This window comes from Triturus cristatus, chromosome 5_2 (assembly GCF_964204655.1).
Source record: "Triturus cristatus chromosome 5_2, aTriCri1.1, whole genome shotgun sequence".
NCBI lineage: Eukaryota > Metazoa > Chordata > Amphibia > Caudata > Salamandridae > Triturus > Triturus cristatus.
The window spans coordinates 748006365-748150543 of record NC_140588.1 but is presented as its reverse complement, the minus strand read 5'-3'; positions in this window follow the sequence as shown (position 1 = coordinate 748150543).

Below are 144179 nucleotides of genomic sequence, written 5' to 3'. Positions count from 1 at the left end.
TGAATGTATGACATTGTTCTGCATTCTGTCCATCAATTGTTTTTTTTGCATTTGTCAGCCCGAGTGGAACAGGTATAGCCAGACGTGGGTCCCGTGCTCTCCATGCCACTGGAGTCAAGCTGTCCTGGCTGATGAGGGGTGAAACCACAAAAACGGTCCTAGGATGCTTATTTACAGTCCTAGGAAGACCTGGCCTGGCAGTTCTGGATGGACTGTTCCCAAGAGGCACAGGGTCAAGACTGATTTGCGTTTGGCTGGCTTCAAACTGGAATGGCATGGTGAGCAATAAAACAATGGATTTAGGCCTAGATCTCTGTACTGAGGTGAATGTATGACATCTTTCTGCATTCTGTCCATCAGTTGTTATTTGTGAATTTGTCACCCCGAGTGGGACGGGTATGCCCAGACGTAGATCCCATGCTCTCCATGCCACTGGAGTCATGCTATCCTCGCTGATGAGGGGTGAAATCTTGAAACCGGTCCTAGGTTGCTCATTTACAGTCCAGGGAAGACCTGGTCTTGCAGTTCGGGCTGGACTGTTCCCATGAGGCACAGGGTCAAGACTGATTTGCATATGGCTGGGTTCAAACTGGAATGGCACAGTGAGCAAAACGCAATGGAATTAGGCCCAGATCTCTGTACTGGGGTGAATGTATGACATGGTTCTGTATTCTGTCCATCAGTTGTTATTTTTGCATTTGTCACCCAGAGTGGGACGGGTATGCCTAGACGTGGGTCCCGTGCTCTCCATGCCACTGGAGTCAAGCTATCCTGGTTCATGAGGGATGAAACCTTGAATCCGGTCCTAGGATGCTAGTTTACAGTCCAGGGAAGACCTGGCCTGGCAGTTTGGGATGGACTGTTTCCATGAGGCACAGGGTCAAGACTGATTTGCGTACGGCTGGGTTCAAACTGGAATGGCATGGTGAGCAAAAAAACGATGTATTTAGGCCCAGATTTCTGTACTGGGGTGAATATATGACATTGTTCTGTATTCTGTCCATCATTTTTTATTTTTGCATTCGTCACCCTGAGTGGGACGGGTATGCCCAGACGTAGATCCCATGCTCTCCATGCCACTGGAGTCATGCTATCCTCGCTGATGAGGGGTGAAACCTCGAAACTGGTCCTAGGATGCTTGTTTACAGTCCAGGGAAGAACTGGTCTGGCAGTTTGGGCTGGAATGTTCCCATGAGGCACAGGGTGAAGACTGATTTGCATATGGGTGGGTTCAAACTGGAATGGCATGGTGAGCCACAAAAAGAAGGATTTAGGCCCAGATCAAAACATTCACCCCCAGTCAAGAGATCTGGGTTAAATCCATCATTCTTTTCCTCACCATGTCACCCCAGTTTAGACCTGGCCATATGCAAATCAGTCTTGACCCTGTGCCTCATGAGAACAGTCCAGGCAGTTCGGGCTGGACTGTTCCCATGAGGCACAGGGTCAAGACTGATTTGCATATGAGTGGGTTCAAACTGGAATGTCATGATGAGCATACAAACGATGGATTTAGGCCCAGATCTCTGTACTGGGGTGAATGTATGACATTGTTCTGTATTCTGTCCATCAATTGTTATTTTTGCATTTGTCACCCAGAGTGGGACAGGTATGCCCAGACATGGGTCCCGTGCTCTCCATGCCACTGGAGTCAAGCTATCCTGGCTGATGAGGGATGAAACCTTGATTCCGGTCCTAGGATGCTTGTTTACAGTCCAGGGAAGACCTGGCCTGGCAGTTCGGGATGGACTGTTTCCATGAGGCACAGGGTCAAGACTGATTTGCGTACGGCTGGGTTCAAACTGGAATGGCATGGTGGTAAAAAAAAAATGATGGATTGAGGCCCAGATCTCTGTACTGGGGTGAATGTATGACATTGTTCTGTATTCTGTCCATCAATTGTTATATTTGCATTTGTCACCCAGAGTGGGACAGGTATGCCCAGACATGGGTCCCGTGCTCTCCATGCCACTGGAGTCAAGCTATCCTGGCTGATGAGGGATGAAACCTTGAATCCGGTCCTAGGATGCTTGTTTACAGTCCAGGGAAGACCTGACCTGGAAGTTCGGGCTGGACTGCTCCCACGAGGCACAGGGTTAAGACTGATTTGCGTGGGGCTGGGTTCAAACTGGAATGGCATGGTGGTAAAAAAAAATGATGGATTGAGGCCCAGATCTCTGTACTGGGGTGAATGTATGACAATGTTCTGTATTCTGTCCATCAATTGTTATTTTTGCATTTGTCACCCAGAGTGGGCCAGGTATGCCCAGACATGGGTCCTGTGCTCTCCATTCCACTGGAGTCAAGCTATCCTGGCTGATGAGGGGTGAAACCTCGAAACCGTTCCTAGGATGCTTGTTCACAGTACAGGAAAGACCGAGCCTGCGAGTTCAGGCTGGACTGATCCCATGAGGCGCAGGGTCAAGACTGATTTGTATATGGCTGGGTAATAAACTGGAATGGCATGGTGAGCAAAAAAATGATGGATTTAGACCCAGATCTCTGTACTGGTGTGAATGTATGACATTGTTCTGCATTCTGTCCATCAATTGTTTTTTTTGCATTTGTCAGCCCGAGTGGAACAGGTATAGCCAGACGTGGGTCCCGTGCTCTCCATGCCACTGGAGTCAAGCTGTCCTGGCTGATGAGGGGTGAAACCACAAAAACGGTCCTAGGATGCTTATTTACAGTCCTAGGAAGACCTGGCCTGGCAGTTCTGGATGGACTGTTCCCAAGAGGCACAGGGTCAAGACTGATTTGCGTTTGGCTGGCTTCAAACTGGAATGGCATGGTGAGCAATAAAACAATGGATTTAGGCCTAGATCTCTGTACTGAGGTGAATGTATGACATCTTTCTGCATTCTGTCCATCAGTTGTTATTTGTGAATTTGTCACCCCGAGTGGGACGGGTATGCCCAGACGTAGATCCCATGCTCTCCATGCCACTGGAGTCATGCTATCCTCGCTGATGAGGGGTGAAATCTTGAAACTGGTCCTAGGTTGCTCATTTACAGTCCAGGGAAGACCTGGTCTTGCAGTTCGGGCTGGACTGTTCCCATGAGGCACAGGGTCAAGACTGATTTGCATATGGCTGGGTTCAAACTGGAATGGCACAGTGAGCAAAATACAATGGAATTAGGCCCAGATCTCTGTACTGGGGTGAATGTATGACATGGTTCTGTATTCTGTCCATCAGTTGTTATTTTTGCATTTGTCACCCAGAGTGGGACGGGTATGCCTAGACGTGGGTCCCGTGCTCTCCATGCCACTGGAGTCAAGCTATCCTGGCTCATGAGGGATGAAACCTTGAATCCGGTCCTAGGATGCTAGTTTACAGTCCAGGGAAGACCTGGCCTGGCAGTTTGGGATGGACTGTTTCCATGAGGCACAGGGTCAAGACTGATTTGCGTACGGCTGGGTTCAAACTGGAATGGCATGGTGAGCAAAAAAACGATGTATTTAGGCCCAGATTTCTGTACTGGGGTGAATATATGACATTGTTCTGTATTCTGTCCATCATTTTTTATTTTTGCATTCGTCACCCTGAGTGGGACGGGTATGCCCAGACGTAGATCCCATGCTCTCCATGCCACTGGAGTCATGCTATCCTCGCTGATGAGGGGTGAAACCTCGAAACTGGTCCTAGGATGCTTGTTTACAGTCCAGGGAAGAACTGGTCTGGCAGTTTGGGCTGGAATGTTCCCATGAGGCACAGGGTGAAGACTGATTTGCATATGGGTGGGTTCAAACTGGAATGGCATGGTGAGCCACAAAAAGAAGGATTTAGGCCCAGATCTCTGTACTGGGGTGAATGTATGACATTGTTCTGCATTCTGTCCATCAATTGTTATTTTTTAATTTGTCACCCAGAGTGGGACGGGTATGCCTAGACGTGGTTCCCGTGCTCTCCATGCCACTGGAGTCAAGCTATCCTGGCTGATGAGGGATGAAACCTTGAATCCGGTCCTAGGATGCTTGTTTACAGTCCAGGGAAGACCTGGCCTGGCAGTTCGGGCTGGACTGTTCCCACGAGGCACAGGGTCAAGACTGATTTGCATGTGTCTGGGTTCAAACTGGAATGGCATGGTGAGCAAAAAAACTATGGATTTAGGCCCAGATCTCTGTCCTTGGGTGAATGTATAATATTGTTCTGCATTCTGTCCATCAATTGTTATTTTTGCATTTGTCACCCCGAGTGGGACGGGTATGCCCAGACCTGGGTCCCGTGCTCTCCATGACACTGGACTCAAGCTATCCTGGCTGATGAGGGGGTGAAACCTCTTAACCGGTCCTAGGTTGCTCATTTACAGTCCAGGGAAGACCTTGCGTTGCAGTTCGGGCTGGACTGTTCCCATGAGGCACAGGGTCAAGACTGATTTGCATATGGCTGGGTACAAACTGGAATGGCACAGTGAGCAAATAAACGATGGAATTAGGCCTAGATCTCTGTACTGGGGTGAATGTATGACATGGTTCTGCATTCTGTCCATCAGTTGTTATTTTTGCATTTGTCACCCAGAGTGGGACGGGTATGCCTAGACGTGGGTCCCGTGCTCTCCATGCCACTGGAGTCAAGCTATCCTGGCTGATGAGGGATGAAACCTTGAATCCGGTCCTAGGATGCTTGTTTACAGTCCAGGGAAGACCTGGCCTGGCAGTTCGGGATGGACTGTTTCCATGAGGCACAGGGTCAAAACTGATTTGCGTACGGCTGGGATCAAACTGGAATGGCATGGTGAGCAAAAAAACGATGGATTTAGGCCCAGATTTCTGTACTGGGGTGAATGTATGACATTGTTCTGTATTCTGTCCATCAGTTGTTATTTTTGCATTTGTCACCCTGAGTGGGACGGGCATGCCCAGACCTAGATCCCATGCTCTCCATGCCACTGGAGTCATGCTATCCTCGCTGATGAGGGGTGAAACCAGGAAACCGGTCCTAGGATGCTTGTTTACAGTCCAGGGAAGAACTGGTCTGGCAGTTTGGGCTGGACTGTTCCCATGAGGCAAAGGGGAAGACTGATTTGAATATGGGTGGGTTCAAACTGGAATGGCATGGTGAGCCACAAAAAGAGGGATTTAGGCCCAGATCTCTGTACTGGGGTGAATGTATGACATTGTTCTGCATTCTGTCCATCAATCGTTATTTTTGAATTTGTCAACCAGAGTGGGACGGGTATGCCTAGACGTGGGTCCCGTGCTCTCCATGCCACTGGAGTCAAGCTATCCTGGCTGATGAGGGATGAAACCTTGAATCCGGTCCTAAGATGCTTGTTTACAGTCCAGGGAAGACCTGGCCTGGCAGTTCGGGCTGGACTGTTCCCACGAGGCACAGGGTCAAGACTGATTTGCATGTGTCTGGGTTCAAACTGGAATGGCATGGTGAGCAAAAAAACTATGGATTTAGGCCCAGATCTCTGTACTTGGGTGAATGTATAATATTGTTCTGTATTCTGTCAATCAATTGATATTTTTGCATTTGTCACCCCGAGTGGGATGGGTATGCCCAGACGTGGGTCCCGTGCTCTCCATTCCACTGGAGTCCAGCTATCCTGGCTGATGATGAGGGGTGAAACCTCTTAACCGGACCTAGGTTGCTCATTTACAGTCCAGGGAAGACCTGGCCTTGCAGTTCGGGCTGGACTGTTCCCATGAGGCACAGGGTCAAGACTGATTTGCATATGGCTGGGTTCAAACTGGAATGGCACAGTGAGAAAAAAAAAAGATGGAATTAGGCCCATATCTCTGTACTGGGGTGAATGTATGACATGGTTCTGTATTCTGTCCATCAGTTGTTATTTTTGCATTTGTCACCCAGAGTGGGACGGGTATGCCTAGACGTGGGTCCCGTGCTCTCCATGCCACTGGAGTCAAGCTATCCTGGCTGATGAGGGATGAAACCTTGAATCCGGTCCTAGGATGCTTGTTTACAGTCCAGGGAAGACCTGGCCTGGCAGTTCGGGATGGACTGTTTCCATGAGGCACATGGTCAAGACTGATTTGCGTACGGCTGGGTTCAAACTGGAATGGCATGGTGAGCAAAAAAACGATGGAATTAGGCCCAGATTTCTGAACTGGGGTGAATGTATGACATTGTTCTGTATTCTGTCCATCAGTTGTTATTTTTGCATTTGTCACCCTGAGTGGGACGGGTATGCCCAGACGTAGATCTCATGCTCTCCATGCCACTGGAGTCATGCTATCCTCGCTGATGAGGGGAGAAACCTCGAAACCGGTCCTAGGATGCTTGTTTACAGTCCAGGGAAGAACTGGTCTGGCAGTTTGGGCTGGACTGTTCCCATGAGGCACAGGGTGAAGACTGATTTGCATATGGGTGGGTTCAAACTGGAATGGCATGGTGAGCCACAAAAAGAGGGATTTAGGCCCAGATCTCTGTACTGGGGTGAATGTATGACATTGTTCTGCATTCTGTCCATCAATTGTTATTTTTGAATTTGTCACCCAGAGTGGGACGGATATGCCTAGACGTGGGTCCCGTGCTCTCCATGCCACTGGAGTCAAGCTATCCTGGCTGATGAGGGATGAAACCTTGAATCCGGTCCTAGGATGCTTGTTTACAGTCCAGGGAAGACTTGGCCTGGCAGTTCAGGCTGGACTGTTCCCACGAGGCACAGGGTCAAGACTGATTTGCATGTGTCTGGGTTCTATCTCGAATGGCATGGTGAGCAAAAAAACTATGGATTTAGGCCCAGATCTCTGTACTTGGGTGAATGTAAAATATTGTTCTGCATTCTGTCCATCAATTGTTATTTTTGCATTTGTCACCCCGAGTGGGACGGGTATGCCCAGACCTGGGTCCCGTGCTCTCCATGACACTGGACTCAAGCTATCCTGGCTGATGAGGGGTGAAACCTCGAAACCGGTCCTCGGATGCTTCTTTACAGTCCAGGGAAGAACTGGTCTGGCAGTTTGGGCTGGACTGTTCCCAGGAGGCACAGGGTCAAGACTGATTTGCATATGGCTTGGTTCAAACTGGAATGGCACAGTGAGCAAAAAAACGATGGATTTAGGCCCAGTTCTCTGTACTGGGGTGAATGTATGACATTGTTCTGCATTCTGTCCATCAATTGTTATTTTTGCATTTGTCACCCAGAGTGGGACGGGTATGCCTAGACGTGGGTCCCGTGCTCTCCATGCCACTGGACTCAAGCTATCCTGGCTGATGAGGGGTGAAACCTCGAAACCGGTCCTCGGATGCTTCTTTACAGTCCAGGGAAGAAATGGTCTTGCAGTTTGGGCTGGACTGTTCCCATGAGGCACAGGGTCAAGACTGATTTGCATGTGTCTGGGTTCAAACTGCAATGGCATGGTGAGAAAAAAAACTATGGATTTAGGCCCAGATCTCTGTACTTGGGTGAATGTATAATATTGTTCTGCATTCTGTCCATCAATTGTTATTTTTGCATTTGTCACCCCGAGTGGTACGGGTATGCCCAGACCTGGGTCACGTGCTCTCCATGACACTGGACTCAAGCTATCCTGGCTGATGAGGGGTAAAACCTCTTAACCGGTCCTAGGTTTCTCATTTACAGTCCAGGGAAGACCTGGCCTTGCAGTTCGGGCTGGACTGTTCCCATGAGGCACAGGGTCAAGACTGATTTGCATATGGCTGGGTACAAACTGGAATGGCACAGTGAGCAAAAAAACGATGGAATTAGGCCCAGATCTCTGTACTGGGGTAAATGTATGACATAGTTCTGTATTCTGTCCATCAGTTGTTATTTTTGCATTTGTCACCCAGAGTGGGACGGGTATGCCTAGACGTGGGTCCCGTGCTCTCCATACTGGGGTGAATGTATGACATTGTTCTGCATTCTGTCCATCAATTGTTATTTATGAATTTGTCACCCAGAGTGGGACGGGTATGCCCCGACGTAGATCCCATGCTCTCCATGCCACTGGAGTCATGCTATCCTCGCTGATGAGGGGTGAAACCTCGAAACCGGTCCTAGGATGCTTGTTTACAGTCCAGGGAAGACCTGGCCTGGCAGTTCGGGCTGGACTGTTCCCACGAGGCACAGGGTCAAGACTGATTTTCATGTGTCTGGGTTCAAACTGGAATGGCATGGTGAGCAAAAAAAGTATGGATTTAGGCCCAGATCTCTGTACTTGGGTGAATGCATAATATTGTTCTGCATTCTGTCCATCAATTGTTATTTTTGCATTTGTCACCCCGAGTGGGACGGGTATGCCCAGACCTGGGTCCCGCGCTCTACATGGCACTGGACTCAGCTATCCTGGCTGATGAGGGATGAAACCTCTTAACCGGTCCTAGGTTGCTCATTTACAGTCCAGGGAAGACCTGGCCTTGCAGTTAGGGCTGGACTGTTCCCATGAGGCACAGGGTCAAGACTGATTTGCATATGGCTGGGTACAAACTGGAATGGCACAGTGAGCAAAAAAACGATGGAATTAGGCCCAGATCTCTGTACTGGGGTGAATGTATGACATTGTTCAGTATTCTGTCCATCAGTTGTTATTTTTGCATTTGTAACCCAGAGTGGGACTGGTATGCCTAGACGTGGGTCCCGTGCTCTCCATGCCACTGGAGTCAAGCTATCCTGGCTGATGAGGGATGAAACCTTGAATCCGGTCCTAGGATGCTTGTTTACAGTCCAGGGAAGACCTAGCCTGGCAGTTCGGGATGGACTGTTTCCATGAGGCACAGGGTCAAGACTGATTTGCGTACGGCTGGATTCAAACTGGAATGGCATGCTGAGCAAACAAACGATGGATTTAGGCCCAGATTTCTGTACTGGGGTGAATGTATGACATTGTTCTGTATTCTGTCCATCAGTTGTTATTTTTGCATTTGTCACCCTGAGTGGGACGGGTATGCCCTGACGTAGATCCCATGCTCTCCATGCCACTGGAGTCATGATATCCTTGCTGATGAGGGGTGAAACCTCGAAACCGGTCCTAGGATGCTTGTTTACAGTCCAGTGAAGAACTGGTGTAGCAGTTTGGGCTGGACTGTTCCCATGAGGCACAGGGTGAAGACTGATTTGCATATGGGTGGGTTCAAACTGGAATGGCATGGTGAGCCACAAAAAGAGGGATTTAGGCCCAGATCTCTGTACTGGGGTGAATGTATGACATTGTTCTGCATTCTGTCCATCAATTGTTATTTTTGAATTTGTCACCCAGAGTGGGACGGGTATGCCTAGACGTGGGTCCCGTGCTCTCCATGCCACTGGAGTCAAGCTATCCTGGCTGATGAGGGATGAAACCTTGAATCCGGTCCTAGGATGCTTGTTTACAGTCCAGGGAAGACCTGGCCTGGCAGTTCGGGATGGACTGTTTCCATGAGGCACAGGGTCAAAACTGATTTGCGTACGGCTGGGATCAAACTGGAATGGCATGGTGAGCAAAAAAACGATGGATTTAGGCCCAGATTTCTGTACTGGGGTGAATGTATGACATTGTTCTGTATTCTGTCCATCAGTTGTTATTTTTGCATTTGTCACCCTGAGTGGGACGGGCATGCCCAGACCTAGATCCCATGCTCTCCATGCCACTGGAGTCATGCTATCCTCGCTGATGAGGGGTGAAACCTGGAAACCGGTCCTAGGATGCTTGTTTACAGTCCAGGGAAGAACTGGTCTGGCAGTTTGGGCTGGACTGTTCCCATGAGGCAAAGGGGGAAGACTGATTTGAATATGGGTGGGTTCAAACTGGAATGGCATGGTGAGCCACAAAAAGAGGGATTTAGGCCCAGATCTCTGTACTGGGGTGAATGTATGACATTGTTCTGCATTCTGTCCATCAATCGTTATTTTTGAATTTGTCAACCAGAGTGGGACGGGTATGCCTAGACGTGGGTCCCGTGCTCTCCATGCCACTGGAGTCAAGCTATCCTGGCTGATGAGGGATGAAACCTTGAATCCGGTCCTAAGATGCTTGTTTACAGTCCAGGGAAGACCTGGCCTGGCAGTTCGGGCTGGACTGTTCCCACGAGGCACAGGGTCAAGACTGATTTGCATGTGTCTGGGTTCAAACTGGAATGGCATGGTGAGCAAAAAAACTATGGATTTAGGCCCAGATCTCTGTACTTGGGTGAATGTATAATATTGTTCTGTATTCTGTCAATCAATTGATATTTTTGCATTTGTCACCCCGAGTGGGATGGGTATGCCCAGACGTGGGTCCCGTGCTCTCCATTCCACTGGAGTCCAGCTATCCTGGCTGATGATGAGGGGTGAAACCTCTTAACCGGACCTAGGTTGCTCATTTACAGTCCAGGGAAGACCTGGCCTTGCAGTTCGGGCTGGACTGTTCCCATGAGGCACAGGGTCAAGACTGATTTGCATATGGCTGGGTTCAAACTGGAATGGCACAGTGAGAAAAAAAAAAGATGGAATTAGGCCCATATCTCTGTACTGGGGTGAATGTATGACATGGTTCTGTATTCTGTCCATCAGTTGTTATTTTTGCATTTGTCACCCAGAGTGGGACGGGTATGCCTAGACGTGGGTCCCGTGCTCTCCATGCCACTGGAGTCAAGCTATCCTGGCTGATGAGGGATGAAACCTTGAATCCGGTCCTAGGATGCTTGTTTACAGTCCAGGGAAGACCTGGCCTGGCAGTTCGGGATGGACTGTTTCCATGAGGCACATGGTCAAGACTGATTTGCGTACGGCTGGGTTCAAACTGGAATGGCATGGTGAGCAAAAAAACGATGGAATTAGGCCCAGATTTCTGAACTGGGGTGAATGTATGACATTGTTCTGTATTCTGTCCATCAGTTGTTATTTTTGCATTTGTCACCCTGAGTGGGACGGGTATGCCCAGACGTAGATCTCATGCTCTCCATGCCACTGGAGTCATGCTATCCTCGCTGATGAGGGGAGAAACCTCGAAACCGGTCCTAGGATGCTTGTTTACAGTCCAGGGAAGAACTGGTCTGGCAGTTTGGGCTGGACTGTTCCCATGAGGCACAGGGTGAAGACTGATTTGCATATGGGTGGGTTCAAACTGGAATGGCATGGTGAGCCACAAAAAGAGGGATTTAGGCCCAGATCTCTGTACTGGGGTGAATGTATGACATTGTTCTGCATTCTGTCCATCAATTGTTATTTTTGAATTTGTCACCCAGAGTGGGACGGATATGCCTAGACGTGGGTCCCGTGCTCTCCATGCCACTGGAGTCAAGCTATCCTGGCTGATGAGGGATGAAACCTTGAATCCGGTCCTAGGATGCTTGTTTACAGTCCAGGGAAGACTTGGCCTGGCAGTTCAGGCTGGACTGTTCCCACGAGGCACAGGGTCAAGACTGATTTGCATGTGTCTGGGTTCTATCTCGAATGGCATGGTGAGCAAAAAAACTATGGATTTAGGCCCAGATCTCTGTACTTGGGTGAATGTAAAATATTGTTCTGCATTCTGTCCATCAATTGTTATTTTTGCATTTGTCACCCCGAGTGGGACGGGTATGCCCAGACCTGGGTCCCGTGCTCTCCATGACACTGGACTCAAGCTATCCTGGCTGATGAGGGGTGAAACCTCGAAACCGGTCCTCGGATGCTTCTTTACAGTCCAGGGAAGAACTGGTCTGGCAGTTTGGGCTGGACTGTTCCCAGGAGGCACAGGGTCAAGACTGATTTGCATATGGCTTGGTTCAAACTGGAATGGCACAGTGAGCAAAAAAACGATGGATTTAGGCCCAGTTCTCTGTACTGGGGTGAATGTATGACATTGTTCTGCATTCTGTCCATCAATTGTTATTTTTGCATTTGTCACCCAGAGTGGGACGGGTATGCCTAGACGTGGGTCCCGTGCTCTCCATGCCACTGGACTCAAGCTATCCTGGCTGATGAGGGGTGAAACCTCGAAACCGGTCCTCGGATGCTTCTTTACAGTCCAGGGAAGAAATGGTCTTGCAGTTTGGGCTGGACTGTTCCCATGAGGCACAGGGTCAAGACTGATTTGCATGTGTCTGGGTTCAAACTGCAATGGCATGGTGAGAAAAAAAACTATGGATTTAGGCCCAGATCTCTGTACTTGGGTGAATGTATAATATTGTTCTGCATTCTGTCCATCAATTGTTATTTTTGCATTTGTCACCCCGAGTGGTACGGGTATGCCCAGACCTGGGTCACGTGCTCTCCATGACACTGGACTCAAGCTATCCTGGCTGATGAGGGGTAAAACCTCTTAACCGGTCCTAGGTTGCTCATTTACAGTCCAGGGAAGACCTGGCCTTGCAGTTCGGGCTGGACTGTTCCCATGAGGCACAGGGTCAAGACTGATTTGCATATGGCTGGGTACAAACTGGAATGGCACAGTGAGCAAAAAAACGATGGAATTAGGCCCAGATCTCTGTACTGGGGTAAATGTATGACATAGTTCTGTATTCTGTCCATCAGTTGTTATTTTTGCATTTGTCACCCAGAGTGGGACGGGTATGCCTAGACGTGGGTCCCGTGCTCTCCATACTGGGGTGAATGTATGACATTGTTCTGCATTCTGTCCATCAATTGTTATTTATGAATTTGTCACCCAGAGTGGGACGGGTATGCCCCGACGTAGATCCCATGCTCTCCATGCCACTGGAGTCATGCTATCCTCGCTGATGAGGGGTGAAACCTCGAAACCGGTCCTAGGATGCTTGTTTACAGTCCAGGGAAGACCTGGCCTGGCAGTTCGGGCTGGACTGTTCCCACGAGGCACAGGGTCAAGACTGATTTTCATGTGTCTGGGTTCAAACTGGAATGGCATGGTGAGCAAAAAAAGTATGGATTTAGGCCCAGATCTCTGTACTTGGGTGAATGCATAATATTGTTCTGCATTCTGTCCATCAATTGTTATTTTTGCATTTGTCACCCCGAGTGGGACGGGTATGCCCAGACCTGGGTCCCGCGCTCTACATGGCACTGGACTCAGCTATCCTGGCTGATGAGGGGTGAAACCTCTTAACCGGTCCTAGGTTGCTCATTTACAGTCCAGGGAAGACCTGGCCTTGCAGTTAGGGCTGGACTGTTCCCATGAGGCACAGGGTCAAGACTGATTTGCATATGGCTGGGTACAAACTGGAATGGCACAGTGAGCAAAAAAACGATGGAATTAGGCCCAGATCTCTGTACTGGGGTGAATGTATGACATTGTTCTGTATTCTGTCCATCAGTTGTTATTTTTGCATTTGTAACCCAGAGTGGGACTGGTATGCCTAGACGTGGGTCCCGTGCTCTCCATGCCACTGGAGTCAAGCTATCCTGGCTGATGAGGGATGAAACCTTGAATCCGGTCCTAGGATGCTTGTTTACGGTCCAGGGAAGACCTAGCCTGGCAGTTCGGGATGGACTGTTTCCATGAGGCACAGGGTCAAGACTGATTTGCATACGGCTGGATTCAAACTGGAATGGCATGCTGAGCAAACAAACGATGGATTTAGGCCCAGATTTCTGTACTGGGGTGAATGTATGACATTGTTCTGTATTCTGTCCATCAGTTGTTATTTTTGCATTTGTCACCCTGAGTGGGACGGGTATGCCCTGACGTAGATCCCATGCTCTCCATGCCACTGGAGTCATGATATCCTTGCTGATGAGGGGTGAAACCTCGAAACCGGTCCTAGGATGCTTGTTTACAGTCCAGTGAAGAACTGGTGTAGCAGTTTGGGCTGGACTGTTCCCATGAGGCACAGGGTGAAGACTGATTTGCATATGGGTGGGTTCAAACTGGAATGGCATGGTGAGCCACAAAAAGAGGGATTTAGGCCCAGATCTCTGTACTGGGGTGAATGTATGACATTGTTCTGCATTCTGTCCATCAATTGTTATTTTTGAATTTGTCACCCAGAGTGGGACGGGTATGCCTAGACGTGGTTCCCGTGCTCTCCATGCCACTGGAGTCAAGCTATCCTGGCTGATGAGGGATGAAACCTTGAATCCGGTCCTAGGATGCTTGTTTACAGTCCAGGGAAGACCTGGCCTGGCAGTTCGGGCTGGACTGTTCCCACGAGGCACAGGGTCAAGACTGATTTGCATGTGTCTGGGTTCAAACTGGAATGGCATGGTGAGCAAAAACAACTATGGATTTAGGGCCAGATCTCTGTACTTGGGTGAATGTATAATATTGTTCTGCATTCTGTCCATCAATTGTTATTTTTACATTTGTCAACCCGAGTGGGACGGGTATGACCAGACCTGGGTCACGTGCTCTCCATGCCACTGGACTCAAGCTATCCTGGCTGATGAGGGGTGAAACCTCGAAACCGGTCCTAGGATGCTTGTTTACAGTCCAGGGAAGAACTGGTCTGGCAGGTTGGGCTGGACTGTTCCCATGAGGCACAGGGTGAAGACTGATTTGCATAAGGGTGGGTTCAAACTGGAATGGCATTTTGAGCAAAAAAACAATGGATTTATACCCAGATCTCTGTACTATGGTGATTGTATGACATTGTTCTGCATTCTGTCCATCAATTGTAATTTTTACATTTCTCAAACCTGAGTGGGACGGGTATGGCCAGACGTGGGTCCCGTGCTCTTCATGCCACTGTAGTCAAGCTAACCTGGCTGATGAGGGGTGAAACCTCAAAACCGGTCCTAGGACACTTGTTTACAGTCCAGGGAAGACCTGGCCTGGCAGTTCGGGCTGGACAGTTCCCATGAGGCACAGGGTGAAGACTGATTTGCATATGGCTGGGTTCAAACTGGAATTGAATGGCTAGCAAGAAATTGATGGATTTAGTCCCAGATCTCTGTACTGGGGTGAATGTATGACATTGTTCTGCATTCTGTCCATCAATGGTTATTTGTGCATTTGTCATCCCGAGTGGGACGGGCATGTCCAGACTTGGGTCCCGTGTTCTCCATGCCAGTGGAGTCAAATTATCCTAGCTGATGACGGGTGAAACCTCGAAACTGGTCCTAGGATACTTATTTACAGTCAAGGGAAGACCTGGCCTGGCACTTCGGGCTGGACTGCTCCCATGAGACACAGGGTCAAGACTGATTTGCATATGGCTGGGTTCAAACTGAAATGGCATGGTGAGCCACAAAAAGAGGGATTTAGGCCCAGATCTCTGTACTGGGATGAATGTATGACATTGTTCTGCATTCTGTCCATCAATTGTTATTTTTGCATTTGTCACCCTGAGTGGGACAGGTATGCCCAGATGTGGGTCCTGTGCTCTCCATGTCACTGGAGTCAAGTTATCCTGGCTGATTAGGGGTGAATCCTCAAAAACGGTCCTAGGATGCTTTTTTACAGTCCAGGGAAGACCTGGCCTGGCAGCTCGGGCTTGACTGTTCCCATGAGGCATAGTGTCAAAACTGATTTGTGTATGGCTGGGTACAAACTGGAATGGCATGGTGAGCAACAAAAAGAGGGATTTAGACCCAGATTTCTGTACTGGGGTGAAGGTATGACATTGTTCTGTATTCTGTCCATCAGTTGTTATTTTTGCATTTGTCACCCTGAGTGGGACGGGTATGCCCTGACGTAGATCCCATGCTCTCCATGCCACTGGAGTCATGATATCCTCGCTGATGAGGGGTGAAACCTCGAAACCGGTCCTAGGATGCTTGTTTACAGTCCAGTGAAGAACTGGTGTAGCAGTTTGGGCTGGACTGTTCCCATGAGGCACAGGGTGAAGACTGATTTGCATATGGGTGGGTTCAAACTGGAATGGCATGGTGAGCCACAAAAAGAGGGATTTAGGCCCAGATCTCTGTACTGGGGTGAATGTATGACATTGTTCTGCATTCTGTCCATCAATTGTTATTTTTGCATTTGTCACCCCGAGTGAGACGGGTATGCCCAGATATGGGTCCTGTGCTCTCCATGCCACTGGAGTCAAGCTATCCTGGCTGATGAGGGATGAAGCCTTGAATCCGGTCCTAGGATGCTTGTTTACAGTCCAGGGAAGACCTGGCCTGGCAGTTCGGGCTGGACTGTTCCCACGAGGCACAGGGTCAAGACTGATTTGCATGTGTCTGGGTTCTATCTGGAATGGCATGGTGAGCAAAAAAACTATGGATTTAGGCCCAGATCTCTGTACTTGGGTGAATGCATCATATTGTTCTGCATTCTGTCCATCAATTGTTATTTTTGCATTTGTCACCCCGAGTGGGACGGGTATGCCCAGACGTGGGTCCTGTGCTCTCCATGACACTGGACTCAAGCTATCCTGGCTGATGAGGGGTGAAACCTCGAAACTGGTCCACGGATGCTTCTTTACAGTCCAGGGAAGAACTGGTCTGGCAGTTTGGGCTGGACTGTTCCCATGAGGCACAGGGTCAAGACTGATTTGCAAATGGCTGGGTTCAAACTGGAATGGCACAGTGAGCAAAAAAACGATGGATTTAGGCCCAGATCTCTGTAATGGGGTGAATGTATGACATTGTTCTGCATTCTGTCCATCAATTGTTTTTTTTGCATTTGTCACCCAGAGTGGGACGGGTATGCCTAGACGTGGGTCCTGTGCTCTCCATGCCACTGGAGTCAAGCTATCCTGGCTGATGAGGGATGAAACCTTGAATCCGGTCCTAGGATGCTTGTTTACAGTCCAGGGAAGACCTGGCCTGGCAGTTCGGGCTGGACTGTTCCCACGAGGCACAGGGTCAAGACTGATTTGCATGTGTCTGGGTTCTATCTGGAATGGCATGGTGAGCAAAAAAACTATGGATTTAGGCCCAGATCTCTGTACTTGGGTGAATGCATAATATTGTTCTGCATTCTGTCCATCAATTGTTATTTTTGCATTTGTCACCCCGAGTGGGACGGGTATGCCCAGACCTGGGTCCCGTGCTCTCCATGACACTGGACTCAAGCTATCCTGGCTGATGAGGGGTGAAACCTCGAAACCGGTCCACGGATTCTTGTTTACAGTCCAGGGAAGAACTGGTCTGGCAGTTTGGGCTGGACTGTTCCCATGAGGCACAGGGTCAAGACTGATTTGCATATGGCTGGGTTCAAACTGGAATGGCACAGTGAGCAAAAAAACGATGGATTTAGGCCCAGATCTCTGTAATGGGGTGAATGTATGACATTGTTCTGCATTCTGTCCATCAATTGTTTTTTTTGCATTTGTCACCCAGAGTGGGACGGGTATGCCTAGACGTGGGTCCTGTGCTCTCCATGCCACTGGAGTCAAGCTATCCTGGCTGATGAGGGATGAAACTTGAATCCGGTCCTAGGATGCTTGTTTACAGTCCAGGGAAGACCCGGCCTGGCAGTTCGGGCTGGACTGCTCCCACGAGGCACAGGGTCAAGACTGATTTGCATGTGTCTGGGTTCAAACTGGAATGGCATGGTGAGCAAAAAACTATGGATTTAGGCCCAGATCTCTGTACTTGGGTGAATATATAATATTGTTCTGCATTCTTTCCATCAATTGTTATTTTTGCATTTGTCACCCCAAGTCGGACGGGTATGCTCAGACCTGGGTACCGTGCTCTCCATGACACTGGACTCAAGCTATCCTGGCTGATGAGGGGTGAAACCTCGAAACCGTTCCTCGGATGCTTCTTTACAGTCCAGGGAAGAACTGGTCTGGCAGTTTGGGCTGGACTGTTCCCATGAGGCGCAGGGTCAAGACTGATTTGCATATGGCTGGGTTCAAACTGGAATGGCACAGTGAGCAAAAAAACGATGGATTTTGGCCCAGATCTCTGTACTGGGGTGAATGTATGACATTGTTCTGCATTCTGTCCATCAATTGTTATTTTTGGATTTGTCACCCAGAGTGGGACGGGTATGCCTAGACGTGGGTCCCGTGCTCTCCATGCCACTGGAGTCAAGCTATCCTGGCTGATGAGGGATGAAACCTTGAATCCGGTCCTAGGATGCTTGTTTACAGTCCAGGGAAGACCTGGCCTGTCAGTTCGGGCTGGACTGTTCCCACGAGGCACAGGGTCAAGACTGATTTGCATGTGTCTGGATTCAAACTGGAATGGCATGGTGAGCAAAAAAACTATGGATTTAGGCCCAGATCTCTGTACTTGGGTGAATGTATAATATTGTTCTGCATTCTGTCCATCAATTGTTATTTTTGCATTTGTCACCCCGAGTGGTACGGGTATGCCCAGACCTGGGTCACGTGCTCTCCATGACACTGGACTCAAGCTATCCTGACTGATGAGGGGTGAAACCTCTTAACCGGTCCTAGGTTGCTCATTTACAGTCCAGGGAAGACCTGGCCTTGCAGTTCGGGCTGGACTGTTCCCATGAGGCACAGGGTCAAGACTGATTTGCATATAGCTGGGTACAAACTGGAATGGCACAGTGAGCAAAAAAACGATGGAATTAGGCCCAGATCTCTGTACTGGGGTGAATGTATGACATGGTTCTGTATTCTGTCCATCAGTTATTATTTTTGCATTTGTCACCCAGAGTGGGACGGGTATGCCTAGACGTGGGTCCTGTGCTCTCCATACTGGGGTGAATGTATGACATTGTTCTGCATTCTGTCCATCAATTGTTATTTGTGAATTTGTCACCCAGAGTGGGACGGGTATGCCCAGACGTAGATCCCATGCTCTCCATGCCACTGGAGTCATGCTATCCTCGCTGATGAGGGGTGAAAGCTCGAAACTGGTCCTAGGATGCTTGTTTACAGTCCAGGGAAGACCTGCCCTGGCAGTTCGGGCTGGACTGTTCCCACGAGGCACAGGGCAAGACTGATTTTCATGTGTCTGGGTTCAAACTGGAATGGCATGGTGAGCAAAAAAACTATGGATTTAGGCCCAGATCTCTGTACTTGGGTGAATGCATAATATTGTTCTGCATTCTGTCCATCAATTGTTATTTTTGCATTTGTCACCCCGAGTGGGACGGGTATGCCCAGACCTGGGTCCCGCGCTCTACATGGCACTGGACTCAGCTATCCTGGCTGATGAGGGGTGAAACCTCTTAACCGGTCCTAGGTTGCTCATTTACAGTCCAGGGAAGACCTGGCCTTGCAGTTAGGGCTGGACTGTTCCCATGAGGCACAGGGTCAAGACTGATTTGCATATGGCTGGGTACAAACTGGAATGGCACAGTGAGCAAAAAAACGATGGAATTAGGCCCAGATCTCTGTACTGGGGTGAATGTATGACATTGTTCTGTATTCTGTCCATCAGTTGTTATTTTTGCATTTGTAACCCAGAGTGGGACTGGTATGCCTAGACGTGGGTCCCGTGCTCTCCATGCCACTGGAGTCAAGCTATCCTGGCTGATGAGGGATGAAACCTTGAATCCGGTCCTAGGATGCTTGTTTACGGTCCAGGGAAGACCTAGCCTGGCAGTTCGGGATGGACTGTTTCCATGAGGCACAGGGTCAAGACTGATTTGCGTACGGCTGGATTCAAACTGGAATGGCATGCTGAGCAAACAAACGATGGATTTAGGCCCAGATTTCTGTACTGGGGTGAATGTATGACATTGTTCTGTATTCTGTCCATCAGTTGTTATTTTTGCATTTGTCACCCTGAGTGGGACGGGTATGCCCTGACGTAGATCCCATGCTCTCCATGCCACTGGAGTCATGATATCCTTGCTGATGAGGGGTGAAACCTCGAAACCGGTCCTAGGATGCTTGTTTACAGTCCAGTGAAGAACTGGTGTAGCAGTTTGGGCTGGACTGTTCCCATGAGGCACAGGGTGAAGACTGATTTGCATATGGGTGGGTTCAAACTGGAATGGCATGGTGAGCAAAAAAACTATGGATTTAGGGCCAGATCTCTGTACTTGGGTGAATGTATAATATTGTTCTGCATTCTGTCCATCAATTGTTATTTTTGCATTTGTCACCCAGAGTGGGACGGGTATGCCTAGACGTGGTTCCCGTGCTCTCCATGCCACTGGAGTCAAGCTATCCTGGCTGATGAGGGATGAAACCTTGAATCCGGTCCTAGGATGCTTGTTTACAGTCCAGGGAAGACCTGGCCTGGCAGTTCGGGCTGGACTGTTCCCACGAGGCACAGGGTCAAGACTGATTTGCATGTGTCTGGGTTCAAACTGGAATGGCATGGTGAGCAAAAAAACTATGGATTTAGGGCCAGATCTCTGTACTTGGGTGAATGTATAATATTGTTCTGCATTCTGTCCATCAATTGTTATTTTTGCATTTGTCACCCCGAGTGGGACGGGTATGCCCAAACCTGGGTCACGTGCTCTCCATGCCTCTGGACTCAGACTATCCTGGCTGATGAGGGGTGAAACCTTGAAACTGGTCCTAGGATGCTTGTTTACAGTCCAGGGAAGAACTGGTCTGGCAGTTTGGGCTGGACTGTTCCCATGAGGCACAGGGTGAAGACTGATTTGCATATGGGTGGGTTCAAACTGGAATGGCATTTTGAGCAAAAAAACAATGGATTTATACCCAGATCTCTGTACTATGGTGATTGTATGACATTGTTCTGCATTCTGTCCATCAATTGTAATTTTTACATTTCTCAAACCTGAGTGGGACGGGTATGGCCAGACGTGGGTCCCGTGCTCTTCATGCCACTGGAGTCAAGCTAACCTGGCTGATGAGGGGTGAAACCTCAAAACCAGTCCTAGGACACGTGTTTACAGTCCAGGGAAGACCTGGCCTGGCAGTTCGGGCTGGACAGTTCCCATGAGGCACAGGGTGAAGACTGATTTGCATATGGCTGGGTTCAAACTGGAATGGAATGGTGAGCAACAAAAAGAGGGATTTAGGCCCAGATTTCTGTACTGGGGTGAAGGTATGACATTGTTCTGTATTCTGTCCATCAGTTGGTATTTTTGCATTTGTCACTCTGAGTGGGACGGGTATGCCCTGACGTAGATCCCATGCTCTCCATGCCACTGGAGTTATGATATCCTCGCTGATGAGGGGTGAAACCTCGAAACCGGTCCTAGGATGCTTGTTTACAGTCCAGTGAAGAACTGGTGTAGCAGTTTGGGCTGGACTGTTCCCATGAGGCACAGGGTGAAGACTGATTTGCATATGGGTGGTTTCAAACTGGAATGGCATGGTGAGCCACAAAAAGAGGGATTTAGGCCCAGATCTCTGTACTGGGGTGAATGTCTGACATTGTTCTGCATTCTGTCCATCAATTGTTATTTTTGAATTTGTCACCCCGAGTGAGACGGGTATGCCCAGATGTGGGTCCTGTGCTCTTCATGCCACTGGAGTCAAGCTATCCTGGCTGATGAGGGATGAAACCTTGAATCCGGTCCTAGGATGCTTGTTTACAGTCCAGGGAAGACCTGGCCTGGCAGTTCGGGCTGGACTGTTCCCACGAGGCACAGGGTCAAGGCTGATTTGCATGTGTCTGGGTTCAAACTGGAATGGCATGGTGAGCAAAAAAACTATGGATTTAGGGCCAGATCTCTGTACTTGGGTGAATGTATAATATTGTTCTGCATTCTGTCCATCAATTGTTATTTTTGCATTTGTCACCCCGAGTGGGACAGGTATGCCCAGACCTGGGTCACGTGCTCTCCATGCCACTGGACTCAAGCTATCCTGGCTGATGAGGGGTGAAACCTCGAAACCGGTCCTAGGATGCTTGTTTACAGTCCAGGGAAGAACTGGTCTGGCAGTTTGGGCTGGACTGTTCCCATGAGGCACAGGGTGAAGACTGATTTGCATATGGGTGGGTTTAAACTGGAATGGCATTTTGAGCAAAAAAACAATGGATTTATACCCAGGTCTCTGTACTATGGTGATTGTATGACATTGTTCTGCATTCTGTCCATCAATTGTAATTTTTACATTTCTCAAACCTGAGTAGGACGGGTATGGCCAGACGTGGGTCCCGTGCTCTTCATGCCACTGGAGTCAAGCTAACCTGGCTGATGAGGGGTGAAACCTCAAAACCGGTCCTAGGATGCTTGTTTACAGTCCAGGGAACAACTGGCCTGCCAGTTCAGGCTGGGCTGTTCCCATGAGGCACAGGGTGAAGACTGATTTGCATATGGGTGGGTTCAAACTGGAATGGCATGGTGAGCCACAAAAAGAGGGATTTAGGCCCAGATCTCTGTACTGGGGTGAATGTATGACATTGTTCTGCATTCTGTCCATCAATTGTTATTTTTGCATTTGTCACCCCGAGTGAGACGGGTATGCCCAGATGTGGGTCCTGTGCTCTCCATGCCACTGGAGTCAAGCTATCCTGGCTGATGAGGGATGAAACCTTGAATCCGGTCCTAGGATGCTTGTTTACCGTCCCGGGAAGACCTGGCCTGGCAGTTCGGGCTGGACTGTTCCCACGAGGCACAGGGTCAAGACTGATTTGCATGTGTCTGGGTTCAAACTGGAATGGCATGGTGAGCAAAAAAACTATGGATTTAGGGCCAGATCTCTGTACTTGGGTGAATGTATAATATTGTTCTGCATTCTGTCCATCAATTGTTATTTTTGCATTTGTCACCCCGAGTGGGACGGGTATGCCCAGACCTGGGTCACGTGCTCTCCATGCCACTGGACTCAAGCTATCCTGGCTGATGAGGGGTGAAACCTTGAAACCGGGCCTATGATGCTTGTTTACAGTCCAGGGAAGAACTGGTCTGGCAGTTTGGGCTGGACTGTTCCCATGAGGCACAGGGTGAAGACTGATTTGCATATGGGTGGGTTCAAACTGGAATGGCATTTTGAGCAAAAAAACAATGGATTTATACCCAGATCTCTGTACTATGGTGATTGTATGACATTGTTCTTCATTCTGTCCATCAATTGTAATTTTTACATTTCTCAAACCTGAGTGGGACGGGTATGGCCAGACGTGGGTCCCGTGCTCTTCATGCCACTGGAGTCAAGCTAACCTGGCTGATGAGGGGTGAAACCTCAAAACCGGTCCTAGGACACTTGTTTACAGTCCAGGGAAGACCTGGCCTGGCAGTTCGGGCTGGACAGTTCCCATGAGGCACAGGGTGAAGACTGATGTGCATATGGCTGGGTTCAAACTGGAATGGAATGGTTAGCAAGAAATTGATGGATTTAGTCCCAGATCTCTGTACTGGGGTGAATGTATGACATTGTTCTGCATTCTGTCCATCAATGGTTATTTGTGCATTTGTCACCCCGAGTGGGACGGGCATGTTCCCACTTGGGTCCCGTGCTCTCCATGCCAGTGGAGTCAAATTATCCTAGCTGATGACGGGTGAAACCTCGAAACTGGTCCTAGGATACTTATTTACAGTCCAGGGAAGACCTGGCCTGGCACTTCGGGCTGGACTGTTCCCATGAGACACAGGGTGAAGTCTGATTTGCATATGGCTGGGTTCAAACTGAAATGGCATGGTGAGCCACAAAAAGAGGGATTTAGGCCCAAATCTCTGTACTGGGATGAATGTATGACATTGTTCTGCATTCTGTCCATCAATTGGTTTTTTTGCATTTGTCACCCTGAGTGGGACAGGTATGCCCAGATGTGGGTCCTGTGCTCTCCATGTCACTGGAGTCAAGTTATCCTGGCTGATTAGGGGTGAATCCTCAAAAACGGTCCTAGGATGCTTTTTTACAGTCCAGGGAAGACCTGGCCTGGCAGCTCGGGCTTGACTGTTCCCATGAGGCATAGTGTCAAAACTGATTTTTGTATGGCTGGGTACAAACTGGAATGGCATGGTGAGCAACAAAAAGAGGGATTTAGGCCCAGATCTCTGTACTGGGGTGAATGTATGACATTGTTCTGCATTCTGTCCATCAATTGTTATTTTTGCATTTGTCCCCCCGAGTGGGATGGGTATGCCCAGACGTGGGTCCCTTTCTCTGTATGCAACTGGAGTCAAGCTATCCTGGCTGATGAGGGGTGAAACCTCGAAACTGGTTCTAGGATGCTTGTTTACAGTCCAGGGAACAACTGGCCTGCCAGTTCAGGCTGGGCTGTTCCCATGAGGCACTGGGACAAGACTGATTTGCATATGGCTGGCATCAAACTGGAATAGCATGGTGGGCAAAAAAACGATAAATTTAGGCCCAGATCTCTATACTATTATTTTTGCATTTGTCACCCCGAGTGAGACAGGTATGCCCAGATGTGGGTCCTGTGCTCTCCATGTCACTGGAGTCAAGTTATCCTGGCTGATTAGGGGTGAATCCTCAAAAACGGTCCTAGGATGCTTTTTTACAAGTTCAAGTCAAAGTATGCTTTATTCGAAATTTCATCATAAAAGCAAAATACATGTAACAAAAGAGAAACGTTAAAATACATACAACAGTTTAAGATAGAATTAAATTTACAGCTATATGGTATCAAAAACTTGGTTAACAGTACTAGTTTAAGACTGACATACCATATCAATTAGACAGTTAAAAAAGTAAAAAGTATAAAATTATCTTGGTTAAAAATATTTTAGTTAAAATAGAAAAATACAGGTTAGAGGTTTTAGGGTAAAATATCATAACAGAGAATAGTCAAGAGACTAGCAGTCTCTGTCTTATCGACCACGCCCATCCAAGATATTTTGCAGTAGCTATTGAAATCCATGTCAAAGAGCTAGTCCGTATGATACGCAGGGCAACAATGCTACTGGTAGTCCCCAGATTTTTGCACATCGGAGACAACCAAATGCGTCTAGGGACTAAATAGGCATTACAAACAAATAGAAAATGACCAAGAGTTTCTTTAATGGTGCCACATACAGGGCAGCTATCACAAGAACCACCTTCCCATTGGGCTACCAAATATCTGAGGGGAAGTGCACCTGCTCTTAGCTGGAAAAAGAGCTTTCTTTCACCTGGTCTAGTTATAATGTCCCAATAGGGTTCCAGGCAAGGGTACAGCTTGGCTTCTAAAAATTCTCCAGTCATAGATCCAACACTAGAACTACTCCAATATCGAGAGGCTACCATCTCCCAATAGGTTTCTTTCAGAGTACTTTTGGATGGTAAAATTGCTCCCACAGGATCTTCCCATAGCGGGCACATGCCAAGCTCAGTCAAAGTTATCTTAAGTGATTTAAGCCACCCAATTTTATGGAACACATCTTTTTTGATACTATCTAGGAACCCCTCAGCATAATGGAAGAGCACTGGTGTCGTCCATAGCCTTCGCCAATATAAAATCGGACGGAGCCTGACCGAATCTGTGACTGCTCTTCTGCCCAAATCATATTTAAGGGGTAACAACGGGGTGCTTTTAGGGACACCAGTTATTGCCCGAAGAAATTTATTTTCCGAGTATTGGAGTGCAGCCACCTTCTCGAAGCCCCACAGCTCGGCCCCATAAAGTGCGGATCCTAGAGCCTTTGCTTCGTAAACCTGAAGTACAGGTTTTACTGGTTTGGTCAAAGATTTTCTGTGCTCTGAGCTAATGGCACCGGACAGTTGCCTATGTCTAAGTGTAGCAATATCTATAGGCTGACGCCATCTATTATCACTAGATATGTGAATGCCTAAATGAGTAAAAGTCTTCACTACCTCTAGCGAGCGGCCATTCATGGTAATTTTCGATTTGAAGCAACGATGGGGGTTAAAAGTCATAAGTTTGGTTTTAGCCGTATTAACCTCTAAGCCATACTCCTGACAAAATTGGTCGAAAATGGACAAAGCACACTGCAGGCCGCTTGGGGTCTTCGATAAAATTAGCGTATCGTCTGCAAACATTAAAATAGGCATTTTAGTGCCGGCTAGAGAAGGAGCATCCACCTTTGCAGAAAGCATGCGGGAAACAACATCATTAATATACAATGTAAAAAGGACGGGAGCCATTGAACATCCTTGTCGAACACCACGTTCAACTGGAAAGTCCGCGGTCACCGAACCCTGTCCCCCCCACTGGATCTTGGCGAAATTAGTTTCGTGAAGTCTCATTATCAGTGATAATAACTCTCCTGGTAGACCCTGGTTCTTAAGAACTAGCCACAGTTTGGTCCGGAGAACCAGGTCGAAGGCAGCCCGCAGATCGACAAAAGCCGCATACAAGCTGCCCTCGCCCAGCACCACGGTCCGCCATTGCAACAGGGTAAAACGAAAAACCTGATCCACCGTGCTTGTGGACCGACGGAATCCTGCCTGGAAGGGTGACAGGGCATTGGTGTCCTCGGCCCAATCAAGGAGCCTGTTGGCAATCACACGCCCCACAACCTTTTGTATAGTGTCAATAAGGCTTATCGGTCTGTAGTTACCCGGCTGCGACCGGTCGCCTTTCTTGTAGACAGGTATTATTACTGCACCCTACCAAGATGTCGGTACTACTGCACCCTGGGCAATTGCGTTAATAAGGAAATGTATATACTTGCACCAACGCTCTTTATCATTAATGAATATATCAGCTGGGACACCATCAAGTCCTGGGGCACATCCACCAGACACAGAGCTAAGGGCCGTCATAATTTCTTTGGTACTAAAGAAATTATCTTTGAATTGAATTAAACTTATATCTGACCCAATAACAACTTTATTTGACTCAGCGTACTGATTGTTAAAAAATTTTACCCATTCATCTTCCGGAACATTGTTATTTGGGGGCTCAGGAAAACCCGAACTACCCCACTTAACAATGCTCCAGAATAACCGGGGATCTTTCCTATCACTAGCTGACTTTAACTCAGACCAATGGTGCTCGTCCCAGGCTTTCTTAGCCTTTGATATGCTAACTTTATATTCCTTTCTAGCAGATCGTATGGCAGTAGACTGCTTTCCCTTTAGAGCCGTACCTAAAGCTATTCGTGCATTTCTACATTGATCATTATACCACTTTGCGGGCTTTGGGGCTCTGATTCCTTTGTTTTTCACAGGTTTAAGGAAATGGTTTTTGATTGCACAGAAAAGGGAGTCGTGTATATTAACTACTCTACCCAACCCGGAGTTAGACAAATTAATGTGCTCAATAGCCAATATTGCTTTATCTACTTCGTCGCTAATATTAGCAATGGCCAGTTGGTTGGTCGCTACATTCGCCCACCTTAAACTGCGCATATCGTTGGTGGGGACAATCAAAGGAGGGGCGAGCTCAGAAGGGCCTGTGGGCAAGTTAGAAAAAGACCACCATTTGTGAACTGCGCACAGGGGGTTGTGGTCACTCTCACTCCTCCAAACAACCTCCATGTCGCAGATCCACCGCCATCGTTTAAGACTACATATAACGTAGTCAATTCTGCTTTTGTGACGCCCATTATCAAAAGTACAGGACCCTTTTTTGTCACTTGGTGTCCTCCCATTTAGAGCTCTTAAGCCCTTTTCATAATAAAGGGCGTTCAAGCTGATCACATCATCGGTCCAGCGCACAACCGATTTGAGCTCCAGCTTAGGAACTCCCCATTGCCGGTCTTCTGCGTCCCCCAAAAAGTCATCTTCAATAACTAGGGGTTCGAATGTTCTATTAAAATCACCCGCTATGACTATGTTATTATTTTGAGAGTGAGTGTCAAGAAGACAGCCCAGGGCGGCTAAAACCTCGGATCTCCCACCCCTACTACTCCTAGCATAAACATTGTAAATATCAAGCTTTCCCAGTTTGTCTAGGATCAATCTGATTAGTTGGATATCTCTATGGCTGGTGTCAATGACTTTGACAACTAGTTTTAAACTCTGTCGGACCCAGATAGTTAATCCACCCATAGGTCTCCCCTTTTGACCTTTTGACGCAGGCACAGAGTAATTCAAGTATCCCTGAACAAAGGATGGTTCACATAACCAGGTCTCTTGAAATATACATAAATCAAAGTCATTGATAAAACAGAGCCAGTCCTCGGATACCAGTTTAGAGAGCAGCCCGGCAATGTTCCACGAAAATATCTTCCCTGTATTACCCCCGGTGTCGTCCGGAAGGTTAGTTAATAACGAGCGAGCAGGGGAAATAAGAGGATTAAAGCAAATACCAACACTTGTATCAGGTGGTAGATTACTTGGCTCGTTAGGAGGGGAAGGCAAATCAGAAGATGGCTCTTGGATGTCTATTATTAAGCCCTTGCGATGATTATGTCAATCAACAGCATCAAGATTTGCTAGGGCCTCATAACGGTTACCAAGGGAGATACCAAGATTGGACTGATTGCAAAGTGAAACCCCTGGGTTAACAGTAGAGACTGTTTGAGGTCTTGGGTAAAAATAAGTCAATTCCCAGGTGGAAATGCGAGACCTCGCATTGTTCGTGTACCAATGAAGAATGTGGCTGACGGCTCTTGGATCTCTAAAGTTAATGATTACAAAGTCCCCGTTTATGTTCTTAGGAGTGTTTCCCAACCAAGGAGGGCGCCGGACATGTAAAATGTCACCATTTATGTACAAAGGAAGAGGGCGATTTTGTCCAAGCCAATGTATGACTTTGTTTTTTAGCTGCGAATGGCCTTCAGTTGTCCCCTCCTTCAATATTGGGACTCCCGCAAGGACAACTACAAGAGGGACTGCTTCTGGTGGCAATTCTATTTGCGGGCCCTTGAGTTTCTTAACAATAGGAGATGGAATTCTACCTATTTTGTCGCGTGTTGGACCTATTTGAACTGAATCAGGTTCCCTCAAAAACTCTCTGTCTTTGTTTAAAGTAAGGTTTTGCAGCAGTTCAGAAGAAATAATTCTTCCTGTGCTTTTATTATTTAAATTATTGACACTTGGCTGGTTTTGAGGGATAGACTTTAAGGATGATGCGGTAGGGGATGATACAACAGAAGCTATGGTAGAAGAAGGCGCCAACGCTGACTTTGGAAGATTCTTAATTAGTTCCCTGTTATTACCTATTAACAGTTCAACATTTTCAAGTCTTTTATCTATTAATTTTAGCCTCTCAACAATAGGTAAAATGAGAGATCTAAATAGCTGTTCTGCATTACCCAAAACCTCCGCAATAGATGTGTCATTTGCAAAGCAAGAGACGGAAGTAACTGGGAAAGATGTTTTGTCAGACCAAGTTGCACGACCCTTAGCAATTGGAACCGAATCAGAGTGGTGGCTTATTTTTTTATTACTCCTTAACACTACACTACCTCTCTTTCTCCTTTTTCTAGGTTTAAGACCTGACAATTTAAGTTGCCTGGATAAATGATCCCTTTGGGGAGAGAGCCCAACAGCCTGGGGTGATGACTCAATTAGGAGCACTGGCTCGGGAACTGGATCAAGAAGCAGGGGCGAAGCAGTAATGGGCTGGACGTCGGTTAACTCGGGTAACAAAATTGAATTTCGTGATAGAGTTGGGAAATCATCGTTACTAGAGTTGACTAAATCATCATTATGAGAATAGCAACTCTCAGATGGAGAAGTGGCTAAATGCGAAGAAATCGCACAGAATGGCGTCTTTTTAATACGCTCAATAGAGCTACGACGCTTTGTCCTTAATTCAGCAAGGGTGGCCTCCCTTTCTATTCCCGGGTTGACCTTAAATAAATAACTGTCTAGGGTCCCCTTCTTAGCGACTCCAGCCATGAGTGAAATACTACCGCTATGTTTTGACTTTCGGTCAAGCTAGACAGAATTAAGTAGAATAACTCACTATGGGTAATACATGCAAACAATAAGAGCAAAGCGGACAAGATACAATAGTGAATGCCAGCTCACATAAACGTATGTCCAAACGAGCTAGAAAATAAGTTCAAGAGGGTGAGCCCGGCCCAGACTCCCTTGGCTCCTGAGGGCTACAGAGGGCCCACCCTTTGCCCGGGCTTAGCCCGGCGCCGCCCGCGCGCATCCCGCGATGCGGAGGGAGTCGCGTTCTTTTGTGCGCCTCCGGGCGCGTGTGTGGCGTCAGCGGCCGCAAAGGAGCCTGGGAGCTGTAGTCTCCCCCCGCTCTCGGCCGCGAGGTGTAGTGGCGGCGGCGGGGGAGACACACAGCGTGAGGGGTCCCAGGAGCGGCGGCAGCAACAGTGGCACGACAGGACAGCAGAAGGGTCCCCCAGCAAGTAAGGCGAGCCTCAGGTTTAAAGTTTTTTACAGTCCAGGGAAGACCTGGCCTGGCAGCTCGGGCTTGACTGTTCCCATGAGGCATAGTGTCAAAACTGATTTGTGTGTGGCTGGGTACAAACTGGAATGGCATGGTGAGCAACAAAAAGAGGGATTTAGGCCCAGATCTCTGTACTGGGGTGAATGTATGACATTGTTCTGCATTCTGTCCATCAATTGTTATTTTTGCATTTGTCCCCCCGAGTGGGATGGGTATGCCCAGACGTGGGTCCCTTGCTCTGTATGCAACTGGAGTCAAGCTATCCTGGCTGATGAGGGGTGAAACCTCGAAACCGGTCCTTGGATGCTTGTTTACAGTCCAGGGAAGACCTGGCCTTGCAGTTTGGGCTGGACTGTTCCCATGAGGCACAGGGTCAAGACTGATTTGCATATGGCTGGGCTCAAACTGGAATGGCATGGCGAGCAAAGAAACGGTGGATTTAGGCCCAGATCTCTTTATTGTGGTGAATGTATGACATTGTTGTGCATTCTGTTTATTAATTGTTATTTTTGCATTTGTGGCCCCGAGTGGGATGGGCATGCCGAGACGCGGGTCCCGTGCTCTCCATGCTACTGGAGTCAAGCAATCCTGGCTGATGAGGGGTGAAACCTAGAAACCGGTCTTAGGATGCTTGTTTACAGTCCAGGGAACAACTGGCCTGGCAGTTCAGGCTGGGCTCTTCCCATGAGGCACTGGGACAAGACTGATTTGCATATGGCTGGCTTCAAACTGGAATAGCATGGTGGGCAAAAAAACTATAAATTTAGGCCCAGATCTCTGTACTGGGGTGAATGTATGACATTGTTCTGCATTCTGTCCATCAATTGTTATTTTTGCATTTGTCAACCCACGTTAGGAGACGCTGAGTTGGGGGTTCTTAGAGGAATGATCATGCATTGCAGACCGTTGGGGAGTCATTCCCTCAGCAGACATCTTAGGGTGCAGGTCGGATTGGACTCCTCTGCAGAGTATTGCTCATAAAACTTTTTTATATTCTCTACTGTTTGACTGACTCTTCATTACTTGGGAATGCATAGCAGGTGGTTATAAATAACCCGGGTGGTTCCATTAGGGCCTTTTCCTTCAGTTGGAACCCGAACAGGGACCCCACAAGGTGACCCGACTAACCTGCAATTTGGTGCAGGATAGGGGTTGCGTCTGGTCGGTCGGGCGGATCGGGGTACCCCACACTCTCGCAGCTACCACGCCCGTCTGATCGGGCGACTCCTCATCTAGTGGTCACCGGCTGGGGTCCCGAGAAGGCGAAACCTTGGAGTTGACCTTTGGTCCGAAGAGTCGGCAGTGGAGAATAACTTGACTCGACCTGTGTGCACCAGGTGAGTGATTTGATTCTTGGAAAATGGCACCATTCTTGAAGGGCACGAGCCTACAGGCTGTGTCCTGGTACGGTCTACGGACTGTCTTGATGCAGTTTTCGGACTGCCTTGCTTGAACGACATTATCCGATAAGCTGTGTCTTGGTACTGTCTCCGGACTGTCTTCTTGAACTTGGTACGGTCTTCGGACTGTCCTCTTGAACTTGGTACGGTCTCCGGACTGTAGAGAGCGGTCTCCGGACCGTTTCAGTGTGGTTCTTGAATACTTTTTCCATTATTTATTTTTTCCTTTATTATTTTTGTTGGTGTTATACTTTTCTGTTGGGGACAGCGTATGTGTCTTATATTAAGATACCTTGTCTAAGTAAACTGGACTGTTTTGAATGTCGGTGTTGTTCTACTGAGGCTCGACTGGAATGGAGCTAGCCTGCGCCTCCGGAGGGTACCCCAAATTTTTATGTATACGTCAAGGACGGTATTGGCCCTATTATGTTTAGCACATTGCGGAATAAATATACGAGGGACAATGCTGAGTTATAATTGCCACATACTGGCTCGTTTGATGAACAGAAATTAAGGGGCATATTAACAGCAAGGGGCGATAATTATCGCCCAGCGCGCCTAGGGCTGATTTCCCTAACGCGGCTATCGCTGTATTAAATCGCCGAGTTAGCGCATTATCATCAACGCATAAATGAAGGGCGATATATAATCCAGCGATAGTGGGGAAATCGCCCGTTTTGCAGGGAATATTGCTGGTTTTCCAGCGAGGTTCCCTGCAAATGCTTGATGATACGACCCTGTGGTCGTAACACATCAATCCACCTCCCATTGTCAACGTACAATAGTCAGTTTTCGCCAAAACTAATGCCTGCTAAAATCCTGAGGGCCACCTTGTAAATATCGCGATGTGTATTTAGCGACAATTTACAAGGTAGTCCATCAGTGATGCCCACTTTGCATCTCATAAAAGATGCAAAGCGAAGCGTCTGCAAAACGGCTGATAACATGTGCTAATGCATGTTAGCACCAGCTTGCAAATAGGGCGAAAAGATTATCTCCGCTTTTTTGGCATTAAAAGCCAAAAAAGCAGAGATAAGGCCCTTGATAATATGCCCCTGAATTTCTTGCAGGACAAATTGTTCGCCAAAAAGAGCAGGAAGTCAGTGTTTGATTCTCTAAGAGTATGGCAGAAGGAAGCAAAGCAACAGTGTATGAGAGGCCCAGAAGAGACAGACGCAGACCATAACGCAGAAGGCAGTGGCCTATGAGAGGGAAAAGATAGAAAAAGGCATAGAATGTGCAGATAGAAAGTTTTGATTGCAGACTGATAAATGTTATGTTACTAGGGAGGAAGGTGATGTTTTTGTTGAAGAGCTGTTGGATTCTAGCCCTCCCCCACCTTAGGCTCCTGAGTGGATATACCCAAAAGTTCCGACGACTCAGTCCCCGGCCTCTGGTGCCGCTGGTGCAGCTCTCTCTAGTATTTCTGCCTCTAGTCCAACTGCTTCGGCCCCAGCCCAGCCTGCTTCCTCTCTACTCACGCACGTAACAGGGGCGGGAGCCTTTCGCTCTCCTGTTCTGTCTACTGACTCCGTATCTATCGCTACGTCTCCTTTCACTCTCACAACACTGTCTCCCTTCATGATGATACCTATCTCTTTGTCTGCTCTTTCTCCATCAAGTATGACACCCCAAGCACTGCAGAATGGCGAGACCCCTGTACGTGGGATACATGAAGGAAATTGGGCTGCAGCACGAGACCGTGTGGAGAAAGTGTTGGTGCGTTCTGCTGGGCCCGGAATGCGATCTATAGTGTGGAAGATGTGTGGAGTGTGATGAAAGATTATGAGCTCATACAGCAGCAAGCTCTTAAGTACATGTCGGCCATGCTAATAGGACTGTGGGAGCAGTGTTTTCAGGGTGTTGCACCGCAGATCATCTATGGCATACGGGACAGGGTATATGCTACAGGAATGGCTCCCATTGAGGTTTTTAGTAATGTAACTGTATTGTTGGGTTATCGGGGCAGATTGCTCCAAAAGGCTCCGACGATGGTGACCCAGTGCCCCATGAGGGAGGTCCATCCCATTTACTATCCTGAAATACCAGAACTGCGCAACTCCACAAATACTGTAATTAGGCCACGAGTTGACGCTTGGTTTCAGGAACAGTGGGTCTATACTCCTTGGAAGAGGAGTGAGGTAATATCCCTTAAAGGGCAGTTGTCAGACCCTCGGAAAAACCCGACTGCATATTACAAAGAGTTGACAGATGCGGCCACCTCCAAGGTGATGACGTTAGCTGATATTGAGTTGTTCTTTGGCCTGTTGGTACCGGTGGATATATGGAGGCAGGTTCATACACAGGATCATGTAGTGGAATTGGGAGGAACATGGAATCAGATCAGGGTGTGGGATAAGGAACGCAAGCCCGGCGAGAAGCCGAAGGCGGAGTTATTGGCTTTGCCGGGTCGCATTATCACTTATATGCATTCCCTTATCCCGCCGAGACGGGTGGATTGGGAAAAGTTGACTGCATGTCGTCAGAAACGGGAGTGTGTCTTATTTCTTTACTAGGTTGTTTCTTGACGTTAGTGGTCAGGACCTGTCATTGGAAGGTGGTGTCTGGTTGTTTGTCAGCAGGTTCATTAACAACTTGCTTCCTAAGATTGAGACTAAGTTGCAAGCTTCAGAAAGTACTTGGAGCACCTCCTCCCATCAGTAATACTGAGTATGGCACAGTACTATGAGCATAAAGAGAATAAAGAGAAGGAGAAAGTGGGGAAAAAGTCAAAAGAGTTAAAAATGAGGGTGTTGATGCAGCAAGTTGCGAGGGTAAATGGAAGAGGAAGAGGTTTGGGTTCGGCCTAGAGGCTAATAGGGGTGGTATCTCGAGTGCACCCATTGGGCTTAACCAATGTCTATATTGCAAGCAGGAGGGACATTGGCGGAAAGGTGGGGCCCCGAGAGGTCGAGGTTTTAGAAGACATGGAAGAGGAGGAGGAGGAAGGGGGCAGATGCAGTCAGAGAATACATTGTCTAATCGACAGAGCGGGAACTATTTTGACGACCCCCGAGGGACCCAGTACTATCATGATGAGTATGACATGGACGAAGTGATAGGGATGTCTCACAGCTAGGATAGCCAGGGACAGGCCAAGGGACCAGTTCTGGTGCCTGTAGATCAACGCGGACCCTATGTCACTGCGGATCTGCAAGGCACTGCTAAGACATTTTTTATTGACACAGGTGCTATGACTACCTCTGTTTCTCATTCGCTGGTCCCGGGGGCAGCTCTGTCTGGCCAAATCGGTAGGTTTTTCAGGCATGCCGGTTGTTAGCCCCATTTCCAAATCTCTTGCTTTGACTATTGGCCCCTTCACGGTTGATTCACCATTTTTATCAAATTGTGGGGAGAATTTGTTGGGATTGGATTTGTTGAAAAGGTTACATGCGACAATTTTTTGTTCTCCAGATTGCGTTTACATGACTATTGGACCACAAGAGGCCTGTGCTAAACGTAATGGATGTTCCCCTCCCCGCTGAGTTTAACGATGTGCCACGTACAATATGGGCTATGGGAGACACGGATGTGGGGTTACTCCAAATCCTACCGGTCACTGTGCTGATCAAAGTTCATGCTGTATTGCCACATATTCCCCAGTACAAGATATCCCAGGCAGGAGAGAAGGCATTATTTCAAATAATACAGGATTTGATTAAGTCTGGTGTGAGTGAGGAGACAGCGGCAAATGTAGCCCTATTCTTCCTATTCTTAAAAAGACACCCTTGGATTCTTCTGATGTTCACCCTAATATTTACTGCTTCGTAATTAACCTTAGAGAGGGTAGCAAAATAGTGGTTCCACAGTACCCTGCCGTTCCAGACATTACTACGATCTTGACAATGATTCCTCCTTCAGCAAATTTCTTCTCTGTGATCGATTTGAAGAATGCTTTCTTCAGCATTCCAATCCATGCAGATAGCAGGTATCTGTTTGGATTTGCAATAGCCAGATGGAGCTTTAGATTCTGCAGTGCTCAACAAGGCTATACAAAAGTCCTAGTATCTATAGCCAAGCTTTGAAAGCTCAATTGGATTCTTTGGAACTTCCTCCTGGTAATGTGCTGTTGCAGTACGTTGACGACCTCCTTGTGGCTTCGGACACTGAAGATGGTTGTAAAGAGGCCACAGTTAAATTACTGTTGCATTTGGCACACCATGGACACAAGGTGTCACTTTCAAAATTTCAATATTGTCGACAGGAGGTCACCTATTTAGGTCACCTACTGTTGAAGGAGGGTCACAGACTAACACCTGAACGCATAGCTGCTATTACTCATATGCCTGTTCCTAAGACCCAATTCAAGGTGCGTGCTTTCATTGGTATAACTTCGTATTGTCTTTACTGGATCCCTAATTATTCCTTACTAACGAAACCCCTCCTTTACCTGAGCACCAAAGAAGTGCATGAACCCCTGCCTTGGACATCTGCATGCCAAAATGTTTTTCAGCAATTAAAGGTTGCGCTTTGCTCTGCTCTGCTCCTGTGCTTGGTACTGCTGATTACCGGAAGCCTTTTGTGCTCTACGTACACGAGGCGGATTGTTGCGCGCTTTCTGTTCTGCGGTGGCAGATAATTGGCAGGGCTCATCCTTGATACTGATCTCACAGTAATGGTACCTCACGCTGTGGATACGCTATTGAATAAGACAAAAATGCAGCATCTTACTAGTGCGCGTCTGACTGGATATAAATTGACCTTGTTTGCTCCGCACATTGCCATCAAACGATGTGCTACTCTGAACCCAGTTAAGTTACAACCCTCCCTTCAGAAAAAAAGGACAATGATGCCCACGATTGTTTATTTCAGACTGAATAAGAAACGAAAGGACGGGAAGACCTGACTAATGTTCCCTTATCTTACCCCCCAGGGGAAATATATGTCGATGACTCTTGTTTCAAACTACCAGATGGCACTACCACTGCAACTTATGCAATCACAACATTACACACTGTAGTTGAGATATCCTGTATGCCATACCACTCAGCCAAGCTGCAGAGTTGGTTGCCCTCCTTAGGGCTTGTGAGTTGAGTGAGGGACTGACTGTAAATGTCTACACTGACAGCCAGTATGCCTTTGGGGTGGCCCATAATTTCGGGCGCCTCTGGGCAGAGAGAAGGTTCTTGACCTCGCACAGGTTACGAATACAGCATGGCCCACTGATACATAGACTTCTGTCAGCTCTAGCACTTCCTGACAGATTAGCAATAGTAAAGTGTAGTGCCCATAAAGCAGTAACAGACGATGTGGGGAGAGGAAATGCGTTTGCAGATCAGACAGCTAAAGCGACAGCTAGAACAAAGATGAAGAAGATGTTTGTGGCAGGCCCCGCTAGGTGGGTCCGAGACCATGGAATGTTTGAAGACACCTTAGAAAACGTGAAAGAGATACAGAGTGAGGCGACTCTAGATGAATTAGCAATGTGGCGGGAGAGTACAGGGCGTTTGGATGAGAATGGGTGACTCAGAGAAACAGTGATAGATGCTCCCTAATGCCTATGTACTCCCTGTGGTTACCAAGGCCCATGGCCCAGCCCATATTAGCGCCAAGGGAATATGTAAGGTGCTGGATCCAGTGTGGCAGAATTACAACATTTCCAAAGTAGCCACCCACCTAGTAAAACACTGTAAAGTCTGCTTGACACATAATCGTGGGAAAGTTACTCCAACGCCCTCAGGTAATTTTGCACCACCTTTCTTCCCTTTCGAGGTTCTCCAGATTGATTTCTTCGAAATGGAATGAGATAACAATTTGAAGTATGTGCTAGTAGTAATTTGTGCATTCAGTAAATGGATTGAGGCTTATCCCACTAAGGAGTATACGGCTATGGCGATGGTGAAGGCACTCTTAAAAGTGTTCTTCCCGTGTTATGGATTGCCACGTTTTTTCTGAAGTGACAACGTATGTCACTTCAATTCAAAAGTCATTGAATTGGGGTGCAAAGGCTTGCATATTAAGCAGAAGTTTCATGCAGCGAACCACCCCCAGTCATCAGGCCTGGTTGAGAAGTACAATGGTACTCCCAAACTGAAGTTAGTGAAGATTCAAGAAAGCACAGGATTGCAATGGCCAGATGCGTTACCTTTGGCTTTGTTATCTACCAGGGCAACTGCACATTCTAGGACAGGGTTATCCCCGTACGAGGTGGTGTTTGGGCGCCCGGCTAATGTTGGGGCATTCCAAGACCCAAGCGCTTCTCCGAGATAGAGTACCCCTTGTTAGTTGATTATCTATACGAGTTAACCGAAAATCTCCGTTCTATTCACCAACAGATCCACGAGACATTGCCACCGGCACCAGAGGGGCCCAGGCATCAGCTATAGCCCGGAGATTTTGTATTCATCATGAACCTTCAGAGGAAGAGCTGCCTGGAGCCTTGTTGGAAAGGGCCACTATTGGTCCTCCTCACCACCCGCACAGCAGTTAAAGTCGAAGGGCGGAAAAAATGGGTGCATGGAGTTCATTGTAAAAAAGCACCCCTCCCACTACCCTACAATAAGTGAGTAGTCAATGGCATTGCTGACCACGAAGGAGAGAAGGTACCCCGCTTTGTCCCCTTCTCTTACACCCAGTTGAGGGGGGCGCAGACAGAAGCAGAAAGTGACGCTGGCTTGCTGGAGGCGGTCCTTCCGGAGATAAGGACAGCCTCGGCATCTTCCCCATCTGATTCACAGGCACCTGAGTCTCAATGCCATGCTGAGACTGAATTTCTTCCCCTTTTTGTTCATGAAGAAGTGCCTGGGGTTGCCGGGTATAACCTGCGGCCCTGACAGAAGGACAGAGCGCCAGTAGGACAGTCCAGGAGTTAGGGAAGTACTCGAGCTTAGGGTGTAGGTGCTATGTCTAAGGTGCCTGTATTAGATTAGAGTGAACTACACTGGTGCACTAGCCAGGACACTGGACAGGATCGTTGAGGGTACTTGCCCAGGAGGGAGGGTGCACTATCCTGAAAGAAGACATATTTGTTTCCATTAAGGGCTGCGGCTCCGCGGTCCCACCGAGGGAGTGCTTCATTAATGAACGATAGAAGCCTGCCAGCGAGGCTCAAGAATGACGCTGGGTGACTTGTGCCCCTCTGGTTGGTTGTATTTTTGTGGCTCCAATTCCTAAGGTTATTTTCTATGTACCCCTTTGGCAGTGCAGTCATGAAGGAGGAACAGCCCCTGGTGGCCCTACCATCACAGCAGAATAGTCCCATATGGTCTAGTTGGTCTACTGGGAGTAGGGTAGTAGTCCTTGTTGTAGTAATGATAACACTATTTGGGGTTGTGTGGTATTTAGAAGAACAGCATCCTGTGCACACTTTGATTGGGACTACACCGGCTCCACCTGAGCATCTGTTTGTTACACTGGCCCCGCATAAAGAGAGACATAGGCAGACTGTTGTCAAGAATGCTTTTCTACAGATGCTTCACCAGGTACACATGCACCACTAATGCCATGAACTGTTTGGTGTGTGGGTTATTTCCCTCAGTTATATACAACAATGATTTACTGGTGTCATTAGCCCTGTCATATTTAGGTAGCTGTGAGGCCTGGTCCAGTTGCTTTATATGGTAAACATGCACTATCATGCTGATGCTATGAACATGGTACAGTATGATTACGAAGCAGTGTTGGAGTATAAAGTCATACACCAGGGATATACACCTGGGGCAGATGGAAAGGAGAGTACCCTACATCCAGGAGCTTATATTCATATTTTTGAAGATGATAAGAATGTCACTTGGTTACAAAATGAAATGTTGGATTTTCAAGGATTTAATGTTACAGAATACTTTAAATGTTTCCAGGAACAAAATATCACTAAAGACAAAGCCATGCCCATGCCTGTGATCAATACCGCAGCTAGTTTCTGTGTTTAAGGTTCAGGGAACATTCCAGTCGGACAGAGCAGTTGTAACTATACATACCGATAGAAACACTACTAGTAGCCCTCCTTTGCTTACACCTCCAAATGTATACTTCGCTTGTAGGGAATAGGCTTATATATGGCTTCCCAGAGGAAGGTCTGGCTGGTGTTATGTCTCCTTTCTTTTGCCCCCCGTTTACATTGCACCATCTAATTATCACAAGGATCATAGGCTACATCGTAGGGATCTCCATTTGCATCGAGTCAAAAGAGTGTCAATCCAGAAGACATAGACCAGACAGAAACTTCCCTGCAGCAATTTACTGACATAATGATGGGCATTCTGCCGTTCCGGGGTCCCATGTTTAATAGTCGTAATATTCGTCGCCTTGCCAGAGTAGTTGAGGGAGTTATTAATACTACTGCAGGTACACTGACAAATCTTACAGCCGAGCTTCAAGCCAAGAGGCTCGTTGCTCTTCAAAACCGGATGGTTTTAGACGTCATTCTTGCCGATAGGGGTTGAGCCTGCTGCGACATCGGCAGCAGTTGTTGTGTTTACATTCCTGATAACGCCCATAATGTATACTCTGCTTTACAGAAATTACACAGGCTTGCTTCAGATATCCATCAGGATAATGGTTCATGGTCCCTCACAGGGTGGTTCTGGGGTTTGCTGACATCATGGGGTTGGAAGAGATAACTTTTCCTAGTAGCTATAGCAGGTGTCCTCTTTACATGTTGCCTATGTATTAATTGCCTTCCAGCCTGTTGCACCTATTGTGTGAGCAAGCTCAGCCCTACCCCTAAATTGCCAGGACGTGATAATAAGGTCTCTACTATGATGATGCAGGATATACAGGACATGATGCTTATCAACTAAGGTATTTTTGAATGCTAAGTAGATTTTGATACTCATGTGCTGTCTTATTTTCCCTTGTAACTTGAGTGACTATGTATTTTCTTTCTCCCTACTTAGTAATGTAAAGAACCTACCAGATAGCCTCAATAAAGAATTTAGCCACCCATGCTAAAAGGAGGGTCTGTTAGGTTTGAAAACCCCATTCCTGCTATACACTTATGTCATGTTATATTATGTTAGCAGTGGGTGGCCAAATAGACGCCATTTGCATTCACGTTATGCAACCCACTGAGTTATCCCTGCAACGTGCAAGGTTTAGTTAGCAATTGTGACTCTATTTTGTATTTCGTAATACTTATTAGGCTGCTTAGGCTGTGTCTGAACTAGGCCTCATTATTCATATTGCTTGCCTTAGCAGAACACTGTATTTAGTTATTATTTTCTTTTCTGTTCAAGGCTGCTTCCCCACTTACTAATAAATAGGCTAGTCTGCCCTTAAATACCTATCCAAGTGTGTAATTCTACTCCAACGTTAGGAGATGCTGAGACTCAACGCGGTAACCTTGAGTTGCAGATAGCATGTACCCATCTGGCAGGAGGTATCCCTTCCTTCTGTGCCTTCTTTGTTCATGTTCGGCCCAGGCCGGTAACTTTCCACTGTGGGCGTAGTTGGGGGTTCTTGGAGGAATAATCATGCATTGCAGATTGTTGGGGAGTCAGTCCCTCGGCAGACATCTTGAGGTGCAAGTCAGATTGGACTCCTCTGCAGTGTATTGCTAATAAAACCTGTTTGTATTCTCTACTGTCTGACCGGCTATTTATTACTTGGGAAGGCATAGCAGGTGGTTGTAAATAACCCGGGTGGCCCTGAAGGGCCACTTGCTTCACCTTTGAAGGCTTCACAAAGTCTGGGGTGACAAAAGGCTAGTGTCATGTACCTTTGAGTGTACAATAGGAAAAGCTCTCTGAAATGTATATGGGGCTGGGTACAGCTCTGCCATCCTCTCCACACCTAATACTCGTGTGTGTCACTATCTGGAAGGAATACACAACCCCCAACAGCAGAGCCATTCACAGTCATGTGACCCAGGATACTGGCAGAAGGCACAAATAATTAGGACAAGAAAATGCCAAATTTCTAAAACTGTCAATATCAGAGTTGTGACTCAAAACCTGACTTGACCATTAAAGTTGATTCAAAATTATGATTAATTTGAATCTAAACAGCATATCTCTATCTGCTCCCAATCCATCATCATCACTTATTAAATGTAATATGAAACCCCATGGTAGTCAAAGGGAGCGATAGGCATTATGGTAGTAAAAAAGGAATTTAGAGGTTTTTCACTCTCAGGACATTGAAAATGTAAACGCACATCCTGCTATTTATATTCAAAGCAGCCTGCCTTATAAGCCTTTAGTGATTTCATATATGTTCTAAAAAAGAAGGTTTACACCTGTCAAAAGGTTTATTTTGCCAGATCAAAATGTCAATTAAAAACTGCACTACAGGCTGCAGTGGCAGAGCTTAGACATGTTTTAAGATGCTAGTTTAGTGGACGCCACTAAGAGTGCGGCAGGCCCTCAAGAAGCATTTAATTTACAGGCCCTGAATAAATGTATTACCATTCCTTAAAGGGGATTCCACAAATAATGACCTCATCTTCTACTTGAAATGAAGAGCAAATGAACATTTGCACACCGACTAAGGCTTTTGGCAATCCCTTCTTGCATTTTCAATGCTGACGCTACAATCACCATATATAGCAACGGGATAATCCCCATCCTCATCCAAGCTGCTGACTGTCATTTAGGTACTTTTGAAGAAACTTTTCAAAACATCAGGAAGTCTATTACTAACAGCTTAGCCCCTCATCCCCTACACAACTCCCCCAAGTGATCCCGTAACATAGCCCCTCCTACTTTTTCACCCCTCCCCGCTCCCCCTCATCACCTTCGCTCCAAGCTGTTCCCACTTTCCTTTCTCCCCTTTTCTGCCAGCTGGATCTGACTCTCACATGATGAGCAGTGATCTTACCCAGCTCACTGCCCCCCCCCTATCAGCTCTCCCTCCCCACAAATGGGCTCCCGGATACATGCCTTGTCTTCCGAGCATCACTTCGTCCCCGCTCCTTGCCTAACTGCTATCTCTCGGGATCTTCAACTACTTAGTGCTCACCTACAAAAGCTTACTGTTCACCTCAGAATTGGCTAAGGTCTTTTTGGCCCACAGGTCGCTAGCGAAGAACAGACATAATCAAGCACCAGCTACTAACTACTGCACTACAACACTGTCATCTCCCCTTTCATTGAAGAGATTATCTCCCTACGCGGTTTCTCCCCCCCAAGGTAGAGATCCATTCCCTGCCCAAATGCTGCCTCCAGACCTTGTAGATTTAAGATCTCCTTAACAGACAATGAAATTCACTCCCTCCTTCTTACATACCCCTCCACTCATACAGTCAATCTGGGTAAACAACTCCATATTCAGCCTACTCCCCATAATCCTCTCAGAAGACCCAGACACAACCCTAATACTATAAACACCTCCAACCTCTAACAAGTTCTCATCATGCAAACAACCTCATCTGACTCAACTTGCCACTTGAAATGCATACTTATCAATTGTAGATCTGCTGTGAAACATACTGTGGATATCGCTGATCTTATATTGGCACAGTATCTTGACCTTCTAATACTTATAGAAACCTTGCTAAAGGAATCCTCAGGTCCGGTCCGTGACACCCTAGTCGATCCTAGCCATAACATCATCAGACGTGATAGATCGGTCAAACCTGGTGGAGGGATCGCCAGTGTTTTTCTGAACAATCTTACTGTGAAACAGTCACTCACTGCTACTCTCCCATCTTGTGAATACATGTGCATAGACATCTCAAGCAACCTCAGCCTCGATGCACTTTGCACACATTCTACCGTCCGCCGGGTGATAACTTCCCTTTTGTGGAACAAGTTATGGAAACCATCTCCTCCAATGTGTATTATCACTGTCCACAAATCTTCCTCGGTGACTTCAATCTTCACTAGAATGACGTTAATGACCCTGCAGCGAATAACCTCAAAACGTTCCTGGTTGACCGTAACATGATTCAAACATGTGACAGCCACACTCACAATTTGGACTTGATCCTGGACCTTGTTATCGCTAAATCTGCCTTCATTCAATTTGACTCGATTGTCCTGTGTGACTGGACTGATCATCACTACATCTCCTTCTGCATCATGGAACCGTGGACTAAGTTAAAATCTCAGCCAAAGAAACCTAGGCATTGGAAACGATCCATCCGAAATGCAAACCTGAATGAAATTATATCCCTTAGCAACATGACCTTGTCTCCTCCTACTCACATGTCTGGGGTTCATGACCTCACTGAGCACTACAACAACTCCTTGTTGAGCATTCTCGATGCTATTGCCCCCTTGCAATTAAAAAGAAGGTTCACCAAAGACTTCAAACCTTGGTTCAACAAGGGGTTAAATACAGATAGATGCAATCTGAGACTAGCCAAATGATCCTGGAGGGGCTCGCCGTCTCTTATACACCTTATGCTCCTGAGATCTAGCAGGAGCACTTACAATAAACACATTAGGAGTGCTAAAGCGATCTTCTTCAGAAGCCAACTAGACCCTTCCACTTCCTCCCCCAGTCACCCACTGCTCTAGGGTACACTCCCAAAAAAAGCGCCTTCTGGGGCCTTTTCACACCCTCTGATGAAATCTCTATACTTAACATACTTACTACACTTAAACCCCCCAACCACTTCAATGACCCGTTACCTCTCAGGGGGTATGTACAATAAAGTGGCGGAGCATGTCATTAGCCTCCTGGGCTTAACGACACGCTCCACCACTTCGGAAACGCAAGCCTGCACCATATTTACAAGAATGTGGTGCAGCCTTGCGTTTCCCCCTGTGATGGTGCTAAGTTTAACAACTTAGCGCCAATGCAGGCACCCTGGCACCAGATTGCAAGGGTGTCTGTGTGCAAGGGAGGATTGGTTACGTGTAGGAAGGTGTCCCTTCCTGCACATAAACAATCCTAAAATGCCGTTTTGAAACTTTCATGTGTGCTGCTTCATGCAGTACACATGGAAGTCACAAAATGGCATTTTTTTAAAAGGTTTGTTTATGTACAGGAAGGAAAACCTTCCTGTACATAAACTAAGCATGGCATTTCACTTTTTCCATGTGTGCTGCACAAGTAATACATTTCTCCTTGTTTTGCCAACTTTTGACCAGGATATTCCTGTTCTTAATTTTGGCGCTGCCTCCTATGTACACCACCCTTTTACATAGGGGGCAGCGTCAAATATAATGGGTGTTGCGGTGGAACACCCACCACAACACCCACTGCACGACCCTTTCATGTTAAACATAGCGTGAAAGGGTGATTATGTACAAGGCATCGTTTAGCCACGTTAAGTGGCTTAACGCTGCCTTGTACATACGGTAAGGCCCCTATCGCCACAGGAACGTCACAAAGAGTGATGTTCCCATGGGGATAGAGGCTTGTACATATGCCCCTAAGTTTCTTCAATGAAATTGATTGGTTCTTAGTTCCAATCTGGACCAAGATTGTAAATGCCTCCCTACAGCAATGTGTGATTCCTTATTGTCTAAAGGCGGGCCAGGTTACACCCATTCTTAAAAAACTCTCTGCTAAACAAGATGACCTTAACAACTTCTGCCCAATCACTACCATTCCTACTCTATCGAAGCTGCTAGAGAAATGTGTACATGTCCAACTTTGTAGCCACATTGATCAATTCCAGCTTCTTGATCAATTCCAATCAGGCTTTCTCTAGGGTCATTGCACTGAAACGACTATTACCCACATAATGGATAACACTCTAAAAATGCTGGATCAGAACAAAGCTTGCCTTTTCCTTGACCCCTCGTCGGCTTTTGATACAGTCAAACATGACAATCTCATGGATATACTGGAACGCAGGATGGGTCTCTCAGGATCAGTGCTAATTAATTAAAGTCAATCTCTCCAACTCTGCTCCGATCACTCTAGGGGTCCCACAAGGGTCCTCGCTCTCACCCACACTCCTCAACCTGTTTATGGAGCCCTTAACGCAAATGCTCAAATTAGCCAATATACTCTATCAAATGTACGCTGACGATGCCCATTTGTACTTGAAAATCTCCTCCCCCGAAGACATCAATTCACTCAATTCGACCCTACTTAAAACCCGACACTACTTGACTTCCAACCTTATCAAGCTAAACTTAATTAAAACAGAATTCCTCCTTATCTCTCCTCCCAAACAGGCCCCTATTATCATTGAATACATGAAACAACTTACGGCTCTCAAAGGTGTTTTACACATCATTGACTCTACTAAATCTCTCGGAATAATACTTGATAAGGCCCTGAGCATGCAGGAGCACATCAGTGCTGCCACCAAAGGAGCGAACTTCTAAATGAGCATACTAAGAAAGTTAAAACCTTTCCTTTCTCCGGAAGACCTCAAGTCTGCTGTTCAAGCACTGGTCATCTCCAGATTGGAGTATGGGAGCTCAACTATCTGTGGTCTTCGCGCTACAAGTTGGCACCGACTGAATCCCTCAACTTCCTTTTTCCAAAAAGAAGTCAAAGCACTTCTTATGCATATGTTCTGAACTTGTATTGTGCCTACTCCCCCTGTAAACATTGCGCAGAGGCCCCCTCCTCACATGTATGGTCATTTACTGTATTTATGTAGTGTTCTGATACCTCGGTACTCTTGTTTACTTGTTTATACTGCACTGTCAGATTGTTGTTTTATCCCTCACTGTTATCTTCGTTATTATGTGAAGTGCTCTGATACCCGATTGGGTCATGTTCGCACTATATAAAACTTTATAAATAAATAAAATAAAATAAATTTGCTAGGGACGCACAAGTAAAATAAATGTGCCAATTAGGTATACGCCTTTTTTTGCATATTTTAAGGAGAGAGCACAGGCACTTTAGTATTGGTTAGCAGTGGTAAAGTGTGTAGAGTCCTAAAGCCAACACAAACAAGTTCAGCAAACAGGAGGAGTGAGGGCAAAAGGTTTGGTGGAATTCCATGCAAGGATGTCAGATATAACACCTATATTCTCTCACTCACCGGCTCCCCTACCATAGGTGGTGGCTCACTGACTAGGATGCAGTCTGTGGGTAAGTTGGGGCAAACAACTTCCTTCCTTTTGGCATCAAAGCCACACAACTCTAAGGAGACCATGTTGAATGATCTGCTGAAAAATTGTGAGAACAAGGAAAGTTGAAAACTTAAAATGGTGTAACCTGCACGGCTCATTTAAATCCTGCAGAATCATAGTTGGCCTGAAATTGGGCTTAGGGCCTGGACTACAGCAGACTTTCTCTCTCTCAGGAATTTTATGTTTTTTTGTCACATTATTAACAAATTCATATCTTAAGTTCTCCCTTATTTTATCCGTGTTTGTGTCTTCTTTCTTATTACATTTTTATTGATTTTTCTGAATCGGTTTTGGGATTTTATTGTGTTGTGTTCTTAGCTGTAATGCTATTTTGTACTGCTTGACTCTAGCACACTTTTCTATGGTAAATTGCCTCCTGTTTCTGCTGTAGCCACCAGATGCTCAGTGGGAATTCACATAGAACTGTGCAGTCAACTACCTAGATTCTTTTCATTAGATAGGCAATGGTACCCCTTCCCAAACTAATAACCCGTTTCGCTGACCCTTATGCTAAATTTTATCCTAAATGTTGGATCTAACTACAGCCTTTGATACGGTGCCCCACTTTAAACTTCTTGAGAGCCTTCAAGCGATAGGGATCAGAAATACTGCCTTGAATTGATTGACCTCATTTTTGAGCAATCGAACTCAAGAAGTATGGTTGTCCCTGTATACCTCACAAGCCAGAACTCTGACTGTGGGTGTACTCACAGGATCGTCCCTAAACCCCACCCTGTATAACATTTACCTTATGCCCCTGGCTATAATGGCAGAGTCACTGGGTGCTAAAGTAATTTCTTATGCTGATGATATGCAGGTCCTCTTCTCCTGTTGTCAGGGAATGGAGCCTAACGATGTGCCGCAGCCTGGCCCCCGTCAAAACTCTTTGAAGAATCTAGGCATTAAAACTGATAGCACCCTGTCCTTCCAACCACAGATTCAAGCTTTAATCTGCTCTTGCTTCAGCACTCCTTGTATGCTAAACGAAATTCTATCTATCCTGTCTGAGTCGGCGGGCAAAAAGGTCCTTAAGGCTTGGATCAGGATAACACTGGATTATGGGAATGCCCTCTACCTCGGACTCCCTGAGTATCTTCTCAACAGACTCCAGGTGGTACAGAATTCTGCGGCCAGACTTCTACTCAATCTCCCACTTAGGACTCACATGTCTTTCCATCTGAAGGCACTCCACTGGCTCCCTATAGAAAAAGGGTACCATTTAAGGCCATGGTATTAATGCATAAGGCCTTGCACGACTCTGGTGCTGAATACCTCAGAGAGAGGATTAATGAATACACCCCAGCTCGTACTCTGCTATCCTCCTCTGCTCAAGTGACTTAGAGTGGGCGGTAAATCCTTTTCCTTTCCAGGGCCCCTCCCTTGGAAATTTCCGAAATACCTCCATCTAGTCAGCAAGGTTGCTGTTTTCAAGAAGACCCTGGAAACGTGGCTTTTTATACAGTCAGTTTAGGTATATAGGTCTGGTGCCCTTTGTCTGAGTGCTGGGACACTCTGTTTGGGTAGCTGTGCGCTGTACAAATTGCTATAACATTACATAACAACTCTAACACTAACATAAACCTAATCCTAATTTTAACCTTTGGTATTAACATAACCATTGCCCTTGCCTTCACCTTTTTACTTGCGCTAACCCTTATCCTTTGCTCTGTCCATACTTTTATCCTTATCCTCATCATAGTACCAAGAAAGCTGAAAATATTCACAAAAATTTCACCAAGGAACAATAGTATAAAAATGCGCTAAATATTAACATGAAAAATGAATAATAAGTTAAGCTTTAGACAATGAGCCTTTATTCAATGAGCAAACATAAAAACAGTTGTTTATTTCTGCAGAAAGCTCTCATTTCAATTGTTCTTCACTTAATAGGCTGCACTATTCATTTTAACAACTCAATTCCTTTAAGAAAATAAATGCTTTTCATAAAATAGTGATTTAGCATTATAATTGAACTCTAGGGCTTGACTTATGTGAAATGTCCTGTTTCTTGAAAAATGTATTTTTTTCCTCCTACCCTATGACTTTACTGTACCTAGATTATTTTCTTTGCTACATATGCATAATGAACTAGTGTATTAATGAAAATAAAATGGCTGCTGAAGCTTAAATTCTGTGATTTACCCAGGACATACTAGAATTTGAATGTTTAATTTCATAGAGCGGGTTATTTTTATATGATGGGACACCAGACAGCTAACTGAGTAGGCCTGTAAAAGGTTCTCATGAGAACCGTTGTAGATGTAACTTCTTGTAATATATTGTAGCCTTTTCTGACTGACTTCATGCTGATGTAGATGTTTACCATGGGAATCGAGGACAAAGATGATGAACCATTGGAAGATCTCTCATCATTGGACAGAAATTACATATTCCTCTGTTTTTGCAAGATGTTTAGCTGCTTCCTATATAGTATGTGTGCCTAGCTAGAGAGGTTATCGCGCTTCTCGACTCATTTCATGCATCCTTACCATGCCATGACACTTGGCATTTTGCTGTGCTAGCCTGACTTGCCATAAGCTACTGCTTATGGGGATTTCTTTGTTTTTCTTGTGCTTCTTGAGGCGACTTTTGTGTTTTATGCTTATTATACCTGCTGCTGTGATTCTATTGTTCGTACCCTTTTTATACGATTGCTACTGTAATTGTCCGGGGAACTCACCTGAGTCTCCAGAACTAACCTTTATGGGGAGTTCAAACTTCCTCTTAGTTATTTGACTTTGCCCTAAGATCTATTTTCCCTTTTCCAGAAGGAACTCTTTATGGGTTCTTGTTAGAATAGTATAGGTCCTTCCATTAGAATGGGGACTATACTCTGAATGGAACCTACTGTTTTTAATTCTCTCTGCTGGTCCTAACCAATATTATTTCGTTTTATTTCTGTATACGATTTGCCACTAATTTGAATGAAAGTACAAACACGCTGCCTAATCTACTAAGATGGTCAATACATTTGAAAAACTTCACCAACCCTCTCTTTTTTGACTGAATAGTAAATGTAATTAAAGACAACTTTTTGTGCAATGCTCCATTCGAAACCGGTGGCAAAGATTCATTGCCCTAGGAAGGCGAGCAACTTCCAATTTCTCTATGTACATTTAAAGTTTGAAGTGATGTCATTTGTAGAGATTTCCGAGCTAGCAACACTAATTCTATCTTCACACTAATGCAAATCCTAACCCTTACCTTAACGATTAGTTGAGAAGAAGGTACACAGTGTAATGGCAAAACAATGGTAAGTGTTCAGGTGAAAATCAAAAGGTAATTGTAAGATTAGATAAATGAGATGAGGACAACGAGAACTCCCCTCTATGGAATAATTATGTCAACAGATCCTGATGTGAAACCAGTATTTTCTAGACAATATTTGCCTCCTTGCCTTCATCAAAGTCATTAGCAGATGTCCTTAAAAATATGAAAGGGTAAATTATCATATCCCCATTCAGTAGCAGATGTTGCAGACAGAGCAACCCCGTGTTTGGAATCTTAAAAAACAGTGGCATGCAAACTTATAACTTCATCTTTTTTTAATTTTACTTTAGTTATTGATAAATCCCACTTTTTTTTACAGTTTTATATAAAGTGAAGTCGACCCGGGGGTATTGGAGCGCATTGCTTTATATGAGAACCAGTTACAGTACACAAGAACACATTCTGTTTTTTTTTTAAAGACACAGGGAGATTAAGTGATTTGCCCAGAATCACAGGAAGTTGAGCCAACGTCGAGACTCAAACCTTGGTGCATATTTACAACGGAATTGCTTCACCAGAACGTCCCATTTTCCGATGTTCTGGAGGCGCAATCACCTGCACGATATTTACAAAGTGGCATTAAATCACTTTGCGTATCCTAATGCTTCTTTGTATTTATGGTACCCTTTCACAGAGTTTTCTGTGTGAAAAGGGTTTGCAATGGGAGTTGCTGTGGGCATTCCACTGCAACACCCATTGCTTTTTGACGCTGCCCCAGATATACAAGGATCTGTAACTATGAGGTAGCATCAAAAACTAATGACATGCAAAACCAGGCGTTAGATTGGCACAACGAGGAGAAATACTTTGATTTTTTCCTCGTATTTATTTTTTCTATATTTGCTGCATTCTGCAGCACACATAGAAGTAGCAAATCACCATTATTGATTGTTCATGTGCAGGAAGAGACACGTTTCTGCACATAAACAATCATCCCTGCAATGCAGACACCATTGCACTATGGCCCAAGGGTGTCTGTGTTAGCGCTAGGCAGCTATTTTCAGCACAAGCGCAAGGGAAAACACAGAGCAGAACATATTCTTGTAAATACGGTGCATCCCTGCATTTTTTTAAATGCAGCAGCGCGGCACTGCAAAATGTGCTACAGTTCTGCACCATTTCCTTCTAATTATATATCCTAGTTCCCTGGTTTGATTGTAGCCCTGGCCGTACCGCCTTGCTTAAAGTGTGAATTTGTTGTAGGCACTATAATGATAGTTGCTGCAATTACCAGTAATCGAGTGCCTGCACGATTTGACCTAGTATTGGCCTAGTATTGGGTAGCTACCAACTGAGTCTTTGTCCTGAGTGTCATCTTTATTCAGTCTTGTTTAGCCAAAAGTACTGATAATACTCATGCGCTCAAGTCAAAAACATCTGTCCTACCATATGAAATGTTAGTGGCTCCAGAAGCAGGGACTAACTCTACAAGACCACTGTGGCACTGGGCCAGTACACAGCTTTGGGTCACTAATGTCGAAAAATGCTACAACTTTCACTGTCTATGATTATTGTTGGGTTTAGACTTTGATGTGGTGGGGTCGCATGGTGTATTAATGGATTATGAGCATACAAAAGACCAAGAGATGGGTTTGAAGTACAGAAGGGAATTGGTGTGAGAAACAGAAAAGTTAGAGATGCCGGGGTGACACCTTCATCAGTTATTATTATTATTATTATTATTATTATTATTATTATTATTATTATTATTATTATTATTATTAATATTATTATTATTAATACACTGAATTTGTAAGGCGCTCAGCTACCCCAAAAGGTTTACCGGCGCCAAACTGGTAGGAAAAGAGAACCGACTAGGAAATCAAAGGTTAAACAGCCAAGTCTTTAGATTTCTTCGGAATCTACCATATATGGTTTCCTCGCGAAAGGTGAAAGGCATGAAATTCCATAGAGTAGAACCAGGATAAAAGAAAGAATGGCCGCGCATGCGTGACAGTTTAATTTTGGGAATGATGAACCTAATTTGGTGGGCAGAACGTAGGGGTCTTGAAGGAAGATACAGTTGTACCAGCGATTGCAAATATGTTGGAGCCACTTCCATTTTAATTTTATGCATAGAGCACAACGCTTTGAATCTGATTCAATTCTCTATCTTCAACCAGTGTAAGTCGCGAAGATAGCCGGTGATTGAGCAGTCTTAGGTGCATTGCACATCAGTCACGCTGCTGCATTCTGCACTACTTGGAGCCTTTGGATTGTAGCTTTGTTGGATCCTAAGTAGAGAACATTGCCATGGTCCAGCCTAGACGTGATTAGGGCATGAACCAATGTTTTCTGTACTGCGCGGGTTATCATCCATAGGATTTTTCTCAGCCATTTTAGGACATTAAAAGAAGTAGCGGCAACCTTGTTGACTTGTTGGTTCATTGAAAGTTGGCTGTCAATAATGAAGCCTAAATTGTGGACTTGGTGTACAGGCCAGGGCAAAGTACCCATTTCATATGGCCAATGATGCAGTCCCGAAAGTTCCGTTTTTTTACCTAGGATCATCACCTCCATCTTATCTCCGTTAAGTTTGAGCAGGATGTGCTGCATCCAAGATGCAATTTTGCTCAAACCTAACTGAAAGGACGAGGGCTCCAATCCCTTAGATGAAGAGAGGGAGAAAATAATCTGGGTGTCGTCAGCATAGGAAAAAAGAGACAACCCTGCTTCCTCAGCAACATCAGCCAGCGGCCGAACATAAATATTGAACAGCAGTGGGCTCAGCACTGAGCCCTGAGGTACACCGTAAGGTAGAGCATAGGGCTTAGAGCTGTCCTCTGTAGAATAGACCTGAAAAGTGTGATTGGTTAAAAAAGATCTAAGCCATTGCAGGTCAGAGCCCTCAAGGCCCAGAGACGACAGAGCAAGGTAACATGAGACACTGTGTCAAATGTGGCACTGAGGTCCAACAGGACGAGGGCCGCCGTCTCTCCCTCATCCAGCCTTTCAGGCAACAACAGTGTGCATGGTAGGATTTTAAGTCCATAATTTGGATGGGAAAAGAAAAACGATAAGTCTCAGAAAGCTGACATGTATTAGCTAAAAAACAGGGCTGGAGAAAATGTCAAATGACACAGAAAAAAGAGACGGTGGTAGGTGTGCCGCAGGTACAGGAGGGAGGCGTCTGTGCAGAAGGGAATTCGAGTGTGGGATATGTGGGTAGAACACAATTAGAGGGTAAAAATATGGAGAATTAAAACTACTGTAAAACAATTAAATCATCTTTCTGTTATTGCAAATTGTGATCGCATGGCCTCACTAATTTGTATGCACTAGATAGCGCAAAAACGTGTGACAGCTCCAGGGTGCAGTACCTCGGATTACAGTCCAGAGAGCGAGAGGTGCATGCTGGAAGTTACGAACCTTTAGTACAAAAGCTCAATATTTGACGCTACAAATATTTAAGGAATGAAATGTTAGGAGATTTTTTTCTCCATTATGGATAACTGTATTCTTCAGTAAATGAGTTTTGGCATCCTGAAAAAGTTTATTGTGAACTCTGGCGGTTTTAGGAGATTACAGGTCAAACAAACCCACAGGAAGAAAACCGAGCCAGCAGCCACATAATTGTGGGCTGATTACAGACACAATCAACTGGTCACTAGATCATGTTAGCAGCACACATGATAAAATCGGAGGACACACTGATTCCTGATGATAGGCACATCGCAAGGAATCTTCAGGTGTGTGTGCCTCTCATAGTACCCACTATTTACATTCTCAACTCCAGCTACATCACATCGAGTCACAAAAGGAAACGGTCAGAGTATGAAATCTAAGACGTGTTCTGAGTTGAAAAGCATGTTTAAAGTAGGTAGTGTTGCTTTAGGCTGTGGCACTTCATTGATAACATCCATAAAGTAGTACTGCTGTTGGCTATGCACTTCGAATGACGGCTGTTGACTAGTGCCGAGTGTTCCATGGAGAGCAGGGTCAAGGCTGATTTCTATGTGGCTGGGTTTAAACTGGAACGGCATGGTGAGCAAAAAACCAAATGGATTTAGGCCCAGATCTCCGTTCGAGGGGTGAATGTATAATATTGTCCTGCATTCTGTCCATCAATTGTTCTTTTTGCATTTGTCAGCCCGTGTGGGACGGGTATGCCCAGACGTGGGTCCCGTGCTCTCCATGCCACTGGAGTCAAGCTATCTTGGCTGATGCGGGGTGAAACCTCGAAACCGTTCCTAGGATGCTTGTTTACAGTCCAGGGAAGAACTGTTCACCGGAGTGAAGCTAGCCTGGCTGATGAGGGGTGATACCCAAAACACGTACCAGGATGCTTGTTTCCAGTCTAGGGAGGACCTGGCATGGCAGTTAAAGCGGGATTGTACCCACGGGGAGCAGGTTCATGACTGAATAGCATATGGCTGGATCCAATCTGGAATGGCATGGGGAGCAAAACAACAATGGATTTAGGCCCAGATCTCTGGACTGGGAGAGAATGTTTGACATTATTCAGCATTCCTCCCATCAGTTGTTTTTTTTGCTTGGGCTGTGACACTTCATTTGAGAACACTTTGAATATAGCTTCTTTAAAGTAATTCTGCTGTTGGCTATGCACCTCGAATTCAGGCATGTTTGACGTAGTGCTGCTTTAGGCAGTGACAGTTCATTTGATAACATCTGTAAAGTAGTACTGCTTTGGCTATACACTTTTAACGAAGGCATATTTGACGTAGTACTGCTTTTAGCTGCGGCACTTCAGTTTATACATTTTCCAAGTAGTAATGCCGTGTGGTCGAGGCCAACTGGTACTCAAGATGGTTTACAGTATGTGTGGCTCTTGCTCAAGTGCTGAGGGTGCCTGCACTCACCTGAATGGCTTGTGTTCTGTGGGGAAGCAAGTGGGCTCGAGTTTATGCTGCCCAAAGAAAGTGCCCTGTGGCCCGAACCCCCTCGCCGAAACTGGATCCGGGTGAAGGATCCAAATAATCAGCATGAGGCATCAGAAAAAGTGAAATGTGCACCTTCAGGGCAGGATATGCCTGCATACGAGGATTGCAAGCCCCTGAACACAGGGTGCCTTTTCATGGTGTCCCCACAGAATAAAGCAACAGTATCAGAACAGGGAGATTTTTCACCAGCTGAGCGATACGCGACCAAATGCAAGGCCAATATATGGTGTCCTATGAGAAGAATATATAAACAATATTGTATTCACAATGCATAGACTCTAGCTCTGGGCATGGGTGTTATACGTAGCCCAATCCTTGCTAGATTTAAATGAACCACGTACAAACCTCTTGTTTGTTATCATCTAGCCCTATTCTAACCATCTCACACACTCAGATATACTTACAAACCCCTAATATATGGTAGCATTTGTACCCAGGACTTGTAAATTTAATGCTATTAGTGGGCTGCAGCACTCATTGTACCACCCACTAAATCAGCACTTTAAAACATGCCTCAGGCCTGCCATTGTAGCGTGTGTGTGTGCTGGTTTAAAACTACCATTTCACTCTTGTGAAAGAATCCTTTATCAAGGCTTGAACTTCCTTTTTATTACTTATAAGTCACCTCAAAGACAGGCCCTAAATCCTCGTAGGGCATGGTGCATACATTGAAAAAGTAGGGCACATATGTACTTATGTTTTGCATGTCCTCGCAGTGAAAACCCCCAAAGTTGTTTTTCGCTGTGGCAAGGCTCACCTTCCATAGCCTTCAATAGACTAACACTGTCATATTACAATTAGTAAGTGAGTAATAATTCAGTATGGGGGCCGGGAAAATACTTCTTCATCTCGTTTTAATGGCAATCAAAGTCCTCTTTAATGATAAAGGTGGGTTTTTAACTTATTGTTTGAAAATGGCACTTTTAAAAAGTTTTCCGGCCTCTATCATTGTGTCTCTTGACAGTGAATAAAGTGCCAGTTGCTTGGGGAAGGGTGTTCTTCTCCCAAGCAGCAGCCGCGGTCGGTAGTAGGAGTAACTGCAGGGCGGTGACGTGGGGAGGGGGAGGGGCAGGGTGGGGGGTAGTAAACTATGGATAACGGAGGTTTACAGGTAAGTTAACATATAAAATAATAAAACGAATTTCGTTGCGTGCACTGCATCGCATTTGGGGATGCAGTGCACGTCACCGCCCTGCAGTTACTCCTACTACCGACCGCGGCTGCCAAGCAGGAAGGGCTGGGGTATTATACCCAGCCCTTTACAAAGCTATATATGGTAGCTGGAGGGCTATACCCAACCCCCTGCTGAATTCAGAAGAGGCCTATCCTCTCACTGGCAAATGCAGCTCAAACCTGGACCTACCGTCCCCTTTGTTTAACTAGACAGACTGGTGCCAGACCCAGGGAAATTGAAATAACTGACCAGAACCAGTTTTAAGGTTAGACAAAGTGGTGACCCTTATCTACATGTGAGAATATTCAGAAGAAGGATGGCCCTCCTATCTGAAGAAGGAAGACTAGATCTGCTTGCCTTGAACATAGGACCCCAGAAGTGACTCCAATGGTCAGTTGGTTGACCTCCTGTTTGTGCTACAGGGACACAACAACCTTCCAGAGGCATCCCCTGATTTCCAGCTGACCAAATCCAACTGAATCTCACCTGGTCCCCTCTTCTGGTCTCTGTGGGAGTGAGTCCTGACCCCTAAAGTACTGTCCTCAATGTCCTTGACCCTTGGCTGGAGTCCGAGTATACTCCTCCTAGCTCAACTGAAGGTTTCACTACATTGAATGATACATGGCACAGAAAGATAAAAGACCTTACATTGCGACACTGTGCAGCTCCGGATTAGCAGCTACACTAGACCCAATGCAGCATGATTCAAAGCCTCGCATTGCAGCATCGTATCAGTCCTGATTGGTGGCCTCATTGAATCTGATTGAAAGCAATGCAGAACCTAGCTGTTGGAAAGTGTGTTATTGGTAGGAGTAACTATGCATCTACCACCTTTAATAAGTCCACTAATACGGTATAGGGTCTAGTAAAGGTCTCAATAAATCAGTCCCTTGATCAACCCTTGGTGGCTGTACCCGAGTAGTCAGGCCTAACTTAGGAGACAGGTATGTAAAGCATTTATAAATACCACTACATCAAATAAGTAAGCCACAACACATAATAAAACTCCTCCACCACTTTATACAAGTAGCTAATATTTTTATAAACAAAGGGACACCAAAATGAAAAAAATCCAGTATCGGGACTAGAGATATAAATGTTTAAAGATTGACCACCTTATAGTGCTTAAAAACCTGTAACTCTGCTTTGGGACATCTGGTTGCACTTGACCAGGATAAAGTCAAGGTTTCAGGCCAACAGGGATGGAGCCTTGGTCAGATACACTAAGCGGGAGGTCCGGGTCCACATTTTACTTTCACACTTAGAAACTTTCTTGGAGCTTTTTCTTCCAATGGTCCTCTCTCCTCTTCACCAGGCTGGATTCAGTGAAGGTTTGCTGGCATGATTTTCAGGGGGCCCCTGTACAAATCCTGGAAGTTGGAGCTCTAGAGCTTTTCAGTGGGATGAACCTAGCTGAGTTGCGGTTGAAGGTGGCCAGCTTGACTCTCTGGTCAGTCACCTTATGACTCTTTTTCCAAACTTCAGGAGAAGGTTTCTGAAGTCCTCCTTGTAGGTTGAAAGTGTCCAAAATACACGTCCAAAGGTCCGTAATCTCCAGGATGGCCTCTGGAGGGTCTAGACCACAATTCCCTCAATACACCTGGCCAAATACTTAAAAGTCCACTGGGCACATTCCAGGATGGGGACTCTTGATGGAGATGATGCAGATGGGCTCTGTTAACCTGTAGCTGCAGGGAGAACACTCCTTAATCCTTCTTGAAGCAAGGCACAGTTCCCAGGGCAGTAGTACCAAATTGTGCAGCAGGCACAATCATTCAGAGTGCAGGCTTTTGGGTGCAAATTCAGATTCCAGCATGTCAGTCCTTCTTTTCCATATAGTTTCAGACAGCAGAACTGAGGGGCTATTCACCTCTCACATGTTTATTTTCAGCTTCTAGGCATCAAGAGGGGGGCATCCCTGACCAATGGGATGCAAGGTGCCACCAAGGCGTATAACTTCTTCTTGTTCAGGAAGCACTATTCTTTCAAAATTCATGATGGCTGAAATTAAGGAAGAGCAGTAAGAGCTAACTAAACCAACTCCCAGTGTGGCACATTTCCATAGCTTTTCTCCTCCTCTTCAAATTCCTTCCTTAAGTCTGATATCTGACTGGGGAACAGTGGAAGGGGTAGGTAGGCCTGCATGTTCTGTTCTCCTTTTAAGACTCATGCTTTATGACCCTCCCCCCTGCTCTGGAATTCCTGTGTAGTTGTACAACAACTTATTGCCTAATCAAGGTAGCCTGGCTAATCCTGTTAACACTGATCAATCAGGGAAGACTGCAGGAAGTCTGGATTTTAGCTTACAGACAAGAAAGTCTTATAACGTATTTTCTGAACAAGTTTTGATAAATTCAACAAGGGCAATCTGTTGGCTTTGTCAATACCATTCTTCCAAGTCATTGAATGAAATTGCATTCCCTTCTTAGTAATAATTATGCAGCATCAATTACAATGTTAGCCTATGGGCTAAGTGTCTACAATGGGAAAAAGTTAAAATAGCAAATTTCCCTCACCCCGGTTTATAAAACAACTTTTATAAGGGCCCTGCTTCTAGTTACATGACCCCGCCACCCAGGGACACCTACGGAAGACCTGGTGGGTACCTAATATGTAAAAGTAATGTAGATTATCACCTCCAAGGTTCCCATAATACCAAAATCGAGTTTGCAGTGAATTTACTTTTAAAAGCAGCGCTGCACATCAGAGCTGCTTTCAAAATTAGCTCAGGAGCTCAGGCACTCAGCAGTGCATGCACGCAAGTGCAAACAAAGCTGATAGCCTCTAATCCTCCATGCCCTATTATGTACTGGTGTCCTATAGGTAGTGTCAATCCTTCTGCCCAATTATCTACTCAGGACTTATAGGGTAGGTAATGCCAATAGTAAAAATTTACTTTTAAAGGCAGTCTGCAAGGCAAGACTGCATGTAAAATGACAGACAGCCACTCGCAGCGCACACATGCAAAGTGCATACAATCTGCTGGTCTTCTAAACATCCATGTCCTATTATCCTCTAGGAGCTTATAGGCAGGCTAATCCCCTTGCCCTGTTACCAACTAGGGACTTATAGGGTCTTTCAGACCAATGGTAAGTGTACCCTAATACTTAATGTACCCTGTACCTGTGTTGTTATTTTAAACATAGCACTGGCCTGGGCCTAGGCCTGGCAGCAGAGCCCATGGCACAGTCAGAGTCAGTTACAGCTGGTAGCATGCTGCAAAAAATGGGGTGAACCGGGAAAATTTTGACTTTCTAGCACCTGCATCACAGTCCCTCACAGCTCCAGATTAGTGGTTTAATGGACCCGACTCAGCGAGATGCCGAGCCTGCTTTGCAGGATAGTGCAGCCCCTGTATGAAGGGCAAAAGATACAACTCCCAGGTGGATGCACCTGGTCCTGGACATGACCCACGCTCCTTCGCTGGTAGCCTGAACTTGATATTTTACCCGTTCCGGTACTGCCAGATACCCACAGTTGGCATTTTGTGCCTTTTATACTATTTTGACCTAATACTTTAAAAACTCACACCCCAGTTATACTGATTGGAAATTTATAGTGTAAGTGTTATTTTCTTAGCTAAAATATTATTTTGTTTCTAATTTTGGTTCGGGGTTTGTCGTGTTTTCACTTCACTACTGTTTGGCTGCTGCTGAAATACTTTACACATTGCCTCTACAGTACAGGGTACATAAATGCAAATAAGTCAGTTATAAAATCAGATAACAGAAATAACCCTGCCCAATAAGTTCCATCTGGTAGCCGAAGCCATATTTCTGTCCCACTGATTTGATTAAGTGTTCTGCAGGATCATTGATCAGAATAGTACAGTCTTCAATGCAATGACCCCTGTTATCCAACAGCATGTAGTCAAGGTTGTCCCCCTGTGAAACCCCCAGATTTTCCTGTGTAAGGAGGGGAGCCCTGTGCTGCGTGCGCCTCCTTTTCTATAAGAGCACAGTGATTCATGCCTCTCTGCTGATCCCGAAGGGTAGGGGTGTCCCTAGAGACCCATCTGCATATAACTCCCTCTTAGCAACGGTCCATTCCACCCCAAGTGCAAATCAGGTACCACTAAATCAACCCTCTTTATCCAGCAGCCCCAACTGGGCCTCTTGGCGGTTAAGTGAACTGGTATCTCCATTACATTCCCCATCTGCTCCCAAAATCATGAGGAGGAATGTGCCTTTCTTTGTTGGGCACCTGGGGCAGTTTGAATTTGGCCTATTCCACTTCTTCACCGTTTTTCTGGCATTTAGTACACCCCATGCAAAAAGTTGGGCTTAATAAGGCAAAGATGAGCCGATGTCTGCAAAATTAGACTTGCCATCAATGCCTCTGTAGATTCGTCATCAGCTAGGATCCAATGGTCCGTCAGCAAGTCCTGAGCATTTGCTATTAAAAAACGGTACAGCGCTGATATTCCATGCGCCCCATTGGTCAGCTTAGCCTTCAAAGGGCTAAATTCAGGGAGAGTCCCAGGAGATCGCCTAAGAGGTTCTAATATGCTCCTTAATTGAAATAAATGGAAAATGATGCAGTTCATAGTCCCTCTTGAGGTCATCAAATGCCTCCATGTGTGTCCCAGACCACACATTGCCCAGTTTTGAGAGTCCTATATTGTCTCTCCCTCTAAAGTCAAATGCCCTAATTGCGCTAGCCTGACAGTCCCCTATCCACAACAGTGTTTCTTGCTTAGGTTTTTAAAAAAAATGTTTGTAATGCAGGGTGCTTCGGCACACCACAAACATCGCTCCAGTGACATTAGGCAAAGACAGTAAGGGTGCTGACTTTATATATAATGGACCACCTCTTTCTCCCTAAGCCCCGTTATTTCTAGATAGGAGGTAGGATCGTGTTGATCAGTAAGGGCCTGATTGCGGGTTTCGGCCATCCTGGAGCTGGCGGCACGCCATTGCCCTGCTCCAGGACCACCAAAACTCACTGCCACCCCTTTGCCAGATTACAAGTAATCTGGTGGTCTGACGGGCGGATGGCATGGCAGTCAGGTGCTGGTCCTCTTTAAAGGCTCATTTTGAGCCTTAAACAGCACCACTGTGGAACTGCCAATGCAAGTTCCTGCATGGGAAAAATGCACCATGCTGTGCATTCATTCCCATCCACGAACTGGGGGAGCAAATCTATAGGGGGCACAATATGTGCTCCCCTGCATGCACTCCCATGCACAGGGGCAAGAGGGGGCCCTAATTTCCTATCCGCCAGAAGTTACTTTGAGGAAGAACCTCCATGACACCGCTGGCGGTGAGTAAAGTTGAAATATGCTTGGCAGTGCCTCAGGGCTCCACCAAGCATGTTAAAGCCCTCAGACCATAGCTGGGCCGTCAGGGAACACTGTTCCCTGGTGGTTGCAGCAGTGCAATGGGGGTCCAACCACCGAAGTCCTAATAGGGCGGTCAGCCCACTGGTGCCGCCGTGGCTGGACCACCACCGCCACACCACCACAAGTCTGGCAGTCGCCAGATTGCCAAACTCATAATCAGGGCCAAATAAATCAATCATGTATTGCAAACATATGTGCTGCCCAATAACAGAGTAAAAAATGTCTGGCCCCCAAGCTCCCTTTGTACTTAGGCAGAATGCAATTATTAAAAAATATATTGTGCTGCTTGATGGCCTTGACGTAGGATTTGTCTGAACTTTGTATCTTCTTCAAGGCTGTAAAGGGTAACTTAAATGTGAAATTCTGGACAGCCAGCACAATATCGCTATCATTTTATATATAGTAATCAAGCCCGAAATGGACAATGGCGGGAGGCCCACATTTCTGTTTCTGGTCAGTCCTTTTAATAAGTAGGGCTATATTGTATTTCCAATAAGAGGTTTGATCTAGGATATGCATACCTTAGTATTTAAACCTATTGGGGTGGGACTGCATCTGTAAGGGCTTGCCCCAATTATCGACTTCACATTGAATTGGAACCACCACCAAATTAGACCAATTTACATCACAACCCACTGCACCAACAACAGCTGGAACTTGAAAAAAGAGCAGGACATCGCCTGCATCTAGCAAGATATGATCTTCTATGTTCTCCTTTTACTTATAACCCCACACCTGTGCGTCTATGCAGACCCACTCAGTCAGCGGCTCTATGTTTATGTTGAATCGTAGCAGAGAGAGAGGGCAACCCTGTCTGCACCAATCTAAATAGGGGAGAAGGCTCCATTAACTCTCACCTAATCCCAGAGGGATCAGTACGGTGTCTGTGCCAGACAGATGAACCAGAGCCTGATGATCATCTTGTGCAAAATTTGCACCAAATCAAAAGACTTCTCAAAATATAAGAGAACCATTGTAAGTAGCTGGTGCTTGGGCATAGGCCAAATGCAGGTGCCTAATACAAAGCCTAGTACAGCGTCTGGGCATAAACCAGTTCTGAAATTTCTGAACCAATGTTCTGATCACCCTCACCAGCCTACTGGCCAGAATCTCAGCAAGAATCTATCTTGACCTCCATGTTTAAGAACAATATGGGTCATAAGACAGGTGCAGTAAGTTTGCAGTGTATTCCACTTAGTAATGATGGCAATGGTGAGCTTACTTAGATCACCCCTAAACTCCCCCATTTGGGCTGCCGCTCGGAACATGTCCAGAAGATTAGTGCCTACTTCCAAAGCAAGGTGCATAAAAAACTCTGTCAAGAGCCTGCTGAGTCCCTACCCCTTGCCTGAGTTCAGTATTGCTAAAAATATCTCTCCCTTAGTAATCTCCAGCTCCTCATGGGCCGTTGGCTGGAAGGACCTCATGGGTCCATTGGAACTCAGCACAGTCTCCCTATTCAAGGCGGCACACATATAGAGACCTATATAAGCCTGTAAACGTGTCTGCTATGTCTTTGGCAACTGTCACCAGTCGGCCTTAGTGGTCATGAACGAATCACAGGGCTGACCAATGAGCACACTCCAGGGTTACCAACCTGTATAATAATTTGCTTATCTTGTCTCCGGCCTCATAGAACCTTCCATGTGAGGCCACCAACACACTACTGGCTGTTTCCATACAGAAAATATTTACCAGATCCTTGGACAGTTTGGCCTCTTCCACAAGGCCAGTCTATCCTAGGTATTTATTTTGCAGTCAATATGCAGTGTTCTTGTTTCATGGGCAGCTATGTCCACCTCTTTGCACCTCTTCCAAGCCTTGACATGGGGCATAATTTGCCCCTGTATCACTGCTGTGAATGGTTTTCAGAGGCATACCGCGCAGTCTACTGAATTAGCACTCAGAGCTCTTCCAGGTCCCTACGTAGGCCAGATGTTACTTCACTATCTGTTAACCACCAGCCATTTAGCCTCCATAAGCTATGAGAGTGTTTTCTTACTCCGGTACATCAAGAGAAGACCGGGGAGTTGTCTGTGGTTCCCCTTGGGAACAAGTCTGCCACTGCCACATCTTGTATGCTGGTCGTAGGGAGAAAGAAATAGTCAAAACAGTAGAAAGACTCATGAGCCCTGAAAAAAAGGAAAATGCCCTCTCCCCTAATGCCACTTGCAACAAATGCACACAAGTCCGAGGGAGCCTACCCAGTTTGTGAGCCCAGGTATTCTGTGGCCTGTGGGAGCATGTGTATGCAAATGATCTACCTGTAAGTTCATTACCCCATCAAAATCTCCCCCATGATGAGTTTACTGGTCGCAGTATGATACAGGAGTGCAGCCAGTTCCCTCAGCATCCTCGCAACCATGGTCACAGGAGAACAAGCAGAAAGGATGGATCAGTCCTACCCCTGCACCTAACATGAGTAAAATATTGCTGTACAAAAGATTTGCCTGGGATTTACCAAAGGGAATGATTTTTGAAGGGGGATAGCACCCCCTTGGACCCAAAAGTGTGTCCTGCATGATAAAGCCATGCCTATTCAGAAAATAACAATTTGTCCTCAGCAAATACGTCTCCTGGAACAAAAGAACCTGTTGAAAAATTTGCTCAGCATATTGCATCTGTATCAGAACAAAGGAGGAGAGAGAGGATATAGTGGATTCATCCTCCAAAAGTGATTCTAAACACAGTAGCAAAAAAAACAGCAATGCCGAGGAAACTAACCCTCCACTGGAGAAAGCAAAGTTTTTTTGTAAGACCCTCACTGACCAGGGTTACCCCTCGGGTCCATTCTGTTCCGCTACGGAGGGGCGTGCTGCGACCTACGGAATACGTGGGAGCACTTAAATGACTATACATTGATAAAGGAGATGGTAGGAATTATAGGAGTGGGAAGGTTTGAGTGCTGGAGTGAATCTTAAAAATATCTGACTAGTAGGTTTGTCCTATTTTTTCTGACCTCTAACCGGTATGATAAAAAAAAGTTGGGGCTTTTCGGAAAGGATGGTGTCATACCCCGACTTCATAAAGGGTGAACATGTTTCAAACCACACCCATATTGGCTATTCATCTGGACCTAGGGTGCATGCTACACAAAAGGTGTATATACTTATACCACCTTTCTGGCGAGCATTATCCTTGTTTTCATTTATGGCCTAGCTATTGCCTCATGGTTCCATCAGGGAAGAGTGAAGCCTGTAGGCAAACTCGCATCAAGGCTTCTTCTCTGCTGTTCTACCTACTGGGATTCACTGCCGGGGATAAACACCTTTCCTATAGCACGCAATAAGTGTATGTCCATTGCGATATAGTAGGAGTGCTCCAACGTAGTCTGTAGGTTGCAGTATGCCCTGCTCGGTAACAGCATATTGCATCATCTCCCCCCTTTGATGTGATTATTGAGACCATTCACATTTTAAGAAAGAAATTGATATGCTGTCTGGGCTACTTCACTCTTATCCACTGCCATGCATAGACAATGTACTGTTATTACTGTGGTGGATGTGTTTAACCCCTGCAACTAATGGAACCCAGGGTTGGAACTTTCCTTATCCAACTCCACACACCCCATACTTCTCCTGCAGAAGCATTTTTCTGCCCATAACAAATCCTCACTGGAAAACAAGATCCAACGCCCCAAAGAAATCAAGATATGAATATGAACAAGTAGATTAAACTTTGGAGCTCAGGCATATCAAGAAAAATATGTCCCATTACAGTTCAAAGTGGAAGTGTGGCACACAAGATAATATATAGTAGACACTGTATTTACATTGTGCACAGATTCACTTTGACCTACATAAAAGAGCAATGTTGTTGGTGCACTTTGAGGGTGCAATCTGTGAAAATCATAACAGAGGGCGTGCCACACATCAACTTTGGGGTTTTGCCTGTGGCTCTCAGAATGGAATCCCTGCCTAGAAACCTAAATATTTGGGCAATCAGGGCCTCAGAGGTGCCCCAAGAGACATGCGCAATGCCAGTAACCTGTGTGCTCTTTCTGCAATTAAACATGACAATACCTCTTCCTGTTGATCCCAGGACTTAAGCCACTTGACAGATGTGTAGGAGCCAGCTCTTTCGATCCCATTGGGATGCCCATGCTCCTAATAATTCTGTAAGATCACCCTTGTGCTTCCTCTGCTTGGGCCAGAAACTCATGAACCAATTTTTGGAGATCCGTGGTCACTTGGTTTCAAGCGTGCAGAGAAAATCTTCTGCTGCAGAAATGTATTTTTGCACCTCTGACACTCTGTTACCTACCAGAGCAGAGAGAGGTCTGAGCTCTGGTTCTCCCATCTTTCCCTCTAGTGACTGTAGTGACCTCTGGATAGCCAACAGGATCAAGGAAATGGGATCTGGGGTCGGTCCTCCACCAGTGCCTGCACCATGTTCGACTTCTGCCTGCTTGGGGTAGATCTTAGTTTAGTGAACCTGAAACAGTTTAGAGATCATCTCAGTTCACCCCAATGAAACTGGTCTCTTACCACCTTTGAATTAGGGAGTGCTATCAGGTATCTGCTGCATCAGTGCCATTTCTGTGACATATCCATAGTACAGCAGTGCAATCCAGCAGCACCCCCAATGAGAGGGGCCGCCCCTTCTGCCAGGCAGTCTAATCCTCAGGAAACAAGAAAGCACTCAACCACAGCCAGAGTGTGCAGTGTCCACTGAAGCAGATGATACTCGCCGCACTAGGACCTCTCCCACCCCTACGGACCACGCATGCAAACTCAGCATCATACTGGACTCCTCGCCCACAATGAACCGCCAGATCAACCCGTATCCTCATTCTGCTTCCACACTCTTCCCCTGCTTCAAAAGACATTCAGATGGATACCCACAGAACCCAGAAAGACTGTCACCCATGCACCCATCACCAGCAGACTTGACTATGGCAATGCACTCTATGCAGGTGTCACCCAGAAACACCTCAGGAGACTACAGAACATCCTAAATGTTGCAGCCAGACTGGCCCTAACATGTCCCACTGCAGCCACATAACACAACACCTCTGACAACTCCACTGTCTCCCAATCAAAAAAAGAATCATGTTCAAGCTCCTCACATATGCCTACAAAGCTTTCGACTACACAGGACCAGCATACCTGAACCACCGCCTCACATTACACATACCCTCTAGAGAACTTCACACTGTCCAACTTGCCCTGCCTACAGTCCAACGGATTCACAAGACCAGAACCGGAGGAAGATCCTTCTCCTACCTCGCCGCCAAGACCTGGAACACCCTGCCCCTCCACCTTAGGCAATCCCTGTTGCTGACCCAATTCAGGAAGGACCTCAAGACCTGGCTCTTTGACTGAACCTCCATGCCCAGACAGATCAGCAGCCCCTTCCTCAGCACTTTGAGACCCTCACGGTTGAGTAGCTGTGCTATATAAACTCCTATTTGATTGATGGATGTTCCTCTAGCCCCCACACATGCAGACCAGTGTTCCTGTGTGACCCAAATATTACATTGGGGCATCTACCATCTGCTTTTATGGTGGCAGCATCTTTCAACAGAAGTCTGGGCCTTTCGGTATCCAATCTGAGTGGTATTGCATGTTTTCCGCAGGTCAGTCTGCCTCTGATTGGTCCTCAGTGTTACCCCACCTTTGTAAATCATGTACAGACTATGAGCCCACAGCTACACTTCCCAGGATATACCAGCCTGCCTCTAAAGTCCCTTTGATCATGACTGCTGCTAGAAGCCCTTGGTCTATCTATACAATTGGAACCTCCATGCAGTGTCCCAGCCACCAACCCCCAGGGTCGGCAGTGTTGTATTTCTGGGTTGCAGGCCTCATCTCTGCTGGGCAGTTTACTCCTGAGTGGGGCTACAGCCCATTTTGTAACACCACAGCACTCCTTCATCAAGACCATCACCACATACGGTGTCCCACTAATGGTCGCATTTGTCCAGCATAGCCCCGGAACTGCTGATCCTCCAAGGGGCTACTGCATGGCCAGACCACAGTCTCGTCCCCACATTCTCAGCCTCCCGTGGCCACACCAGGCAAATGGCCTCCAGGGCCACGAATGCTGCCAGCGGTACTGCTGCACGCAGCAGGGGACTCCAGGGGCTGTCCGCAATTCTTTTCAGATTTGAAGGCCTCACCACCATATGGATAGTGGCGGATAAAATGGGGTTGTCAAGGGACCTCAAGCAAGAGTGTCCGCCATCATAGCCTGTCCAGCATTGCCCCCACTTTATTAATGTTTGAGAGCTGCATAAATACTTCATACATCACCTTTTATTAAGCCTGATTTCTTTGTGCCAAGTTACAAAAGGGTCAAGCACAGGTTTATTTAGTGACGTTTGTGACTCACCCTGAAAAGGATGGTGATTATTATTTGAGGTGTGTTCTTCCCTCCCTCAAAAATAAAACAATTTTTTATATTTGTGTTCAATGACGGAATCCATTACTTGTGCTTGTGCAGAGCCACTCAGTGATCTGTGCAAAACCAAAAGAATCTAACCTTGAAGTTTAGTCTCCTTGATTTAAATGTTTTCCTTTTTCCAAATTCAGTACCTGCCTCATACTTTGCTTTTGTGATTTTTGCAAGAATGAAATGAGATCTCAGCAACATTGAAGGCTACCCTTTGGCAGAGACTGAAAATATGCAAGGAGAAGGGGCTGAAGCTAGCAAAATACTCCAAGAAACTGAAGTACCAGATAGTTCTCAGAGTCTGGCAAGAGGTCCAGCTATTGCAAGGTACACCACAGGAACAGGAGGATGATGAGGATTTAGAAGGAGAGGATGAAATGGAAGAAGACAGAGAGAATATACCGGCCATACCTGTGAGAAAGTGCACTCTTTCTGCATGGTTGCCCCCACTTTGTACTGAACTGCTAAGGTGCTTTGACTGAGTGCGCACTGGGCTCCTGCCAATCAGGTACCCAGGGCCTATGTTCTTTCCCTAAAACTGCCTTGGAGACCAAACCCAATTGGCACTCTCTGGCCACACGTCAGTCCCTGGTAAATGGTACCACAGATACCCAGGGCGCTGTGATCAGGGAAGGCCTCTAAGGGGTGCAGCACTTATTGTGCCACATTTAGAGGCCCTGTACCTTTACACTCACACACTGCCTTTGCAGGCTACGTGTTTTGGTGCAGAACAAAGTGAAGAGTCGACATGGCACACATCTCTGTGTGCCATGCCTACAACCCACTGCCCTCGCATTTTATTTTATTTATTATTTATTTATTTTTTAGATTTGTAAAGCGCAACAGCTACCCAAAAAGGGTTTCCCGGCGCATAGGTACAGAAAGAAATGTCATAGATCAGTCACCCCTCTAGTTTGGTGCACTGTTCCAGTGGTGAGGGTACAGGTGCATAAGCCCTGTACCCCTACATGTCTAAGTCAATTTTTAGACATTGTAAGTGCAGTGCTGCCATTAAGAGTATACGGTGCTCGGAGTTTGTCATTACGAACTCCACAGTACCAAAATGGCTGCACTGAAAACGGAGAGGTTTGGTATCAAACTTCTCAGCACATTAACCCACACTGATGTCAGTGTGGGATTTAATGAAAAATACACACAGAGGGCCTCTTACAGACGCCCCCTGAAAAACGACCTACCACTAGTGTCCAGGCTGAGTGGCTGCTTTCTGTTGCCACTACCAGATATGTTTCGAGAGCCTGCTGTGTTGGGGGGCGTGAAACAATGCACATCTTGGGATGAGGTGCCAAGCCTCCTCCCCCAGGATGGGCAGAGTCCACGAAGGGGAAGCTTCAAAGGCTTGCCACCTTTGTGAGCTTCCCCAGGCCTTTTGCTCCTCCCAGCAACTCGTCCCCACTGGTTCTGACCCACACTTTGGGCGGGAGTCCCGGCAGGAAAACCAAGTGAGGAAGGGAGGTGTGCCCACCTCTGCCAACCCCACCCCTCAGGTAGGGAAGGCGAGGTGAGGCACAACTCTCAGTCTCCGCCATCTTGCAGATGGGGGACCCAGCCAACCAGAGTGGGGCATATGCCCCCCTCCCACTGGAGGGTGGTATAAAATGGGGTGTACTCAGCCCCGGGAAGGGACCCCTTGGACCCAACCTTTTACCTACCTGGAGCACCCCTAAATCTAGCATTTAGGGGCACCCCTGAAGCTTGTTTCCTCAGAGAAGAAACTAAAAGAAGAAAAGAAGAAGAGGGACCAAACAGCCATGCCGAAGCTAAGAAGAGGAGGATGTCCACTCACTTGTCCCCAGACCTACCGGCCTGTCCCCACCTAGAACCTGCAGAAGCAAAACTCCAGTGTGTCCTGCAGCCAGCAGCCTCAAGAACCCCGAAGACCTGCCCTGCCTTCAAAAGAAAAGACTCTGTATCCTGTGAACACCCGATTTGATCACCAACATTCTCCAGCTCTAGCAAGATCTGCGAGTCTGCACCGCTCTGCACCCGACCCCCACGGCCCGAGTCTGAGTGACCCTACACCAGGAGGAGGTCTCCCCAGCGATCCTGACCTGAGATCCAGTGATCCCTGACCTACCTCAAGCCTCTGGCCGACGCCTGCAGCTTCAAACCAGAAGGTCCCCCCCAACCACGACCAGGAGCTGGTGAGAAGATCTGTTCCTAAGAGGCACCTCTGGACCCGATGCCCCACAGCCTTGGGTGGCCCAACCGACGGTGCCTAATGAACCCCCAGCATCCTAACTTACCTCTCCAAGTAGTGGTCGCACCCAGAAGATCTTCATCCCCGAGCATACAGTGTGTTTGCAAACCGGAGACTCCCCATTGAAAACTACAGGGCTCCCGACGCCAAAACAGCACTCTGCACCTGGCTGCCCCAGTGCTGCTGAGGGTGCACCCTTTGTGCTGGCTTGAACCCCCATTTGCCCTGAGCTTAAGTCCAGGAGCTTTTCTCCCATAACCTTGTGGCCTGCTCATGATCAGCAACCAACCAGAGGCCCTCTATCCCATATTGGATAACATTGGACCTCAGCACTCTGCACCTGGCTACTCTGGTGCCGCTGAGGGTGTAACAAGAGTGCATCCGTGACCCTGGGGGACCCCTGAGTCTACCCCCAGAATATCAACTCCCACAACCAAATACTTATCTTTGAACCGATAACCCTATTTTCCTCCATAGGATAACATTGACTGTTTTTCTGCGAAAAGTTTCTAAGTGTGGAGTTGGAAAATCTATAAAAGTCTCTAAAACTGTAACAAAATAACCAACATGCTTTAACTTACCTGTTTACAGGAAATGTCACAGTGTAGTATCCAGGTATACTGCACTGTGTAAGAAAAGCAATCTGTAAAGTAATCTACTTGACATTCTACTAAAAATCCAATACAAAGTATATGTACAATATTTTAAAGCATTCCATTACTAGTAGCTCTACTGTAATCAAACCAAAAGTATATATTCAACTGCAATAGAAACTTTTTACAAACTGTATTATTACTGCACAGTACTTATCACTTACCTTTGCCAGCCTTGCTTGGTTCTAAGAAATAAAATAATTAAAAGAATATTTTTATACAAAACCTATTGGTCTGAAGTTCAGCCTTTGAGTGTGTGATAGCATTTGCTGAGTGAGTGAGTACAACAAAAGCTTAACACTACCCTCTGATAAAGCCTTACTGCTCGACCACCCTATCACAAATAGAGAGTAAGATAGTATCTACATTTACCTCTGGCTACCCTTTGGGGTTCTACTGGACTCTGTGCACACTATACTTCACTTTGGTACAGTATATACAGAGCCAGCTTCCTGCAATAGCCCTTGAGTCAGAGGAGAGAGGAACGCACACAGGAGTTAGGTCCGCTGCCATATTCAGAACTGGGAGCAGTGGGTCCTCCCACAAAGTTACCCCTGAATAATTAGAAGACAGAAAGACTGATAGAGAGATGAAAGTACAGCTAACTAAACTAAAACTGTCTGCTTCGTAGAAAAAGTCAGAAGCTGAGTGGGCCCTGGAAGAGATAACAACAAAGATGGACATGGAGGAGAAAAGGCTAGCATGGAGGAGGCAGCTGCCACAAGAGCCTTGGAAGAGAAAAGGTTGACCTTGGAGGAGAAAAAGAGTCTTGCTGGCTTATGAAGTGAGTCAGAAAGAACTAGACTTGAAGGCTAGTGGGTTCCTTGGGTCCATTGAGGATGGATGCAGCAAAATCGAGGTGCCTAATGGAGATAAAAGGGTTCAAATTCCCAAAGACCTGGTGCCTAGCTATATGGAGGGGGATGGCATTGAAAAGTGGTTTGAGACCTGTACGGTGGCCTTAGAAATGCACAGAGTCATTGAGGAGGGTTGGGGGCTAGTCTGTAGAAACATATGTCCAATTCTAGGAGAAATTACCTACTGGCCCTGGGAAAGGAGGCCGTATAAAGTATGCCCCCATGAAAAAAGCCCTGGTTGTGAATTATGGTCTAACCCCTGAAAAGTACAGGTTAAAGTTTATAGACAGCCAGAAATTGTCTAACCAGTCTTGTGTGTATTTTGTTGAATATTCCAGTTAGGCCCTGGATGATTGGGTGAAGGGCAATAAAGTGAGCATTTATGATGAGCTGTGTAATCATTTCTTGAAAGAGCACATGTTCAGTAATCACTTTCCAATTCTGAACCAACAACTAGTTGATTCCAAGCTCATTGTATCTAGAGAGCTTGCAAAAGAGGAGGACCTATGGCTCAGCACAAGGGTCCACAAGAAGGTCACCGGGGTGGGGGGGACACCAGAAGGGTGGGCAGGGTCTCCACAAGAAGATGAAGGGAAGAAAGGAAACCCCTTTTTTTTTCTCTGGGGAAGGATACCCAGTCCAATCCTGAGCAGAAGAAGGGTGGTTTAATGGGAAGAAGTCCTGGGTTTACTTCAGGCCTGAGTGCTGTGAGTGTTAACACTCTTTGCACTTTAAGGGAACTTTTAGGGGGGTCCCGTCTGTCAGTGCAGGAAACTACCTCGAGAGGACGTTGCCCCAGTAAGTGTTGGGAAAGTGCATTGGTTACCCTAGTGTCCCAGGGTGTCAAGGAGATGAAACCAAAGGGTCATATGCCTGATAATACCAAGAAGTGCCAGCAGTGGGTCATCACACCATCAGTGAGCAGAGGTTGGAGGCCCTGAGTCACAGGAGCCAGTATGACGACTGTTGGGCACATCTGGTGTCCTCGGAGCTGGTAGTCCATAATGAAGTCCACCATTTTGTGACAGCAGACAACTATGTGAGACACTACTATCCAGTGGCTGTAGTTCCCTTTCAATGGCGGGCCTCAGGTTCCTCAAAGGAAGATTTTAGTTTGGCCATTCATGTTGGCTGTCTGTTGGGGAAAGTCCACACACTACCTGTAACGAGGTGGAGCTCAGGTCTTAATTGGAGATGTTGGGATTGCCTGAGTGGGTGTGCCTGACAGCCTGTCAGGGGAGTCAAATGGACCTGCAGCCTTGAAAAATGTCCCAGGTAACTGCCAAGAAGAGGAAGGGAAATGGCCATGAGAAATCAAACCCAAATACTCCAATGGTCAATGAGGAGGCTGATACTGAGAGTGATGCCCCAGAACCCATAGGGAAAGACATTCCTGCACTATTGGACCTCTCTGAGTTACCCGGGAGGCAAACTGAAGTGAGGTCATCCCAGACAGAGATCTGGAAAGCACAGCGGAAGTGCCCTTCTATTGATGGTGTCAGAAGGCAGGCCAAACCCAGTCAGCTGGTGTCACCACTGCTGATCTCCTCATTTCCTAGGAGAACCGACTCCTGTAGAGTTAGCCTAGGGTCCCTGAGCCTGGAGTGACCCATGTGATAGTGATCCTCCAGTGCTACAGTGCCTTCCTACTGAAGTTGGCTCATGATATCCTCTTGCCAAGACGTCTGGGGAAGGCAAAACCTTTGCCTGACTGGTCACCTACTTTTTTTGGGCCACGGATGAGGATGCAAATTCTGTGTGACTTGCTAGGCCAGTGGGAAGTCAAGCACAAGGCGCTCCTGAATGCATTCCCCATGGTTGGAACACTCTTGGAGAGGGTAGACATAAACAAAGTTCAACCTCTGAACCCCAAGACTGCATTAGGCAACAGGTTCATCCTGGTTTTGGGAGACCATGCCACATGGTACCCAGTGGTCATTCCCCTGACTCCAGTGACTGTACCCCAGTGGCCTTGGCACTGGTGGGTTACTCCAAAGAGGCTGTATCTGACAGGGGCACCAACTTCCTGTCTGCCTACATGACATCCATTTGGTAATTTGTGTGGGGTAACCAATAAGTTCTCCACACCATAGCATACCCTGGCCAATGGGCTTTTTGGAAGGTTCAACAACACCTTGAAAGGAATGACTGTGGGCCTACCACAACCCATGAGATGTAAGAGGCATACCCTCTTGCAATGCCTTCTCTGTGCATACAGGAAATAGCCTTAGAAGGAAATTGGCATTAGTTCCTTTGAGCTTTTGTTTGTCCACCCTGTGTGTGAACCTCTCAGTCTTGTAAAGGAGGGGTGAGATAAGCTCTAAAAAAGCCTTAAGATGTAGTAAGCTACATGTTGGATATCTGGTCTCATAGGAAGCGCTTCTAGAAAGAGACTAGCCAAGAAGTTATGAAACACTGGTACAGACCGAGGGCCACTCTAGTGGAGTATCAGCCTAGCCAGACGGTGTAGGTGATAGAGCCTGTACAGCCCCGGGTCTTTAAGGACCAGTGGACCAAACCATATGAGGTGAAAGAGTGGAAGGGGAAGGTCACCTACCTAGTAGTCCTATGGATATCTAGGAACCCCTTAAAGGTCCTACCTATGAACCTCCTCCTGCAGTGCTTTGAAATGAACAAAGACACTATACTCTTGGGGACTGATGATGGTGAAGTGGAGGAGAGTTAGCCCCTCCCAATACTTCTGTCTTCCAAAGAGCATAATAGGTTATGGGGAGGAGTTGTCCTCTACCCTGGCCTTAGAACAACAGAGGGATTGTTGCCACTTTTGGATGCAGAAACCCCTCCTATCGGACGGCATGGATGGAAGCAGCGTCACTGACCTGCTTTCCTGAAGCAAATATGTTTCTTTGTACAGCACGTTATGCCCTTTGGGATGTGCCTGGCACATACTACCTGGACACCAGATTGGAACAGGTTCCTTTCTCCTATTTTTATTGCTTTTATGTGTTACTCATTGCAACTTTTTTTAGTTAGATTCATTTTCTTTACCAGCAGGACTCTGCAAGCAGTGGATCCTGTGGTCAGAGTCTGGGGTTGCTGGACCCTGGTTAAAAAGTCAGTATTTTTGCCCAAACTGTTTTTGAAATTCACGCTATCATTGCACACTGGACACGCCCACCTGGACTGACATGGGGGTTTATTTAAACCCAGCTAAAGTGAATCCGCGTAGTGGACATGCCGTTTGTGTGCCAAAGGCAAGCCCGTCTGCACCCGTCCACACTCAGACTACACTCAGCACCAGCCCCCCTGCATCTTTAACCCTCGAGGAAATACACATTGCAAGGTATACCGGGGCAGAATTCCATGCCTTTAACACCAGAGGTAAGAGCTCAGATCGCATATATTAGGACTGCTATACATCACCGACCCAGTCTCAAGCAATCCGCCACAACTCTAAGGCCCACTTCCCCAAGATAACATTCATAGGAGTTAACCTAAGTACGCTTCCTTATCCTGCAAATAGTCACAGGCAAAGCAACAAACCATTGGCTGCACTCTTTTTAAAGCTAGATCGCTAGAGAAACACAGAGTGTGCCGAACTAATAGAAAGTCAAAATATAAAGATTTGCTATTGTCACGGAATCTTTGACGGATGTGTCCACGGGCCCTGATATGGTCAAGGCTACACCAACATGGTTCATCTGCCGCACCCTGAGTAGGCCTCTTCGTATGGGTGGAGGCCTGGCAGTTACCCATCACAACTCGCTGTTGGCTACTTTAGCAAAGGCTACTGGTACTACCTGCGAAGCTCTGTCCTTCTGTTTCCAATGCTCTAATCACTAGTCATTTAAGGAAATTTTACTTTACAGACCTCTGGGCCCAAAAAGTGCTTTTGTTGCGAATTTAGGTACTCTATTAGAAGATGCTTTTACACAACTAATTTTACCATGCTTGGTGATTTTAACTTCCACCAAGAATCCACTTTGGATTCAAACACTGTTGGCCTTCTGGATACAATGAGCAGGACAGGGCTAATAGAACTAGTGCAAGACCCTCTCCACAAAGCAGGCCACACATTGGACTGCATGTTTTCCAAACATCCGCATTTAGTATATACAGGCCTTACCACTCATGTGGTCGGATCACTAAGCGATCCTATTTGAACTAGTTTATCCTTATTTGTATCAAGCCTGCTCTACTCCCAACAGCCCACTTATCACTTGAGCATGGAATTAAATCAACGGGCCATATTAGAGGAACGGCTCCCTGACTCCTTGTCACCACTACCTAACGATATAGATTCAGCCATGGAGTGGTATACTGATTGGATCTGTTCAGCATGTAGGACTTTGGCACCTGAAAACATCTCTAAATCCAAAGGCTCCAACCTACCACACCATGGTATTCAGAGGAACTTGGGGGCATATTATCAAGCCAGGCGATAAAATTATCGCCGCTTTAGCGATAATGGGCTTGATAATATGCTCTAAGGAATTCCAATTGAAGCCCATGTTAGACGTTCTTCACATTTAACAAGGGCTTCAATTGGAGTTCCATAGAGCATGTTATCAAGCCCATTATCGCCGGTTTAGCTGCAGTTTTCTGCCGCTAAAGCGGCGATCATTTTATCGCCTGGCTTGATAATATGCCCTATAGGGAGCAAAAACGTATATGCAAGCGCCAAGAGCGCAGCTAGAGAAAGAGCAATAATAGCTTGGAAAGGGAGACATATAAACAATGCCTCTCTTCATATAAGGCATTGTTAATAGAAATTAAAACAGTTTTTTATGCCAATCAAATAACCGCTGCAAAACACTCTACCAAAGGTATCCAAACTAGCCTCTCCCTTCACTCAAAAGATTTCTAGCAGGCACATTTTATGTGATTAAAATTTTATAATTCTTTCTAAATAAAAATGAACACATTTTTCACACTGTCAATCGCTCCACAGTGGTGACGGCAGAGGTTCCACAGATCTCTCATAACAAGAGCACACACACTATTTCTGACCTACGGCGTCTCCGACTCTCTTCACTGAATTCGCCCTGCTCACACTGAAACAAACCCCAGACTTACTCCAACTTGTTAAATTATGCTCCCCTTGATACCTGCCCTGTAGCAGTGATTAAAATGTCCCCTGAACCAATAGTTGAAATACTCACGTTACTGCTCAATTCTATGTTGGAATCAGGGCTCTTTCACAAAGCATGGAAAGAGGCATACATTCTCCACCTTTTGAAAAAACAAAATCTTGACCCGAAGGACCCCAACAATTTTCAACCCATCTCATGGCAAAATTAGTAGAAAGGGCTATGAACTTTCAGCTAACCAGATTTATACAGGATAACCAACTATTAGATCCTAGGCAATATGGCTTCAGAGAAGTACAGAATCAGCCATTATCAAGTCTGTCAAAGAAATCAGAGAGCATTGGATGTAGGGAGCAACACAGCATTGATAATGTTGGATCTCTCTGTGGCCTTCAACACTGTCCTTCATGAACAGTTGATGGACGTTTGCATGTGAGTAGTGTCCAGGGTACGTCCTGGAAGCTACTGCGCTCTTTCCTCACGAAAAGGAATGAAGCTGTGGCCCTAGACACCTTTGTTTCAAAACCTTTCACTCTTCCTGTCGGGGTCCCACAGTGGGCATTGCTTGGCCCTATGCTATTTAATGTGCATGCTTTATCCTTGGCGCAATTAATCAGAACATTTCATTTCCACTTAACATCGTACGCAGATGAAACACAAATAGGAAACAAATTTCATGACTGTACGCAGGCAGCAAATACTTGGACGAGCGAAAATTGCGATAGTTGAATTCAGATAAGACTGATGTGATCTTTTTCAGAAACAATGCCAACTTTTGGTCCTCTAGATAGCGGCCAGACCAATTTGGGACTCTGCAAACACCAGTTAGAAAAGTGAAAAACTTAGGAGTACAAATAGATAGAAAACTTACCTTTGGAGATTAGGTGAATGCTGTGATTTCTTGAACTTTTCTGACTTATCGTACGATTAAAAAGACATTACACCTACTACCCCAGGAAAGTAAACATAATTGTAATAACCTCCCTCATCCTGCCAAAACTTGATTATTGCAATGGTCTATATGCTAACATGCAGCAACAACATCTGAATAAATTGCAACTTTTGCAAAATGAGGCAGCTACACTGCTAACAGGCATACCTAAATTTAAGTCTGTACAAAATTAAATCAGAAAGCTCCACTGGCTACCGATTAGGCAACATGTTAGATTCAAAGCTCTTTGTACTGCTTTTAAGGAGCTTAATGACTGCAGACCAAGTCATCTCAGGCAGTGTTTCAGATGTTACACTCTTAATAGAACACTTCACTCCCTAGGAACAAAGACAGTGGTGATACCGGAATTCAAACAAGCTTATGGGGCAGCAGAAGCTTTGTTTCCTTCACAGCCAGGGCCTGGAATGCACTCCCTCCTCACATGCGATCCTCCCCTGACTTGTTTTTTTTAGGAAAGCACCGAAAACATGGCTCTTTAATAACTAGTTTAATCCCAGCTATTTTATTATTCTCTGCATTGATGTATTCCAAACTAGCGACAGAAAACCCTTGGGTAACAGCTGCGTGTTATAAATGTATGTAACATAGCTTATTGGGACAGTTCACCTCTTCTCCTTGACCCCAAGGCTCACCTATTGGTGTACTCATGACATAGACATGAGGGACAGCATGCCTGTCAAGAAAAAACTCCACCTGACAAAGTGAGAGGCCACACTATGGATGAAGTGTCCAATGATGCTGGATTTGGGGGTGATTGAGACCTTCTGATGTCCCTGGTCCAGTCCTGTGGTACTTGAACCCAAATCTGCCCCACCGGGCACCACTCCAGAACTGAGGTTCTGTGAGCATAACAGGGGCCTCACTTCAGTCATCAAGACTAATGCAGACCCCATGCCTAGACCTGATGAGTTCATTGATCTGTTGGAAGCATTATGGTTCTGGCAGATCGCCTTACCTGAGGGGACCATGGAAAGGTCAGCATTATTCACCTCTGAAGGCTACTTTTAAATCAGAGTGGTGCCCTTTGGACTAAAGAAAGTCCCTGACACCTTCCAAGGTTGGGTAACTGTGTCCTGGCTGGGCTGGAGGACATCAGTTCTGCCTACCTGGGCGACATTACTGTTTTCAGCTCCAGTTGGGGTGATCACTTCCAGGAAGTGCTTCGGACTCTGCAATAGGCAGGCCTGATTATCAACGCCATTTTGTGCCATAAAGAGCAGTTGTGTATGTGGACCACCAAGTCAGTCAAGGCAAAGAGAAGCCCCTCCAGCCCAAGATACAGACTATGCTTGCTAGAGTGCCACCCAATACCCATACTTCAATGAGAGACTTTTAGACCTCACTGAGCACTATAGGAGATTTGTCATGGCACCATTGTTGTCCCTGTAAATTAGGTGACTTAAGGAGAAGCAGCCCAAGAAGTTGATCTGGATAGAGGTGTGCCAGGAAGCATTTGATACTCTGAAGGAACCCATGTATAGTCCTCAAGCCCCATGACTTCTCCAAGGAATTTAAAGTTCAGACAGATGCTTCAGATCACTCCATTGGGGGTTGCATGATGGAACCATGAATGCCACTACCACATATGCCTTAACAACATGGTCATTAAAACGCATATGACTTTACCACGCCTGCCATTACCATGAACGTCTTTACCACGCATGTGCCTTTAGCACTCTTTGGTAGGTATCTCTCTCTCTCTCTCGATATATTTATTACCTACTGGCAGTCGCCAGTAGGTAGTTATAGTTAGGACCTATTTCCCATAGGAAATCCGCAACATTCTATTTGGAATAACGTTGGCGTTGATTGATGAATCTTCGCAAAATTTTTCAAACTTTTGGCCAGCTCCGGTCTGCTCCTATCCTGAAAATTTCACGGTGATTCGTCAAGCGGGGGCCGAGAACAAAGGGGGGTCCCAAAATGCGTTTTCCCCATGTATTTTCCCATAGGACCTGTTGACGCAGCTACAGCCCGAAGTCCTGAACGGAATTACACCAAATTTGGCAAAGAGGTAGTCCTCAGTTCAGACTCGTGCCTTTTGCTTAAATAGTGTAAATCCATTCAGTAGTTCCTGAGAAAATCAAAAGTAAAATCACATATATATCTGGGCGGAGCCTAACCACACATCCCATCGTGAGATCTGATTGGCTGTCAGCACTTCATCCAATAAGTGTTGGCAGCCATCTTGGGACCAATACACATGATAGCACCTCATTAAAAAGCATTGCAGTCAATAGAAGGTTTTAAGACTTTAGTTACATTATAAATCATTTGTTGATGGTACCATACCCATTTTAGGAATTGTGGTGTGTTCTAAGGTGATTTTACCATGTGAAAAAGCCTTCTGCTGTGATATCATGAATCATGTTTGAGAGAAAACTATTTTCTCATGCTTTTCCCACAGAGGTTTGGAAGGTGATCTATAAGCTAAACTGAGAGCATATTTTCAGTAAATTCACATTATCTTTCTCAGTCATGTGAGAATGAAGTCTGACATTCTCAGTAAAACATGTACATCCAACAAGGGCAGAGACTGTCAGTTGATTCCTTTGTGTTCTACTGCAGCTTCCCAGAGTGTTCTAAAGAACAACTAGAGCGCTAACAGTCCTACTTATGACAAACGTATGGCACACCTGAAGCCATCCTGGTTGGAATAAAGTGCTAAATCTTAAAACATTTAATTTAAAAAGGAACAAAATGAGGGGGTTCATTTTGCCATAGAAAGTATGATTAGTGCTGCAGAAAGAAAAATTAGGGCACATTTTGAGTGACTTCTCAAATCCTCTTCTATTTCATTAAAAAATTCTGACATGCAGACTGAAACATGCACTTTCAATACCAGGAGCAGACTTCCCTGGTGAGCAGAAGCTTTACTACAGTGATCTAATAAGCAACTAGAGTGCTAACTTTCTGAATTTATGGCAAATGTGTGACACATCTGAATGCCTTCTTGATGGAATCAAAGTAAAAAACTGAAAGTATTTCCTACTGAGGAGACTGTAGTAAATGAGGAAATTAGGAAACATCATAACAAATAAGTCTCCCAAAATGGCCACCAGAGACAAAAGAGCCCAAATGTAGCCCAAATATCACCCAGATGTAGCCCAAGTATAGCCCAATGACAGAATGTCCCAGAGTGTTCTAGCGAACAACTAGAGCGCTAACAGTCTTACTTATGACAAAAGTATGGCACACCTGAAGCCATCTTGATTGGAATAAAGTGGTAACACTTAAAACATTTAATCTACAAAGGAACAAAATGAGGGGGTTCATTTTGCCATAGAAATTATGATTAGTGCTGCAGAAAGAAAAATTAGGGCACATTTTGACTTCTCAAATCCTCTTCTATTTCATAAAAAAAATCTGACATGCAGACTGAAACATGCACTTTGAATACCAGCAGCAGACTTCCCTGGTGAGCAGTAGCTTTACTACAGTGATCTAATGAGCAACTAGAGTGCTAACATTCAGAATTTATGGCAAATGTGTGACACATCTGAATGCCTTCTTGATGGAACCAAAATAAACAACTGAAGGTATTCCCACTGAGGAGACTGTAAATGAGGAAATTAGGAAACTTCATAACAAATAAATCTCCCAAGATGGCCACCAGAGACAAAAGAGCCCAGATGTAGCCCAAGTATAGGCCAATGACAGAAGTGTGCAAAACCCTTATTTTTTGTGTATTTGCAGTTTTATATAGTGCAGACTTGTCAAGTATTGGAGTGCTTTACATGAGCATTGGTTACATCACACAAGATCAAATTCATTTTGGTTGTAGACATGGGGAGATTAAGTGATTTGACCAGAATCACAGAATGTTGAGCTGAAGCAGAAACTCCAACCTGGTTCCCCAGTTGCAAAGTCTGCAGCTCTGGAAGTAACACCACATCCTCTCCCCTAGGTGCAACATTTAACCAAGTGGTCAACTCGATAAAAAAACATAAAGATTACAAATAATTTATATCGCGATTTGAAAACTCAGAAAATATGTCCTCATTTTAGTTTTTTAGAGCACTAACCATAATTTTGATGCAAATAAGACCCTCTCATATATGTAATTTCTAAAGAAAATACTCTAGGTATTACAGTTTTGATTACATCAAGATGACGTCAGGCGTTCCACACTTTTGTAATAAATATAGAATGTTAGCAATCTAGTTGTTCTGTTGAGAGGCAGAGGCCAGGGGCACGGACTCTGAAAATTGAAGGCAGGTAGGAGAGTTCAGCTGCAACAATTTGACCACACTGGGCAGGCAGGAAGGGCAGTGGCAGCACAACAGACTATGGAGGGCAGTGGAAAGGGGGGCAGGGGCAACAAACCAACAATACAGGACTGTCAAGAGAGGCTGTGGCAATATAATAGACCATTGTGGGTAGAAGGAAGAGGCAGTGGTAGTACTACCATACATGCCAACAGACCAGTTTCAGCCTGGAAACGTCCAATGTTTTTAAGCTCAAATGGGCTTTATTTGATCTGTCTCCTAACTACAATCTCCTCTTTTTCAATGTAACTCAAAGGGGAAAATCAATACCCCAGTTTTTTTTCAAAATCTCCCTCTTACCAAGTTCAAAGTGTTCGCAAGTATGGTACATTGGATCATGGTAGGCAGGAGGAATTGGGGTAGGGACATGGACTCGGATAACAGAGGACAGGAGGGACATGGAGAGGTGCGCCAAACTGACCCTACAGGGCAGGCATCAGGGTTTGCAGCAGCACAATACACCACACAGCGCATGCAGGACAGGAGTGCAGCACAACAATCCATAGAAAGCAATAGGGAGGGGACAGGACCATGCACATGGAAAACAGAGAACAGAGGGGAAAGAGGCAATGGTAGCTAGCTGACCATAATGGACAGACAGGAGAGAATCTTCAGCATAACAGACCATAAAGGGCAGGAGGGACGGATCAGGGGCATTACAATGGAACAGACAAGCCAGGAGGGAGGGAATAGGGGTCTGCACATGGAAACAGAGGGCTGGGGGCAAGGGGGCAGGGTAGGAGCAGCAAGATGACCATGGAGGTCAGGCAGGATGGGCACTAGAAACAAGACACACCATGGAGAGCAACAATGAGACTATGATGGCATGCACACAGACCATGGAGGGAAGGTGGGAGGGGGTCAGGGGCAGCTAGCTGACCACACAGGGAAGGTGGGAGGGGGCATGGCAGCACAGAAGACCATGCATGGCAAGCGGGAGGGTTAGTGGCAGCACAATGGCTATGATGGGCAAGAAGGAGGGTGCAGGGGCATGCACAAAGGACCATGGAGGATAGAAGGGAGGGTCAGGACCTGGGCACAGACAAGAGAGGTCAGGGGAAGGGGCCTCACAACAGACCGCGTGGGGCAGGCAGGAGGAGCAGTTGCAGCACAACAGACCAGGGAGGGCAGAAGGGTGTGGCAGTAAAATGGACCATGGAGGACAGGAGGAAGGGGATAGGGGGATGGCATGTGGACGAGCAGTGTGGAGGTGGCAGGGACAGGTTACAGTCATCTGACAATGCTAGGCAGGTGGGAGGGGAGTGGCAGCTCAACAGTACACTCAGAGTAGATAGGAGTGGCAGGTCCATGGAACATGGTGGGCAAAAAGGATGGAGCAGGGGCATGCACAAAGACTCCGGAGGGCAGGGGGAAGGAGAATAGGGGCAGCAAGCTAAGCACAGAGGCTAAGCAGGAGGTCAATGATGGGCCATAGAATTGGGCAATGGAGGGCAGAAGGAGTGGATTGGTACATCATGCTAAATGGAGGGCAGTGGCTGCACATCAGACCATGCATGGCAGGAGGGAGGAGGCTAGTCCATGGATTCAGACAACAGAGGACAGGGAGAAGGTGGATGGGGCAGCAAGCTAACTGTTCAGAGAAGGTGGGTATTAGGAACTTTATTGTTTTTAAAATGTGTGTCTTTGCGAACTACTTAAAATATGAACAAGTATGCAGCATAATCTCACTTTTATTCAGGAAGACGAGGATGTTTGTGACTGTGACTCCGGGCTCACTTGGCAGAAACACGCCCTGACCCTCCACCCCCCATCGCAAAATGTAATGCCCGTGAAAAGTGTAGGTGGACGCAGTGTTATATAGAACATAGTCCTGAGAGCACGATTGAAAATGAAAACTAGATATAGTATATGGTATAAACTATGCACCAAAAAGTGTGATATAAGATGAACCGGGGCGTGAAATATAATATGCAATACATTGTGCGCAATGACAGATTCATTGGAGAGCGTGAGATAGCACAGGCACTAGCGCGTGCTATGCGATATGCGCCTTGGAGTGTAATATGCACAGGCCAGTGTTGTGTAACCTAACTAGTCTCTAAAGTTGTAATATAAAATATGTGCTGGGGAGTGTAACGTTGCATATGCAATGTGACAAAGATATGGATCCCAGATTGTAATATGTATGGCATAGTGCTGTGCGTTATAACATAGGCATCGAGGAAGGCACGTTAGATGGGGCAATATAACCCGTGCGAAGGCAAGTGTGGCATGACATATTCACGGGGTGGTGTTACAGTGCACATGAGCTAGAGAGTGTCACAGCACACGCACTAGCTGGTGGAATACAACACAGAGGTGTGAGGCACTCGGCGGGCACTGGTGGGTGTAACACAGCATTGGGCTCAGCCAGGAGCACGCTGTGACTCTCAAGTGAGGTTCGTCTCCTTTCCAGAGAGTAAAATAAAAAGTAATACACATCCGGCGGTGGATGTGTGTTTTATTAACCGTGAGGGGGGTTTCTTGCACAGTTTGATCGAATTTTTGTCGAATCCCCTTTGAATGGCTTGGTGTGCGTGTATATTAAATGTGCCCGTCAATAGCTACCCATGTTTGTATAAATAAACGACAAGGGTGTCTACTTGGAGAGTACCCACCGGCGGGGCGCCGGGATTAGGCACATTACGGCGTCAGACACGTCAGAGCTTCACTAGCGGTGTAAATACATTCCATGTGGATTCATTCTATGCATAGTCGCCTTTTAATGAATATCACGCAAATCGTCATGGTGATAGGTACATACGGTTTGTCCAGCATGTCCTGGGTTTTTCTATAAATATATATTTTTTTTAAATAATAAAAAACAAAGGCCGGCCCCAGGGGATGGGGTCCCTGAGGCCATAAGTGGCCTGAGGAGGGGGGCAATGCAGCCCCCTCCTAAAGAATAAAAAAAAAAAGGCCATGACCCGGGGGTCGGGGTCCCTGGGGCCGATTAAGGCCTTGGGAGGGCTAAATGAATCTTTTTCAACAACAAAAATTAGGGTGCAGGCCCTGGGGGATGGGGTCCCCAGGGCCAGTAAATTAGAAAAAGAAGGGGGGCCATACAGTCCTCCTTCTTAAAAAAATTAAATAAATAAAAGACTGGCATCGTGCCGGAGGCCACGCCCCCTCCTTGCAGCACTCTGCAAACACGCCCCCTGGCCAGTTGTAAGTTGGGGAATTAATTCCCCTTCAATACTGAGGGTCCCTGAGGGCCAACTAGCCCAACAGGTATCTCCAGTATGTGCCAGGGAGCTTCGTTGCAGACAGGTGTTCTGAGGCCACGCCCCTTTTTACACCTCTATGCAACGCAGCTCTGTGGCGCTTACTGGAGGTACCTAGTGGCCTAGTTTGACCCTAGGGACCCTTAGGATTCAAGGGGACTTAATCTCTCAACTCAGAACGGCCACAGGGCGCGTTTACACAGTTGTGAAGGGAGGGGACGGGGCCTGAGGTGACGTGTGCAAACACGCCCTGTGTCCCGTTTTAAGTTGGGGAAATAATTCCCTTTCAATCCTGAGGGACCCTGGGGGCCAACTAGCCCACCAGGTGCTTCCAGTAAGCGCTACTGCTCTGCGTTGCAGAGAGGTGGTGCAGGCCATGCCCCTCTTTATACCTCTCTGCAATGGCGCTGACTGGACGTACCTAGTGGGCTATTTTGCCCCTAGGGATCCTCAGGATTCAAGGGGACTTAATCTCCCAACTTAAAAAATGGCCACAGGGCGTGTTTACACAGTGGGGAAGGGAGGGCACGGGGCCTGAGGTGACGTGTGCAAACACGCCCTATGGCGCATTTTAAGTTGGGGAAATAATTCCCCTTCAATCCTGAGGGCCCCTGGGGGCTAACTAGCCCACCAGGTGCTTCCAGTAAGCGCCACTGAGCTGCATTGCAGAGAGGTGGTCTAGGCCGTGCCCCTTCTTACATCTCTCTGCAACGCAGCTCTATGGCACTTACTGGAGGTACCTAGTGGGCTAGTTGTACCCTAGGGACCCTCAGGATTCAAATTAACTTAATCTCCCAACTAAAAACGGCCACAGGGCGTGTTTACACAGTGGTGAAGGGAGGGGACGGGTCCTGAGTTAACGTGTGCAAACAGGCGCTATGGCACGTTTTAAGTTGGGGAAATAATTCCCCCTCAATCCTGAGGGAACCTTGGGGCCAACTAGCCCACCAGGTGCTTCCAGTAAGCGCCACTGCGCTGCGTTGCAGAGAGGTGGTCTAGGCCGTGCCCCTTTTTACATCTCTCTGCAACGCAGCTCTGTGGCGCTTACTGTAGGTACCTAGTGGTCTAGTTGGACCCTAGGGACCCTCAGGATTCAAGGGGACTTAATCTCCCAACTTAAAACGGCCACAGGGCGTGTTTACACAGTGGGGAAGTGAGGGGACGGGGCCTGAGGTGACGTGTGCAAACACGCCCTGTGGCGCGTTTTAATAGGTAGTTTTAATCCCCTGCCCTATTATATACTAGGGGCATTAAAGAGGAGGTCATGCTGATCACAGGGGGACCCCAACGCATAGTGTTCCCTAGTGTATGTAGGTGTTTTCACTGTATTCTGAGTGTCTTTTAACATAGCACTGGCTCTAGGACTGATTATACCACCAGTATCCGTCTGAAAAAGTTGAGGGTACAGGATGATTTTGCAACAAGGCTTCTTTCTGCTCTTCTGTTTGGTCTTTCTGCAAGTTATCCTTCTTCCTGCACTTTTCTTCGTCTTTGAGGACTTCTGTTGCTTCTTTCTGCATTTCTTTTTTTTCTTTCTGTGCGTTTTTTCTTCTTTCTTCACATGTCCTCTGTAGGCATAGTTAGAAATTAGCATTTAAAATACCTTTGAAATTCACTGAAAAAACCATTGGTTTCAGGCACATTATAGTTAGGAATTAGCATTTAAAAAACCTTAGAAATTCACTGAAAAAACCATTGGATTCAGGGGCGTTATAGTTAACTGGACTTTTCACTCGTACAAAACCATTGAAATTCCCCCGTTATAGTTAGTTCAGCTAACTATAACTCGCGCGCCCGCAATGCACTGCTGATGACGTCACATATTACATCACTCATGACATGATCAGTGACATCACTCATGACATCACTGATGACATCTCAAATGACATCACTGATGACATCATCCTTGTGATAGAGTGACAGACCTCCTCTCCCCCTAATATAACCTTTGATACACACATTCAAAAATAGAAACTAAAATTTTCAAAACAATGGACATACCAATATCAGTTCCAACAACCTATTCAGTAATTCTAAGATCCACATACACATCCACTCATTCACCAACAGTCCTATACAGTCACTCATACATGTACTCACTCATCATATGTACTCATGCACCTATACATCCTGTTACACAACGCCACTCATCCATAGAGTTACTCACACACATAGTCACTCATGCTAATAAAGAATCAAACATCCATTTACTTGCATATACAGTTATACACACACCACCACACTTACTTCTACAGAAACTTACACATACTTAGTCTTTTAAACAGTCACTTATAGAAACACATACTTATTCATACAGGAACTCTTTCAATCTCTCACTCTCACATATACTCACTTATATACACCAATAGTCACATATACTAGTTTAAAACATATGTAGTTACTCATAAAGACACTATTGAGACAGTCATTCACTCACTAACACACCCATGCACACACTCATCCACCCATACAGTCCTGCACACATGCTGTCTTCAACACATACAGTGAGTCACTCATTCATGCACCTATGCACTACGTAATAACCCCACCGAACCATACAGACACACAGACACTCATACTGATACTCAAAAAACCAACTAATAACCTACATAGACACTCATGTAGCTACTCACCAACCCATGCAGCCACTTATACACAAAGTGAGAGACTGATACAGATATTTACATATTTAAACATTACTCACTAAGCCATGTATTCACTAAGATACACTTAATCAATCAGTTATACAATCAATTTTTCAAAAACAAATCATCCATTTAGACACTTATATACCCATTTATTTTTCCATCGACCTTGAGATATACATATATAAAACATATGTAATTTTCAGAAAAAAACACATTCACTGGATGATGTCATCAGTGATGTCATTTGAGATGCCAATTTTTTCGCAAGATCCGCCTCAGATTTTTCTTTGAAGGAAAAACATGGATACCAGAAAAGGATTCAGGTCTTCGTAATCCTTCTACTTTCACCCCGCATGCGGGGATGGTACCAAATGAAGTTCTGACTTACGAACAGGCAGTATTGAAGGAAGTGAAAACAATTCAAGGACACCGAATTTTCAACAACATCAGTAACAAAGAAAGACTGGCTATTGAGACACTGGCCAACGACCCGAGTATTACCATCAAACAAGCCGACAAGGGCGGGGCCACTGTCATAATGAATACTACTGATTATGACACCGAATGCCTACGACAGTTGGGGGATAGGAAATACTACACTCCGATTTCCAAAAACCCTACAGAACGCCTGAAAAAATCCATTACCAGCCTGGTTGATTCAGCCGAAAGCCAAGGATGGCTTAGTGAGAATGAGGCTTCCTTCCTCATTAAGAAAGAACCCAAAACCCCCTACTTTTACGTCTTACCTAAAATCCATAAGGGGGTCACACCAGTACCAGGTCGTCCCATAGTGTCAGGCATCGACTCCATCCTCGAACCCCTTTCGCAATTCTGCGACTATTTCTTGCAACCTTTGGTTAAAGATACCCCGTCATACATACAGGACACAACAGATGTATTACGCCTACTTGACCAGATGCAGGGGACTGATGACATCAACTTCCTCATTACCCTTGACGTTGTGGCTCTTTACACGAACATCCCCCAAAGGGCCACACTGGAGGTTATAGAGGAGGTTTTGATTGCAACCCCTTGGGAGTCTCTTACCCCTCCATCCTTCATCACAGCCTGTGCTACACTAGCGCTAACTGAAAACTTTTTCGAGTTCAAGGGCAAACTTTATCACCAGACACAAGGTACTTCCATGGGGAGTACCTTTGCTCCTAGTGTAGCTTGTCTGTATATGGCTTCCTTTGAGGGGGAACACATCTTCTGTGACACCAATCCATATCGCGATAACATCCGCCTATGGAAGCGCTTTATCGATGACATTCTCATCTTTTGGACAGGAGACCGCATGAGCTACACTGAGTTCTTTACATGGATTAATAACCTGAATCCCTACTTACAGTTCACTATAACTGCATCTCCTACACAGATTGCCTTCCTTGATCTAACCATTAAGCTGACACAGGGTCACTTCTCAACAACCATGTACAGGAAGGCGGCTGACCGCAATAGCCTGTTACACTTCCAGAGTCACCATCCCAGGTCACTCAGAGAAAACTTGCCCTTTGGGCAATTTCTAAGAGTTAGGAGAAATTGCAGCACTTTAGATTCATACAAAAGTGAATCAGCAATCTTGGCCCAGAACCTAAAAGCGAGAAACTACCCACAGAGGAGCATCACTCTGTCTAATAAACGTGCCCGTAACAACAATAGAGAAGGACTCCTGGAGTATAGAAATGAGCCAAGTATTTCGACAACACTAACTTGTGTCACTACCTTTACACCGGTTTCTACACAATTGACTCGCGTGTTAAAGAAACACTGGAATATCCTTAATACAGGAACTTTACATCTTGAAACACCACGCTTTGCATATAAGCGATCCAAAAACATTAAGGATATGCTCATACACACAAGGCCTAAACCTGAGATCAAGTCCCTACAACGCACACTCTGGCAACTACCACCTGTGAAGGGACACCACCCCTGTGGCACATGTAGTGCTTGTACCTTTACTACAGTACATAAGACAGTCACACTGAACAACACTTTTGTTTGGGAATTGAGAACCCACACAAATTGTAACACACCAAACTGCATTTACCTGCTTATCTGTCCCTGCGATCTCTACTATGTGGGGATGACGACTCGTCCTGTTAAATTGCGTATTACTGAGCATCGCAGTAATTTCCGGTGCCACAAAAACAACACCAAACTTTATGCTCATTTTCACGAGAAGGGACACTCACCGGACTCGGTAAAATGGCTGGTTTTAGAAGCCAATCCCCTTCTTACAAAATCGAGCCTTTTTGCAAGAGAGCAGAGGTGGATACACCGTTTATCCTCGAACACTGGGGGCCTCAACGATGATATCCCTTGGAGCTCGATAAAAACCTGAGCTATTCTACACTGTATCAGGAGTATGACCCCCATGTTGGATGAGGCTGCAGTCCCAGTACGAGACCTTTACCACATATGCATTGACATGCATTCCCAGACCCGATATGTACCACCCACTTTGTCCTCCCGAGTAGAACCACCAAAATCACACTAAGCGTTTCAAAAACAGCCATCTTTCCACTGATTTTCCCAGCCATTATGCAACTATGACTATACAGTTAGTGCTTAACCCTCCGTTTTAAGATGGCCGCCACATTTACAAACTTTCCTGGTCTACTGATCGAGAGCACATCCTTATCCATGATGGCCGCCATTCCACCACAGTTCCACCTCCACCCCCGCCCTTAGTCACCTGACTTCGGCTTCCTCTTTTTAGGCTCACCTTCCGGATGCATTAACCACCTTCCGGACTCGGTGGAGAGGGTAGGTCAATACGGCCGACATGAGCGGCACGAAATGTAAGTAGATTTACGCCCTAATTACGAATACCGCTAAACTTGCAGCCCCACCTTCACTGGGACCTGATTTCCCTTCCCTCCTAATAATTGACTCAGGAACGCCGGCGCACTTAGGTTCTCAACTAGTAGCTCACTCTTGAATATACTTGTATTTATCCCATTCCACCCGATCGGTCACAACAACCCCCTTTGATGACCCTTCACTTTAACTTTTGTTGGCTTAGCCCTCTCCGCTTAGCGTTGTGGAGCTTACAAGACTTGTCTTCGGGCATTTGCTAACACGGGCTCACACCCATCCTATGATCCTCTGCGTAGGATCACTGTGCGGCCACACGACGCATAGTTCGTACTACAGACATATATGAGGGGCCCTTCCAGCCAACTGCCGGTAGGCGTAGTCTGCGTTCCAACTCCACGGACACCAGGTCATAATGCCCACTACCTTAGAATTGTTCTGTTTCTTTATATATTGGATACAATTGTTATACCTTACAGAATGACTGCCTTCACATCGCCACTGTTACCTCGATGTGTATATATCTCGTATTTCTGTGGGACAAGTTTGTTAGTACATTAATACGTTAGACCATAACTGTACTGCCTTACTTAGTGCCTGCTTTTAATACTTATTGTTTTACCCACATCATTATTTGGTCTCGTGTGCAGTTCTACTTTATGAGAAATTCTAGCTCTATGTACACCCACCGAGTACTGTTGCTGTCTAAACTGATACCATATAGGGTAAGTCCTTTCTCAAGTATTTCCTACTGCATTTTTATACCGTCCACATAGGTGAATAGCCACTTCTAGTTCACCATTGGGACACATCACCAATGTATTTATCAAACTAAAAAATGATTTTTTGCTTTAGGAATCCACCACAGTTTTTACATCTAGCATGGTTGAAGAGTCACCGATTGGCTATTTTTCTGTACCAATGTATCAACAGTGTTCTACTCTAACTGGCATCATTTCCTTTACAGGTTACACCAGACACTGACAGGTACTATAATTAAAGTCACCGATTGACGTGACACGGCCCAGTTCAGAAAACTGTTGTTATTATTTCTATTCCTCTGTAGATAGTGCTTTTCTTAGGTCCTGAAGAATCGCGAGTACACACACTCATAGCGAGAAACATGTTGACCATTTTTTAGTTCACTCACACATGAGACATTATACTCCGTTGAGTGCCACTTTTTCACGTTTTTAATCAGGGAAGGAGGCCCCAAGAATAAAATTGATTCCCAGCTGGCACTCTAACCCTGTTTTATACCACTTAGTCACATCTACACCACTTAGGCCCCCTCACCCGCACTTCACCATACGGCTGTCGGATTAAAAGATCTCCGACAAAGTGCCCCTTTTAATAGGGAGCCCGTCGGGCATTGCACCGCCGGCCCGACGAGGAGCAAGCCCATATGATGAAGCATGACACCTGAAAGGGTGTGTGAGGGCATTATTATCCGACAAATGGATTACCAATTTCCAATACAAAGTGGATACAATTGGTTCTAGCCTTCTACCTGACTCTTCTCCCACTTCCTATTTTGAGGAACAGCGGAAACTACCTTTTTGAGCTTGTATACCCCAGGGGCATCCTCTCCCGCTGGACCTCCCGCTCCCCTGAGAACGGAAATAGCCCCATTCTGTCCCCCCCTCTTTTGTAATTCATGTCATCAGTGATGTCATGAGTGGTGTCACTGACCATGTCATGAGTGATGTAATATGTGACGTCATCAGCAGTGCATTGCGGGCGCGCGAGTTATAATTAGTTGAACTAACTATAACGGCGGAATTTCAATGGTTTTGTATATTCACTGAAAATTAGCATGTAAAAAACCTTTGAAATTCACTGAAAAAACCATAGGTTTCAGGAATATTATAGTTAGTTAGACATTTCACTCATGGAAAACCATAGAAATTCCCCTGTTATAGTTAGTTGAGCTAACTATAACTCGCACCCCCGCAATGCACTGCTGATGACGTCACATATTACATCATTCATAATATGGTCAGTGACATCACTGATGACATCACTGATGATATCTCAAATGACATCACTGATGACATCATCCATGTCAAACTCTGATGCACCTCATCAGACCCTAATATAACACTCAACTAACTATAACGGGAATTTCTATGGATTTTTATGAGTGAAATGGTCAACTAACTATAACATCCCTGAAACCTATGGTTTTTCAGTGAATTTCAAAGGTTTTTTAAATGCTAATTTCTAACTATAACGTGCCTGAAACCTATGGTTTTCTCCAGTGAATTTCTAAGGTTTTTTAAATGCTAATTTCTAACTATAACGTGCCTGAAACCTATGGTTTTTTTCAGTGAATTTCAAAGGTTTTTTTAAATGCTAATTTCTAATTATATTGTTCATTAAACCTATCTTTTTTTCTGTGTTTTTTAATTATCATACCATTCTCAACTTGGTGAAAGCTGCAAATCTCAGCACTTTTCCATCGATACGTTACGCCAACAAAATCGCCACAAACGAGAGCCACAACTAACGCTAATGAAATGCAAAGTAGGCGTTCCCGTGCAAAAAAACCACAAAAACACCACTTCCCCATATTTTCAACGACCAGCCAAATCTGCAATGGGATCCAAAAAGCAGGCGATAAGCCGAGTTAGCAGTAACAAATTAACATTAACCTTTAACTGGTGTAAGGAGGTCGACTATCTACTCCGTGAATTGGACCCAACTCACAGCCACATCTAACACGTGATAGAGCTACTGATCATGCAGCTCCGACACCCAACAAGGCCACAACACCCAGTGCCACCACCACCACCACCAGAACCTCCCCCCGCACCACCCCCCCTACTACCACCAAGGCACCGCAAAACAGGACAACGGACCTTCCCAAAACGCCATGCCCCTCAGCCACACAATAGCTGAATGTTGGGAGATGTGGCAACCAACTATATATGAAGGAGGTAAGTCACCCATCAACAACAAAGCACACAATGCCAAGTGTAACGCTGATGTGCTGCACAGACTTCACTATGCAAAACACAAACCTCTCTATGTGGAGATATACTATTGATACTTGTAGTGTAGTACACAGTGGACGCAACCATGTTACCTCAGGCAGTGAGGAAGATCTCGGTCATGTAACTGTGTTGTCCCCCCCTGGAAGCAGAAGCAGAGTGGGCTGCTCCAACGTACGCCACTCCAGCGTAGGAGTATGAATAAATAGGCCAGGCCCTAGATGTGGTTCACTTGTGGGAAGACCAATGAGTCTGTCACAGCGGCAACCCTCACCCTGGCACGTGCCTGCCACCATAAACACAGGCCTCCTCAACAGAGGCCCCCTGCGAACCCAGCGGCGCTGCACCGCAGACTTATGTCTGTACCGACTACTGCCTTCGATCTACACTGCAGATAGCAGCGCTCACAATTCAGATGCAGTGGTGATTGCAGATGTCACACTCCAGTTCGCAAGACACGTTGCTCTCAGTGTGGCCCGCACAGACCACGCATGATCGCAGGCTGCGCACACGCAGTGTGCTTCAGGTGCTACTAACTCACTGCACCATAAGTCATCGCCATGTGGCCTCATCAAGGCAGAAATCATTAGACAAAACACATCGCAGGGTGTGCCCACACTGAGTACTCCAGGTGCCACTAACTGTGCAGCTCGACTCAACGCCACATGGCTGTGTGCCCATCCTGACCACTGCCTCTGCCCTACACTGGGGTTACACGGTTCACAATCCAAGATTAGTAGTGACGCAAATTGTGTAAGAGACAATAATGGGTTAAGAAGACCAAATTCTCCCAATCTGTGTAGCTCAAGTCAACATCACCTGCCTGTGGGCCTTTGCTCACCGCTGCCTCCGGCCTACACTGTGGAAGACTGGCAACACGTGGTGCCAACTAACCCTGTTCAACACAAGCCGATCCCACATATGTAACTGTATCCTGAGTCGTACGCAGGCTGGTGGGGCCACCAACGTATGCACGTGGCTGTGGGCCCTTGCTCACCGCTACCTCTGGCCTACACTGTGGAACAACGGTGACAAATGGTGCCACTAACAGTCTTCAACACAAGCCGATCCCACACGTGGAACTGTGTCCTGAATCCTGAATGGCAGTGACCCCAACTCCGTGAGACAACCACAGTGCCAGACTCCCTTCGATCAGTGAGGCATATTTCCATATGCAACAGCGGCGACACGTGGTGCCACTAACCCTGTTCAACACAAGCCGAACAATCCAACATGTGGAACTGTGTCCTGAGTCCTGAATGACAGTGACCCCAACTCCATGGCAGCGACCACAGCAGCATACTCCCTCTGATTAGTTAGGCATATTTCCATATGCAAGGCCGGCGACACGTGGTGCCACTAACCCTGTTCAACACAAGCCGATCCCACATGTGTAACTGTGTCCTGAGTCCTGAATGGCAGTGATCCCAAGTCCATGGCACCGACCACAGCACCACACTCCCTTCGATCAGTAAGGCATATTTCGATATGCAAGGCCAGCGGCACGTAGTCCCACTAACCCTCTTTAACACAAGCCGATCCCACATGTGTAACTGTGTCCTGAATCCTGAATAGCAGTCACCCCAAGGCCGTGGCAGCGACCACAGCACCAGACTCCCTCTGATTAGTGAGGCATATTTCCATATGCAAGTCCGGCGAAACGCTGTGCCACTAACCCTCTTTAACACAAGCCGATCCCACATGTGTAACTATGTCCTGAGTCCTGAATGGCAGTCACCCCAAGTCCATGGCAGTGACCACAGCACCAGACTCCCTCTGGTAAGTGAGGCATATTTCCATATGCAAGGCCAACTGAACATGGTGCCACTAACCCTGTTCAACACAAGCCGATGACACATGTGTAACTGTGTCCTGAGTCCTGAACGTCAGTCACTCGAACTTCGTGACACCGACCACAGCACCACACTCCCTTCGATTAGTGAGGGGTATTTGCATCTGGAAGGCCGGTGACAGGTGGTGCCACTGAACCTGCACTATGCAGGCCGGTGGGGCCACCAACGTATGCACGTGGCTGTGGGCCCTTGCTCACCTCTGGCCTGCACTATGGTCAACAGGCCTCACAATTCAGATAGTGTCCTGATTCCACATGACGCAGTCCAGTAGGCAAGACACATTGCTCCCAGTGCGGCCCATCCACACCAAGCATCATCACAGGCTCATACAGTCTCAATGCTTCTGGTACCACTGACCCTCTTTAACACAAGCCGATCTCACATGTGTAACTGTGTCCTGAGTCCTGAATGGCAGTAACCCCCAAGTCCGTGGCACCGACCACAGCACCACACTCCCTTCGATCAGTAAGACATATTTCGATATGCAAGGCTGGCGACACGTAGTCCCATTAACCCTCTTTAACACAAGCAGATCCCACATGTGTATCTGTGTCCTGAGTCCTGATTGGCAGTGACCCCAACTTCATGGCAGCGACCACAGCACCAGACTCCCTTCAGTCTTATTTGTTGTTCTTTTCTTTAAATAATTTTTTAGATGTAAATCTATACATGACTAAGATTCTTCTTTGTCCAACCGCACAGGGACACTTCCAGGCCCAAGAAGGTTGTTGGGGGTATGATGGTAATGTGGGAAGAGGGTGCGTTACCTGCTGATGTGGGGAGAGGCAGCGTCAAAGGGGTATCTATCACAGAAAGATATGTTTTCACAAATGCCTCGGACAAATGCCAGCTGATGGACTGAATCACATAATGGATTTTCAATGCTTATGTAGTGTGAGTTATGAACAGTTCGAACCCATGCTCGCAGAGAGACAGCTGCGGCCCGTCCGCTCGACTCACAGACGCAGTACTACGAGCTGTTTGTGTCATTGTAGCTATCCCTGCCCTGTTCCGTCGTACTCCACGCCACTCCGATTACGTTTCGACGTTAGCCCCACATAGCTACCCGACGCAGGCGTACTCGCTGTTGGTGTTCAGGTCTAGTTCTCAACATCTTACGGCCACTCCCTGAGAGCAGGTTTGCACACACATCACACCCATCCAGCACATGCATCACAGGCCATGTGACCACGCAAATATAATAGATCGACAACGTCACATCCTTTATTGCTGGTGCTGACTAGATGTTGGACGCTCCACGTGTCTCAACCATAAAGAGTCTTTGAAAAGTTGCGTAGAAGGTTAGTCGCACCCTGATCTGTATAGCCGTCAGGGGCCTACCACCCCTTGGCGCGGACTTCAGATGCACAGGGTTAGTGCCACCCGAAGCTCATATGGCCATCAGGGGCCTACCACCATGTGGCACAGACTTGAGTTCCACAGGCTTAGCGGCCCCAAAAGCTGATGTGGTCTCCGCCATTGATGACTCAGGACTCAGCAACATGTGTGAGATCTGCCGGGCCGCGGAGAAGCTGATGTGGTCTCTGCCATTGATGACTCAGGACTCAGCAACATGTGTGAGATCTGCCGGGCCGTGGAGAAGAGGATGTGGTGTCCACCATTCATGACTCAGGACTCAGCGACATCTGTGAGATCCGCGGAGAAGCTGATGTGGTCTCCGCCATTCATGTCTCAGGACTCAGCGACATATCTGGGATGCGCGGAGTTTTGACGGGCACGTGGAGGGCCCACTGCTGCACACTCCGGTGGCACCAGGTAATTATTTGCTCATGGATGTGCAGGGGTGGCAGTGTCTGTCTCTCTCTCTCTCTCTCTCTCTCTCTCTCTTCCTTCTATCTCTCTAACTCTCTCTCTTCCTTCTCCCTTTCTCACTCCCTTTCTTTCCTTCCCTCTCTTTTTCTCTCTGGCTTTTTTTTCCTTCTCTGTTTCTCTGTGTCTCTCTCCTTTGATATGCCCATTACACACATCCTTATTTTGTGCTTTATTTTCCAGGCTCTGTCGTCGACATCCATGGTCCCCACAGGAATATTCCGCCTCGTTGTTTGGTATTATTTTTGACACATTGTGTTTATTAGTTTATCGTTCATATATCTGTTAATAAAAAAATAAAGTTTGAAAATAGTTTATTGTTTACATATTTATGTTTCTAAAAAAATGAAGTTTGAAAAAAAAATCAATAACGTTTTTAGTTGTTCTCTTAACTGCTGTGTGACTCTTTCTTGTTCTTATTACTGTTATTTGATGGAGTCCACCATGGTGTTAAATTTTGGGGCACTTATCGCGGGAATACTGGTGATGTCTGCAGTTTGCACCAACTTCTGATTTATCTCAACTTTACTTCCATTAAAGTGCTGATAATGAAATGCAGACTAGCCGTTCCCATGCAAAAAGATACGAGGTGTACCTTTCCGATTTATTCTAAATACTAAAATCCTGTATAGAATTGCACTGAGGTAGTGGCTGCACTTACAGTGTACACACAAAATCAATTAAGAAATCTCATTGTATTTATATTGATTGGGAATAGTGCGTCAGGTGCTGGATCTTGACGAGATACACTGCTCAGCTCGTATATTGTTCTGCACACGTAAAAAAATTCATCACAACTTTAACACCAACTGCAATGCGAAACAAATTCCGGAGATAAGCCACGTTAGCACCAGGGATTTTACACCTGCTTTCTGCTGGTGTTAAGCAGGACGACTTCCTGCACCATGAAAGGGAACACAGCCAAGAGCCACACCAGAACACCCACACGTGCCATAGAGTCAATGAGCATGATACAGGGATACCCATGAGGGCCACCACAGGGCCAACTCCAGGACCGCCAACGCCCCCCAAACCCACATCGGAGCAAGTGTGTTCCTGTGGTCATTGTCTTAGCATGATAGGCACGAGCCCTGCAACATCACAGTGCGGTGTCACCTCAGTGTTGGCAGTGAGCCTGGACATGTAACTATGCACGCATCCTCCTGCATGCACAACCGGCGTGGGCTGGTCCGGGGTACACAGGTCAGCGCAGGGGTGTGCCTATCCGGCAATGGGAACAGGGTGTCTCGGACATGTCCGTGTACAGGAAGTGCGGTAAGTGTGTCTCTGTGTTCTAGTGTGGCCTGCCACAAGGGCTGCAGTACTCGATGTGGTAAAGTGGCATGCACCACCTCCAAACGGCACTGTGATGGTGTAGTTGGAATGTAGCAGACATGTGTGAATAGGCATTACAATGGTGTGCTGTACAAGTGCACGAGATACAACAGCGTACCGTATAAAAGTGTGGAGGCTCATGGGAGGGAGGAGCAGCAGTGAACTCGCCCATGTGCCACGTGCTGGGATTCTCATCCATGATGACCACGGTCACAGACATCCCACAACACCAACGACCGGCCTTTGTACACATCCTGTATGAATGCAACGTGGTTTTCAGTTCTGTGCTCATTCAGTGGTGTGATGTTGGCGGGTTGTGTGACTTGTGCTCCTTGTTGGTGTGTTTCATTTTGGCCATTGTCTATACTTGTGCTGTACTTAATTGTGCATGTGTGCCATTCTGCCCATCTCCCCCCGTTCCCCCACTCCCCGCTTCTTCCTCTTCCTGGTGCTGTTGTGTCTATAATTTTGGTTGCTCCACACATAAATACATGTAAAGAACAAATTAGAATAGTTCCGTGATTCTTTTAGGTTTCAAAACTTCTCTCTATTGGTTTCTTTTTAATTTTCCATATAAACCATTTTTTTAATATTCAACAACACAAAGAAGTCAGAAGTGCAACGTATTCTCTCAACACACTTTCTAGAACATTCTACAACACGTGCAGGTTAAAAGTTCATCAATTTTTTTAAATCTAACATTATTTTTTTGCAACATTTTCTCGAACATTTAACGGCACGTGCAGGTTAAAAGTTCACAATTGTTTTAAGTTTGAACAGTGCCTTCCAAATGCAAGTAGCAGGTGTGGTTGAGTTGAGCAAATTTTATCCTATGACATGTACTCCACGTTGAAACTGCTTTTTCTTAACCAATCACAAAGATGCTTTTCCACAAAACTAATCTGCACCCTACTTTTAAAAATGAACGCTTTTCATCTCCCAATTACGTATCGTTTTGTATGGCAAAAAAAAGTAGTTCCCCATCTTTAAAGATATCTCTTATTCTACCAAGGAACTGCATAAGCTACAGACATCTTTCCATACCTTCCAGCCATACCTTCAAAATGCTAGTATGGATCGTAAGACATAGCTACATTTTTTGGTGCAAGAGGTATGCAGAACACAGACGTATTGACTTAGACCTAGGTTTACAAAATGTGGACATTAAGGGCCAGATGTAGGTAATTCCGAAATACAGAGTCCTTAATAGCGTTTTTTACCGAATCGCTATTAAGGACTTGGTATTTCCGATGTAGGTAAAAAATCGCTAAAAATTACCGATTTCCTACAAATCGCTAAATAAATTACTGATTACACGTTACCGAATCGGTATCACCGATTCTGTAATACCGATTCCGTAATTAGTGAATCGGTATTTCAAAAAATCTGCAATTGTCGAATCAGCCAATCCTGTTCTTCCATATGACCCCATAACCAGGAAGTGGCCACACCCATGCAGTGGCACTGAGCTGTTGGAGAGACAGGGAGCAGGGGCAGAGGAGCTGCACAGCCACCACCCAGCTAACACAGAGGAACTGCACCATGGCCTCACAGGAGAAGGGGAAGGATGCTGGCGGAAGGAAAAGGAAGCACTAGTTTAGTGAGAGGGAGTTGGAAGTCCTCATAGAGGAAGTTGTCAAAGACCACGACCAGCTCTTTGGCAAGAGATCTCTGAACGTCCCTGAGTCTCAAAAAAGGAGTATTTGGCTGGCAATCCAGCAGAAGATCAACGCGATTGGTGTCATACATTGCACAACTGAGGACATAAAAAAGCGATGGTATGACCTGAGGGCACGTGCGAAGGAGAGGGTGGCTGACTGGCAAAAACAAGCGGGAAAGCTCCACAGCGCCTGCTCCAACTGCCCTAGAGCAAATGGTTGGGTCCACCCTCTAGCCAGAGAGGGTCACTGGCATTGGGGACGTGGATAGCTCAGCATCCAACAGACAAGGTAAGAAGCATGCACAGCATGCTGCCTCCCCTCCCTAACCCCAATTCCCCTGCAAGAATCCCACTCCAGAACATGTTTTGTGTAAAATCAGCAATGCATCATGGGAGATGTAGTCCCTATCAACTAGTAGCAAATCAGCCAGTCCCCATTAACCCTTTCTGTGCCCATGACGTGCTGGACTCGTCATGGAACACAGTCGGGCTGTGCCCATGACGAGTCCAGCACGTCATGAGGCATTCCCTGGGGAATCCCTCTCGTGCGGGCACCAGGGAGATTCCCTTTAATTAAAAATAGCCTAGGGAGCTGGGGAAGAGCTTCCCCAGCTCCCGAGGCCCCCCCTTTCAGAAAGCCCACTAAATACCAGGGATTCGTTTTTAGTTTTTTTTTAGTGTGGGGGTTGCCCGCAGCAGCACGCCAATGCCCCCACCCACCCGCCACCATTACAGCCTTTCTGCCCCCCCGGAGGGCAGATGGGGCATCGGCCCCCAACCTGCCCCCCCGGGGGGGGCCCAAAGCCCACTAGACACCAGGGAATTAAAAAAAAAAAAATAGAGTTGGGGCTGCCCAAAACGGGCAGGCCCATGCCCCCACCCCACCCCCAAAATACTACAGTCTTTCTGCCCCCCCAGGGGGCAGATGGGGCATTGGCCCCTAATCTGCCCCTTCAGGGGGGCAGAAAGCCCACTAAATACCAGGGATTTATTTTTAGATTTTTTTTAGGGTGGGGGCTGCCCGAAACGGGCACACCAATGCCCCCACCCACCCGCCATCATTACAGCCTTTCTACCCCCCCGGGGGGCAGATGGGGCATTGGCCCCTAATCTGCCCCTTCGGGGGGGGCGGAAAGCCCACTTGACGCAAGGGATATTTTTCACGCAATTTTCTTTAGGGCGATTGATTTTATTTAGGGTGGAAGCTGCCCGAAACAGGCACGCCAATGCCCCCACCCCCTGCCACCATTACAGCCTTTCTGCCCCCCCGGGGGGCAGATGGGGCAGTAGCCCCCAATATGCCCCCCCAGAGGGGCAGAAAGCCCACTATCCACCAGGGATTTTTTTTGCGCAATTGTTTTTAGGGTGTGGGCTGCCCGAAACGGGCACGCCAATGCCCCCACCCTCCCCCCCACAAAAATGACAGTCTTTCTGCCCCCCAGGAGGCAGATGGGAGCTGTAGCCCCCAATCTGGCCCCTCCTGGGGGGCACAGAAAACCCACTAGAAACCATGGATTTTTTGTTTTATCAGTGTAGGGGTAGGGGCTCCCCAAAATGGGACCCCACCCCCAGAGAAACTCCAGTCTTTCTGCCCCCCCGGGAGGGTAGTTAGCGGCAGCGGCCCCTGATCTGCCCCCTGGGGGGGGGCTGAAAGCCCACTAGGCGCCAGCAAGTACGCAGGCTTTTTTTATGCGTGGGGGTGGGGGCTGCCCAAAATGGTCATACCAATGCCCCCACCCCCACAAAAAAAGCCACAGTCTTTCTGCCCCTTTAGGGGCATATCGGGATGAAACCCCCTTCCCCGATTCCCCCCCAGGGCGGCAGAAAGCCCACTGGGCTCCGGGTTTTTTTTAGCAATGTGCATACCTGTGGATTTTGGGCCCTAGAGCAGTTGGCACGTAGGCAAACCAAGCAAACCTGTACATTTTTAGACACCGAGGGGAATCCAGGATGGGGTGACTTGACTAGCTCTCACCAGGTTCTGTTACCCAGAATCCATTGCAAACCTAAAAATGTGTCCAAAAGAACAAATTTTCCTCACATTTCTGTGGTGGAAAGTTCTGGAATCTGCGTGGGTCCACAAAATTCCACCCACCCCGCGTTCCCCAAAGTCTTCCGAGAAAAATGGTACCTCACTTGCGTGGGTAGGCCTAGTGCCCGCATCAGGCAAGGGCCCAAAACGAATTGAGGAGACATCAAAATTACCTATCACAAAACAACCAGGTTTTGCAAAGGGGGTCCCATGAGTTTTTGGCCCCGGGCTTGGCGGCTATCTAGGGAAACCTACCAAACCCACACATTTCTGAAAACTAGACACCCGGGGAATTCCAGGAAGGTATGGCTTGCGTGGATCCCCCAACGTTTCCTTACCCAGAATGCCCTGCAAACCTCAAATGTAGCTGAAAAAATCACCTTTTTCACACATTTTTGTGTGGGAAAGTTGTGGCATCACAGGGCTGACACAAATTTCCTACCACCCAGCGTTCCCCCGGGTCTCCCGATAAAAACAGTGCCTCACTCGTGTGGGAGGCCCAAGTACTCGCGACAGGCAAGGGCCCACAACGTAGTAAGGACACATGAAATTTTTTTTATCGGGAGACCCGGGGGAACGCTGGGTGGTAGGAAATTTGTGTCAGCCCGGTGATGCCACAACTTTCCCACACAAAAATGTGTCAAAAAGGTGATTTTTTCAGCTAAATTTGAGGTTTGCAGTGCATTCTGGGTAAGGAAATGTTGGGGGATCCACACAAGCCATACCTCCCTTGATTCCCCCGGATGTCTAGTTTTCAGAAATGTGAGGGGTTTGGTAGGTTTCCCTAGGTGGCCACAGAGCACCGAGCCAAAAACCCAAGTGACCCCCCTTGCAAAACCAGGTCGTTTTGAGACAGGCAATTTTCATGTCGCCTCACTACATTGTGGGCCCTTGCCTGTCGCGGGTACTTGGGCCTCCCACACGAGTGAGGCACCGTTTTTATCGGGAGACACGGGGGAATGCTGGGTGGTGGGGAATTTGTGTCAGCACGGTGATGCCAACAACTTTCCCACACAAAAATGTGTGAAAAAGGTGATTTTTTCAGCTAAATTTGACGTTTGCAGGGCATTCTGGGTAAGGAAACGTTGGGAGATCCACACAAGCCATACCTCCCTGGAATCCCCCGCATGTCTAGTTTTCAGAAATGTGTGGGTTTGGTAGGTTTCCCTAGGTGGCCGCCGAGCACTGGGCCAAAAACCCAAGTGAGCGTCCTTGCAAAACCAGGTCGTTTTGAGATAGGCAATTTTCATGTCGCCTCACTACGTTTTGGGCCCTTGCCTGTTGCGGGTACTTGGGCCTCCCACACGAGTGAGGCACCGTTTTTATCGGGAGACCCAGGGGAACATTGGGTGGTAGGAAATTTGTGTCAGCCCGGTGATGCCACAACTTTCCCACACAAAAATGTGTCAAAAAGGTGATTTTTTCAGCTAAATTTGAGGTTTGCAGTGCATTCTGGGTAAGGAAACGTTGGGGGATCCACACAAGCCATACCTCCCTTGATTCCCCCGGATGTATAGTTTTCAGAAATGTGAGGGGTTTGGTAGGTTTCCCTAGGTGGCCACAGAGCACTGAGCCAAAAACCCAAGTGACCCCCCTTGCAAAACCAGGTCGTTTTGAGACAGGCAATTTTCATGTCGCCTCACTACATTGTGGGCCCTTGCCTGTCGCGGGTACTTGGGCCTCCCACACGAGTGAGGCACCGTTTTTATCAGGAGACCCGGGGGAACGCTGGGTGGTAGGAAATTTGTGTCAGCCCGGTGATGCCACAGCTTTCCCACACAAAAATGTGTCAAAAAGGTGATTTTTTCAGCTAAATTTGATGTTTGCAGTGCATTCTGGGTAAGGAAACGTTGGGAGATGCACGCAAGCCATACCTGCCTGGAATCCCCCGGGTGTCTAGTTTTCAGAAATGTGTGGGTTTGGTAGGTTTCCTTAGGTGGCCGCCGAGCACTAGGCCAAAAACCCAAGTGACCCCCCTTGCAAAACCAGGTCGTTTTGAGACAGGCAATTTTCATGTCGCCTCACTACATTGTGGGCCCTTGCCTGTCGCGGGTACTTGGGCCTCCCACACGAGTGAGGCACCGTTTTTATCGGGAGACCCGGGGGAACGCTGGGTGGTAGGAAATTTGTGTCAGCCCAGTGATGCCACAACTTTCCCACACAAAAATGTGTCAAAAAGGTGAGTTTTTTCAGCTAAATTTGAGGTTTGCAGGGCATTCTGCGTAAGGAAACGTTGGGAGATCCACGCAAGCCATACCTGCCTGGAATCCGCCGGGTGTCTAGTTTTCAGAAATGTGTGGGTTTGGTAGGTTTCTCTAGGTGGCCGCCGAGCACGGGCCAAAAACCCAAGTGACCCCCCTTGCAAAACCAGGTCTTTTTGAGATAGGCAATTTTCATGTCGCCTCACTACGTTTTGGGCCCTTGCCTGTCGCGGGAACTTGGGCCTCCCACACGAGTGAGGCACCGTTTTTATCGGGAGACCCGGGGGAACGCTGGGTGGTAGGAAATTTGTGTCAGCCCAGTGATGCCACAACTTTCTCACACAAAAATGTGTCAAAAAGGTGAGTTTTTTCAGCTAAATTTGAGGTTTGCAGGGCATTCTGGGTAAGGAAACGTTGGGAGATCCACGCAAACCATACCTGCCTGGAATCCGCCGGGTGTCTAGTTTTCAGAAATGTGTGGGTTTGGTAGGTTTCCCTAGGTGGCCGCCGAGCACGGGCCAAAAACCCAAGTGACCCCCTTGCAAAACCAGGTCGTTTTGAGATAGGCAATTTTCATGTCGCCTCACTACGTTTTGGGCCCTTGCATGTCGCGGGAACTTGGGCCTCCCACACGAGTGAGGCACCATTTTTATCGGGAGATCCGGGGCAACGCTGAGTGGTAGGAAATTTGTTTCAGCCCAGTGATGCCACAACTTTCCCACACAAAAATGTGTGAAAAGGGTGATTTTTTCAGCTAAAATTGAGGTTTGCAGGGCATTCCGGGTAAGGAAACATTGGGGGATCCATGCAAGCCATACCTCCCTGGAATCCCCAGGGTGTCTAGTTTTCAGAAATATGTGGGTTTAGTAGGTTTCCCTAGGTGCCGGCAGAGCTAGGGTTAAAAAACTACAGCTAGGCACTTTGCCAAAAAAAGTTCATTTTTCACTGCGAAATTGAGGTGTGTCCACGATGCGTTTTGCGCCGTTACCTGTCGCGGGCACTAGGCCGACCCACACAAGTGAGGTACCATTTTTCTCGGAAGACTTTGGGGAATGCGGGGTGGGTGGAAATTTGTGGATCCACGCAGATTCCAGAAATTTCCACCAGAGAAATGTGTGGAAAATGTGTTTTTTGGGCAATTTTTTAGGTTTGCAAGGGATTCTGGGTAACAGAACCTGGTGGGAGGCAGTCAAGTCACCCCATCCTAGATTCCCCTGGGTGTCTAGTTTTCAAAAATGTATTGGTTTGCTAGGTCTCCCTAGGTGCCGGCAGAGCTATGGTTCAAAAACTACAGCTAGGCACTTTGCCAAAAAAGGGTCATTTTTCACAGTGAAATTGAGGTGTGTCCACGTTGCGTTTTGCACCGTTTCCTGTCGCGGGCACTAGGCCGACCCACACAAGTGAGGTACCATTTTTCTCGGAAGACTTTGGGGGACACTGGGTAGGTGGAAATTTGGGGATCCAAGTAGATTCCATAACTTTCCACCACAGAAATATGGGGAAATGTGTTTTTTTGGCAATTTTTGAGGTTTGCAAGGGATTCTGGGTAACAGAACCTGGTGGGACGCAGTCAAGTCACCCCATCCTGGATTCCCCTGGGTGTCTAGTTTTAAAAAGTTATAGATTTGCTAGGTTTCCCTAGGTGCCGGCAGAGCTATGGTTCAAAAACCACAGCTAGGCACTTTGCCGAAAAAGGGTCATTTTTCGCTACGAAATTGAGGTGTGTCCATGTTACATTTTGCGCCGTTTCCTGTGCTAAAAAAGGGTAATTTTGCATTGTGAAAATGTGGTGTGCTCACATTGGGTTTTGAGCCATTTCCTGTCGTGGGCACTATGCCTACCCCTACAAGTGAGGTACCATTTTTATCGGGAGACTTAGGGTAATTCGGATTTGTAAAGGAACTGTTATTACCTATTGACTTTCGATGCATTTCTGCCTTCTAAATGAAAGACATTGTGTAAAAAAGAAGTCATTCTAAAAAATGACTGATAATTCTCATGCTAGTATGAGTATTTCCAATTTCGGAAATGTGAAAATATCTACTGTTTCTAAACTCTATATTTAGTTCCCATTTCAGAAATACATAGGTGTCTTTCATACCGTTTTTTCCATGTACACATTTTTACAGAATAATTACTATATACCCGGGACATAATAAAAAAACATTGCAAGTTGCTGCTCAGTTTTTGGCTCTGGGTTCGTCGGGTTCTTGGTGAACCTACAAGTCCTATATATGCCCACAACCAGCAATGCCCAGTGGATGTAACGGTATATTGCTTTCAAAGAGCTACCATAATTAAAAGAAGTTACAGGTGAAAACGTTGACACAAAAGGTGCTTTTTTTCAACAAATTTTCAATGTATCCTATATTTAACTGTTAGTTTCTATAAAGACACCTTGATGGATCTACACAAATGACCCCTTGCTGAATTCAGAATTTTGTCTACTTCTCAAAAATGTATAGCTTTCCAGGATCCATTATTGCTTTTGTACCCATTTCTACCATTAACTGGAAGGAGGTCGAAAGCACAAAAAATAGCAAAAATAGGCTATGTCCCAGAAAAATGCCAAAACTGTGTAAAAAATATTGGGTTTCTGACAAAAGTCTGGCATCCCCTAAAAGCTGGGAAAATGGTGATTTCAGCCCCACAAACCCTTTTTTGATAACACTTGCAGGGAAAAACCCAGATGCTTTCATTTGCAGCCCATTTTTCCCATTTCCCCCCCCAAAAAACTAAATTTTGCTGTATTTTGGCTCATTTCTGTGACCCCTCCAGGGTAATCCACAAACCCTGAGTACCTTCAGAATCCCCATGATGTTGGAAGAAAAGGACGCAAATTTGGCGTGGATACCTTATGTGGTCAAAAAGTTACAGGGGCCTCAGCACGCACTACCCCAAATAGCCAAAAAAGGGCGTGGCACAGGAGGGGGAAAAGGCCTGGCAGCGAAGGGGCTAAGCATAGGCATGTCACACACATCAATAGATGAGATAGCGGATGACAGACAGCTAGAATGTCAGTCGTGAAATTTATTTGCAGACAAATGCTGGCAGAAAAGTGAGTAATAGTACATTCTGTATCCACAGGTGGAACAGCGCCCCAGGCTGCAGAAGGGGAGACTGGCGAGGCCTCCAGGGAGGAAAACCCAATTGAGGAGGAAGTCATCTCAACTGCAGACACCACACCAACATCCCCACCACTACCACTACCAGCACGATCAAGGAGGTATACAGTGGCTAATCTCCAGGAGATAGATGCCACAGAGGATGACAGCCAGGAAGTCCAACAGACCACGCGATGACACACAGGCATCTGTGACACAGCCCCCTGTAAAGGATACCAACACAGGTGCCTGTAGATGGCGACAGAGGGCACAGAGTCCTGATGCTGATGAATCCAGTGTCTTCTCTGGACTGGAGGGGCAGATGCTCAAAGTGCAGCGCCTGCAGGGGAAGACAATGAGGGCCATTCAACGACAGATGGTGGCTAACAACAGAAAGTTTGACAACATGAAGGAGGCCATCTACTGCCTCAACAATACTGTGGCAGAGGGAATGAAGGAGATGTCGGAAGCAGTGAGGCTATTATGCAGCAGAATGGATAGTGAGGCAAGGCAGAGAGACAGGCAGGTACTTGCAGGCTACACCCAGTATGTCAACAGGCTGTGCAATGCAACCCATGTGCTCAGTCGCAGATCAGTGGCCATGCAACTGGAAATGGCAAAGTGCAGCCGTGAGGTCACTCAGGGCCTGGTCACAGTCACCAGTGCCTTAGAGGTCATGCAGACAAACCAAATTGCTGCCACCGGAACAGGGGATGTGGATGAGAGTGAGGAGGCAAGCAGTCGCAGTACTGTAACCCCCCCCTTGCCGGAGAGCAGGAGGCGCAGTGTGAGTCATGGTTCTGCTGCAGGACACAGCACTGGTGAGGACAGTGTGGCTGCTGAACGCAGCAGTGGTGTGGTGGGCGCAGGAGATAGGCACTGCCCTCAAATTCCATTGTGTGGTGGGTGTCGTAACTCATTGGACACATAGCTGGTGTTACGGTGTGCTGGACAATTGCCTGTTGTAAGGTCTATTAAACACCCTGACACAAATGCATTAACTGGCTGTGTCTCATTACTCACTCAGTAATAATTTTGTGTGATCTCTGACCGTCTCTGTCTCCCATCTGCTGCAGCTGCGCCGCCTGCTGCGCTGTGCTGTGGCTGCGTACCTTCCTCATCCTCTTCTTCAGATTCACACATTTCCACAGGTGTCCCCCTCTTAGTGGCAAGGTTATGCAACATGGCACATACAGCTATGATTTTGCAGCAGACCAGGGGCTGGTACTGCCGTGCACCTCCACTTTTGTGGAGGCAGCGGAACCAGCTTTTGAGGACTCCAAATGTTCGCTCAACCACATTGCGTGTCGATCTATGTGCAATATTGTATGGCCTTTCACTTGGGGTGGATGGGTGCAGGTACGGAGTCAGGATGAAAGAACGCACCGCATAGGCACTGTCCCCTGTGTGTGAGAAGAAAGTAAGTAATTCACAGTCAACAATTGCAGCAACAGGTGTATTCTTCAGGGGGTGTCACGTGTACTTACCTAGCAGGTAGCCTTCTCCAAATTCACCTGCAAGGAGACGGGTATAGATCCCACTGTTCCTGAATATGTATGAATCATGCGTGCTCCCAGGGAATTTTGCGACTATGTTGGTGATGATGGAAGACGCATCACATATGACCTGGACATTTATAGAATGTGTGGATTTGCGATTGCGGTAGATGTACTCAGTCGCAGCAGGGGGGCAGATTGGTATATGTGTCCCGTCAATGCAACCAATGATGTGTGGGAACTGGGCCTTCTGTTAAAAGTCCATCTTGGTCTTCAGCAGTTCTGCCTGTGTGCTGGGGAATTTGATGTAGTGTGGCATCCTTTGCAACATGGCGTCCAGGAATTTATTGAGAAAACGCGACAGGTAACTCTGTGAGACTCCACCTGCCACAGCTATTACCCCTTGGTAACTACCAGATGCCAGGAGGTGTAGGCAACAGAGTACCTGTACATGAGTGGGTATTGCGTGTGCCCTTGGTTTCTGGTGCTCCAGGAGTGGGTCCAGGTCCCGTACCAGGTCCAGCATGGTGTTTGGGTGTAGCCTGTACCTCTCATGGATTTCAGCCTCAGTCAGCTGGAACAGTGTAACGCGCAATCTGTACACGTGCTCCTCCCATCTCTAGATCCTCAGTCCTGCTGCTCGCAAACGTAGCCGCCTTGCTATTATGTAGAGGGCCGCCATTTTGTTCACACGGTTGCATTTTGGGTCAGTTTATATGCAGTGCACCTGATTACCACCTGCTTGGAGTCAGTGGTAATTAGCGACTCTTAAATACCGAAAATTCGAACATTCAGTATTACTGAATTTTGGTACATTGCATTTTAGATTTTTTAACAATTTCTTAATTGCTGATTCGGTATTGAGGGTTTTCGGTGTCTGCTAATCGCTAAATAAGGAATCGGTAAATGGTTTCCCTTATTTTTACTGATTCCTTATTTGCAATGACGTTCGGTATTACCTACATCGCACATAGCTAAATACCGGTCGGTAACGCAGAAATTTACCGAATTTTGGTGATTCCGACTAGTATTTAGCCACCTACATCTGGCCCCAAATGGTTTGCACAGAGAAGATTGAAGTGGCACCAATTGCTACCTTTGGTTAAAACCTCTTTGCATCTTCCACACCCTGACCTCATGATTGTGCATTGTGGTGGACATGACCTAGGCACATTAACTGGGGTAGGTTTGGAAATGCTTATGAACGACACCTTTGGACACCTCAACTCAGCACCATGTGACTCTGGGCAATAGCTCAATTAATAGCTCACATATTTTCCATGCCAGCCTCGAGGGCCTTCAAACCCATAGGGGTGGGTAGTTTGCGCTTTACAAATACCGTATTAATTTGATACACGCAAATTTACCCTCGCACTCCCTGTATAACACCCCCTAAGCACCATACACAAGTTACAATGTTCGAAACAAAAGTTCCTCCGAGTAGGTATAACTACATGCTGACACTACTTGACAGATGTGGCACAGCGGCCAGAGCACATGACTTCACAGCATATGACACACGGTTCGGACTCATGCTTTCATCCACGACTCTGGCAGCACCTCAGCTTAGCATCATGAGACTCTAGACAATACCTCACATATTTTCCGTACCCCAGGACTTTTAAACCAGTAAGAGTCAGTAGTTTGTCCTAGTAGGTATAAACACATGCTGACACTACTTCCACAGGTGTGCTGCAGCGGCCAGGGCACATTACTTCACACCATAAGACACACAGTTTAGGCTCACGCTTTCATCCCGGACTCCCGCAGCAGCTCACCTTAGCAGCATCAGACTCTACGCAATACCTCACTTAATTTCCATACCCAGCACTTTCAGGTCGGTAGGTATGAGTAGTTCGCTTCGCACCCCCTCTATAACACGCCTAAACACCCCACAGAGGTTACAGTGCTCCATCCCTCCTCTTTCCTACTTTTTTCACCCTTTTTTCACCTTACTCGCTTCAACAGAATCACAAAATGGCGGCCAACACTTCCTAGATGCAACCGCTCGCAGTCCTCCCAATCAATAAGCAGCAAGCTTGTGCTCGTATCGCCTCAGCCAATCAGATGGCAGAATTCCCAAATATCGATATCTGTAAATTTCGATATTTCTCAAAAACTACTGAATGGATTTACACCAAATAAACAAAAGCGTGCTTTCTAGACCAAGACCCTACTCCCTGCAAAATGTTGGGTAATTCCGTTCACCAGTTCGACCTGTAGCCTTGTGTAAAGTTTCCTATGGAAATTAACATGGAGAAAACACGTTTTGGGACCCCCCTTTTTTCTCGGCCGCCCCTTGACGAATCATCCCCAAACTTTCAACATAGTAGTTGATATGAACAAAGAATTAGTTTAGAAAATTCCATGAAGATTCATTATTCATTAAACGACGCCAAAGTTATAAGCAAAACAAAAAATGCTCTTCCTATGGAAACTTGGTCCTAACTATAACTACCTACTGGCGACCACCAGTAGATAACATATATATATATAGATATATATAGATATAGATATATATCTATATCTATATATATAGATATATATTATCTACTGGCGGTCGCCAGTAGATAGTTATAGTTAGGACCCAGTTTCCATAGGAAAAGCGATTTTTGATTTCACAATAACTTTGGTGCCGGTTGACGAATCTTCGCGCAATTTTCAAAACGTATGGCCTGCTCCGGTCAGCTCCTATCCTGAAAGTTTCGGGGTATTTGCCAAGCAGGGGCCAAGAAAAAAGGGGGTCCCAAAATGTGTTTTTTCATGTTATTTTCCATAGGAAACTTTAGACACAGCTGCAGCTCGAACTGCTGAACGGAATTACACCTAGTTTGGCAAAAAGGTAGCCCTCGGTTCAGAAGGAGACCTTTTTGTTAAATGGTATAAATCCGTTCAGTAGTTCCTGAGAAATTTTTTAAAAAGAGGTCAAAAAATGCATTTCCGATAGTAAACTTTAGACTTGTCTACAGCTCGAACTGCTGAACGGAATTACACCAAATTTGGCAAAAAGTTAGTGTTTGGTTCAGAAAGCGTCCTTTTTTTCAAATGGTGTAAATCCGTTCATTAGTTTTTGAGATATTAAAGGAAGGAAATCTTTATATATCTGGGTGGGACCTAACTACACAAGCACAAGCTTGGCTCTAATTGGCTGACAACACTTCAATGCAGAAAGTGTTGGCAGCCATCTTGGTGCAATGTTTTTAGGTCTCGCCTAGCCACTGCCCACTACACAAACAGCACTGCACTACCCTAAACCCTAAAACACTACCCCCTGCATGACCCCCTACACTGCCCGAACACCACTGCACTGCCCTAAACCCTAAAACACCCCCCTGCACGACCCCCTACACATCCCGAACACCAATGCACTGCCCTAAACCCTAAAACACCACCCCCAGCAAGACCCCCTACACTACCCGAACATCACTGCACTGACCTAAACCCTAAAATACCAACCCCAGCACGACCCACTACACTACCCAAAGACCACTGCACTACCCTAAACCCTAAAACACAACCCCCAGCACGACCCCTACACTACTCAAAGACCACTGCACTACCCTAAACCATAAAACACGACCCCTACACTACACAAACACCACTGCACTATCCTAAACCCTGAAACACCACCGCCAGCACGACCCCCTGCACTACACAAACACCACTGCACTACCCTAAACCCTTAAACACTTCCCCCTACACTACACAAACACCACTGCACTACCCTAAACCCTAAAACACTACCCCCAGCATGACCCCCTACAATACCCAAATACCACTTCACTACCCTAAACCCTAAAACACTACCCCCAGCAATACACCCTATACTACCCAAACACCACTGCACTACCCTAAACCCTTAAACACCACCCCCAGCAGTACCCCCTACACTACCCAAACACCACTGCACTACCCTAAACCCTAAACCACTACCCCCAGCATGACCCCCTACACTACCTGAACACCACTGCACTACCCTAAACTCTAAAACACTACCCACAGAATGACCCCCTACACTACCCAAACACCACTGCACTACCCTAAACCCTAAATCTACACCCAGCATGACCCCTTGCACTACCCAAACATCACTGCACTACCCTAAACCCTAAAACACAACCCCAGCATGACCCCCTACACTACCCTAACACCACTGCTCTACTCAAAACCCTAAAACACTACCCACAGCACGACCCCCTACACTACCAAAACACCACGGCTCAACCCTAAACCCTAAAACACTACCCCAGCATGACCCCCTACACTACACAAACATTACTGCACTACCCTAAACCCTAAAACACTACCCCAGCATGACCCCCTACACTACCTAACACCACTGCACTACTCTAAACCATAAAACACTACCCACAGCACGACGCCCTACACTACCAAAACACCACGGCACTATCCTAAACCCTAAAACACTACCCCTAGCACAACCCCCTACACTACCCAAACACCAGTGCTCTACCCTAAACCCTAAAACACTACCCCCAGCATGACCCCCTACCCTACACAAACACCACTGCACTACCCTAAACCATAAAACACTAGCCCCTACACTACACAAACACCACTGCGCTACCCTAAACCCTAAAACACTACCCCCAGCATGACCCCCACACAACCCAAACACCACTGCACTACCCTAAACCCTAAAACATGACCCCCTACACTACCCAAACACAACTACACTACCTTAAACCCTAAAACACGACCCCCTACACTACAAAAACATCACTGCACTACCCTAAAATCTAAAACACTACCCCCTACACTACACAAACACCACAGCACTACACTAAACACTATAACACTAGCCCCAGCACGAACCCCTACACTACACAAACACCACCGCACTACCCTAAACCCTAAAACCCTACCCCCAGCACGACTGCCTACACTACACAAACACCAGTGCACTACCCTAAATCTACCCCCAGCATGACCACCTACACTATCCAAACACCCCTGCACTAATCTAAACCCTAAAACACTACCGCCAGTACGACCCCCTACACTACACAAACACCACTGCATTACCCTAAACCCTAAATCTACCCCAGCACGACCCCTACACTACCCAAACACCACTGTGCTACCCTAAACCCTAGAACACTAGCCCCAGCACGACCCCCTACACTACCCAAACACCACAGCGCTACCCTAAACCTTAAAACACCACCCCAGCACGTCCCCCTATACTACACAAACACCACTGCACTACCCTAAACCCTAAATCTACCCCCAGCATGACCCCCTACACTACCCAAACACCACTGTGCTACCCTAAACCCTAAAACACTAGCCCCATCACGACCCCCTACACTACCCAAACACCACTGCGCTACCCTAAACCTTAAAACACTACCCCAGCACGTCCCCCTACACTACACAAACACCACTGCACTACCCTAAACCCTAAAACACTACCCCCAGCACAACCCCCTTCATGACACAAACACATCTGCGCTGCCCTAAACCCTAAAATACTACACCCAGCATGACCCCCTATGCTACCCATACACCACTGCGCTACCTTAAACCCTAAAACACTACCCCTAACATGACCTCCTATGCTAACCAAACATCACTGCGCTACCCTAAACCCTAAAACACTACCCCCAGCACGACCCCCTAAGCTACCCAAACACCACTGAGCTACCGTAAACCCTAAACACTACCCCCAGCATGACCCCCTACGCTACCCAAACACCACTGTGCTACCCTAAACCCTAAAACACTAGCCCCAGAATGACCCCCTACACTACCCAAACACCACTGCGCTACCCTAAACCCTAAAACACTACCCCAGCACAACCCCTACACTACACACACACCACTGCGCCACCCTAAACCCTAAAACACTACCCCAGCACGACCCCCTACACTACCCAAACACCACTGCGCTACCCTAAACCACAAAACACTACCCCCAGCATGACCCTCTGCACTACCCAAACACCACTGCGCTACCCTAAACCCAAAAACACTACCCCCACCATGACCCCCTACACTACACGACTCCCACACTACAAAAACACCACTGCACTACCCTAAAACACTACCCCCAGCACAACCCCCTACGCTACACAAACACCACTGCACTAACCTAAACCCTAAAACACTGCCCCTAGCATGACCCCCTATGCTACACAAACACCACCACACTACCCTAAAATACTGCCCCAGAACGACCCCCTACGCTACCCAAACACCACCGCACTACCCTAAACCCTAAAACACTACCTCCAGCATGATCCCCTACACTACCCAAACACCACTGCACTACCCTAAACCCTAAAACACTACCCCCTGCACGACCCCCTACACTACCCAAACACCACCGCACTACCCTAAACCCTGAAAAACTACCACCAGCACGACCCCCAACACTACACAAACACCACCACACTACCCTAAACCCTAAAATACTGCCCCAGAACGACCCCCTACGCTACCCAAACACCACCGTACTACCCTAAACCCTAATACACTACCTCCAGCATGATCCCCTACACTACCCAAACACCCCCACACTACCCTAAACCCTAAAACACTACCCCCAGCACGACCCCCTACACTACCCAAACACCACCGCACTTCCCTAAACCCTAAAAAACTACCACCAGCACGACCCCCAACACTACACAAACACCACAGCACTACCCTAAACCCTAAAACACTACCCCCCACAACTCCCTACACTACCCAAACACCACTGCACTAACCTAAACCCTAAATCTACCCCAGCGTGACCCCCCTACACTACCAAAACACCACTGCACTACCCTAAACACTAAATCTATCCCCAGCACGACCCCCTACACTGCCAAAACACCACTGCACTACCCTGCACTACCCTAAACCCTAAAACACTACCCCCAGCATGACCTCCTGCACTACCCAAACACTACCCAAACACCACTGCACTACCCTAAACCCTAAGACACTACCCCCAGCACGACCCCTATACTACACAAACACCACTTCACTACACTACCCTAAAACACTACCCCCACCACGACCCCCACCACGACCCCGTACACTACCCAAACACCACTGCACTACCCTAAACCCTAGAAAAGTAACCCCCACCCCTATAACGTTCCTGAAACCTATGGTTTTTTCAGTGAATATATATATATATATGTATATTTATATATATATATATATATATATATATATATATATATATATTACCTACTGGCGGTCGCCAGTAGATAGTTATAGTTAGGACCTATTATCCATAGGAAATCCGCAACATTCTATTTGGAATAACTTTGGCGCCGGTTGACGAATCTTCGTGAAGGTTTCAAAACTGGTGGGTTGCTCCGGTCCGCTCCTATCCTGAAAGTCTCGTGGTGATTCATCAAGCAGGGGCTGAGAAAAAAGGGGGGTCCCAAAACGTGTTTTCCCCATGCAATTTTCCATAGGAACCTTTAGTCGCAGCTACAGTCCGAACTGCTGAACAGAATTACACCAAATTTGGCAAAAAGGTAGCCCTTGGTTCAGAGTCGTCCCTTTTGGTTAAATGGTGTAAATCCGTTCAGTAGCTCCTGAGAAAATCAAAAGTAAACTCATAGATATATCTATGGGTGCGGTGGATCCGGGCACCCTGCCGAGCACGAGCTGTATGCTAATTGGCTGTCAACACTCCAAACCAGAAAGTGTTGGCAGCCATCGTGTGCCTCAAGAAAACAGAAGAAAAAACGTGCAGAACGTAAAAAGGGGGCAGGGTAGAAACACCCTGACCCCCTAGGCCTGCTGAGGGGGTCCCACAAATCATCAAAATCTGCCCTGAGTGCGCGGATCCTGCCGATAGAAAAAGAAATGAGCGCTTCGTTGCTAATTAACCCCCGGGGGGGCCAAGTCCCTGGGGCATGCACAAAAAAAAGTGTCACTGCCCCGGGGACCGCCATCCCCGGGGCAAACCATGAATAATTACGGGGGCACATGGCCCCCCTGCAGCCCCGGGGACTGCCACCCCCAGGGCTTTATAGTATAATGTTGGGGGGCCTCTGAGGCCCCCCTGAGCCCCGGGGACCACCACCCCAAGGGCTTTTTTATGATAAAATACTCTGTGTGGGGGGGCTCAAGTCCCCCCACACGCCCCGGGGACCACCACCTCCCCGGGGCTCTAAATATTTAAATTGAGGGGTCCGTGACAGATCCCCCTGCCCCGGGGACCACCACCCCCCCGGGGCTTTGAAAATGTTGGGAGGGAGCCATGTGGCCCCCCTTCTGGAGCCCTTGATAGCCCTGGGGACCACCACCCCCCTGGGTCAGCTCCTGCAGTGTCCCGGGGTGCCCACCCCCGGCACACTGTAGTTTGCAATGGCAGGGCGGGAGCAAACTGCTTTGGTTTTTGGAAGAGAGAGCAGGAAACCTGCTCTCTCTTCCAAAAACCAAAGCAAATTGCTTTTCCACACGGGGAGCTGCATCTTAGCAGCTCCCCATGTGGAAAAGCAATGCCGGCTCCCGCAGGAGGTGGGGAGCTGGCTGGGACCGTGGGGGCATTGGGGCTCCCCCCACGGTCCCCAAAAAGGTGGCCAGGCCCCGGGGGATGGGGTCCCTGGGGCCACAAATGGAAGTTAATTCTCCAACTTAAAAAGCGCCACAGGGCGCGTTTGCACAGTGGTGAAGCGAGGGGGCGGGGTCTGAGTTGACATGTGTGCAAACACACCCTGTGGTGCGTTTAAGTTGTGGAATTAATTCCTCTTCAATCCTGAGGGTCCCTGGGGGCCAACCAGCCCACCAGGAACCTCCAGTAAGCTCCACGGAGCTGCGTTGCAGAGTGTTGTAAAAAGGGGCGTGGCATTTGAACACCTCTCTGCCACGCAGCTCTCTGGCGCATACTGGAGGTACTTGGTGACCTAGTTGGCCCCCAGGTACTCGCTGGATTGAGGAGGAATTAAATCTCCAACTTAAAACGCGCCACAGGGCGTGTTTGCAGACATGTCAACTCAGGACACGCCCCCTTCCTTCACCATTGTGCAAACACGCCAGTGACGAGTTGTAAGTTGGGGAATTCATTCTCTTTCAATACTGAGGGTCCCTAAGGGCCAACTAGCCAAAGAGGTATCTCCTGTATGCCCAGGGAGCTGAGGTGCAGACAGGTGTTCATAGGCCACAACCCTTTTTGCACCTCTCTGCAACACAGTTCTGTGGCACTTACTGGAGGTACCTAGTGGGCTAGTTTGACCCTAGGGACCCTTAGGATTCATGGGGACTTAATCTCTCAACTTAGAACGTCCACAGGGCGCGTTTACACAGTGGTGAAGGGAGGGGACGGGGCCTGAGGTGACGTCTGCAAACACGCCCTGTGGCACGTTTTAAGTTCAGGAAATAATTCCCCTTCAATCCTGAGGGACCCTGGGGGCCAACTAGCCCACCAGTTGCTGCCAGTAAGCGCCACTGTGCTGCGTTGCAGAGAGGTGGTGCAGGCTGTGCCCCTTTTTGCACCTCTCTGCAATGGCGCTTACTGAACGTAGCTAGTGGGCTAATTTCCCCCTAGGGACACTCAGGATTCAAGGGGACTTATTCTCCCAACTTAAAACGGCCACAGGGCGTGTTTACACAGTGGCGAAGGGAGGGGACGGGGCCTGAGGTCACATGTACAAACACGCCCTATGGTGCGTTTTCTGTTGGGGAAATAATTCCCCTTCAATCCTGAGGGATCCTGGGGGCTAACTAGCCCACCAGGTGCTTGCAGTAAGTGCCCCTGCGCGGCTTTGCAGAGAGGTGGTCCAGGCCGTTACACTTTTTACACCTCTCTGCAACGCAGCTCTGTGGCGATTACTGGAGGTACCTAGTGGGCTAGTTGGACCCTAGGGACCCTCAGGATTCAAAGGAACTTAATCTCCCAAGTTAAAATGGCCACAGGACGTGTGCAAACACGTCCTGTGGCGCGTTTTAAGTTGGGGAAATAATTCCCCTTCAATCGTGAGGGCTCCGGGGGTCTAACTAGCCCACCAGGTGCTTCCAGTAAGCACCATTGAGCTGCGTTGCACAGAGGTGGACTAGGCCGTACACCTCTCAGCAACGCAGCTGTGTGGCGCTTACTGGAGGTACCTAGTGGGCTAGTTGGACCCCAGGGACCCTCAGGATTCAAGGGGACTATATCCCCCAAATTAAAACAGCTACAGGGTGTGTTTGCACATGTCAGATCAGTGCCCCCCTCACTTCACCAGTGTGGAAACACGCCCTGTGGCGCATGTTAAGAGGTAGTTTTAATCCCCCTGCCCTATTATATACTAGGGGCTTACAGAGGAGGTCATGCTAATCACAGGGGGACCCCAACGCATAGTGTTCCCTAGTGTATTTAGGTGTTTTCACTGTATTCTAAGTGTCTTTTAACATAGCACTGGCTCTAGGACTGGTTAGTCAGACTTCGTTACCACCAGTATCCGTCTGAAAAAAGTTGGGGGTACAGGATGATTTTGCAACAAGGCTTCTTTCTGCTCCTCTGTTTGTTCTTTCTGCACGTTTTCCTTCTTCCTGTACTTTTCTTCAACTTTGAGGACTTCTGTTGCTTCTTTCTGCATTTCTTTTTTTCTTACTGTGCGTTTTCTCTACTTTCTTCACATGTCCTACCTCTGTAGGCATATTTAGAAATTATCATTTAAAAAACATTGAAATTCACTGAAAAACCATCGGTTTCAGGCACGTTATTGCTAGGAATTAGCATTTAAAAAACCTTCGAAATTCACTAAAAAAACCATAGGTTTCAGGGGTGTTATACTTAGCTGGATATTGCACTCGTACAAAACCCATGAAATTCCCCTGTTATAGTTAGTTCAGCTAACTATAACTCGCGCGCCCGCAATGCACTGCTGATGATGTCACATATTACATCACTCATGACATGGTCAGTGACATCACTCAGGACATCACTGAAGACATCTCAAATGACATCACTGATGAGATCATCCCTGTGATAGAGTGGAAGACCTCCTCTCACCCTAATATAACCTTTGATACACACACTCAAAAATAGAAACTAACATTTTCTAAACAATGGTCATACCAATACCAGTTACAACAACCTATTCAGTAATTCTAAGATCTACATACACATCCACTCATCCACCAACAGTCCTATATAGTCACTCATACATGTACTCACTCATCATATGTACTCATACAACTATACATTATACACCACTACTCATCCATAGAGTTACTCACACACATAGTCACTCATGCTAATAAAGAATCAAACATCCATTTACTTGCATATACAGCTATACACACACCAGCGCACTTACTTCTACAGAAAGTTACACATACTTACTCTTTTAAAAAATCACTCAAAGAAACACATACTTATTCATACAGAAACTCTTCCAATCTCTCACTCTCACATATACTCACCTATATACAGCAATACTCACATATACTAGTTTAAAACATATGTAGTTACTTATAAAGAAACTATTGAGACAGTCATTCACTCACTAACACACCCATATACACACTCATCCACCATACAGTCCTGCACACATACTGTTTTCAACACATACAAACAGTGTGGTACTCATTCATGCATCTATGCACTAAGTAATACCTTCAACTGAACCATACAGACTCTCAGACAGTCATACTGATACTCGAAAAACCAAGTAATAACCCATATAGACACTCATGTAGGTACTTACCAACCCATGCAGTCACTTATACACAAAGTGAGAGACTGATACAGATATTTACATATTTAAATATTACTCAGTAACCCATGTATTCACTAAGATACACTTAATCAGTCCGTTATACAATCAATTTTACAAAAAAAAAAACATCCATTTAGACACTTATATACCCATTTATTCTTCCATCGACCTTAAGATATACATATTTAAAAAATATTTAACTTTCAGAAAGACACACATTCACTGGATGATGTCATCAGTAAGGTCATTTGAGATGTCATCAGTGATGTCATGAGTGATGTCACTGACCATGTCATGAGTGATGTAATATGTAACATCATCAGCAGTGCAATTGTTTTTTTCAGTGAATTTCTAAGGTTTTTTAAATGCTAATTCCTAACTATAACGTGCCTTAATCCTATGTTTTTTTAGTGAATATAGATATATATATAGATATAGAGATATACATAAATACATATATATGTATATATGTATATATATTGCCTACTGGCGATCACCAGTGGGTAGTCATAGTTAGGACTCAGGGCCAGATGTACAAAGTCATTTAGCATTTCTTAACCCCTTCGACGCCCATGACAGAACGATTCCGTCATGCACGTCGGTTGGGCTGTGCTTATGACGGAACCGTTCCGTCATGGCCCCGCCCGCGCTCAGACCCTTCAGCGTGGCGCGGAAATCTGCGCCGCGCTGAAGGGGTTAATTGGCCGAATCGTAATTTTGGGCCCTAAGAAACGCTAAATGGCCTTTTCATATGTACAAAGGCATGAAATTAGTGTCAATTTGTGATTTACACCTGGTAGGAATCACAACTTACAACCACACTTTAGGAATCGCAAATAGGGACGACCTATTTGCAATTCCTAAAGGACATGTACAAAACATTTCCTAAATGTGAATTGGGCATTCAGGAAATGCTATTACCATCAACTCAGAGTCAATGGTAACCATGTGCAAAATAAAAAATGCATTTAAAAATGCATTTTGAATATGACATGAATCACATATATGTCCCTAGGGCATGTGTGCACTTACATGTGCAATACAAATTTCGGGGTGCCAGAGGCACTCTTGGGTTTGAATTTCCTAAATTGCAACTTTTATTATGAAATCGCAATTTAGGAAATGCAAAACCATTTGCACCTATGGGCCTCCCTGGATTAGGATTTCCTAAGCGATTCCTACTGAGTAGGAATCGATTTTAGGGAATCGCAGGGTATGTATATACCAATTTGCCTTTCCTAAATAGCAATGTCTTGAGAATCGCTATTTAGGAAATGCAAAAAGGAACCTTTGTACATCTGGCCCCTAGTTTCCTTAGGGAAAGCATTTTTTGACTTGGGTATAACTTTGGTGTTGTTTGTCAAATCTTCATGACATTTTCCCAACAAAGTGCCAAGGTAGGTTCTGGTTGTCCTAGAAGATTTAGGAGTGATCCATGCAGTGGAGACTGACAATTTGGGGCACGAAAGAAGGGTACATGCGTAATGTTAATTTCCATAGGAACCTTCAGTCACAAGTACAGCCCGAACTGCTGAACGGACTTACACCAAATTTGGGAGGGAGGTAGATGTTGTTTCAAAGAAGTGCCTTTTGCCTATTGGGTGTAAATCTGTTAAGTATTTTTGAGAAATTGAAGCCAAAAATTATAGTGATATCTCTGGTTTTGGATATTTTGTAGCAGTTTTGTGATTACTCATGAATGCATGCGCCACCAGGAAGGCTCCGATTGGCTGGATGAAACTTGAACAGAAAGTTGCAGCCACCATTTTATTGATCGGGAACTGTTCCTGGGACTGAACATTTCTGAAAAAGCTAACATAAGTGGGCAGAGTAGTGTTACTCTGACCCCATGTTTGAGAAATGGGTGTGTTAGTGACACAAGCTATATGTCCAAAATAGATTTTTTTAATCATGCGTGATATTCACGATGACACTGCGACCACCAGCGCGGCGCCAGTGTACCATCATGAGGATGTCATGGCTAATGATGTCCACACGAACATTGGAGGAAATATAAAAAAATATATCCGCGAATCAATAATACGCATTGCTATAGAGATATTGAGAAACTGATAATAATTGTTATAGAGTTAGTTATATAGTGAGTTATCTACTGTGTAGTTTGGAATTAATTATATAGTTATAAGTTTTGTAATGTGGTAGTGGCTATTGAATTCCTGCTTTTACTTTCTGCTTTTGCAAAAGAAACGCAGGGATCGTGATTACCAACATCATTGCGATCTCCGGCCTCACCGCAAAAACAGAAAAGAGGATTCAGAGATGGTTGTTCTAGAAATACACTACGAAAACATAAGTTTGCTTTTTACAGTAATAAACCCTAGTGTGTGAAATACTGTAATATGTGTGCATTTGTATGTTTTCGCTTTATGGAAAAGGCACGATCGTCGCAGTTAACGGCGATGTCACAACGCCTTGAATAACCAAGGAAAATTGTTCTTAAAGATTGTTTTTAAAGATATTTTGTACAAAATTAGGAGTTTAAACATGCTTTGAAAGAAGTATGTATATAGTAGTATGTGTAGTGCAAAGTTCAGAATGGATATTTTTACATATTATTTTTGGATGTGTTGGTGGTCATTGAATGTCTGCTTTTGTTTTCCGTTTTTGCGACGTGTCAATGAGGATCGCAACATCGTGGCAAAGATTGTCCCCAAATTGTTTTTTTAAACCTTTAGAAAAAAACTTCACAATATTTCCGGTACTAGGTTGGCTCTGACAAGAGCCATTGCATTGGTTGTGTGTGTATGCATGCTACACATAAGACCAGATGCAGAGTTTCATGTTACTTAGAGACACCTGATTGCCTACATCTTTAAAGTGCACTCCATCATTTCTATAAATTCCATGCATGTCAAAATGCAGATTGTTGGTATAGATACAGCCACTGCGATGGTGATGGTCTCTGAGGAATGCAGAAACTGTTTTGCTAACATGTTTCCTGGCTATGTCAATCTGGGGACAGAACTAATCGGACTACTCCCATATCTGTCTCTGGCATATGTTAGAGTACTATTTAATCAAAGGAGGTAGAGAGAAGCTGAGATCTATTTGCTTCCAGGCGAGTATAGAGAATCATAGGAGAGTCGATCACTTGTACCTGTATTACAACCAGGGTCAGGTATGTTGACCATCTTAAAAAACCCTCAATCACGTACAAGAGTGGTGGAGCGGAAAATCTTGATTATCCGCTTCTTACAACACGTGACAGCATCATCATTGGGTCTTTTTTTGGAAAAATGCTTTCCTCCACTCGGAGGTAGACCAACTGGTGATTACAGTAGTGATCAGTAATAAGACGAAGTTAAGTGAGGTGAATTAAAATTGCCTGCATCTCCATCCCCCAAAATCTTTATTGAGTTGGAGATGGGGCAAGGTTAAAATCAGGACGGTGCGCATATAGAAATGTTACTGTTCTATAGCACCTATTAGTCCATGTGAGTGGTCGACATGTTTCAGCCCTTCTTTCGTCCAGCTGGGTCGGGGGGCTTTCTTCAGGACCTGTGCAAAGGTGAGGTTGCTATTTAAGCATCCTGTAAGGGCAGGTATGTGACTTACCCTTCTTCTTAATTGTTACTGCTCAATAGTACCTATAACTTGCAATTCCCAAATCGAGCTTCCTCAAAGGACTGGTGGGCTCGATAAACTCTTGAAAGTAATAGGTTGCACGACTTGTGCCCGCTCCATCTACGGTGCTCCCATGCACCATAGACGGAGCAAGCACAAGTCGTGCAACCTGTTACGTTCAGCAAGTTATACTTTCAGAAAAGTAATAGGTACTATTGACCAGTAACAATTAAGAAGAAGGGTAAGTCACTTACCTGCCCTTACGGGCTGCTTAATTAGCAACCTCACCTTTGCAGAGGTCCTGAAGAAAGCCCCTCAACCTGTACATGATTGAGGGTTTTTTAAGACGGTCAACATACCTGACCCGGGTTGTAATACAGGTACAAGTGATCCATTTTCCCATGATTTTCCATATGTTAGAGTACACCAAGATATCATCAATTCAGCAAAGGTATCCTTAATTAGGATTTCCAGTCCTACTCCAGTTAATGTGACTATGTCATTGCCTCCACTGTGTACAATCTTGAGGACGGTTATAGGAACGTTAAAGTTAGGAATTAGCGTTTTTTTTAAAAACCTTAGAAATTTACTGAAAAAACCAAACATTACATGGCTGTTATAGTTAGGAAATAGAACTAAACAAACCTTTGAATTCACTGAAAAAAACAAAGGTTACAGGGACGGTATAGTTAGGCTCAGATTTCACACCACAAAAGCAGAGAAATGTAGCAGTTATAGTTAGCTGAGCTAACTATAACTCATGTCCATGCAATGCACAGCTTATGACCTTACATATCAGATCACTCAAGACATGGTCAGTGACATCACTGATGATATCACTGATAACATCTCAAATTACATCACTGATGACATTATCCACAGAATCTCTGATGCACCCACTCACACCCCAATATAACCTTTTATACACCCACTCCAACTTCTACAGTACCATTCTTAAAACCACTGACAGACCCATGCCAGTATTTACACACCTACTCATTGATTCATAGTTCTACACACACATCTATTGATTCTAACAAATGGGTGTTTGCAAGGTATGAGGCGCTCATATATTTATCCCATATCATATTTAAATGAACGAGATTAGTGTCCATGGTGCTCGCAATTGATGGGAAGATAAACCCTACTTCCATAATTGCCAATCCTAGACTGACTATCATAGGTTACACATATGAGGCACACACATTTCATATCAACAAATTCAATCACTTTTAGTATAGAACAATAAACAAAAAGCAATTATGTCTTGATTTTTGTTTTCTTTTCTGGCTTTTTCTTTATGCCCAAAGACCTCCTTTAGCCAACACGTGTTTCGTTGTCTCAGGAAGGTATTCCTACAACTTCATCTAGACTAAAAACAATACAAATAACCAATGTTGCAATACATGGTATAAGTAATCATTATGAAAGGTCAGAATAAACATCATATTAACACTCATTAATTATAGTAGTAAAACACATTTTGTGTTTAGTTTCATGAGATGGTGAGATTGAGACCCATGTGCATAATTCAATTTCACAGTCAACCACGTGGCAATTTACATTATCTCACGTGGTTTAGAAAATATTTTTTGGGGAGACCTATAGCACGCTATCCCCCCAGATGAAATGGCACTAATTATTGATCAGTGCTATAAATGGGATTTCTGGTTGGCTAGGGCTTGTGCCTAAGCCAGGCAGAAACCCCCACTCTAGTCAGGGCAAGGAAGTTACATGCTGAAGATAACCCCTGCTCACCCGCTTGGTACCTTGGCACGAGCAGTCAGGCTTATCTCAGAGGCAATGTGTAAAGTGTATGCGCAACACAGACACAGCAGCAACACACTAAAGAAAGTCCACACCAGGTTATATAAAAAATAGCCTTTGTATTATCCAAAACATATTAGATCATAACCACACATATACACTGTGCCAACTGGCACCAGGTAGTAATTCACAGGGGATTATATAACTGACAGGGCCTATCGGGCCACTGTCAGATCATCACAAAGCACAAGTAGCGAATATAAAACACAACCAGAAACTACTGGCAAACAAACTGTACTCAGCATTATTCCTAGCAACATAAACGCATTATGTCTGCATCACTTTGGGCAAAATCATCACAGCATGACATTTGCATGAGGCATCACCACATTAGGCAATAACATTAGGCATAAAACGCATTATGCACAAACCTCATAAGCATAACCACATTATGCAATCCTTTAGGGCCTTGCGCCCTACCAGTACACACAGGTACCACCCATGAAAATGACCCCAGGCCAACTGGCCTTCCTCTGGGGTCCAATGCCCTTTCTCCCAAAATATCAGTCCTACATATAGGACCTTCCACTGGCCCTTTGGCTGCCTTGGCAGAAAAACCACTGTGAGCAGTGCGCTGGGGGCGTGGGGTACATCTCATCCCTTCCTCATCAAGAATTGAAAATGCCCCCATGCAGCAGCCCGCGCTCTCGCGGTGCAGCTGTGAGAAATATCCCATGCACCTCAGTGCCTCCTGAGTCCCACTCTGGGGGCCCGATTCACAGAACTAACTTAAGACAAAATCATAAACTTACTACTTTTGGTATTCACAGAAGGCATTTAGTAGTAGTAAAGTTAGGATTTTGTCTTAAGTCTGTCTTGAGTCTGTCTTATGTCTGTCCTAAGTTTGTCTTCAGTCTGTCTTAAGTCTGTCTTAAATCTGTCCTAATTTTGTCTTAAGTTTGTCTTAAGACTGTCTTAAGACTGTCTTAAGTCTGTCTTAAGTCTGTCTTAAGTATGTCTTAAGTCAAACTTAAGACAAAATCCTAACTTTAATACTACTAAATGCCTTCTGTGAATACCAAAAGTAGTAGGACAGACTTAAGACAGCATTTAATTTATTGGCCCTGGGTATCAGAGATGCCACTTTACAAGGGACTGGTGAGTAAATTAAATATGCCAAACAGGTGTAGACCAATCTTACCATGTTTACCACGTACAGCACATGCACTTTACATTGGACAGCAGTGCTAAGGTGTCCAGAGTGCTAAAACCACCAACACCATGTCAGAAAAAGGGCTAGAAGGAAGGCAAAAAGTTCAGGGATGACCCTGCAAAAAGGGCTAAGTCCAACAATCAGTATGTCACACTGTAAATATTTGCCTGTCTGCTCTATGGCATCATAGGCACGTATAATGGAGAACATTGATAGCCAGTCCTTTTATCCCAGTGTTGTTTGTGGCAAGAAGAGTGTTCCAAGTAACAAAAATAAATGTAAACACCAAACAGTTGGGTGATATCATGGGTACCTATTGTATTCGAAATTATTCTGTAGTCCTAAATTCAAAATGAAGCTGAAAGTAATAATTGGTAATCGAATATTGCAATCAGTCAACATATTGGAGATTGAATATAGAGAAAGAGAATTAGACATATGAGGAAATGTATACCTCCTTCTCGGCATGTCAATCCCACCCAATTTAATTAATCACAGTGAAATGGCACTGTTGACAACAAGTAAAGTCCTTCATCTTGCGGTGTAGTTAAATATAATAAGGTATGCTCCGTCGTTCTCCCTGTATAAATCAAATCAGGGGAAAATATTGAATTCCAGTCCGATAAGAGTCAAATGACATAAAATAATAAAGTGTTAATGTACATACGTGTGTTATGTAAGCCACTCAGCTAATGAGAGTTGCCAATTAGTCCACAGTATTAAAATTAGTACTGTTGTTTAAAGAGATTGATAAAATCCCTCTGTATCCGAGTGTTAATAGAATCCGTATGGAGTGTGGCTCCTATGGGGAAACACATATATATGCATCAGAATTGCTAGGTAAGTGGCTGCCTCGTATGTCGAGGCAACCCATGCCACTTCTCAGAAAAAGTAAATATCTAGTAAAGGCAACGTACCAAGATGGTAACCTGTGTTTACAAAGTCTTGGCGGATCGACTCCAGACGTGAAGGCTGGTTCGAACGCCATGGATCTTTCCAATAAGTGGGAGTCGTGCGACACGACAGATGAACCATCAGGCTTTAGAGCATCTGGCCTAAAAGCAGCCATATTGTAGTGAAGTGATGGTAGTCTTATGTAAAGCTCATGCTTTAGAGTAAAAGCAGAAAAATAATCAAAATCAGTGTACGAAAAAATATTACTAAAGTTGAATGGATGTTCTTTATACCAGGATAATTCATTGGAAGTCACTAATATCCTTATTTTTTGCAGTGAATGCTAGAAATCAATGTTGAGAATGAGACTTATGTGAGTGAATGGAAAGCCCATTCTTCCAAGTAAAAATAATAAAAGCCCAAAAATTGTGAAAAAAGGGAAAAAAATGTTTTTTATTAAAACTGAATAGATGTTCTATATACCAGAATGGTTCACCGGAAGTCGCTAATATCTTTATATTATGGAGTAAATGCTTAAAAATTCAATGTTAAATTTGAGACATATGTGGGCGATTCAAAGTTTATGTTTATGTTTAGGATTTGTAGAGCGCATGGCTGCCCGGTGGCTTCCCAGCACTGGAGAGGACCTGTTAGTGCAAAAGTGAGCCTACGGGTACTTAGCAGGGAAACAGTCAGGTCTTTAAGTTTCTCATGAAGGAGGTTTCTTTCGGTAGGGCTCTGATTTCAGGTGGGAGGGTATTCCACAGCTTTAGTACAAGATGGGCAAATGACATGCCATCCCATCTAGCCCTTTTGACTCTGGTTGTCTTAAGGAGCTGTTGTTGGGAGGATCAGAGGTTTCTCATCGGGATGTACCTAGACATCAATTTCCTAAGCTTTACAGACCCTTATTATTGATGGCCCTATGTGCCATACAGAGGGTTTTGAACTTGACTCTGGCATCGACGGACAACCAATGTAGCTGTTTAAGTGTTTCTTTGGCGGATGTGTGGTTGGGAATTTTTAATAAGAGTCTTGCAGCCTCATTCTGTACCACTTGGAGTCTCTTTATTACATACTTGGGTGATCCCAGACATAGCGAGTTACCGTAGTCCAAGCATGAGATTAAAAGGGACTGTATCACAGTTTTCTTCAGGTGCACAGCAATCATATCAATCATTTTCCTTATCATTTTGAGAAGCGAGAAGCACATTCCTGATAGCTTCTTAGATTGACAGTATATTGTAAGTGTATCCTCTAGCCATACTCCCAAGTTCTTTATGGCAGGTTTGGGGTTGGGTAGGTCTCCCATACAGTTGGGCCACTGTGTCAGGGGTGCGTGGATGGCCTGATTTCCCAGTAACATTAGCTCTGTTTTCCCACAATTGAGCTTCAAACAGCTGTTGGACATCCAGTTTACTACTTTCTCAAGACAGTGGGTCGGCTGATGATTGCTTGGATTGGAGCCGTTTGTCAGAGATGCCACCAGCTGGGTGTCATCAGTATATGACACAACTGATATTCCAAATTCATGTACTACATTAGCAAGCTGTCATACATAGATATTAAATAAGTTAGGGCTAAGGGATGAGACCTGAGGGATGCCACATGTGATTGGGAGGTAATCAGAGAAGCAGTCCCTGTCCATCACTTGGAAGGTTCTGATCTCCAAGAAGGAGACAAGCCAGTCCATGGCTTTGCCCTGAATTTCTACTTCACTGAGTATCTTTTTTAGGATAGTGTGATCTACAGTGTCAAAATCTGCGCTGAGATCTAGTAGGAGGATAGCAGCTGATCCACCCTCATCTAGTATCTCCTTTAACTCCTCTGTGACCGCCAATAATGCTGTCTCTGTACTGTGCGACGCTCAAAATACCATTTGAGTAGCACGAAGGATATTGCTGGTCTTCCTAGAAATTGGTCAGTATGTGATTTACATGCTTCTCCAAAAGATTGCTGAGGTACGATAGAAGGGAGATGGGATGAAAATTGTTGTATATGGTAGGGTCAAGATTGACTTTTGTTTGTAATGGTCTGATAACCGCATGCTTCCCGGGGTTGGGGACCAGAGCCGTCTCTAAAGATAAGTGAAGTAGTTCCGTTACAGATGGCAGAATGATTTCCAGTGCCTCCGCTAGAATATGTGGGGGTACTGGATCGATGGGAGAGCCAGATTTGGTTGCTTTAATTAAGTTTCAGACATTCTCTTCCTCCAGTCTAGATAACCTGATGTGGGGGTGTTGGTGCTTTTGTGAGGGCTAGCCAGGGTTTTGACCACTTAAAATAGCTCTTTAGGTGACTTGACAGACAGGGAGATTTTATCCTAATAATATTTAGCTTGGGCCCTCTTCATTTCATTATGATAAGTCCTGATTAGCAGTTTGTATTCAGATTTGAGGTCTGGGTCATAATGTTTCTCCAAAGTCTCTCTAAGTTCTTGCATTGTTTTTTGCAGTGTGGAGAGCTGTTCATTGTGCCATAGTCTTGTTCTAGGATGAGATTTACTATTTATAATTCTCTTTGGGGCACACATGTCAGGGGATTGTGTGATCCACTTTTCCCATTGCTGGTATTTCTCTTCTAAATCCAGCAAAAATGGGAGTGTTGTCCCTTAGGACCATCTGTCAGTTTTAGGGGCCAGTTTGGCCCAACTTCTAGTTCTAGTTCTAAGTGAAGTTCTATATCAGATAGAAGTTGAAAATAGCAAGTGTGCTCATATTCTTAACCGTTGTCTACTCATAGATAAATGTAAGGATGTGGTAGCAGCCTTAAATCACTGTTGGGTGCAGACCTCAGTTATATACACAGTGCAATGCACTAGTGTATATCATAAGATGCATATGTGGGATGGAGACCTGACCTTCAAAAAGAAAACAGGTGTGACCCCGATTTTCCAGTGGTTCAGGACAGACCATTGTCACTGTGTGGTCATACAAATGACAAAGTAGTCCAGATAGCAGCAGTATGGTAAAACTATATGGGTATTCAGTCCCCTAGAAAATATTGTAATTCCTGCTCAATACTTAGCCCCTCCTCAACCGTTCTAGGGTGCATGATCCAGATGGCTTCTTTTCTACTCAGTTTTAATTCTCTGTTTCCCCATGTGGATTCCTTGTAATGTGTTCAATCCCCCAAAATGTGAAGCTTTTGTTAGGGCCCTGCGCACTACAACTACGTGCAGGCACAGATATTGGGTACCTCTCATCATCCTATTTAAGGTCCCAGATTTGTTCACTCGATCATTCTTTCAACAATCTGATGGTGCTTACAACACATAGTCAGCCACATGTTCAAACAATCACATATATGACATACTTAGTACTGTAGTTAATGTCTGTCACAATCTCACACATGTTCAGTGCATTGGTTCCAAATTTCTTCTTTTTGTCCTGGGCCCATTTGCACATGCCACAATGTCCACATTTGAAGAACCCTTGTGTTTGCTGCGAAAGCCAGTGATGTTGTGGTGAAGATATAGGGGAGCTGGGACTCAAAATGGTGCCATGTGATCTACTCCCACGAAACATAATCTCTGGTCTCATGCAAATTGAGTCTATCAATGTATTGCCAGGCAGCAGGATATGCCAATGCTTGTTCAGGCTTTTGCATAGAGTGTCTGCCATATGTGTATAGTCTGTGACCAGTTTGATACAGGTGTGTGATTTCTGTTTTGGTGGTGTTGGTCTTAGTGCGTCTGCCCGTTTCACTTTAATGGTCCTTTTCTTGCCAGTCTGATGTCCCGTGCATTGCAACCCCTTTTTGTGAAATGTGCTTCCATGTCCTGCAAACAGGCCACAAAGCCCGAATATTCGCTACAATTACGTCTGGCCCTAATCATTTGTTTCCACATCTGGAATTAATTTTATCTGATGTCGGGGATTGGAGCTGGTCGCATGTAAAAGTGAATTGCAAGAAGTCGGCTTATGAAACATTCTACTGTTGTCTTGTGTGTAGAGTTCCACATCCAGAAACATGATTTCAGTTGTACTGGATTGAGAGGTAAATCTGATATTGACATGATTAGTGTTTAGGTATTCACAGAAATCTTGTAATCCCTTGATGGTGCCAGTCCAGATCATGAATCCGTTTTCAATATAGCATCCCTAGTATAGGATGGACTCATTCCATTGGCTCCCCCTGGGCCCCAATTCCACACCTCCTCAAGCCAACCCATGAATAGATTGGCATAGGAAGGTATAAACCTGGAGCCCATGGCTACTCCCTGTATCTGTTTAAACCATTCATTCTTGAATAGGAAGAAATTATTTTTCAGTATAAAGTCTGTCATTGTTATTAACATCTCTGTATGCTCCACAAACTGGAAGACCTACTGCTTAGAAAGTGTCGTAGTGCCCATATACTCAGTTCATTTTTGATGCTTGTGTATGAGGGACCACATCTAATGTGACCATGATCATGCCTAGTTCCCAGTAAATGTCACTTAATAGATTAAGTATGTGTCTTGTGTCATTGATGTAAGAGGGTAGGTTTGAGACAAGTGCTTGCAAGAATATATCTACAAACTCTGACATTTTTTCTGTTGGTCCCCCATGCCCAAAACAATGGGCCTGCCAGGGCGGAAGGGAAGATTCTTGGGAATTTTGAGAAGAGTATAAAGGCAGTGATATCTCGGACGGTCCACCTTCAGATATAGAAATTTATCCATGTCCAATAAACATTTGTCATGCCATGTCGTCAACATTCTATTGATATAGTTAGTCAATTCAAACATAGGATTGGAGCTCCCTTTTTCATAGCAATTGCGAGTATATTTCACGGTCATAATCACAGCAATTCATCACTACAATATTGCCCCCTTTGTCAGCCTCCCTGATAATTATACTCTTATCCTTCTGTAGGTGTTTCAGAGGCAAATGCTTCTTATGATTCAAATTATCCCTATATCTGTCATTCGTTGAACTCAGCTTGGTGGCTTGTGTGTCTAGATCCCTATTTACTAGATCGTGGAACACTTCTATGTTGTTACCACTCAACAGGTTTAGTGTCCAGCCTGATTTATTTTTAAGACCACTGGTAATACTGAGATCTGTCTGTACATCCAGATCAACCAGCACCCTTGCTATAGTGGCGGGATCCCATTCCAGATCCATAATGGATAAAAGTGTCACTGTGTCATGAATGTCTTGTATAGACAATGATTTTGACATCACATTCCTTTCTGGTAATGCTTGTGATTTATTATCTTCTGACTTTAATTTGAAACATTCAATTTGAGTCTGCAAGTAAATTTGAACAAATTAAGTTTCATTCTACATACATCACCTCTACTCTCAGGGCAGAAACCCATACCTTTTTTAACAAACAAATCATATCATAGGTTAAAGTTTTGTCAGATAATTTCACAACATTGACTTTGCTTTCTCTGCTAGTGTCTATGTTCCTTGTCCCATGACCGGGTCTTCATTCCTGTTCTCCCGCCTTGTGCTACCCACTCTTTTCCCCCTCCTGACCTTTTTGTATTGTTTACCCTCCTGGCCTGTTCCTGATTTCCTCTTTTTATCCTTCTTACTTCCCTTGAAAATAAATCCCCAAGGTGTGTGTTTGTCATGTAGACAGTCCCTCCCTGCATCAGTATCACTCTCACTTGTAGGAGCGATGCTGAGAGGCGGAACATATTTCCTATAGAAAATAAAAATACTGCCAGAGTTGTAATCTATCTCATCTCATTTAAGTTTTCTTGCTTTTCTTTGCCTAATCTCATTCTTTTTGTTTTGATATAAAAATTCTTAGTTGTTGCTTCAGGTAAATTTAGGTCCTTTATCACTTTTCTAGTTGTACGATCTCCGCTTTTAATATACGATTTACAAATATCCTTTCTGCTCCTTTTGTTTTTTTTAGAACGGACTACAGAGTAATTTCAAACACAATAGGTACCCATGAAATCACCCAACTGTTTGGTGTTTACATTTATTTTTGTTACCTGGGATACACTTCCTGCCACAAACAACACTGGGATATAAGAACTGGCTATGCATGTTCTCCATTATAGGTGCCTATGATTCCATAGAGCAGCCTGAAAAAATATTCACAGTATAACATACAGGTCAATACTATCACATTTTATCTGAGGGGATAGCTCGATATAGGTCTCCGCCAAAAAGATTTCGTAAACCACGTGGAATAATGTAATTGCCACGTGCTTGACTGTGAAATTGAATGGTGCACATGGGTCTCCATCTCACGAGCTCATGAAACTAAACACAAAAGGTGTTTTACTACTATAATTAATGACTGTTAATATGATGTTTGTTCTGACCTTCTGTAATGAATACGTATACCATGTATTGCAACATTGGTTATTTGTATTGTTTTTAGCCTTGATGAAGTCATAGGGAAACCTCCTCAGACAACGAAACACGTGTTAGCAAAAAGATGTCTTTCTGCATAAAGAAACAGCCAGAAATTAAACCCAAAAATCAAGACAAGAATTGCTCAGTGTTTATTGTTCTGTACTAAAAGTGATTTAATTTGTTGATATGAAATGTGTGTGCCTCATATGTGTAACCTACGCACACATCCACTCAGTTACCCACACAGTCACTCATTTACCAACTGACAGACGGATACAGACATTCACACAATCAGTTACACACCCATACATCACTTAGACACCTAATCATTCACTTATATTGTCAGTCATGCACCCACTGAATGATCCATCCAAGCCCTTAAACACCCACTGATTCACCAATACACCTTGGTATACTTATTTAAGTCTTGCCAATAAACTTTGAGACCAACGGAGCATCAACCTTTTTTGTTTCAACACTTCATTACAACTCTTAATTCGCTTTAGCGTAGATTCAACGGAGCGCCCAGAGGGACGTTGTCTGTTGGCAGCCGACGCATGAGAATTTTTTGACTACTTACACTCCTTGGGTTATGAGAGTGATATTTTTTGGCACACGACAACAATTCAACTTTATCACCCTGTGGTTTGTGCACGTCCCAAACTCTTTTTGGTCATTATACTTATTTAACACTCATAAACTTTCTAAAAACACTCAAAGTCAGTGGATGATGATTCAGTGATATCATTTGATTTAGACCGGGTGGTGAACTCCGCTCCACCAGCGGTGTTTGTGGAGTTTTGCCACCTCCTTGCTCTGCTGGGAATGCAGGGCCTGATTCACATAACTAACTTAAGACAAAATCCTAAACTTACTATCATTTTGGTATTCACAGAAGGCACTTTCTTAAAATTACGATTTTTCTCAGTTTAGGAGTAGTAAAGTTAGGACTCCTAACTTTACTACTCCTAAACTGAGAAAAATCCTAACATTTCGACTTTAGGTATTCACAGAAGGCATCTAGGAGTCCTAAAATTAGGAGTCCTAACTTTACTACTACTAAACTGGGAAAAATCCTAATTTTAAGACTTTCGATATTCACAGACGGCATTTAGGAGTCCTAAAGTTAGGAGTCCTAACTTAACTACTACTAAACTGAGAAAAATCCTAATTTTAAGACTTTCGGTATTCACAGAAGGCATTTAGGAGTCCTAAAGATAGGACTCCTAACTTCTGTGAATACCAAAATGAGTAAGTGCCTTCTGTGAATATCAAAATGAGTAAGAGCCTTCTGTGAATATCAAAATGAGTAAGTGCCTTCTGTGAATACCAAAATGGTAGTAAGTTTAGGATTTTGTCTTAAGTTAGTTCTGTCAATCGGGCCCGCAGAGTTCGGGCAAAAACTCTGATTCCACAGCTTGGCACAGTTTGCCCCTGCCGCCCACCCTGTGGAGAGAGTTAAGGGTGAGGAGGACCAGGTCTTTTCTGGGTCTGGCTACCCTCCTTCTGTCCTGGTCTCCTCAATGCAAAAGCAAACCCCATATGCTGTACGTCTTGGAATGCTGCTGCAAAACATTCTTACCGAATTCAACAAAGATTAGACTGATATTGTTTGTATATGCAGTATTTCAGCTACGTATAAGAAAAAGTTGAGTGATGATCTGTCAAAATTAATATCTGAACTGACGAGATCCTTACCACTTGCTAGATGCAATGCTGAAAGCATCTTTACAATCTTCAGAGTTAATGAAGAATACTATTTACTTTGTTGTCCTGTATGTTGCACTTTTTCGTTATGCTCAGGAACTGAAATGCAATAAATTCTCATTTTGTGCTTTGTGTTGCATCAAAGGAAGAGTCATACCAACTGTGTAATTTAGAGGGTGGTTCTCAGTCCTAGAAGCCGTGAATGCTATATTATCCCTGTGGAGCCTGTTTACAGGATTTGTGCTTAATGATGATGCCAAAGTCAAGAAATGTGAGGATATTTGGCTGTATACTGATAGTGATGTGAAAAAAGTACACTGCACTGCATTCTTAGATTTTTACAGGAAAACATGGCTGCTGTAGTGGGCATGACCAAGAAACTAGAGTCTGAAAACACGCTTGTCTACCAAGTGTTCAGAGTAATTGGTGTAGACATGAAACATCTCCTTGAGAGTAGGCTGGGTGACACTTTTAGTGACTTTGGCACCGCAACATGTGCTATGTTAAAATTCTTGCCATTTGGTAGGCGAAGAAATGTTGAGGCAGCAATTCATGAATTTATTTTGCAGTGCATTAGAAATGACTTGCAATGCTGCACAGAAATGTCCCTTCACCAGTGATGCCATTTGAAGCCAATAAAGCCTCACTACTCTGCACAAGTTCTAGATCTGTTCTGTAAAGGGGAATATTCTCAGGACTTTGAAAAGTACTGCTTCATTTTTGACCACTTCAATGATTGAGGGCATCTGCGCCCAGTTCAACTCATCTGTTCCAGATTCTGTCACAGAGAATGGCAATCTTCAGGTGCACCAGTATTGGCATGGAATGCTATGTCAATGACCAGAATTAGCCAATTATGTACTGGCTATTTTGGCGTTATCCGTCTCAAGTGCCAATGTTGAGAGGGCCTTTTCATAGATAAACGTTTACATGGGAAGGAAAGAGAGAGCGTATGACCAAAGACTCACTAAAGAAGTATTGTATGGTATACTAAAATAAGTATGACCTGTAAAAAATGTATTTGGACATCATATACCCTGTAAGCACACTATCTATAGACATGTGCTATCAGTGCAGAAAGGAAGCAATAATGAAAGCAAAACATTCCATAAACACTGGGAAAATAATGTTTCTGTTGTTTTTTTATGGTGTGAAAATGTGTAAACATTAATAATCACTGTTTTATTAAGATATTGGAAACACTAAAAAAAAATGAATTTACCCAAAATAGGACCTGAAAACAGGAATTCCTAATTATAATCATTACTGCCCGGTTATGTATTGCCAGGTTGTGGATATCCCCCTTCCTCAAAAAGGCATTGGAGTGGTAGGCACTTATAGGCTACATGTATGAATTTGAGTTAGCTATGTTTAAGGCTTAAGGCTCCAAGACTGTCAAACACTTTCAAAGAATTTGGGATTACCCTAAATGGGAATAAAAACATTTTCTATGCCCTGGTGCCCTTTCGCCTGGGAGGAAGGACTGGACATGCAACCAGTACCGAGGACCACCAGAGTGACTCCAAGTGTTAGTCTCTTGCAACCAGCACCTGGACTTTGCAACTGTGAGGCCTACCCTGCCAAGTGGTGCAACACCAGTCCTGGACCTTTTAAGTAGACGTTAAAGTGGTCAGCCAGCTCATCTGTGGATTCGCAGAAGTGACGCATATTGTCTGCCGAGTAGCCCAACTCCGAGTAGAACCAAGGAGTCTCCCAGTGCTAAGACTTCACATCGGCCATGCAGCACGGAGCCTCATCGGAACCCCCTTTGAGTCATGCATCTTCAATCCAGGCCCTACTTGACAGCAGCATAGACGATGATGCAGGGCTTTGCATCGCCAGCCTGCAGCTTCTTCGGAACCAGCCAGTGGGCAACACATTCTCAATGCAGGACTTTGCATTAGAAACTCCCTTATCAACAGCCTCCTCGGTGATAATGCAGGACCTCACAGCTCCCTGGAATCAATGCTGCATGGTGCTTCACCGATCCAGACCTCGCAATGCCTCTGCTGTGTGACACATCCTCGATGCCAGACCTCGCAACAATCCTCAACCTGCATTTAAGGTAGTCTTGTTCTGTGGGCCTCAATGGGTCTCTGTAGATGGCTCTTGCTCCATCACTGTTGACCTGATACCCACAGTTGGCGCTTTCTGTATTTTTTGTCACTATATTCACTGAAATCTTTAAACTTGTATATCTCCAGTTCTTCTGATTAGATTTTTGTCATTTTATTTATCAAAACTTACTCTATTTTTCTAATTTGGTGTAGGATTCTTTTTGTGTTATATTTTCACTTTATTACTATTTGAATTACTATATAAATACTATAAACATTGCCTTTAAGTTAAGCCTGACTGCTCTGTGCCAAGCTACCAAAGGGTTGAGCACAGGGTAATTTGGGTTCGCTAGTGACTTCACCCTGACAAGGATTGTGGATCCTGCTTAACACAGTTTCTTACATTTACCCATGAGAATGATTTGGGAGCACACAGTGCACATTACACTCTGTAATTCATCAGCATTTTTTTGCACATCCAAAATCTGTTGACACAAAAGTAACATTTGATTTTACAAATATAATTAGGGTTTCTTGCAATAAAGGAAGTTCATGCTAAATCGTGGTAATTATAATTCACAGCTGATGTACCTCACATAAGTAGTATTGCACCACACGTTCTGACGTGTGGAGAGAAAAAATAGTGCAACATACAATTCATGGCAGTCCACTCCTCACGTCCTTCGACTTCTGACTTTTTTATTTTCTAATCTCCTTATATTACGCCGCTCTCTTCATTCACCCTGAGTTCCATCAATAGTGTTTTCCATCCAAAGCAGTTCTTATTAAATGTTGTCCAAGCAGCTCGTCAGAAAATGTGAATGCAAAGCACCCTTTTAATAAATAGTTAGGCTGCGTATAACAGGCCTTGAATTGCAGCCTGTCTAGCGTTACTCTTTGGAGATTATGGGGAGAACTGTCAATATACGAGCCATGCTCGAATAGTTTTAATCAAAATATTTCAAACATGTATATCTTGACTTGACAGTAATTGTTTTTGCGTTTGCCATACTTTTGCTGAGTTACATTGAATAATGCATTTAGAAACTATAAACCATTTACTCCTAAACCCGATCACAAATTATGGATTTTGTCCATTGGGAATGACATTTGATTAGAATTCTAAGCTACAGTGACAACACTCCTAATTAAAATCAAGAAATATATCATGCTATGCAAAATAAGTTGTGTCATGTTAATTACTGCAACGTGCAGGCCTTGTATTGACTGCTCTAAAGAGTTTTATTGTTCACATCAGACTGTGCAAAGCACAGAACGTTGCACACATTTGTTTATAGCTGAGGTCTAAAATAAGTCATTATCATGCAACGGGTGTAAACGACCTCCTGGAAACCAAGTGTGAGAAGGCAGATTTTACAGCGCCCTTCAAATTAAAATATTATTTTAGTCTAATATTTAAAAGTTAAATTATATTTTGCTTAAGAGTCTGTGAAGCTCAATGGATACAGCTCTCGGGCCTCATTATGGGAACCGACAGACTATTTGCCGAAAAAAGATAGATGTCTCACAAGCCATCTTCATGATTCCACACAATTCTTTCACAATGCAGCTGAAGACCAACTTTCTGATATGAGAGACACTACCTACTATTCCATTAGGACATCCCTTACCGTTGGCCTGACTGGAATGGGGTGGGAACAGTGTCAGAAGGTCAGCCATTGCCCTGCCATTTCCTTCATTACCGTTCTTGTGTGTGCCAGGGTCTGAAATGATCCCCATGCACAAGGAACAAACTCTCAACACATGAGAACATTTATTACTGTTCTTCCTGAAGACAGATCAGAGTTTTTGTGACCTGTCGTCAGGAATTTCATAAATGATGGCAAGTATACTATCTCGAGAGGGCATGTGGAAACTGCAGTCACTGATCATTTTTTCATGAAGTAGATCCTGCTCTGATATTTTCTAGGAAAAGATGTCCTCCAGGTGAATGGACAACCTTACATTAAGTGGACCACCATTTCTACACCAGAAGTATGATGGCCTGGCACCAAAGTCTCAGTAAGACCATAAGGCCCACATTTAGAGTTGGTCGGTAATGTAAAATATTCTGATGCCATACTAAATCTGACAGACAATTCATGGATGGACCTCCCACAACCATGGGGATAATTGGTGGAGGACCCGACTCTAAATTAGGTAATTGAAGTTTTCTTACATATGATTGCATATAGGTAAATGGATTAATTGAAGGAGAGATTATTAAATAGACACCTTCATTAATACATATTCTGTATATTTAAGATCTGCAGGTTTATAAAAATTTGGCTTGATTTTTTATTCTGAAAATGATGTGGCGATATACCAATTTCAAAGTTGGCTCACTAAGTTAAAGACTTTATACTTACCCCTGTGCGTAGGTGAGACCTCAGGGAGCAAGTTGTGGCAAGTGTGGCAGGAGCATATTCTCTTGCCAGCAGATCACTGAGCCACTGAGATCAGTTGGATGCAGGCATCGGATGCAGGCAGCTACTGACCCTTTCTCCTTCATCCATCTTGAGGGCCCTCTTCATTTCAATACACACTTGGTGGCCATTACATGTGGTAAAAGCTACAACACAGATCCATTCTTAAACAAGAACGTACCAGTCAAAACCCAATCAGGATATTATGAGTAATCATGTTGGCCTGGCAACCTTTTCCCATTTCTCCTTTATCTTCACTTCAGGCAGGGTGCGCGCACCTGGGTGCCGCGGTGAAGAGGCACAGTTAAGAGTTCCTGTCTGTTTACGTCTGTTAGGACAAATGGGCAAGCTAGTATGCCCTTTCTCACTGATACAAGCTCATCTTAACACATAGAAACTGACTCCTTAGTTGGTGACTCATAGAAGCCTGTGATATCTTATATGTGAATCCCTAATTACCGCTTAAATATAGATTGTTTCCAGTAGCTACATGCTTGAGAGTCCACAAAACCTTTGATTATCATATACTATAAATTGAATTATTATTCTGATATAAAACACATTGCTTATCATAAAACAATGCCACAACTTTCAACATCATACATATTCTGAGAAAGGGGAATATTAGTTGGAGAGAATGTGGTTCCCCACCAATTAATAATGTCACAATTCCATACCAGGTACATTTAGGTTTCATTATTTTAAACCAGAGCTAACCCCTTGGTAGTTGTAGCACAGAACATACAGCCTAAATTAGGAAAAAATTGTAAAGCATTTATCAGTACCAAAACAGTTAAAAAGTAGAACACACAATAAAATAAAGCACCCACTCCAGTTTATAAAAATAGAATAACATTTAATAAACAGACATACACCAAAATTTCAACAATCAGATATAAGGAACCAGAGACATAATTTTTAGAAATGTAAAGTTAAAATAGTGCCTAAAAGATCAAAGAGCCAATCACGGTTATCTGGCCGCACTACACTGGGTCCAAGTCAAATGTTAAGGCTAACTGTGAGTTACTGCTGGTTGGGTGGAGGGACCAGGTTTGTCCCACTTGAAAGTTTAACTTCTGACTTAGAAGATTTTCTGAAGAAAAGTCTTTTTCAGGTCATCGGCTTGTCAGGCTGCAAGCTGTGTCTGAAGGTGGTCCGGGTGAACCACAGGTCCTCGGTGTGAGCCTCAGCTCTAGTGGGAAACCTGCTGAGGTTATCATCTAAGACTGGAAGCTTCTAGAGGGCAAAGTCTGGAATCTGCACCAGAAGGGCCTCAGCAGCAGTCAAATGCTGTTCGACGACAACATCCTTTCATGAGTGGGAACTGGCAATTTGATGTTGGCAGCTACAGCTTCCATGTATGTTGGTTCTCTGGGGTAAAAGTGCTTTAAAAAGTTTCCAATTTTGCAGAGGAGTACACTCTAACACCATCCAACGGTCCAGTACTTTGAGGACACAACTAGGGGGATAGGACACACTCTCCAAAAAGCCACCAGCACAGTCTGGGGGAAATCCACTTGGAACTGGTCAGCTGGGCTCTTGGTAAAAAGGAGGCTTCTTGCTGCTTTTGTGGCTCTATAGCTTAATCAGTCCACTTCTTTGTCCTGGGTACAAGTGGGAGCAGTTCCAGCCCTTGGGGTCTCTCTCCACAGGTTAAACAGCATATGCAGTCCTTGTTTTGTCTTCCAGTGATCCAGATGTGTTCTCAACAAGCTACCCAGTGGTGACACATTTACACCTAGCACTAGCTTATGGATGGGGGAGACTCCTTTATCAGTGGCGAAAAAGTTCCCAAGTGCAACCCTACTCACTTTGACATAATTTCCATGGGCTTGGCTCCAAACAATCCCACAGTGCACTGATCAGTCAAAATTCAATATGGCAGAGCCTTTGTTCAGCTAGACAGAGCTCTAGGCACACCCCTAAGGTGAGTCTACAGAAATTAGAAACTTCCCTTTCTAACAAGTTTTGAAACAGGTCTCCCCACACTGGGAATGGTGCCATCCTGACTGCCTGGACAATAGAAGGGGCATCCTAGATGTGGGTTATATCTGCCTGTGACAGTGGATGCCCCTCTGTAACTTGTGCAGTTAGTAGGTGCATCGCCCAGGCCATCCTGTCAGGGAGAGGTCATATCTCTGCCTATTCAGGCCTCTTTTCTTCCTTTTCCTGGGAGCCATTCACAACTCCTAGCGGGGGCAGCAAGCTGCCAGGTGACAATTTGAGATTAAGTCTGAAAAGGCTACTTGAGTCTTTAGACAGAAAAATAGTAACATTCTAAAGTCACTATTTCTGAACTAGTTAAACAAAACTCAACTTTAGCATTACGTTGTATTTTTTCTAACTAGGAAAATTAGTGTTTGAAGTATTTGTCTAGCTAGTAGAAATCCAAAGTTAGCTTTACTGAGTGTAATGAAGTAACCCCGGTGTTTTCTATGGTACAGCCAGCCTTACTACAGTGAAAAACAGCTTTGGAACCTATTTCATTGTAAGGACATAAACAAATTTATTTTAAATTCTTTGCACTCTGCCTGAGGGCTGGTAAGGCCTACTTTAGAGTAACTTACTACTACTTAAAAGGAAGGTGTAGGCCTGGCAAAAGGGTATAGATAACTCTAAACTATTGTCCCAGAGAGAAATGTGGTGTATTAAAAAGTTTAGCAAAATGACTCCTCTTGGTCTCAATGACAAAATTGATATGAGTTGCTTCTTATAAATCTCAATATATATGCATAGGTGTTCTGTACATGCAAAATACCATGTTTACTGAAGCATCATCACTAAATTACTAATGACGTATCACTGGGATTACAAGGTCAAACATGCTGAATAATTAGGCAATATATGACGTTGTGAATAATACACTATCTAGAATATCATTATTGTAATTGCTCGCTATGCTATTACTTTTGTTGCACCGTAACATACTTGAAATTCTCACAGTTTCTTCTGTGTTATTGTCTGTCACAATACAATCATGTAGCAGTATCTTATGCAGTTCAAAAGTTTGTTTATCACAGTACTTTCCTCTGTTGCTGTTTGCTTGTGACAGAACTATATTACATCAATAAGCAGGTTGTTACTGCCTATATCTTTATTGCGTGTGTTAGTTCATCATTTCTGTTTAGATATTGATCACCAATAACCTTCCTTCCCCCTCCTCAATCTTCTGCTGATTGCAAAACAGAGAGCATTCTAGTTTCCTGCCCGGTGCAAGGGCATCTTTTACTGTGTTTTTTCTCTCTTTTGAATTGGTACTTTATTCACTGTCACATTGTCACTGCTCACATGGATCTGGGTGGGAATACTCATTCACTTCATTACCCTAAGATTTGTCGATATTCTCAAATCAGCGTTTCTTTGGTTCAGATATGTTCACTTTTTGCTTTTTATAACGTAATTTTGGATATTGTCCGTGTTTTCAATCTTTGGGGTCATTTCAAGATGGCGACCACAAGCAACACGGAACACATCGTTATACGAGTTAGTCCAGTTTCCATTTCTGTCTTTTGAGGACGCTATTTTTGCTTGTCACCGCCATAGCAATTGCATGCCATGATTAACTTCGCTAGAAATCCACTTTGTTCTATGACGGTCTGACTTTTTTGGGGGAACCTTACACTTATAGATATTATAACCAGTTCAGTCGTATACACTACCGCCTATCACTACTTTTTGCAGAGAAAACTCGCAGCAAATACAGGGTCATTTTAACGTATTGCAAGATCATCAGTTCCATTTGTGGACCTAATCACAAGCTGGATCGCGTGGCTCACTGGACTAATGTGTCCACTGCAGGGGCTTGTGTTGGACCTCATGGTCCCAGGTTCAAATCCCAGCAGGTCCAGTCAGCCTTTCATCCATTTGATGTCAATAAAATGAGTACTATTGAGTTGGGTAACAGTCAATATCTGTTATTCAATGCCAAGATGCCTACAGGTGAATGTGCGCTTCACAAATACACATGTTATGTATGATTCTTTTGAATTCAGACTTTTTTTCCGTTTGTGATCACATAGTTCGCTGGAGATGATAGTTATACCTTTATATTGGTCATTTTGTAGCTTACACTTTGGAATCACGCATTCATGGAACTTTGCATAAAGTTTATTTTTTTCAGTAAGTTTGTTTGAACTAATTTTCCCTAGCTG